Source organism: Ipomoea nil, unplaced genomic scaffold, assembly GCF_001879475.1.
Source record: "Ipomoea nil cultivar Tokyo-kokei standard unplaced genomic scaffold, Asagao_1.1 scaffold2704, whole genome shotgun sequence".
NCBI classification, from domain to species: Eukaryota; Viridiplantae; Streptophyta; class Magnoliopsida; order Solanales; family Convolvulaceae; genus Ipomoea; species Ipomoea nil.
Genome location: NW_017619132.1, coordinates 2,343,562 through 2,484,286, shown reverse-complemented (window position 1 = coordinate 2,484,286; position 140,725 = coordinate 2,343,562). Strand labels below are relative to the sequence as shown.

Below are 140,725 nucleotides of genomic sequence, written 5' to 3'. Positions count from 1 at the left end.
TAAATCTAAGCCTAATCTAACACTAAAATATGAAAGCAAGTGAAAGGAAATGTCTAGGGTTGGAACAAGGTCCAAAACCCAGTTGAAATGCCACAAAAACACGCCTAAATAGAGCAGAGCACAGTGGTACTGCCTCAGGGATGGGCGTACGCCAGGCAGTACCATTTTTGGTGCAAGTGAACACTGGAATAGACGTACTGGCATGCGTACGGGCGTATGGCAGCGCGTACGCCACCTGCTTCCTTTTTCAGATCTCGGATGGGATGAGGGATGGGCGTACACAAGGGGGTACGAGGCTCTTGAAAATTCCTAAATGCATTCCAAACTCTTTGATTGATCTCTTGATCCAAAAATTGCTCGTATCTTCCCAGAAATCATTGAATTTCTCACTTGTTGTGAATGATTGCACCTTGAAATAAAATCAACATAAATTAGTCACAAGTGTTTACGCAATTCACAAATGAAATTGGTTCAAGAAGGGGTAAAAATATAGACAAAAATGCACTTATCAAGCAGCCTTAAATATCCAGGCTAGATATCCCACCCAAAAGAGGTTCCTACAATTTAGCGAGGGGATTAGTGATTATGTCTGACGGTGGAAACCCTGAGTATACCCAAAAAAAAAAAAAAATCTGGAGATAATGGAAAAAAAAAAAACTCCGGAGATAATGGTGGGAGGTCCTCCCAACCGCCTTGGACCGCAACATACGTCGCGAGATTCGGACCACACGAAGACTTCGCCACTTGGGTGGGGCGGGTTGAGTTTCGGTGCCCCGAACTTGATCCGCTCCAGATCCATTTATAATTATTCCATCACCATGTAATCCAACTAGGATAAAGATCGAAAAAGTACACATTGCAAATTTGGTAATCTAATTAGATGGAATCAGACATTTACTTGTTAAAGTTTTTTCAAGTTTGATGACTTAATTGTTATTTTTAAATAGTTCAATGACTCATTTGTACCTTTTCTCAAATTAATAGGTAAATTAATGAAATTTGTATGTAATTAATTTATATACTAATTTTCATTTGAAAAATACAAGAATTTAAAATGAAAAGAAAAAAAAATTACAACATGTTCACCTTTTCTTTTTAAACAACATAAGAGTAACCATAAGGAGTTTTTAGACACAAAATTTGGGAGGGGGTCTTTTGATTGTTGGGGGTGTGGGACTTTTTCAACGTTTTTTATTCTGGAAATTAATTTTTTTTTTCTATAATAGGAAGAAAAAAAAATAGAATAGGATGCTGCATGTACGAGTTGGGCGCACTTGCCGCACCCAGCCTGCGTACGCCTTTATTATTTTTTTTCACAATGTTTTTTCTTCATTTATCTTCTTTTCTTTTCCCTCACTTTCCTACTTGACACTGCATAAACAATTCAAAAATTTTAATTTTGGGAGATGTTATTATTATTATTATTATTATTATTATTATTATTATTATTATTATTATTATTATTATTATTATTATTATTATTATTATTATTATTATTATACAGTTTTTGTTGTTGTTGTTGTTATTATTATTATTATTATTAGGAATAAGGGTCAAATAGGTCATTGAACTGTACGCGAGAGTGCAATTAGGCCACTAAACCTAAAAAAACATACCATTGCGTCCCTAAACAAACCAATTTCATTCAATTTGTTCATTTTTCAAGTTTTTCAAGTTGCTAACAGGTTACCTCTCCATCTAGGATGCATATGTGGTATTTTTTTAAAAAAAATAATTTATTTTTAAATTAGTTTTTTAATGTTTAATAAATAAAAACTAAAATAATTTGTTTTTTATTTTGAAAATAAAATAATTTGTTAACACGTCGTACATGGGCTTGAATTTTATTTTCAAAAAAAAAAAACAAATTATTTTAGTTTTTATTTATTAAACATTAAAAAATAAATTTAAAAATAAATTATTTTAGTTTTTATTTATTAATCATTAAAAAAACTAATTTAAAAATAATTTTTTTTAAATGCCACATATGCATCCTAGGTGGAGAAGTAACCTGTTAGCAACTTGAGAAACCTGAAAACTGAACAAATTAAATGAAATTGGTTAGTTTAGAGACTCAATTGTAGATTTTTTAGGTTCAATAGCCTAATTGCATTCTCGTGCAATTCAGTGGCCTATTTGACCCTTATTCCTTATTATTATTATTTTGTGAAATATATGTATACCTTTTAGATCATTTTACATGTTAACTGCTAACTTAAATAGTTAATTTTACCAAATATCTTTTTAGAATTCACTGGTCAAACCCGCTAATATAATTTACTATTTGCTAGCCGCTAATCGCTGATTACCAAACAAGGTCTGAAACTGACAACAGTTCTGTCATGGACCCAGATCCACCTTGCAATGTAGACCTGGGTAAAAAATACACAAGTTATATACTGAATGTTCACAATTTGAATTGTGAACATTCAGTATGTAAATTGTAAACATTTAGTATATAAAATTGTAACATGCAGTATATAAATTGTGAACATTCAGTATGTAAATTGTAAACATTTAGTATATAAAATTGTAAATATTAAGTGTGTAAATTGTGAACATTCAATATAAAAATTGCATATTTTTGGACCCAGGTCCATCTTGATAGGTGGAACCGGTCCACATAATAATTTGCCTAAAACTGATAAAAGAGGTGATTTAATTTTGGGTAGGCCAACTCTCTTTAATTTGCATCAGCCCTTCTTCTTTATTGTGACTGGGCGTCACCCATTTTGCTGGATATATTATTAATTAGGGACGGTTGACACAGTTGTGTGAACCAGGGTCTAAAATAATGTTGTGAATATTTTAAGTAAAATAATCTACATTATGTGTTAGAATAATGTACTTTATATGATATAATAATGTATATTACGTGTTAAAATAATGAAACTTATGGGGTAATGTAATGAACATAATGTTTTAAAATAATGTACATTATACTTTAAAATAATGTACATTATGTTTTAAAACAATGTACATTATGCATTACAAAAATGTATATTGCAGCGGGTTGCATAAAAAAAAATCATACAAAGCAACGCTATTTTTAGATCATGATCTACACAGTTATGTAGACCACGAACCACGCAATAACTATTATATTAATTATCGAACTCAACAAATCAAATGAATATATATTCCATCAAGCATTAACAACGTAACTAACAAAAAATTAGAAGGTTAAAATAAAAATATTACTGTACTCTAAACTTGTTTATTAAGTTATTGAAAGGGGATGCAATATTTCGGAAGTCTATATTGAATTTGTGGGAGAAGTACAAATATGAGATGATAAGGTAATAGGAGATTTGAATTTTACATTGTTATAAAGAGCTAAATAAAATTACAACCTGACCATCTTGCTAATAGGTAGACGTATTCGACGTGCTCTTGGTCTTAGGTTGATTGAGCTGTTCTCAATAGAGTTTCAATGAATTTTGGATGTGATCACTGTCTTTGTGGTCTTCAAGGAAAGGACTCGTTTCCATAAGTATTTCATTCCTTTTGATTCAAAAAAATAAGCATTATTGTTGAATTTTAGTTTTAGTTATACGTGATAGCTTGAAATAGATATATATTTTCAGTGTCTATATAATATTATTCAACTTCACCTATATATATAGATGTGTAGATTAGTTGAAATATTGCTAGTCTCTATCATGAGTATCAATGTATCATCCTACCCTATTCTAACATATTTATATTTTGTGCGTGGTCTTAATTGTTTTGATAAGAGATGAGACTTGACTTAATTATATATATATATATATATATATATATATATATATATATATATAATTTGAATTAGGTGCAAATTGAATTTGACTCCCATATAAATTTGCATTTTTAGAGTTGTATAATTTTTAAGGTGTTGTTTAATTTATTTTATTTATTTCTAATTTTTTTGTGCACTTTTACTGAGAAACTCTAAAAAAAAATCTGGAGGGTGTGGTTGAATGGGAGGAACTCATTCATCTTTCACCAAAGGTCAAGGGTCCGATCCTTGACTTTGGGAATGAAACAGTCTTAAATCTCCAGGCCAGCTGTCTCATCCAAAAGAGGTACCTACAATTCAGCGAGGGTATTAATCATTGTGTCCGACTGTGAAAATTCTTGGTATACCAAAAAAAGGGGGAGAAACTCTAAAAAGGTATATACATCCTCAATCATCACTGTGAATCCATCACCATGGAAGATAAGAGAATGACAAGCAAACATTTATTAGGTCGTTGGGGTAGGAGGGATAATTATGAGCCAATAAACTTTTGACATATTTCTTCATCTTAATTATTTGTTTGACTCCCACCTAGAAACACGTACTATTTCAAAGATCGAAATATATATAAATTTCTTCATTTATAAAATTATAATTGATTTACTACATACCTATCTTCTTTAAATAATTGTCTTCAATTTATAATTTGTCGCCGCCGGTCTTCTTGTTTGCTATGGTCCGGTGGGGAGATGACTGAGTTGTCTTTATTTTTCTTTTTCTTTTTCCTTTTAATGAGAGCATTTGATCACCTTCTTTTAAATTTTGATAATTTGGACACGGCAACAAATTCGAAGTTGGATTTTTGTATGTACTAAATTAATCTTACAATATCAAGTGGCTTCTGATTCACTGGTACCCAGTTGCTCCCCTAAGTGGGAGGTGATAGGTTCAAACTTCACTTGAGGCAAGTAGTGTGTATGTAGGGTATCCCCTTCCTTCAATAAAAAAAAAAAAAAGATTAACCTTACAATAGTTTGAATGTTGAACATTAAAAAAAATAAAGGAACAATATATTATTTTTAAGGAAAAAGTGTTTAAATAAGTCATTGATCTTTTACCCATTGTGCAATTGAACCATCGAATAAAAAAAGTGTGCAATTGGACCATCAAAAACTCAAAAATTGTACAAATAGTATTTTTTACAGGTTACTTCTAAGATTCTTTTAAATATGATGTTATAATGTCAAATTATATATTAAAAAAATTATTTTAAAAATTAAAAGTTTTTTAAAAAAAAAAATTCATAAGGTAGAGTCAACTATTATTCTAGGTCCATTATCAGCAAACTTCCCATCTTCAAAGATTAAGAAATTGTGTTTCTCTGCAATTTTCATAACCAAATTAATAAAATATGGTTCGGCAACTTCAACCCAGAAAAAAATCTCTAATTCTCTACGTACTAGGCAATTATGTCCTGTTTTATTCCCAACAAGAAACATATTCAATGGCAAGGACCTAGGAAGGAACATATAACGACATTATTAAAACATTGGGAATTTTTCGTGTTGTGGATTTGTAAGTTTTGACTGTCATCTGTCTCATCTGTAAATACAGAACTGAGATTCATGCATGTTCATCCATTATGGATTGTGAGTGTGGTCTCAAATTCAAGTGCATCTTAAAGCACCATGATCTTCATATTCAAGCTAATAGCTTTGCTAATTTGGGCGGTGTGACAATCAGGTGATCTTTAGTACAAGAATGATAGATTCTCGTTTAGTTATATATATATATATATATATATATATATATATATATATATATATATATATATATATATATATAAAAGATTGCATTAAACAGTAGGGAAGGGAAATATTAAGGAAAAAAATAAGATTTAAGTAAAAGGATTTTTGATTTTTTTTCACAAACATTGGACTGAAGAAAGGGAGAGAACATGATGTACAAATAATTTGAATTGACAACTTAATTAAGAGCTTTAACACCAATAGTTTTCAGCATTGCAGACTATGCTCTTCAGTAGAATCAAACAATTATTGGGTCAACTATCTAATCATTCACCAAATTTCGATATTTATCATACACATAATTTTATTAAAACAATCTTTTAATTTTTAAAAATAATAATTAAAATAATTTTTTATATATAATTTGACATTCTGACATCATATTTAAGAGAAACTTGGAAGTAACCTGTAAAAAATGCTATTTGCATAATTTTTGAGTTTTTAATGATCTAATTGTACACTTTTTTGTTCGATGGTTCAATTATATTGCACAATTTGTAAAAGTTCAGTAGCCTATTAGACACTTTTTCCTATTTTTAATATATGATCCAAGCAAAAAAAGATTTTGATTCTTGTTAAACAAATTTTTATGTTCGGATCTTGTGAAAAGAGCAATGAGCCACCGACCCATCGTGTGGAAAAATAGCAGAGACGCTTCATAAGGAATTCCCAAGTACGTGAGTAAAATATGATTATTATACCTAAAAGTTACAAGTTCGATTCTTGTCAACAATCTCTCTCTCCAGCCTATCGCACATGGTCGTAGCTTCTTAGGGTAATTTATCTCTCATGTGTGTGTACAAGGTCTTCTTACTACATCATGTATGGTTTGTTGGTTATTACATGAACCGGAGGGTGGGTGGGTGGGGGGTGCGCACGAAGAAGAAGTGATTGTAAATATCATGGTTGAAAAAATCGTTAGGCGCCCATGTATTTTTTATTTTTTAAAATGTTGTTTAAAATTTTTTAAGACACGATAACTATAAACTACTTAATACTTTAATAGGTAATCGGCCGACTAGGCGACCTAGTCAATTCCTAGGAGGTCTAGTCGGCCGCTTAGCTACCTAAACCAAAGATTATGGTGATACGCTAGGCGGCCGGCCGGCGCCTAGCGCCGATTAATCGATGCCTAGGCGGAATTTTTGCAACACTGGTAAATATTAACAAAAGTGCACCCCCAAGAAGAAGTGATTGCAAATATCATAGTTGAAAAAATCGCTAGGCGCCCGTGTATTTTTTATTTTTTAAAAAGTTGTTTAAAATTTTTTAAGACACGATAATTATAAACTACTTAATACTTTAATAGGTAATCGGCCGACTAGGTGATCTAGTTGGTGCCTAGTCGGCCACCTAGCCACCTAAACCAAAGATTATGGTGATACGCTAGGCGGCCGGCCAGCGCCGATTAATCGGGCACTGGTAAATATTAACAAAAGTGATTGTGAAGTTTTCCCGCCTAAACTCATAAACAAAGCTTTCTCAACCTAGTGAAGCACAAAGAGCACAAGAGTCAACAACGCCTCCACTAAGTCTCAATCTCATGACCTCCCACATGCGAGAAATCACTACATGTCATCTAAGCACAAGGTACTTGACACATCTTTTTTAATATATTTATTATTTATTTTGTTGAGTACTATTGACTCTGTTACAATGTAGTATCTGTTTATAACTACTTTTCCAATTTACTGAAGCACAAAGAGCTAATAGTCCACGCCTCCACTGACTCTGTTAATATATTTATTGTTAATCCTTATAACTATCATAAATTTTAATCTATAATTGTATTTTAATATAAATAATAATTATTATAATCATTAAAATAATTAATATTTTCTAAAAAAATAACATAGTAATAAGAAAAAATATTTCTCAGACCGTCAACCAAACACACTAATTTATTATAGTAATATAAAACTAATATTTTAATTATACTCTAGATTCATTTAACAATATATGTTATTGTACGACTCTAGATTTTAGTTTCATTTTTCACATACACTAGTTTTATTATAGCAACACTAAAGTATCATTTTATTAATTATACTACAGTTTCATGACAATTACATTGTTGAATGAGCTATGTTTTTTATATTCATTTTTTCACATACTAGTTTCATTATAACAATAATAAAATATTATTTTAATTCTACTACAATTTCATTTGACGACCATGATTCACATAGCACCGTGGACCATGGTCCACTGTATAACAACTGTATGATGAATACACTACGCCATGACATCGTCATCTTAACAAAGACATTGGGTCATGGTGTCTTCATCCTCATGAAAATGCTAGCTGGCCATGGCACTCATGACGTCATTGTTTCTTTTTTAATTTTTGAACCCTATGAATCGTCCGGCTAAACTGTACACTTCTACATACAGAGAGCTTAACCTATTCAAAATGAGAGTGAAACACTATGATTGGACTGTTTTAATGCATTTATTTCTAATTAGATGAGTTGTTATAGGACAATATAATTTGTCGGGCGTGGAGAAGAGTGAAATTTAAGTAGTTGAGATGAGTTGTTATAGCAGTAATACCAACAATGAGATTAAGACCTTTCAATGTAATCATTGGCATTATGCCCAACAAACAATACTATCTTTGGACTGTTTTAATGCATTTATTTCTACGTTAAAAAAAAAAAAAATTTGAAGTAAACACAATTAATTGAAAAGATGATTATTATTTGAAAGGCCACACAAATTAAACATATAGATATATATAGTCGAACTCATAAATTTTCACATTAGTCTGACCCAGATAAGGATGTGCTAACCTCATAACCTCTGAGGTATACATATGTTGGATAAAACACACACACACATATATGCATATGCATGCAGGAATACTGGTATATCAGAGTATGTGTATATATTATATTCATGTAGGTGGTGGCCTAGGTGGAGAAGACTTGAGTGCTAATCTGAAGATTTCATCAAAAGAAGACTCAATACATGACTTCAGTTTCTTCACATCTATGAAATCTTTCTCCGATATAATGGTTAGTCTCAGTTTTCCCGCATAGCTCAGCATCGTCACCACTAAACTCTGCAAACCGTCATGCCAAACCAATATAATCAAGATCATCAGTGAAAATATATATGCCATTTCATTTATATATATATATATATATATATATATATATATATATATATATATATATATATATATATGTAGTTGGGTTCCTATATATATAATGAGACAGATGATATATGATATGAATGATATATGTAATGTTGTATCTGGTGTATGTCTTCCTTGAAATTAAAGTTGCATATATGCATGTGCATGGTTTCAGACAACCCGGCCTAGCTGATTAATGTTTTCATGTCACGTCGACCCCATTAAATGGACTCAACGTCTTTAATGATTATTTTTTTATTTTATTTTATTTTTTTTGTCGTGGAAACTAATATAAAAAGTAAATTGCGTGATATGTTACAATTAATTTACAAATCGTATAAGTACTTGTATTATTGTATATATACTAGTGTTCTTAAAGCTTTTTATGGTTATGAGCCAATTAATAAACATTAAAGTCTCTAACTATTAGTATGGTAGTGTTATGACACTTTTATTGTCCTCATATCCCAAATAAGTGGTTGTCGGAGAATGAAACTCCTATAGTAAGGGGATAGAATATAATCTTTAAAAAAAAAAAAAAGAAGACATATAAGTGAAAAAGACAAGGGATTTTTGTTGAAATTAATTCATTGGAAAAATGATTTAAAAAAATTGACTTATCACTAAAAATAAGAAATCTCCGTTGAATATCTGTTATTAACAAAATAAGAGAATTAACATAAAGGAAGTGTGGATATATACCTGAGGGGCGCCGGATACGGCGAAGTACATGCCCTTTACGGGATGGTTAGCAAGGGTGGTTTTTTCCACCGGACCAATCATGTTCGTCATGGTAATACTTGTGTTCCTTAACGTTCCACTTACGTACTGTGCAGTTGCCTGCAACCATACATTAGGGGAGCTGAAGAATTATTGTACAAATATACCTAACAGCTGACTGTAAATCTTAAAATCATTAAATTAACCGTTAAAATCTAAGAAAATATGATAGTTGCAATTGCTATTTAAATGTGTAATTTGAATAAAGTCAGTCTTAGCTTGATTATATTGAATGAAGACTCTTATGTTGGACGAAGCAAGCTAAGACAAATTATACTATGGACCATGATCGACATTGACATGTGAATTACAGATAAATATTCATGCTTTGTATACTAAACATTCACTTTTAATATATTAAAAGTTTATTTTTAATAGTATGCCTACAAATAAAAATTCAATACACAAAATAATAAATATTTAATGTAATAAAAATAAACGTTCCTTTGGAGGACAATAATTTGCATTTTGTCAAACACATTGCGGACATACCTCAGGGCCCCTGAGCTTTCTGGAGAATTCGAGGAGCTGGCCGGTGAGATAGACCGACCCGGAATTGCGTTGCCGCTTGACCATGCGGTGGGCTTTGTAGATGAACCGGAGGGGATTGGAGGAGTCGCCGTCGCCGTCGCCTGCCGGGGGTTGCAGTTTGGGTATCGCGAAGGGGAGAAACGTGAACCGGTTTCCCCATGGCATTTCCGCGTTGGGTTTGATCATCTCGCTCACCGACTTATAACCTCCCATCGCCCTCGTGTTGAACAGTACAAGCGCCGTGCTTTCCCCGTTGCATGTTTCTCTCTCGCTTTCCTGCATGTATAATCTCGTCCCGTACGTGATTATCCCCGAAATCACGTCGTTGATCGTGACGTTAAGACTGGAACTTATCTGTTTGAGATGGGAAAGCGAAAACGCCATGGTAGTAACGGAGATCGGCCGGAACTCGACGCCGTCTTCCTGGGAATGAATCGCCGTTTTGTCGTCGTCAATCAAACTGCTCTTCAGAAAACTCCAGGAAAAATCCGTCACCGTGTTGACAACGCCGGACAAAAACCTCGGCACGGCCTTGAACGCCCTGGCGACGGCGTTGCTATTCTTCCCCTGCTTCTTGCCGCTCCCTTGCCGCCGGGGAAACGTCAGCGGCAGCGCCGGATTATCAGCCCGTTGAAGGCAAGAAAGAAGAGCTCCCATCAACGAATAGCCGTCTCCGAGCGAGTGGTGGAGCTTGAAGATACAGTTCCCGGCTGCATTGCTCGTCGGGTACCGGAATATGTGAATCTCCCATAACGGTTGAGTTTGCGGGAATGGTTCCGTGGATATCTTCGTCAGATACTCCGACAGACAGTAGTCGTAGAATTCCAACGGCTTCCCGACGGGGAATATCGGGACTTTTAGATGGTCTTCGAGATTAACTTTCACCGGTTTCCAATTCTTCTCACCATTTTTTCCAGTCACCTGTTTAAAGAAACAAAAATATAAGTGCCTACTGTTCAAGTTCAAAATCCTATCATTGAAATGTGTAACTAACTTAACTGCTAGGTAAATATAAAAACATAAATTTTTTTTACATAGTGATAAGTATTTGATTCTGACACTTATCTTTACCATTTTTCGGATCACTGAAGTCAAGATCATAACTTCATAATTACAAATAATTAAGTAGAAGGTAGCATATATACCATGATTGAGGAAAACCTTGGATTAATGGGCAAAAAGATATCCCTGATTTCAGAAAGGATGACTGAATCATCATTTTCAATTGGAACACTTATTTCCAGAACAGCAATAATGGTGAGGGACAACACAGAGCTGTTCATGTACTGCGAAAAGGGACTAGCAGGCGCCAGAACTACTTCATCATCTCCCTCTAAATAACACTCCATTGTCGTCTTCACTTGAATGCTTGTTTATTTCTTTCGTAGTTCCTCATGCATGTATCTGTGTATGTATATATATATACACTATATCGGTGAATAAAATTGGGAGAGTAAATGTGTTAGAACTTTTGTTAAATAAAAATTTCTTTTACTCCATTATATTTGGGGTTCTTTGTTGGATGCGCTTTACATTATTAATTTTTGTGTCAGCTTATTGATAAGTGATAGGGTACAGAACTACAGAAGGCAATAATTATTATATGTAATTAATTTATATAAGGATTTGATTTTTGGAGGTAAATTAATGATATGATTTTTGTGTGGCAATTCTATTTCAATATTAATTTTCGTTCGAAAAATACAAGAATTTAAAATGAAAAGAAAAAAAAAAAAAGTACAACATGTTCACTTTCTCTTTTTAAACAACATAAGAGCAACCCAAAAGAAGTTTTATAGAAACAAAATTTGGGAGGGGGTCTTTTGACTATTGGGGGTGGGACTTCTTCAAAAAAAAAAAATTTATCCTGCAAATTAAAGTTTTTTTTTTTTTTTTTTTTTGAGTTCCATATAATAGGAAAAAATAGAATAGGATACACCTTTATTGTTTTTATTTTTTTTTTTAACTTTTTTTGTTACAATGTTTTTTCTTCTTTTTTCTTCCCTCACTATCTTACTTGGCACTGCATAAATCATTCAAAAATTTTAATTTTGGGAGATGTTCTAATTATTATTATTATTATTTTTGGGTGAAATATATATAAGATGATGTCCAGCTTTCCAAAACTACCGCAGCAGCCGTAGCCTTAATTTCTGTAGGCCAACTCTCTTTAATTTGCATCAGTCCTTCTTTATAGTGCCTTGGCGGTCATTTCATCCATTTCGCTGGATATATTATTAATTCTCAATTTGGGAAGAATAAATATTATTAATTATCAAACTCAACAGATCAAATCAATATATATTCCATCAAGCATTAACAACTAACAAAAAATTTTAAGGTTAAAGTAAAAATATTACTGTTGAAAATGACTCTAAACTTGTTAATTAATTAAGTTATTGAAAGGGGATGCAATATTCCATAAGTCTATGTTGAATTTGTGGGAGAAGTGCAAGTATGAGATGACAAGGTAATATCAGATTCAAATTTTACATTGTTACAAAGAGCAAAATAAAATTGCACTCTGACCATCTTGCTAATAGGTAGGCGTATTTGAAGTACTCTTGGTCTTAGGTTGATTGAGCCGTCCTCAGTAGAGTTTTAATGAATTTTGAATATGATTACTGTCTTTGTGGTCTTCAATGAAAGGGTCCGTTTTTATGAACTAGGCCCGTTTGAGTATTTCATTCCTTTTGATTCAAAAAATAAGCATTATTGTTGAATTTTAGTTTTAGTTGTGTTATACATGATAGCTTGAAATAGATATATATTTTTAATGTCTGATCTATATAATACTATTCAACTTCACCTATATATAGAGGTGTAGATTAGTTGAAATATTGCAAGTCTCTTTTAGTACTTTGTCACCTTGTCATCCTACTCTATTCTAACATAATTACATTTTGTGCGTGGTCCTAATTGTTTAGATAAAAGATCAAACTTGACTTGACTTTATATATAATTTGAATTAGGTGCAAATTGAATTTGGCTCCCATATAAATTTGCATTTTCAGAGTTGTATAATTTTAAGGTGTTGTTTAATTTTTTTATTATATTTTATTTATTTCTAGTTTTATTGTGCTCGTTACTGAGAAACTCTAATCTAAAAAAGTATATATAGTCATATAGATCCTCAATCATCATTGTGCATCACCATGATGAATTTTACTCTCAATTTCTACTCCATCTCACAAATTCTTGATGTAAACACTTTTTCTGAAACCTACATGATGAAAATATAATATTATTATTTGTCACATCAGGAAGTAAAAGTGGAGAGTTGAATCTAGAATTACTAGTAGAACTCAAACATTTATTAGGTAGTTGGGATAGGAGGGATTATTTATGAGCCAATAAATTTTCGACATATTTTCTTCACCTTAATTATTTGTTTGAGTCCCACCTAGAAACACCTAGGGCCCGTTTACTAATGATGTAGCAAAAATAAGTGATGGTGAGTGTACGGGTGTGTAATGTCGTCCGTCCTCAGGGGATTGGGGGTTATGGCACGCAATATGGAATCACAAGAAACTAGGCACTAGCATAAGGAAATCAACAAGAAGCTAAGCAAATCATAACGAGATTGAGGCTACGCTAACTAAACAAAGTAACACAAACACATATTAACAAGATGTAACACGAAATAAAGAAATAGGACTCAAGCTAGGGAGCATTATCATCTAGATGCTTTAACAACCTAAGGGATTAGGGAGAACAAGTAACCAAGGAATCAAGCGGGAATGCACGTAGGTATCCTAGTCTACGAACCATTCTCGCGATTAATAAACAAGGATTAGAACAAGGAATTGCCCCACTTTCGTGGTGAATCAATTCCAAGTCCATCAAGCACACAAAGCATCTAAAGCTCCCAATTTCCCCTATTTTCGTAGGAAGAAATCGGGTCTATGCAAGGGGTGGCTTGGATTCATCACCCAACTCTCGTTGAGGCAAGGAATCCTCCAAAAACAAGATAATGAATGTGTACATCAAACATTAACAAGATATATACACCACACCTTCATAAACACATGAACCTTAGGTTGGAGTTCTTCCCCTTTTTGCAATAATCACAAATCAAGCATCAAGATAGATAATACAACCCTAACTCAAGTTCATAAACTAACTACTCATGATTCAATAGCATAAAGAACACAAAAACATAAATGTAAAGCACAAACATTGCAAGATAAAGAGATAAAAGGAAAACTTCTCTAAAGAAATTGGATGGTAGAATCTTGAAATGTTGGAATCCAAGTGTTGAATCTTTGATTACAAGCCTGAAATATGTTAAGAAACCTAAATCTAAACCTAATATAACACTACAATATGAAAGGAAGTGAAAGAGAGAAGCTAGGGCTCAAGCATAGCTCAAAACCAAGTTGAAATGAAACAAAAACGCGCCTAAATAGAGCAGATCAGATTGGGACGCCCTCCGGGATGGGCGTATGCCAGGGGGTACGATTTTTGGTGCATTTCCAGTGAAAACTGGAACAGGGAGAAGAGATGCGTACTGGCATGCGTACGGGCGTACGGCAGGGCGTACAAGGCTGCTGAAAACAGAATTCTGTGCACTTGTCTTGACTTCTAGCTATTTTTCTCATCTAAAACCATTTTATTGGCACTTATGTTCTTCAACAAAGTTGTAGCCCTTTAAGTTAGGTTTCCAATGGTGTAAGAATCACTTCATTTGGACATTCCTAGACCGAGATATGGTCAAAAAACCAAACAGTGTCCGAAATGAGCGAAAATTACAATGTCTTGATCTTTTGCTCCTCTTTTGTTTTGATTTGCCCAAATGACTAAGACCATTGAATACACCACTTTTAGGCTCCCTTGAAAGTATTTTGTCCATCCTCTTAACTTCTCATTGGCTCCCATGGACTCCTAATGTATCCAAAATGCTCCATTTGACTCCAATGTCCACCAAAATGTCTGAAAATACTCATCTTTGTTTCCAAACAAAACTCCTAGCAAAATAACACAATTTAATCATAATCTCATGAAATTTGGAATGATCTATAGGCAAAATGACTTAGTGAAAGAGGGGAAAATATAAACAAATAAGTACTTATCAACTAACTAAATTTATTTTTTTTTCAGTTTTCCGAAAAACTGGAGAATTAGATAATAGAAAACAGAAAACATGTTTACTAGCACAGTTTTCTATTTTGAAAATTGAAAATAACTTTCAGTTTTCTATAGAATTGAAACACTCTTAAAAACTATTTTCTAAATGGAAAACAAAATCATCTATCATCTATTTGGTTATATGTCACTATAACCACATTACTATGATTACATTCATTATCATCTTCTTTTACTTATCATCGTCTTCTATATTTTCTGCTTACTTTACTTATTTAAACATAACTTATTTGCTTACACTTTAAAGTTAGACATTATTTACATTATCAAAATTAATAATTGAACTCTATACACTGTTTTAGATTTTGATTGAAATCAATAGATTATTAGTTCGGATATTTTTAGTTATGTTATATCGTAATACAAGTTCGGTCCGGATATCGAATATTGAAATCTTACATATATTAGAATCCAAAGTAAAAAAGTTATATATTCATATACATGTCATTCAAATGAATATATCTCAAAAATATTTTAAATATTAGCTAAAAAAATATTAATATTATCAAAACTAAATTTTAGGTGAACTTACTAGGCTATTGGTTCGAATATATTTTTTAGTTTTTATGTAAAAATCTTACACATATTATACTTAAAAGTAAAAAAAAATAAAAAATAAAAAATAAAAAAAAAATAATAATAATAGTAAATTATTCCATTTAAACCAAACATATGTAAAAATATTTTAAATATAAGATCTAGAAATCACTCAAAATTGAACTTGTATTACTTTTATAACATTAATCTAAAAAAATAAATTTGAAAAAATAAATGTTAAGAAACAAGTTTTCTAAACAGAAAACAGATAATAAAAACTGAAAAATTAGAAAACAGAAAATAGAGAACGGTTTTCTCTTAGTAAACGGCCCCTACTATTTCTGCAAGATCTAAATATAAATTTCTTCATTTATAATCAGCAATTATATTGTGGACATTGGTCCATAAAGCTTTGTGGACCATGGTTCAAAAACGACGCCGTTTTTTTAAGTAAAGAAACGGCTGTCATTACAGCTTAATTAACGGAGCGCGTGTTTTTGGTGTGTTAATTATAAAATGAAACTACAGTGTATCTAAAATGAAACTGTCTCACATATTATTTTTATATTATCAAACGAAACTGTAATTGAGTTGAAATGAAACTGTAATTGAATTGAAATGAAACTGTAGTTGAATTGAAATGAAACTGTAGTTGCGTTGAAATGAAACTGTAGTTGCGTTGAAATGAATTGTAGTATATATAAAATAAACTGAATAACAGTTTCACATATTTGAGTGTATATTGTCCAGTGAAACTGTAGTTATATCGAAATGATACTGTAGTTGTATTGTAATGAAACTATAGTGTATATAAAATGAACCTAAATAACAGTTTCACATATTTAAGTGTATAATGTCGAATGAAGCTGTAGTTATATAGAAATGAAACTGTAGTTGTGTTGAAATGAAACTGCAATGTATATAAAATGAAACTGAATAACAGTTTCACATATTTGAGTGTATATTGTCCAATGAAACTGTAGTTATATCGAAATGATAATGTATAGGTAGTTGTGTTGTAAAGAAATTATAGCGTATATAAAATGAAACTGAATAAGAGTTTTACATATTTGAGTGTATAATGTCGAATGAAACTGTAATTTTATCGAAATGAAATTGTAGTTGTGTTGAATTGAACTGCAATGTATATAAAATGAAACTGAATATGTTATACAAACAGTGTTACTTTTTGTGGAACGACACGGAACGGATACTGTTTCTTTTCATTAAAAGAAACGGCACTGTTTTGATGCCTGGATCAATGCATTATGGACCGCGATCCACAGTATAATTTGCCATTTATAATTGATTTACTACGTACCTACCTTCTTTAAATAATTGTCTCAATTATTTGTCTGCCTCTCACCTAGAAAAATAATTTATCATCATTGGCCGGTTATTGTCAAAATGCAACTATAAATCAACAAATATAGCTTCAAATTTCTACAAAAGAATGTAAAATAACATTAAAAAAGCAAGAGCACCTGCATGCCGCCGGTCTTCTTATCTGCGATGGTCCAGTGGGGAGATGACTGAGTTGTCTTTTTTTTTTTTTTTTTTTTTAATGAGAGCATTCGATCCACTTCTTTTAAATTTTGATAATTTGTACACGGCAACAAATTTGAAGTTAGACTTTTGTATGTACTGAATTAGTCTTACAGTAGTGTAAATGTCAAATGTTATAAAAAAAAAAAAAAAGAAAAAAAATTGATTCTTGTTAAACAAGTTTTTATGTTTGGATCTTGTGAAAGGAGCAATGAGCTATCGGCCTATCAAGTGGAAAAATATAATAGCAAAGACGCCTCATAAGGAATTCCCAAGTGAGTGAAGTATGATTATTATACCAAAGTTACAAGTTCAATTTTCGTCGATAATCTTTCTATCAAGCCTATCGCACATGTTCGTAGCTTCTTAGTGTAATTTATCTTTCATGTGTGTGTACAAGGTCTTCTTACTACGTCATGTATGGTTTGTTGGTTATTACATGGGGGAGGGGAGAGAGGGGGGGTGTCACCCCAAGAAGAAGTGATTGTGAAGTTTTCTTGCCCAAACTCAGAGACAATTTAGTAATATCAACATCATTAGACAAAAATGTCATTTAGAATTAATATTTATTTCTATTTTAATATTAATAAGTTAAAGTTAAAAAGTATTCATTTACATCTTTTTAAATATAATTATTGTTAATCCTTATAACTATCATAAATTTTAATCTGTAATTTTATTTTAATATAAATAATTATCATTATCATCATTAAAATAATTAATATTTTCTAAAAAATAACATAGTAATAAGAAGAAAAAAAAAAAAAAATTGGGTAGGCCAACTCTCTTTAATTTGCATCAGCCCTTCTTCTTTATTGTGCCTTGGCGGTGTCACCCATTTTGCTGGATATATTATTAAGAGTTAATACCACCTGAGATCCTCCGAGTATAGTGGTTTTGTCACGTTTAGTCTTAAACTTTTAAATTGATCATTTGTGATCCTTCGACTTTCAAATTTAACCATTCGTGGTCCAAGTTAACCACCAATGGTCCTTCAAGTTTCTACCATTCGCTTTAGGATTTGAGGTCAAATAACGGCGAGACGAACACATTAGCTATCCACGGCGGTAAGAACTACGCCTTCACAAAAAGTTGTACATAACATGTCTCTATTGAAGCCGTGTTATGCAATATGTAAAAATATATAACAAAGTTTCGATAGAGACGCTTTTCTTCTTTCATCTTCTTCGCAAAACATTCCCATAAAAGGAATTTTTTTTAAAAATAATTAGCAGGGTCGTGGGCTAACCCGCGGCCCGGGGGCAACATCGGGTGGACAAAAAAGCCTGCATTTTATTCGTGCCTTAAAAATAAGAGTTTGTCCCGTTCTTTTTGTGGGGAAAGACGGATTAACCTGACTGGCTAAACTTATTTTGACGTAAGATGGATCATGTCCGCAAGTTCATTTTTAATGTAATATAATATATACTAATTCATTTTGATTTGCAATACACTAAAATGAACCTACATATGCCAAAAATAGATGTGTACCAAACTATAATAAACATACTAAAATCAGCAATTGAATCCAGAGTGCATGATATAATTTGTCACCAGGGGGAAGAGTGGATCGAAATTTAAGTAATTGGAGTGATAATAGTTAGATGAGTTGTTATAGCAGTAATACCAACAATGAGATTAAGACCTTTCAATTGACTCATTGGCATTATGCCTAAAGAACAACACTACGATTGGACTGTTTTAATGCATTTATTTTTACATTAAAAAAAAAAAATTGAAGTAAACACAATTGATTGAAAAGACGATTATTATTTGAAAGGCCACACAAATTAAACACATAGACATATATAATCCAACTTATAACTTTTCACACGAGTTGGACTCAGATAAGGATGTGCTAGCCTCATAATCTCTGAGGTATACATATGTTGAAGAAAACAACACAAAATTACACACACACACACACACACACATATATATATATATATATATATATATATATAATATATATATATATATATATATATAAAACCATATGCATGCAGGAATACTGGTAGAGTATGTGTATATATATTCATGCAGGTGGTGGAGAAGACTTGAGTGCTAATATGAAGATTTCATCAAAAGCAGACTCAATACATGACTTCAGTTTCTTCCCATCTATGAAATCTTTCTCCGAACAAATGGTGACTCTCAAATTTTCCGCATAGCTCAGCATTGTCACCAATAAATTCTGCAAACCGTCATGCCAAATCAATAAAATCAAGATAGTGAAAATATATATGCATTTTCCTTTATTTTTACACACACACACACACATATATATAGGCAAGAAAGAAGAGCTCCCATCAAGGAGTAGCCGTCTCCGAGCGAGTGGTGGAGCTTGAAGATACAGTTCCCGGCAGCATTGCTCGTCGGGTACCGGAATATGTGAATCTCCCATAACGGTTGAGTTTGCGGGAATGGTTCCGTGGATATCTTCGTCAGATACTCCGACAGACAGTAGTCGTAGAATTCCAACGGCTTCCCGACGGGGAATATCGGGACTTTCAGATGGTCTTCAAGATTAACTTTCACCGGTTTCCAATTCTTCTCACCATTTTTTCCGGTCACCTGTTTAAAGAAACAAAAGTATAATTGTCTACTGTTGGGCAGTTGAGTGGAGTTCAGAATCCTATCATTGAAATGTGGAGCTGACTTGACTGCTATGTAAATAAACGTTTGATTCTGACACTTATTCTTACGATTTCAATTATTCCATTTCTTTCGATCATTTAAGTTAAGATCATAACTTCATCACAAAAACTTCAAATAATTAAGTAGGTAGATAAGATTAAGGTAGAATATATACCATGATTGAGGAAAACCTTGGATTAATGGGCAAAAAGACATCCCTGATTTCAGAAAGGATGACTGAATCATCATCTTCAATTGGAACACTTGATTCCAGAACAGCAATAATGGAGAAGGACAACACAGAGCTGTTCATGTACTGCGAAAAGGGACTAGCAGGCGCCAGAACTACTTCATCATCTCCCTCTAAATGACTCTCCATCGTCGTCTTCACTTGTATGCTTGATAATTTCTTTCGTATAGTAGTTCCTTTTGCATGTATCTGTGTATGTAGATAGAGACGGCATGCAAGTCAAACTTATTAAACAGTTCTGGATAGATTAGTCTATGTGGTGCATTCTAAATAATATTTATAGTAATTTTATAGTGATTGAAGTACTGGATATAATGTGGGAAATATATTATCACCATTGACTTCTAGGTTAGACCTTTAGGTTAGAATTGGGTTGTATGTATGTGTCAAGGTAAAAGACTTTTAGGTTAGACTTTCTCTCTAAGAATCTATTTCTATAAATTTGACTTTGAGGGTCGGAGGGGGCAATATTATGTTAGGAAAATATCACTTGAGTTAGAGGTGGCAAATCAGGATTGGTTATTTTCATCATGTGGGTGCACAGAAAAATGTCTACATCAAGAATATGTGAGAGGGGGTACAAGTTGGGAGTTTAAAGTGGGAGTACACGAAGTATTTTCCCTTGAGTTATATACTTAATAGCACTTTTTTTTTCTTTGAATTATTTAAGTGGCTGTTTTTCCTTTTGAAATGTTAAATGAACATATTTACCCTTAAAATAAATATTTCATTTATTTTTCTTTTCCACCAAATTAGGACCACAATTTGGTTCAACCCAAACAGACACTATAGTAACCAAATCGAAATATTCCAATTACAATTTCGAATCGAAACCTGATATTTAGAGTTCATTAAAATCGCGAACCGGAATGGCCGGTTCATGTTCCAAACTGAAAAAAAATAAAATACATTTATTGTGAATTTAGACTATTTTAAAATAAAATAAAAAAATTTAAAATAATGACGGTTCAAAATCGCAAAACTGATTCGAAATCGCCAGTTCACGGTTCAGGATCCAGTTTCTTCGATTCATAATTTTAATAAATCGAAATCCAAATATTGAGTTCTGGATCTGAATCATAACCGGAAACTTTTAATTCGATTGCTATAGTGTCCGGTTCAGTTCGAACCGGACCGTGGTTATCCTTACGTATACGCAATAATTTGTTGGAGAAGAAAAATAAATAGAATGTTTACTTTAAGGGTAGAAATGTCAATTTAATTATCAGAGGGGAAAACCGCTACTTTTAGAATAATTATTGAGGGGGCTAATGTACTTACCTGAATAATTCAGGGGGAAATGTGTTATATGTAATAATGATGTACGGGAAAGAGGTAGTGAGTATACGGGTGTAAATTGTCGTTCCTCAAGGGATTGGGACTATGGCACGTACTTGAGTGACAACTAAAGTTCTAGGCACCAAAGTATTGGAACCCACAAGAATCCAAGCAAATTCAAATTCATGGTTGGGTAATGTCAACAATTAAAGACTAAAAATCTAGTTAAGACAATGCAATTTAAACACAAGTAATCACAATGATAAAAGATGGTCTGGGCTCAAATTAGGGGATGTTGCCTTCTAGATGCTTTAACAACTTGGGGATTAGGGGAGAACATCAACCAAGGGAACATAAGGGCAAAGCACATAAAAATCCTAGCTTAAAGCCATTTTCATAAGCTAAAGAACAAGGATTAGAGCAAGGATTGCCCCACTTTCATGGTGTATCAATTCCTAGCTCTTAAAGCACATAAGCATTTAGGCCCCCAATTCTTCCCTATTTTCATAGAAAGAAAATGGGTTTAGAGAGAGGAGAGGCTTAAATTCTTCCCCCAACTTTCATTGTGGAGAAAAACTATCCAAAAGCAAGCTAATAAGAGTTACGTACCAAATATTAGCAAGATTAAACATAAAACCAACTCAAACAAATGAACCCTAGGTTAGGGTTCTTCCCCCTTATGCAATAATCACCTATTTAGCATCTAGGTTAGCAATATCACCCTAATCCAAGCCCAAAAACGAACTACTCACACTTCATAAGCATAAATAACAACAAAGCACAAGAAAATATCATAAACATTGCACAAAAGCTTAAGAAGAAGAGTAAGAAGCTTCTCTAATGAAGATGGAGATTTTGAGGTTGAATCTCACTCCAATCCATGATTACAAGCTTTGTAGAAAAGTTAGAGATGAAATACTATACTAATCTAAGCTAAGGAAACGAGTTCTTTCTATCTAGGGTTCTAACATGACTTTTTTCTCCAAAAAATGAGTTATAACGCAGTCAAAAGAAACAGAGATGGGCTGCTCTACGCGTCGAGAAATTACAGAATGTAAATCGCGACATTCTGCCAAGATTCGACGCGTCGAGTGCTGATCTGCAACAGAACTTCGACTTGCAGGCTAATTTTGATCCTTTTGTCTTTAGAATTAGGCTTCAGTGTCTTCATGAAAGTTGTATATATTCGAGTCTTCTTTCAAATGGCGCAAGAATCACTTAATTTAGATAATCCTAGGCCGAGATATGATCAAATTACCAAACAGTGGTCAGTTTCGGGTGAAATCTGTAAGTTCAGAACTTCAACTTCAAGGATGATTTTGACCACTGTGGCTTCCTTTTTAGGCTTTGATGTCTGAATATGAGTTGTAGCCCTTTGAGTCTTCTTTGCAATGGGACAAGAATCATGTAATTTGGATGTTTTTATCTTGAGATATGGTCCAAAAACCATGACATCGACGTGCAGGTCGGGAATTGCAATTGCATGGTCGCTTGCTTCTCTTTTGCTTTGGTTTGCCCACATGACCAAGACCATTGAAAGAACCACCCTAGACTCCTTTGGAAGTGTTGCATCCATCTCCATAGCTTCATATTTGGCTCTCATTGACTCCAAATTCATCCAAAATACCTCAAAAGCACACAATTGCCTGCACTTTACAATTTATGCATCAAAAGATATACACAAAGGAATTAAGGCACTTCTTTGCATAAAATCAAAGTGTTTGTCACTCAAAATATGTCTATACAAGGGGTAAAAATATGGACATAAATGCACTTATCAAATAACTCGGGGGGGAAAGTGTCATTTTCTCTAAAATTTTTAGCATAAAATGACAAATTTTGAGTGGTTATTTTGTGGTACAAATATATGTGGAGTCTACACCTGATTTCGGTTGAGTCAAACTGAATTTGCAGTCTTCGTGGTGAGACAAAAAATTTGATATATTTTAAGCTCAAAATGGGTATGAAGTAAACACAATTAATTGAGGAGATTATTATTTGAAAGAGCACACAAACACATTGACATATATAGTAGTAGAACTTATAACTTTTCACATGAATGTGACACGAATAAGGATGCGCTAATTAACCTCATAACCTCTGAGGTATACATATATATGTTGGAGAAAACAACACAAAATTACACACACTACTTGCATATATAAGCATATGCTACATATATATATATATATATATATATATATTCATGCATGTGGTGGAGAAGACTTGAGTGCTAATCTGAAGATTTCATCAAAAGAAGACTCAATACATAACTTCAGTTTCTTCACATCTATGAAATCTTTCTCCGAACAAATGGTGAGCCTCAGTATTCCAGCGTAGCTCAGCAGGGCCGTATTTTAAGTTTTGGTGGCCCTGTTCTAGTAAATAAATGTGGCCCTATTAAATCACAATTTTTAAAATCAATACATGCAAGTTTCGAACCTTTAACCTCCAAGTTAAAATACAATAAATACATATTCTTACCATCTCTTCATAGAACCTTTTAAATTCAATTGAAAACTTTTAACTTTTATTTCTAAACTAACTAGGTAAAAATTCAATATTGGACCTCTAAAATTGGGGGCCCCTCTAAAATTGGGGGCCCTGTGCGGTAGCCCAGCTTGCACAGCCTAAAATCCGGCCCTGTAGCTCAGCATCGTCACCAATAAATTCTGCAAACCGTAATGTCAAACCAGTATAATCAAGATATATTAGTGAAAATATATATGCCATTTGTCCATTTCCTTTATTTTTACATATATATAGTTAGGGCCTTAGGGGTCCTCTCCCCCCCCCCCCCCCCCCTCTCTCTTTATATATCTTAACTATAATAAAGCTATATGGTTTGGGAAGTAATTAATGTTATAATTAATGCCACAACATCCTTTATTATACATTTTCTTTAAAAGCACAACATTTGAAAAATAAAATAGCTATATATTATATAATTATATAAAAATGTACTTTTGAAATAAAATAGATATATATTATATAATCATATAAAAAATATCTTCAATTAGAGTTTAAATTTACTCATACAAAATTTGAAATTTGCTTTCCAAATGTAATTATCTTAGTTATTATTCGTATTGTGAAAATTATAATATAGATGAAATACAATTAAGAATAAATCAATGTAATTATGTAAATTCTCTCTATAAGTTTATTTAAATATGCACATAATTAGAGATTATATTAACCATACAAAATTTTAATTTTAATTTTAATTGTAATTTTGTATTCTATAAAAATAATAAATACTTGACCAATGGAAGCTCAAAAATATTATTATATTAAACAATTTAAAATATTTTAGTTTTTCTATTTTTTATTTATATTTATAATAACATAATTTTTTCCCGTGCATTGCTCGGGTGAATTACTAGTATATATATATATATATATATATATATATATATATATATATATATATATTAGTTGTGTTATGACACCTTTATTTTACTATCCCCAATGAGTGGTTACAAAATGAAACTCCTGTGTTTTTTTTTTTTCTTGTTTGAAAGGAATGAAACTCTTGTGTTAAGTGATTGAATCTTTTTTAAAAATTGACACAGAAATTAGAAAGACAAAGGACTTTTATTGAAATTAATTTATTCAAAAATTAACATAAAGGAAGTGTGGATATGTACCTGAGGGACACCAGATATGGCAAAGTACATGCCCTTTATTGGATGGTTAGAAAGGATAGTTTCTTCTACTGGACCAATTATATTGGTCATGGTAATACTTGTGTTCTTGAACGTTCTAAGTAAGTACTGTGCAGTTGCCTGTAATCATCCATTATGAGAGTTGAAGAATTATTATTATACAAATATACTTAACCTCTTACCCTAAATCTTAAACACCATTAAAATCTTAGACGAAGCAAGACAAACTATAACATGAACCATGATCCATATTGTAATGTCTGTGTATAGAGGATAAATGTTCATACCTCAGGGCCCCTGAGCTTTCTGGAGAATTCGAGGAACTGCCTGGTGAGATAGACGGACGCGGAACTGCGTTGCCGCTTGACCATGCGATGGACTTTGTAGATGAAGTGGAGGGGATTCGAGGAGTCGCCGTCGCCGGGGGGCCGCAGTTTGGGTATCGCGAAGTGGAGAGTCGTGAACCGGTTTCCCCATGGCATTTCCGCGTTGGGTTTGATCATCTCGCTCACCGACTTATAACCTCCCATCGCCCTGGTGTTGAACGGCACCAGCGCCGTGCATTCCCCGTTGCATGTTTCTCTCTCGCTTTCCTGCATGTATAATCTCGTTCCGTACGTCACTATCCCCGAAATCACGTCGTTGATCGTGACGTTAAGACTGGATTTTATCTGTTTCAGATGGTAAAGCGAAAACGCCAGGGTAGTAACGGATATCGGCCGCAACTCGACGCCGTCTTCCTGGGAATGAATCGCCGTTTTGTCGTCGTCAATCAAAGTGCTCTTCAGAAAACTCCAGGAAAAATCCGTCACCGTGTCGACAACGCCGGACAAGAACCTCGGCACGGCCTTGAACGCCCTGGCGACGGCGTTGCTATTCTTCCCCTGTTTCTTGCCGCTCCCTTCCCGCCGGGGGATCGTCAGCGGCAGCGCCGGATTATCAGCGCGTTGAAGGCAAGAAAGAAGAGCTCCCATCAAGGAGTAGCCGTCTCCGAGCGAGTGGTCGAGCTTGAAGATACAGTTCCCGGCAGCATTGCTCGTAGGGTACCGGAATATGTGAATCTCCCATAACGGTCGGGTTTCCGGGAATGGATCCATGGATATCTTCGTCAGATACTCCGACAGACAGTCGTCGTAGAATTCCAACGGCTTCCCGACGGGGAATATCGGGACTTGGAGATGGTCTTCGAGATTAACTTTCACCGGTTTCCAATTCTTCTCACCATTCTTTCCGGTCACCTGTTTAAAGAAACAAAAATATAACTGCCTACTGTTCGAGTTCCAATTCTTCAAGTTAAGATCATAACTTCATCACAAAAACTTCAAATAATTAAGTAGATAAGATTAAGGTAGCATAATACCATGATTGAGGAAAACCTTGGATTAATGGGCAAAAAGACATCCCTGATTTCAGAAAGGATGACTGAATCATCATCTTCAATCGGAACACTTGATTCCAGAACAGCAATAATGGAGAAGGACAACACAGAGCTGCTCATGTACTGCGAAAAGGGACTAGCAGGCGCCAGTAGAACTACTTCATCATCTCCCTCTAATTGACTCTCCATCGTCGTCTTCACTTGTATCCTCGTTTATTTCTTTCGTAGTTCCTCTTGCATGTAAGTCATTCTTATTAAACAGTTCTGGATAGATTAGTCTATGTGGTATTGTGGTGCATTCTAAATAATATTTATAGTAATTTTATAGTGATTGAGGTACTGGATTTAATGTGAAAAATAAATTATCATCATTGACTTTTAGGTTAGATTTTTAGGTTAGAATTGGGTTGTATGTATGCGTCAATGTAAAAGACTTTTAGGTTAGACTTTCTCTTAGATAAGAATCTATTTCTATAAATTTGACTTGAACTGAATTAGTCTCACAATAGAATATATGTTAAAAAAAAAAAAAAAAAAAAAAAAAGAGGGAGGGGAGGGAGGGCAATATTATTATAGTAATATGTGATCCAAGCAAAAAAGATTTTGATTCTAATTAAACAAGGTTTTATGTTCCCACCTGTGAAAGGAGCAATGAGCCACCCATCCATCAAGTGGAAAAATACCAAAAACACATCATAAAGAATTCCTAAGTAAGTGAAGTATGATTATCAATGACGAAGAATTGGATTTTGGCAAAAAATTTAAAGAAAAAAAAAATCAATTTCTTTAAATCAAAATTATTATATTTATCATTTTAAGTATTTATTTCATGGAGTTTCCGTAAATTTGTGGAAAAAAACGTTTTTAGAAACGGAGAACAATAACTCTTCACCTAATCCAGTACCAAAACTAATAATTAAAATTTTATATATATACACTGATACACACACACTCAACTCCACATTATCAATACACTTTGATCTCTTAAACATGATCACTGTCCTACTGCAATTTACGCAACATAACTTGTCGTCACTAAAAAGATAAACAACCTATGTTGTTCATAGGGATAGCTAGTTGGCTCAACCGAGAAGGTTTGGTTGCCTAGTCGACAAAAGACAATAATAAAATTTATAGATAGTTCTCATAAAAAGTTAAAACTTAAAATTTTATACTTACCAAATTAACTGTTCAATTAATTTGACTAGGGTTGCCTTACTTATATTATTATTTAAATTTTTAGGGAATAAGGGTCAAATAGGCCATCGAACTACACAGCATAATTCAATTAGGCCACTGAACCTAAAAAAACAACGATTAGGTCCCTAAACTAACCAATTTCAAACAATTTTTTCAATTTGAAGGTTTCTAACAGGTCAACAGGTCTTCCAAATTAATTATTTTTTAAAAAATAAATTATAACAATTAATTATTTAAATAAATAAATAAATAAATAAATAAATAAAAGGGCTCCGGCCGAAGACGACCGTCTCCGGCCGGTTTCTTCGTCTCCACAGCCAGAGACGAAGAGTTTCTTCGTCTCCGGGCCATGGAGACAAAGAAATCGGCAGGAGACTGTCGTCTCCGGCCGTAGTCCATTTTTTTTTTTAATTTAAAAATAATTAATTTTTAAAATTTATTTTTTACAAAATAATTAATTGGGGAAGATGACCTGTTGGAAACTTTCAAATTGAAAAAATTGTTTGAAATTGATTAGTTTAGGGACTTAATTGTTGGTTTTTTAAGTTCAGTGGCTTAATTGCATTATTGTGTGCAGTTCAATGGCCTATTTGACCCTTATTCCAATTTTTAGGGGGTGTTTGGTCGGATGGCAAACATTTTCCATGGAAAATGTTTTCTTAAAAGTGAAGGAAAATGTCGGTTTATGTTGTTTGGTTGGATGGAAAACATTTTCCATTGGAAAATGAATTCTTCAAAGTTGAGGAAAATGAATTCTTTCCAAAGGAGTAGGATTTTGTTTTCCACAAGGATTGAGAAGAAAAATAACATGAGTGTATGATTTTGCCCTTATGAAAGTTTCTTAATTACATAGGCACCTATTTATTTATTCATCTTTTTAAGGGTATATTAGTCTTTATATTCATTATTCCTTATCTTTCTAAACCTAACCAAACAATAGAATCCATATTCTCAGTAATTTCTTTTTCACCAACCAAACAATTGAATCAATTTTCCTGAAATTTATTTTCCATGAAATTTCAATTCCATTTCCCTTCAAATATTTTCCAGCGAACCAAACGGGCAGTTAAATAACGTGACAATTTTACAAAGTACAAGTCTACAAACTATGTATAAGTTATTGAAACAGTAGTAACATTTTCTTTTGACTAAAACTAACACAAAAGATTTACTAGAAAAAAGGTAGGAGAGAATTGAAGCGAGATGGAGCTCTCAAGCGATTTGATTGGACGGCCGACTTAAATTTTAAAATATGTTACTCCGTACAATAATCTTTATTTATACGGAATATAATTTAAGATTATAATATTAGGCTCAAGTGCCAAAGCACACCATGAACCAATTACGTTATGTCATGTCGCACCCTAATCTTTCATATCTGTTGTTTCAATGCACAAATTATAAAATTTTGTTCGTAGACTTTTTAGCAAGTTGCCATCAATTACTACCTACCTTCTTTAAATAATTGTCTTAGTTTTTTTTTTTTTTTTAAACAATTGTCTTAGTTATTTGTATATAAATTCTATTTGGTAGATATTATAGTTTATTTTAATCTACAAATAAGCTATATACGTTATGTTTGGTAAAACATTAGAGTTTAACATAATAGCTTATTTTGAAACGTCATTATTTTTTTATTTTTATTAATGTATACAAAAATGGCACCATCTATTATTTATTAATCAAAATCATAATATTTTGTTACACTTATCAGCTAATATCTTTATTATATTAAAGCCATGGTGACCTCTTTTGATAGATTAACCTTCTCTTGTGTTTCTCGATCTGCAAACAAAGTTGTTTATATAGACCCTGTAGAGTGGCAAGTTTTTTTCTCCTGTTTTCTTGGACTTTATTCTTTGATTTGGATTTGATAAATGAGTTTTGGTTTAAAAAATAATAATTTATTACATATCTTCTTTAAACAATTGTCCTAGTTACTCCGTATTTGTAATAATTTTGCGTCAATTATTATTATTTTTTTTTTATCATTTACAATTCAGCATTTTGAAACAATTATTGGTAGATAATAGAGATGGCATTCAAGTCAACAAATTAAATACGGCTTCCAGCTGTTTCTACACATATGAATGTAACATAACATTAAAAACGGTCTTCTTGTCTGCAATGGTCCAGTGGGGATCGGAACAGACTACTGAGTTATCTTTAATTTTTTTGGGTTACACCAATCTATTTCTAAAAATTTGACTTGGACTAAATTAGTCTCACAGTAACATGAATGTCGAATGTTATAAAAGATTTTAATTCTAGTTAAACAAGTTTTTATGTTTGGATCCTGTGAAAGGAGCAATAAGTCACTGACCCATCAAGTGGAAAAATAGCAAAGACGCCTCGTAAGGAATTTTCAAGGGAGTGAAGTATGATCATTATACTTAAAAGTTACAAGTTCGTTTCTTGTCGATAATCTCTCTGTTGAGCCTATCGCACATGCATGGTCGTAGCTTTTTAGAGTAGTATAATTTATCTCTCATGTGTGCGACAAGGTCTTCTTACTACGTCATGTACAGTATGTTGGTTATTACATGAACGGGGGGTGCGAAGAAGAAGATGTAATTTATCTCTCATGTGTACGTACAAGGTCTTACAATGTGATGTACTTACGGGAAGAACTTGCCTTAATAATTAATTATGAACTTTGCCTCCACTTCAATAATTTTCTGAATCCGCCCTTTGGGAGATTTGGAATGACGGTTATGCATGTCCATTAGGATTTGGAAGACAAAGTTTTTGTTATTTTTTAAAATAATTTGTTTAATTTTTTAAAAATAATTGCATATGGGATACTATACAGACACAAGACAAGGGCTATGTTTGGCAAACATAACTGAAAAGGTAGCTGAAAACTTAAAAGGAGTTGAAAGCTCAAAAACTATAAGCTAGGGTTGAAAACTGAAGAGCTGTTAAGTTAGCTGTTATGCTTGAAAATGTTTGGTAAAATTAGTTTTTTGATAAGCTGATAAATGTAAAAAGACAAAAAATGACATTTTCATAAAATTTAAATTAGTTTATTTACATATTAAAATTTAACATTTTGTCTTCAAAAAAAATTAACATTTTGAAATAAAATTATTAGCATAATCATGATCTAGCATCACATAATGAAGTAGCAATATTGTTGCAAATCTTTTTCATATAATAATAATAATAATAATAATAATAATAATAATAATAATAATAATAATAATTGCGGTGAAAGTTGCGGATAAAGGAGAACAGAAAAGGATTTTAATTGGGAATGATAAAGGATGCCATTTTTCTTTAAAGTAATAAGAACAAATATGGAGGGAAAAAAAAGTTAGGAAGCTACTAGCTTATTTTGAAACGCTATCTAAGGTAGCGTTCTAAAATAAGCTCTTATTTTAAGCTACTAGCTTATTTGAGAACATCACCAAATAGAATTTATAGCTTATTAGTAGGTTAAAATAAATTATAAGCTGTCAAATAAGCTCTGCCAGACAGAGCCAAGATGTGAGAAACTTTATGCACTTACACATTAGCACCAAGTTAGCTAGTATACCTCAAATCACAGTTTATCAGTTTTTAATTGATAAGAAACTGACTAAATATGCCAATTACTACTTCTTCTTCTTCCTTTTTTTTTTTTTTTCATTCAACTGTAAATATATTTAATTTAGAGCTCTTTCCTTCTTTTTAGTACTACTGACTGTTATAATGTAATATTTGTTTATAATTACTTTTTCAACCTATTGAAGCACAAAGAGTCAATATCGATCCATTTAAGCCATTATTTCATAATAATCGAATAATCTGTAGCCATTGGTCCCTCTAGAAATTTCAGAAAAATATGTAAAGATACACAAAATGAAATAGGACTACATTCAATCACTTGCAGAACATCAACCAATATGCATATATGATTTTAAGAAAATGAAGTTTACAAGTTACAACCAATAGGAAAAAAAAAGTATCTGTTATACAATTCAAGTATATAGATATATTAGGAAAGAATATTAAATAAAGAAAAATAAATGTATTTTATTAGTATAAATTATTAAAAGCATTATTTTCCTGCACACCAGAACCTACGGCAGCATCGAAAATCATGTCGAAGGCACACTGCATACAATCCTTGTACTTCTGAGGATTTATGAGTCCTTTTTCAGTTCCCACTGCAACCCTCAGGTTTCTCATGTAGCTCACCATTGTTATTGTGAGACTCTGCATTCAACATCAAAACAATCTTTCATTAAACATAAGAAAAATTAAACCTTTTTTTTGTTGTTGTTGTGATATTAACAAGTGAAAGAACTAGAAACACTATAGATATTAACAAGGGAAAAAACAGAACCAGACACACAAAATGGGACAAAGGGAATAATAATAACAGCAAGCACGGCTCGATGAATACTAAATACAAAAGACAAGATTGCCCCCAAAACACAACCTAAGTGGTCAAACTTCCTCCAGAAACACTACTGGAAATTATGGAATTTCCGACCACTTGAGATCTTAAATCAAGTCGAAAGCCTTGTTCCGATCACTTTTGGTATCCGGAAAAACCTTTATTGCTATTTCCGATCACTTTTTGCTTACGACTTGATTTAAGATCACTTCCAGGTGGTCGAAAATTTCATAATTTCCAGTAGTGAAACTTATAAACTTATTTCAGAATATATGAATGTTGTCGTACCTGTGGAACACCAACAACCATGAAGTAAATGCCTTTGATGGGATGATTAGCCAAAGCCAATTTCTCAATTGGTCCAATCATATTTGATACTGTCATGCTAGAGTTCTTCAAGGTGCTATGCACAAATTTAGCCGTGGCCTAACAATTCAACACCACCAAACATCAAATCTCCAACTTTTCAAAAAATACATATAGAGAAAGCTAAGAGAACTTAATTAGGTACCTCGGGACTCTGGTGTTTACGCAGAGCATCCAGTACTTTTCCGGTGAGGAAAACGGCGGAGGAATTTCTTTTCCGGTGGATGATTTCTCGAGCTTGGGATACAAAATGGAGGGCGTTTGAGGTGTTGGTATGAGGCAATTGTGGGACAGAAACATGCATGAATGCAAACTGGTTTCCCCACTTGGACTCCATGTTTGGGTGCACCATTTCTTTGGTGGATTTGTAGCCACCAATGTTCCTGGTGTTGAGCAGCACTAGGGCAGTGGCATTCCCATTTCTTTGCTCTTGGTTGGTTGCTTCCATGTACAATCGAGTCCCCAAGAATATTACTCCACAAATCACATCGTTAATCGTCTGCACAGATTTCAAGATAAAAATTTAAATTGTTAGTCGAAAAAAGTGTAACACATAGTGCAATGTATGAAACGACTTTTATCATTGTTATGATATTCGAATCCTTAACCTTTCAATGGGCTAGTTACACAATTGAAAATTATGGAATTTCCGACCATCTGAAAGTGATCTTAAATCAAGTCGAAAATAACAACAAAGGATTTTCTGGATATCAAAAGTGGTCGGAACAAAACTTTCAACTTGATTTAAGATTATTTTCAGTTGGTCGAAAATTTCATAATTTCTAAGAGTGTTATGGGCATGGGCCTCGAGTTAGTTCCATACTTGGGCTTAAATCTTGATTCTTTTATCATATAGGTGGATCAAAACTAGCCTTCAGATCGGGGCCAATCTTTTACACAACAGTTCTAATTTACACCTAGAAATTTTTAAATTTAAACCTTTTTTATTGATTCAGAATTACTTCGGTCCTAAATAAATCGCGACTTCTAACATGTTACTTAGCTCATTCCTGACATTCAGATTTTTGTTGAGTATAGTGTCGACCAAACAAAACGGTCATAAATATCCTTAATAAACTTCCCAACACTACAAGTGTACAGCCGTACAGAGGTAGGAACTAGGGAATAGTGGGAGTACTTTCACCACCAAACTTCCAACTACTCCAAGTTAACCTTCTTTCTCTCATTTAACTTCAAAAATATATTTTATTTGGCACATTTTTTTAGTTTTTTTATGAAATGAAAAAAAATAATATGATAAATATAACTATAAAATAATAGAAAAATGACACTCAATTATATTGTTATCATTTTTCATCTTGTAATTATAGTCAAAGTAATTGTTTTTAGTTCATCAATTGTGTAAGTGACTTTTTTTTACCCAATAAAAATAGAACTGTGGGATAATTAAAAAATTATTTTTTTGAATTACGAGCGAAACCTGTAATTACTATTCCATATTCAATAGGGTGCATTATATTGGATTTACTTAGTGCCCATGTAACTATGTAAGGTAAACAAAATTAGGAAAACTCTTTGCGAGGGCTTGATCGGGAGGGACAAGCTAGAATCAAATTTGTGTAGCAGTTCCAACCAAGTTGGTCGAATGTGTGAGTTGATAACTACAAGATTTCAAGTTTAACTCTCGGGAGTAGCTTATTGACCTTTTTGGATTGAGCTAGTCAACTATGAGCAACCTAGGCTAGTTTACATCATTGTGGTCATTGTCGGACCTAGGGTCACAAGACATAGTTTACTCCATACACACCATAAAATATTGAGATCAAATTCGTAATATTTAAATATGAGAGTCCCTTGTGGTCCTTGCTAGTTAGGGTCACAAGGCAGAGTTTACTATGTGAACACCATAAGATAGGGGAATCAAATTCGTAATATTTAAATATGAGGATCATGCTCTATCTACTGGATAAACTTTTTAAATATTAGAGTCCCTTGTGGTCCTTGCTAGTTATGTTTGTAAATAATTAAAGAACAATAAGTAATAACGTGTATAATTACGGAAATATTAGGACTTACCACTTCAAGCTTGACCTTAATTTGCTTGATTCGATCAATAGAAAAGGAGACGGTAGTAAGATCAATGGGCCGGAACTCCACTCCGTCGTCGCCGGAGCGGATGGGGGTCCGGTCATCTTCAAGAAAAGTGCTCTTCATCAAACTCCACCCAAAATCCGAGATGGTGTTGAAGATCCCGGAGAGAAGTCTGGGCACACTTTTACAGATTCCCTCTCCGTCATGCCCCATTTTGGGCTCCTTGAACGCCGGAAAAGTTAACGGGAGGGAAGGGTCGTCGGCCCTCTGCAGGCAAGAGAGAAGCGCCCCCATTAAAGAGAAGCCGTCGCCGAGCGCGTGGTGGAGCTTGAAGACGAGATTCCCGGCGGCGTTGGTCGTCGGGTATTTGACGATGTGAATTTCCCATAATGGCCTCGTTGGTGGAAGAGGCTCCATTGCAACCTTGGATATGTAATCATTGAAGCAATCGTCGTAGAAGGAAGCTGATTTCCCTTCTGGGAAAACTGGCACTTTTATATGGTTTTTGGGCTTCACTTCCACTTTCTTCCATTGTTTATCACCATTCTCATCTATAACCTGTTTTTTTTTTTTTTTTTGGTTCAAAACTTGTAAACATCAGGAAAATGATTGAAAGGAAAGGAAAGTAAATGCAAAATCACGGCTGGAAATTATGGAATTTCTGACCACCTGAAAGTGATCCGACCACTTTTTGATATGAACTTGATTTAAGATCACTTTCAGGTGGTCGGAAATTTCATAATTTCCAATAGTGAATTAAGCATGCAAGATTGAAGTAAAAATACAATTGACACCATAGTAGAGAGAGAGAGGGTACCATAATGGAAGAAAACCTGGGATTAATGGGGAGAAAAACATCATTAATCAAAGGAATGGTCTGGGAATCATCAATGGGAACTTCAGACTCCAACACAGCAAGAACACCGATGGATAGAACCGAGCTGTTGAAGTATTGGCCAGTGGGGCTGACAGGGAAGTATGATTCTTCTTCCTCGATGAACTCCATTGATGAATCTCTGAAGTTCGATGTTGTTGTATGGCTGCAGACGATAAAACTTCCATCTTCCTTAAGTATTGGTCGCCATGTATGGTGGGTATGTCGGTATTAATTGCTGCAATAATGCATATCCCCAATCTCTCATGCATTTTACCTGAGTAAGAAAAAAAAAAATCCTTCAATTGTTCGGTAGGCAGTATTTGAGACAAAGAATTAAGGTTCAAATCTCGATAACTTTGTCTGTGATCTGTTGAACTATTGAGTCACGAATTGGGGATTCAACCTTTTGGAAGAAGAAGAAAAGGAAAAAAAAAAATTGTTTGCATAGACACACATATTGATTTTTAAATGGTAGATTACAAGCAAAAACATATAATCGAACTCTTAAACATTAAATTGTAGGAGTTTTATCTAATGTTGTAGGCTCTTAACTTATAAGTACCTCACATCGATTTTCTTAACTAATGAGCCACTAAGTTAGAGTAATTTATCTCTCCATAGTACTATTAGGTTAAGGTGGAGAGTCTTGGGACGAGGAATTGAAGTTTTACCTTTTGTGAGTAAGAACGGAAAAAAAATGAAACTTCAGCTGTAAAGAGTAATAGTGAAAGTGGGAGAGAGAGAGATAAAGTTGAGGGTGTTGTTGTATTCTTCCATTCTCCCATTTATTACTACCATACATTACATTACAGCTCCAACAATAATGGCTTCTATACTTTAATTTCCATGGCCACCGTTAAAAGAAATATAAAAATTTAATGGGCTGTATACTGCTATACAGTAATACAGTTGGACGTAATTCTTTTTGGAGAAAGAAAGTGGATATATATTGCACTATTGCCCATCACATGAGAAAATAAAACCTATAAGAGTGTTGCTCCAGGTCAAGAACAACTAAATTGATTAATCGACTTACAGACCGACGTGTATAGAGACATAATAGTGGACAGACTTAGTATATGTTGACTTCATTATGTATAGTATAAATAATTCGATTTATCCCGCTGTCATTACATCTTGTACTCATTTCACTACGTACATACATCCTTACTCTACTTCACTGTTAACTTACCTGATCGATTGACTTACTATTTATACACCCTTACTCTACTTCATTATTGACAGCGTAGCAACCTCTAGACCCCAATGTCATTTACGCGATTACCATATATTCAAAATATATATGACCCACTTTTTATTCTGAATCAATAAAAGTATGCAACATCAAAATTGAATTAAAAATACAATAAAATATACGTGGTGATACATATAATATTAGTTATTTTTGTTTGTTTAATATTATTGTGATGACAACTTGGTAAGAGTAATAATGTTGTAATAATGTAAATTGTAAGCCGCCGTGGGTATATAATATAATCGAACCATGATTAATGCTCACATATATTGTTACGTTGGTGGTTGGTTAATGATACTTTCATGACAGGGGAAGTTCAATGTATAGTAGTATGCACATGAAGACTCAATCCAAATTAAACCAACTGTAATTTGATTATAAAATATACTCGTAATATATTTATAGTATATCTTACGATTACATTGTATGAAAATCGAGCAATTTTTTTTCTCATAAAATCCGTCTATTAAGTATGAAATATAAATTACAAGTGATTCGATAAATTTATGGTGATTTTCATGAATAATAATGTATCAAACTGTTGTGCATGCCAAAGTAGCTGGAAATGCTTTGCTTTTTTAAGAAGACGATATGATGGACATTATTGAAAGGACTTGTAACAACTTGCCAATAATTGATGTGCCATATATATATATATATATATATATATATATATATATATATATATATATATATATATATATATATATATATATATGGTCAGGTTCCCGAACTGTCACGCACCATTCGTTATGCATAAATGTATCACAAAGTGTTCGAAAATACACTATTAGATGTGAACATTTTTTTGTGTGTGGTGCATTTTGTTGTCTACTTGTACATTTTCGAACACTGCGTGGTGCATTTATACATACTTAAAGATGCAATCTGCACCAGCCACACATGAAGCCCTATCCTCACTGAACCAGTATGTGTGTGTGGCCTGGATTCAAATTTATAAAACTAATCCTCTTTTTTTCCTTTATTTTTAGCAACTCACAACCGTATATTAATATACTTAAATAGATGAATCATATTAGTCTCTTATAAAAACATGTTTAACTAAGAAAATGGCCTGGTTTCGCTTAAGAACATATGTACTAATTGTATCTAATTATCTAAGATGATTAATGACTAAATAAAAAATAAAAAAAAATCAAGAGATATGTTTGTAATTATGATTATGAATTAAAAAATGCTTTATCATTTTGAAAACAACAAACTATACTTATCTGTAAGCAATGACAATTCGACACACTTATCTATCAGTTGTAAGAGCAAGCTAGAATGAAGGCATTAAGTGCTGTGGCGTGTGATGCAACCAAAGAGATAAGCCCATATATAATTCCATTCAATTCAAAACAGCATTAATAGACATGACATTGTTCCACCAACATTGTAATTAATGGACGGTAGAAGGTAAGTCAATGTGGTGAGTGGTGACCAAAATAAATGATGCATTCTCTTTTTAGGTACAATACATTAATTTTTATTTATCCTTCCTTTTTTTTACTATCAATTTTTTTTTTTTTATATCAGTAGGATAAGATAAACGTAGAAAACACAAACAAGATCTTTCTCACCCGTGACATTTCCATTAAATCTTTTTTGGGCAAAGGAACGCCTCAGCGAAAGAGCAAATTATATCGTGGACCACTGTGGACCCTGATCTATTACATGGAATTTAACTTCATAAAGTACAGAATTCATGTTCATAATATGCATACACATAAAAATGAGATAATGAACATGAATAATCTTGGCTTCTGAGGAATAACTTATTTTGGCTTTTGAGAAATAACTTATTTTGTGTAATAATTAATTTTGTTGGTTTTAGGGTTTTTGGGTCCAGGGAGATCCAACACAACCGTGATTGATGGATTCACCTTTCAAACAAAGCTATGAGCTCTTAAAGGAGAATGACTATAAATCTTATACTTTGCTTATACTCTTTTTGGCAAGTCTCGACTTGGCTTCTTTTACATTCTCTAAGGGCCTCTTTTATAGTGGGTTACCCTTGGTAATTTAAATGCATACATTGAAGTGCCATAATGAAGTTTATTAAACCTAAGGATCGTTGGGTTGTCGTTGCTGGGCCTCCCAACGGCCTGTTTGACCACGCATTGAAGGTGACTCTTAAATAACAACGGCTATTTGCTGGGCCGACCTCTACTTGTGCCGACCATCTACTCGCGCCGACTATCTGCTCGCGCCGACCCCTAGGACTCGGCCATACCTCTCTCTGGGCTTCCCTTCTCTCTTTGTTTGGGCTGATCTTTTGTGGGCCAAACCTTCATCCCTTCTAATCTCCTTCCTTCTTGGACTCTAGGCCCATTGGTTTCGCACCACATCAAATTTATTATTACATATTTTTGGTAATTTAACTTATTGTTTTTGTTGTTGTTCTTATTATTACTTTGCGTGGACAAGTGTTGAGGGTAATTTTAGATTTTTTGTACACTCACAAAATTTAGTTCTATTTTACCTTCATTTTTATTTATTGGTGATGTATTGATTATTTTTATTGCTTCTAATTTTACTATAGAGTATCTTTTTTTTAGTGACGAGTAAAATTCGCAACCGTTAACTAAAAGAGTGTATATTGAGTAACTTTATATCTGTGTAATAGCTCATAAATTACAGATTGAGAAGTAAATCACACTAGAAAGAATCCTGTAAGACAGACTTGACCAAGAGAGTAATGACAAAAATCAAAATCCTAATTTTTAGATACGAAAATCATACTTCATCCACTTGACTTTTAATTTTTATCATTAAGCATTTGTTTTTCAATACAACATAAAAGACTATCAAATACACTTTGTGCGTGCAACTTAATTTTCTAGCCAACTGGAAGGCTGTGAACGAGAGGCAACCACAGAACCAGGCGATGCGAGGGGTGAAGGAAAAATGGTCAAAGCCGAATCGGTGTCGTTTGAAGCTGAATACTGATGTCTCGCTTGATCAAAATCATAATACTATGGGCCTAGGGACATTTCTTGGCTGCTAAAAGAATGTCTCACTGGAAATTATGGAATAAAAGAGGCTGAAGCGGTTTGTGTTCGTGAAGCGCTGAGCTGGCTTAAGGAAACGGGAATGGGTGATGTTGATGTTGAAATGGATTCTCAATTAGTTTTTCATGTTTTATGTTCGTTTTCTTTTGTGTCTATGTTTGGTTTTATTTTGATATAAAAGAAGTTGCATCTACGATAAATGATGTACACTTCTGTTTTGTCAAGCGACCTGCGAATCGTGTTGCTCACACTGTTGCTAGGAAAACCGTTTTTATGTCAGGTTGCGGGGAATGATTTGACAATCTTCCTCTCTTTCTTGTTGATTGCCTTTCTGCCGATTTAATGAATTAAATTTTTCCCTTTAAAAAAAAAAAAAAAAGACTATCAAATACATGAACTCTGAAAACGTCACTACAGATATCATCCAATAATCTACCCATATTGTTCCCACTATGTAAAGTGCATACCTAAACCTAATTCAAAAAGTCATTGGATCGCTCGACAAGGTCGGAGTGTTGCCCATCTCCACTCTCATTATGAATCTTCGTTCAATTTCAACTACTCACCACCCCCCCCCCCCCCCCCAAAAAAAAAAAAAAAAAAAAAAAAAAAAACTATCAACCCATAATATATGGCATAGAGCATGACAATCAGACCCGTGACTATTCTAATTTTATGTTTATTTGCATCACAAATAACATTATGGGGTGTTTGATAATAGTTGTTAGCTGATTGAGTTAGTGAGTTTGACGATTTGACTAGTTGATATTATTAACTGATTGTAGAAATGTGATTGATAAATTAACTGTTAGTTGATAGCTGATTACAACATACAAAATGACTTTCTCACAAAGCTTATCGAAAAAGTTGTTTTGAATTGAACAACTTTTTGAATTTTAACATTTTTAGAACAATAAATTGTTACAAAAAACTAATTAATCAAACATTTGTATTGAATGTTTAACCAAATTAAACATCTAATAGTAGTCAAATAAGTCAAAATTGACTGATAAACTACTATGTTATATATCAAACATGGCATGTGTGATATTTAACTAAATAATACTGTACCTACCAAACTCAAATTATTGATGACAAAAAATTTATAGCCATTAGCATGACTCATTATGAATAAAAGTGCATACCTAATCTTTCACCCCCAAAAAAAAAAAAAAAAAAAAAAAGTGCATACCTAATCCTAATTCAAAAGTCATTGGATCGCTAGACAAGGTCGGAGTGTTGCCGGTGCCCATCTCTACTCTCATTATGAATCTTCCTTCAATTTCAACAACCCCCAAACTATCAACCCATAATATATGGCCTAGCTAGAGCATGACAATCCCAATTGTATGTTTATTTGCATCACAACTAACGTTATGTCATATTTAACTAAATAATATTGTACTTAACAAATTCAAATTAGGTTGTATTTATAAATCAGAAAAATGATTTCTGAAAAATATTTTTTGAAAAATGACTTATTTTCCAGAAAATATTTTTCTTTTCCAGTGTTTGGTTGCATTTTAGAAAACTGTCTTACTGTGTTTGATTTATTTTCCAGAAAATGAGCATAATTGTATAATTAAATACTGGTTTCATTAAAAAAAAATCAGTGTTATTTATAAAAAAAAATAAAAAATGAACAATGTTTTTTCATTAAAAAAAAAAAAATCATAAATCGACTTCGAACTGGTTTCCGCTGGAGATCGACCATATTTAATCTTGTTTCCCTTAGGAACCAGAGACGGGTTCCCGACGGAAACCATTGATGCAGGTTCGTCCGGGGATGGAGAATGACTTCCCCAAGAAAAGAGAAGTCATTTTCCAAAACACCAACTTGATTTTTCTTTGATCGAAAATTGATTTCCATTGATTTTAGTATTTTTCCCATTTTCCAAACACAGCAAACTTATAAATGATTTTCATAAATCATTCCAAACACAGCCTTATTGATTACAAAAAAGTGTATAGCCATTAGCATGACCCATTTTAGTATATTTAGGTTTATGCATAATTCGCTCTCGTCTTTGGTTTTCGACCACTCAAATTTCTACACGGTCGCCGCCTCCGTGAAGCAAGCGGATCGGAGGCGACGTCCAATCGTCTTCCCCTGCCGTCATCTCTACTGCAGATAGCGTCCGCCTTCATTGTCTTCTCTGCCTTCACCGTCTTCTCTTCCATTCTCCGCCTTCGCCACCGGTTACGCCTTGTCCCACCCCTCCATCTCCATCGCTACCGGTCGTTACTCCCTTATTTTCGCATTGTTGTGTCCATTTGCTTTGTTTTACTGGTTTAATTTTGTTTGCAGTTTCTGTGTTTTTTCTCTCGTTGTTTTGACGAGTTTCTTCCTTTCGTTTACTTGGCAAGTTCTTTTCATAAAGCGTGAAATGATAAAACTGGTCATGGAGTATGTGAATCTCATCCAGGGTGACAAACATGATAATGAAAAAGAGACTCTCCTCTGAATTATGATATGTAGTTCAGCCCGATGGAGATATTGTCAATGGATAGCATAATGAAAATAGATACTCAGGCGGTGTGCAAGACTATTCAACGAGTGTCAGTCTTGGGTATGTTTGACCAAATCATTAAAGAAGTTTTAAGTTCCTCCAAAGAATTCAGCTTTAAATTTGTAACGAATCAAGTTTTGTGTAGCATTACTAGGAAAGTTGTTTTATGTCTGACTGCAAGAAATGTTTATCTTTGTAAATATTTATAAGCCTGATTTTTATTTTTATTTTTTTTAAAACCTTAAATCGCAAATAATTATATATGGAGGCAGAAGCGGAGGTTGTTCGTAAAAAGTGCAGAAGATGAAGTCAAATAACTAACTCTTGTAGCTAACCCTACTTGAATTTCTGCACTCTCCATTCCCATCACCTGCAATGGATCTCCGATCGTCAATCGTCGTGGTTCTGACATTATCAGTCGTAACATCCATTAGAGTCGCAGAGTCGTCGCCACCGTCTCCGACCTACAATGACAATCACCGCTTCCACCAGCCGCAGCTATTGATGGTGCACGGCAACCACGCCACCCCTACCCGGCCGAGGAAGTGCACCGGCAACGTGATCGGAGACGACTGCGTGTTCGAGGACGAGGAGATGGCGATGGAGTTGGGGATGAGCCGGCGAGTTCTAGGGCAGACGAAGTACATCAGCTACGCGGCGCTGGCCGCCAATAGCATCCCCTGCAACGCGCGCGGCAGATCGTACTACAACTGCCACACGCACCAGAAAGTCAATCCCTACAACCGCGGCTGCTCCATGATCACGCATTGCGCCAGAGGAGGTTGAAGATGAAGATGAAGATGAAGACGAAGAACACCGCGACGATTCAATTCCAGATTTCCAGATATATTTCATTATCCTCTCCCTCCTCCTCCTCTAATTCTCAGTCGTTATATTACTCCTTAATTAAGTAATCAATTAACCACTAAAAAAAGAGATTATTTCTTTATTTTTGTTTGTTTTAATTAAGCGGGTATGCAGACTTCTTGAATTTGTTTTAGTTTTAGTTTTAATTTATAGCTTCATTTCCTTTGGATCATATGATACACTAAATTTCTTTTTATTTCTTTGAATTTTGTGGATAAAATAAAATAATTTTTAGATGACTTTTTTTTAATAAAAAAAAAATTATGGTATATTATTAAGAAGGAATCGGAGTTTCTGCAAATAATTAATGAAATAATCCTGATGAAAACGAAGCAGAAAAAGTATGAAATCTAGCTAGATGGTTAAACCAGGGAAATGAGGATGCCTGCCGCCATTGTCAAGCCCCAAGATATGAGTGCCGAGCTCGGGCTCGAACCCTTTTGTGGGGCGGGCGCCGTGATCCATCCGTCTCCGGCGGAGGAAGGGGGCGGTGGCGGCTGTGCAGGTACGTTAGGGGAGGGAGATGGCGGCGGAGTCTCGGTAGATGGAGAAGGAGAGGGCGACCACGGTGAGGCTGCCGGAGGAGTGGAAGCAAGCGGCGGCGGAGTCTTGGCAGATGGAGAAGGGGAGGACGACCACGGTGAGGCTGCCGGAGGAGCGGAAGCAAGCGGCGGCGTAGTCTTGGCAGATGGAGAAGGAGAGGGCGACGTCCACGGTGAGGCTGCCGGAGGAGTGGAAGCAAGCGGCGGCGGAGTCTTGGCAGATGGAGAAGGAGAGGGCGATGTCCACGGTGAGGCTGCCGGAGGAGTGTTAACCGGCGGCGGCGGAGTCTCGGCAGAAGGAGAAGGAGAGGGCGACCACGGTGAGGCTGCCGGAGGACTGGTAGCAAGCGGTGGCGGAGTCTCGGCAGAAGGAGTCCACGGTGAGGCTGCCGGAGGAGTGGAAGCAAGCGGTGGCGGAGTCTTGGCAGATGGAGAAGGAGAGGGCGACGTCCACGGTGAGGCTGCCGGAGGAGTGGAAGCAGGCGGCGGTGTCTGGGGTGCAGGAAGAGGGGAGGGGCGGTGATTGGGAGACATAACGACGGCGCGAAGCTTCTGGCCGTTGAGGCAGTTTTGAGCGTAGCCGCTGATGAAGTAGAAAGGGCCATTCCTGGTAAACTTGAGTGTTGAAAAGCCGTCCGTCATGGTGTGAATTGGACTAGTTTTGTTGCAATGGTGGTATGCTCTTTTCCTCACTACCAGCACTGAATCCTTTCCTTTCTCGTACTCGAATACTGGATATGATAAATCAAACATCATTCAAACATGCATGCATGCATGCATTTTCACTGTTAGTTACTAGAGAGATAGTGATTTTATGAACATGATATATATACTCATGCATGAATATATGTGGTTGCATTGAGTGACATGGAACATTAAACCTAGCTAATTAACACCTACATACAAAATTCTATTCAATAGTTATTATATTATTATTATTATTATATATTGGGTATCAGACCAACTCAATAACAAGCCCTAATTCAGGCCAACTGAATAGCTACCTTTCTTATAAGGGTGATCTTATGAGATTAATTAGTAATTTAACCTTTAACCTTAACCTTCTGATCTTATGAAGGTGATCCCTTGTGGACATTAGGTACCAGTTCAATTGCTTCTATAGGGTCAGGGTGTAGTGGAGTTGGTTAAGGGGTAGTGGAGTTATTAGTTTGTAGTCTATCGATCATTACCAAATTCAAACCAACTGAGTAGTTACGTTTCTTGTGAGGGTGATCGTACCTCAACCCACAGATTTAGTCACCATGAGAATTTCACCTTATTTTATGAAGGTCTCGTTACCTAATTCAGACCAACTAAGTAACTACGTTTCTTGTGAGGGTGATCGTACCCCGCCCCACAGATTTAGTCACCATGAGAATCCTCCTAATTTTATGAAGGCGATCCCTTGTGGATATTAGGTACCGGGCCAGTTCAACTGCTTCTATAGGGTTGGGCTTATTATTAGCTAGTAGTCTATCTATAGGGTCAAGGTGTATTGGAGTCGGGACTTATTATTAGCTAGTAGTCTATCGATCATTATCTAATTGTGAACGTCTCATTAATCTACAACACCAAAATAATTGTAGTACATAGAACATGAATCCAACATTATATTCACCAATTGTAGCGTGCATACAATATAAAGTGAAGGAAAGAAGATGAGATGACAAACCGATGGTATCATTGACTCGGAAGCGTCTTTTATCAGCCCAGCGATTCAACCCATCATCCGGCAGCAACCTCCACCCATCTCTTCCGCCGGCATGGAACGTGCGCGGCGGCCGGGCTTCACTTGAGCAGATTAACGCCGTGAAGATCACACACATAAAGCCCACCCACACCATCATACTTCGACCACACTCCACCATTCTCAGTCGGTCTAAAACCGTGAAAAGATCAGATTAACAACCCAAAAACCTCAAATCTCAAAAGCCTCAATAGGGCCAAATTAATAAAGTTCAATACAAACAGGAGCGGCTGGTGGCCTGGATAGATCAGAGAAGAAAAGGGTATAGTATAAACTGGGAAAGATTAGAGAGCAGTAATTAATTAAGGGATTACAGATGGCCTAGAAATGTGGAAGAATGATTAGGAAAAAGCTAGATAATTAACGGGTTTGATATTTTATATTTAGTAATAAAATATTTTATTTTAGGGATGTTATATAATGGTTTTGTTATTGGACTTAAATAACGCGTATACTCATAATAGATATTATCCTACAACGAATTGTTTGTAATTTTGTCTGAATAATACTTTTTTTTTTTATTATTGACTACCATCATTATTACAAATTTTCACTACTTGATGTAAAATTATCTTTAAAAAATTGTATTTCGTTCAGTTTCATGAATTTCATGCATTAATAATCATACACATGGAATGAAAATCAAGGAGGGTGATTTTCATTCGTGTCCAGAATCCTCAACACACCTGGCAAATTATACCATGGACATTGAAGGTACATATTACGTTAACTAGACATATAATATGTGAATTGCATAAACATAAATACATAATATGAAATTAACATATTATTTGCTTATTGTTTTTATTAACTGAAAGCACATGACAATAATTATAGACACAATTTTTTCTAAAAACAAAGATTCATAATGCAAAATGAACTCTAGTCTATAATATAACAATTGGGAGAGGCTAATTATTCTGTGGACCCGAGTCCAAAGATACACAATTTACATATAAATGTTCACAATTTGTGATGACTATGTATTGTATTCACAAATTCTCATAACTTAAAAACACAATTTTTTATATTCTAAATGTTCACAATTTCAATATTAAAAATACACAATTTAAAACCAATATTCACCTTACAAAGTGCACCCTGATCCATGGTATAACAACTGGCATGGAGATGCAAAGCGGTTTTGACTCGCATATTTATGGAGGATAGACTATGATTGTGGAAATATTTAGCGAAGTCTGTACTTATGGAGTTATGGAAAATCAAAACTTACCTAAGTTGTGTTGCATTTTTAGGAATCTGATTTCAATAAGCATTTAATGCTTTGACTTGTATAAAATTTATTACTATGAACAACTTTAAGTTAATTTACATTTTTATGCTTCTTTCCTAGTTAAGGTCACAAAGTGAAGTTTACCGAGTGTACACAGTAATGGCTGTGAGTTTCCCTCGTCACTAAAAAAAAGGAATAGAAATTGTTAATAATAAAAATAATAATAATTTTTATAATTGGGAAATAAAAAAGATTCACAAAAGATACATTCCCAAAATTTTACCTAATGTTTGTACAACATAGTCTGTGATACCCAAAATATGTCTAATTTGGAGATCAAAGTTCCACTAGTGGTTGTCTAAAGTTCATTCTCTAAATGGGCCTTACCAAGACTTGACAAAATACCAATGTAGTACCCAAAAAAATTAAAAAATTAAAAAAAATTCATTCTCCTAGCCGCAACGGAGGTTATCCATATATTTTAAGGATGTCCAAACCCCACAGTCACTTCCTCTGCATCTTGAATCTAGATACTGGCTTTGAGGCACGACCAACAACTTGCTCTCTTGGTTGCGTATCAAAGTTAGGTGAATGTTCCACGATAGAGCCCGTAAATGCCTGCACACAATATTATCAGCTCATACTGAACTCATCTAAGCACATCGGGAGAAATGATGAGCTGGGCATACCTTGCTAACATCAAAGCTTTGTTCGGTGGTGTTTACCACAGCCTGCAGGAAAAGATATATTTAACCATCAATCCATCATGTTATACTTCTTACAGCCTTGTGATTTATGCTTCTGAAGTAGGGAAAACAAACTGCATTGTGATCGTGACAATGATGAAGTGATTCAAGTGAAATCAAATGTAATTTGCATGATTGTTAATATCTAATACCTTTGGAGTTGCCATTATAGTGGGATACAAATATTGGGAAAAATAAAAATAAAAATTTACCCTTATGCTAGCATATCAGTTACAAAACAATATCGCTATATATTAAGGTTATACGCCAATCATGCCTACTTTTTCAACATGGATAACACTTGCGGAATCCCAATAAATTTTTGTCCTGTTTTTACTGTTTATTATCACGATAGGCTAATGGTCAATCATGAAAGATGACAAGAGTTCAAAAGAAGAGAGAAGAATTAGGGGGAGAAGTGAGAGTGATGGGAGATGGTAAGGGACAAAGATAGTTGCATGATACCTTGTTTTCCGACACAACTGGAGCCTTGATATTGTCCTTCACTACAGGAAGCCTTGGAGTTACATCAGTTGAACTTGGCGGACGGAATGGCAAGCATTCTCTTTGTAAGTAATCATCTGAACGAGTGCAAATGTTAAGAGATGTGATGCTATTGATTGGAGAAACCACAAAGAAAAGAAGGGAAAATTATTTCATTGTTTTGTCCAGCATAATCAGGAGATGTGATGAAAGCTGCCAGGATTTTGATGATTTAATGTGTAATGTATGTAAATCACTGGCTTTGTGTTGAAGCTCAGTAACTCATGGTTTCACATATTTTACAATTTTCTTTTTTTCTATGCTTTAAGTCATGACTAACCTTCAGATAGAGCACGGACATTTGAAGCCTCGACCTGGAGTTTGAAATTTCACATATTAATTTACAGAAGTATAATTGACGGGCAAATTCACCTTTGCAACTTTGATATGAATAACAAGGAGGTGTTCCTTACTTGCACCTGACCAGAAAAATCTTTTGAGTGATTTCTTGACACTGTCACTCCACCTTCATTTGAGTTAGTTATTGAAGATCTCGCTCCTTTTGTCAGGTTACTCAAATCATGCAACTAATAAAAAATAAAATAAAATGGAGTTCTTTGAAAATTTAATGCAATTAAGTGCACCCCTTAGTTAAATATCTGTAGTCACAATATCCTACTATATAAATTACCTCTAAACTTGCAATTTGTTGATCCAAGGCATGTTGGTGAATACTTCTATCTAAGTTGGTCTCATCAGGTTCATCTTCAATAGATTCGTCGGCTTCTTCAGCTTCTTCTTCTTCTCTCTCAAGTTCAGCCATCCGGGATAAAATACGAGCATATTCTTCATCATCAACTTCTTGTTTAGCATCTTCGGCTTTAGAACTATGAGACTCAACATCTGGGACCCCTGGAAATTTCAAGGATAATTAGAAATTAATATCTTAAGCAATTTTTCCAATCTCGGAATTTACAGTGGTGCTCTTTTTTATCAGTAAAGGTAAGGACAAAAGATATTCAAATAAAGGTATAATCAAACAACTAAAGTAAACTGAAAGGGATTTTTTCAAATTTAACATGAAGCATTCTTGGTAGCATCTAAGCCCTCTGAAAGAGATTTGTATAAACTCAATTGGGGGTGTTAGGTTGAGGGGAAAAAGATGTTTGGAATGAAAGTCATTCTTACTGTTCAGGTGGGAGTTTTCTCGGTAAAAGAATGGGAATGGAAGAGCTAAGGACATCTTTTCTACGTTTTCACCACCAATCAAGGTTTTCTTCTCCATAGCTCCAGGTATATTCATCGGTTCTTGTTATCTCCTCCACACATGAACATTCTACCCCTTTTTCAGGTTGCAATATTTTCCCCTCCCTATGTCAAACAAGCCCCTGCCACCCTCTCCTCTATGACTCTATCAACCACCATCAGTGTTGACTCAGTCCATCCACCTCAACCTCCAGTCCAGCACCCCCCCCCCCCCCCAAATCTATGAAATCTGTAACCCCTCTGAGCCCACAGACCAAAATCAATACCCACCTCTCAAAAATTTGTATATCTGTAGACTTGTCATTATATAGTACTACTGGTTTGTTTTATTTTAACTTTGTGAAAATTAGCACAAATTTCTATGAATATATGACTGGAAATATTTTGGTATATTATTTGCATGAAAGTTTCCATAATTTATCTTGCATGCACATTGGTGGTGATATGTGTATGATAATTGAGTAACCATCAACAGGAGAAAAATTAATCATGGTATAAAGCTTTATATTACCCATTTTGGTATGTGGTGATTCGACAAGAAAGTAATTTTTTTTTTTTCTAATTAATTCCAGTTGCAGGATATACACATACACAGAGCATATAAAAAAAAACATAATTTTTATTTTTAAGGCAGGAGCATGGAGTATTCTAAAAGACAATGACATTTGGACACCATAGTCATCTTAGTAATGGAGGATGGGCTTGGTATAGAGAGCAAGTGCTACAACTTCTCAGATAACATATATGTATGCAAAATTAATTAATTACATACATACATAAGGGAACTAGCCTTCTAATATATACATAGCCCCATGAGAAGTTATTTTCACCCCAAAACCAAGCCACAAACCTATGAAATATTGAGCAAAAATTTCCTGCTGCCACCTCATCAAGCTCAAAATCTGATTACTAAGCTCTGATTGGTTAAGCAGGTTTCTGGTAATTAGGTTTTTAACACAAATTAGATTTAGTAAATTTCTACTAAAATCAATTCAAGAATAATAAGAATTACAATATAGCAGTTGAAATCAAAAGAAAACTTGCCTGATGCAGCTGACTCTCCGTAAGAAGTTTCCTCAACACAGTCTTCCCTAATCTCCACAAGACCCTCCTGTTGAACATTGCTTGAAATTATTAAAGTGAAAACTATATACAAGAGAAGTTTCACTAGCATATTAGAAGACCAGTGTAGCTGTATAGCACAGTAAGACACAAATAGTGTTACCATCCAGATGAAAATTTTTGACAGTGCCAAGAGCCAAGATTGCTCATTAGGAATTATCATTCCTCACTTTTAAATCCAAAAAGTTTCAGAAAACAATATGGGATTGCAGAATCAAAAAGACAATTCATGGCTTCCTTGCTACAACCTTGCTAGTAAAGCAATTCTAGTAAAGGGAATCTCTCTCTTTCCCTCTCTGTGCAGGTCCTTATCTTGGCACTGTTGTAGACTAGGCAATCATAAGCACATCAATAACTTGTGTTTCTTAATCTACTGACATCAGTTGAATAACAACAAGAAACTGAAATCTGGCTATACTAATTACATAAAAATGATAATTCCTTCACATTGTTGTACAAAGAACAATTATTGGCAATTCAAATCATTCAACCAAACTAGCATTAGATCAAAGTGTGTGTGCACCATAAGAATCAAAACACTTACAGCTGACTCAGCAGCCGTGGTATCAAAAAATGAAGCTTCAGCTTTAAGGTCCTGCATGACAGCCTTTATAGATTGAACTTGGGACTCCAAAGCTTTACCCCTTCTTGTCAAAATTTCAGTAGTTTCTTTGGATGTTCTATCAGCATAATAACCCTCCCCCAGTAAAACCTACAATTACCAAAGAATCCATAACAACTTAATGCAAGTATGCTCACAAGAGAAAATGTTAGAAGCATTGAAATTGAAGTATTAACAGAATCGAGTATAAATAACAATTTCCAGAAATAATTACCAGAAATTCATTGGTATGAATCAATCGACCAGGAAAAAATGCCGCCTTACCAAATGGAACCTAAAAATAACAACAATTTCATATATATATCCAACACATTCACAGTATACAGGATGTATCCACAACAACAGACATACACCGGAGCGTGGAAAGAGAGTAACTCACCATTATGTCGTGGTGGAGTTTGTCGGGAAGACGCTGAACAAGATTGATGAGGTTTTTGTTGTCGGCGACGAAGCCGTTTAGTTGATCCAGCTGTTTCTGCCGCTCATCGATCGTCCCGTGCACGCGCTGCAACGCTTTCTGAGCTTCGTCCGTGGGGAAAAGTGAGGAGAGTGGCGTCACCGTCCCTTTCACTGGTTCTCCCATGGCTTCCAGTCTCAGATTAGCAAAGCAGTTCAGTCGCCGCCGGCGCTAGTAAACCTCAGTAGGGGTTCAGAGCGGTTTTTACCGGCCACGACTTCTCTCTTCCCGGTACTTATTCTTTTCCTTATGTTTCCAAATTTGCCCCTATATTTTTGTTTATTCATAATTGTGGACCAAAACTATACACGAATCCTCTCCAGAATTACTGAATTAGTGTTTTCGTAAAATCGTTTTCTCCCTCAATTTTACATCAACTCTATAAAATGTTTTAGCTGTTGTAATTCGTCCTATCAACTCATTAGTTCTCGCGTGATTATTATACCATAATTGTCCGAAAGTTCGTATATATGTATATGTGTGTAAATGCAATAAAGTAAATAAAGAAAAAAAGAAAAAGAACACTAAATGTAGACACCACAATCATGTCATTTCATTAAGCTTTCAACCATATACATAGTGATCTATACGACCTTTTAAATCTTCAACATAAATAAGGGATTAAATGAAAGGCAAATGAAGAGTCTCATGGTTTAATGGCCATCAATATAACATTATTTATAACATTAACATCGTTCTTTTAATTTTTTATTTTTTTACAATTAATAAATAAATTAATTAAATAATTAACATTTATATTTATTTATATTTAAATAAAAGTATTTATTTACTCAAAAAAAATAAAAGTATTTATAAATATCACTTTGCTGGTCGAAGGAGTTGGTCAGGAGTATCACCCTTGTGTATTCTTGACATGATACAATAATGTTCATCCGGATTTAACTCATTGATTCAAGTAGACAGTATTTGGAAAAAGATACCAAGGTTTAAATATTGGACAGTGTGCCATTGGGGAATGAGGATGGGGATTCAACATTTCCAGAGAAGACATGATACTTTTTTTGTATTTGGTATCTAGTACTCTCAATGTCCCATTTTATCTGTCATATTTACTATTTGGTCAAAATAACTCGTCTTTCTTTGTTTATTTTCTTTAGTATTTTTATTTATTTTTAAATTTAATTTGTTGTGTTTAATAGTACTTTTAGTGAAGTTTTTAAATATATCAATTTTGCATACTAAAATTTAATATTATAAAAAGTTGAATTAAAATAATTCCAGTCAAGCCTCATTAACCTAGGCACATAAAATGAGATTGAGAGAGTATTATTTTTTATGGTTGTATTTAGCGTACATATATATATATATATATATATATATATATATTTATTTATTTATTTATTTGAATAATAAAACAAATACTCCGTATGTAATTATTATTCGATGACATATATGGGATAAATATAAATATTGTTGTGATATAATTATATAGAAATAAGGGTCAAATAGGCCACTGAACTGCACACCAAAGTGCAATTAGACCATTGAACTAAAAAACAATACAATTTGGTCCCTGAACAACACAAAATCGTGCAATTATGTCTAAAATAACATGTTTACCTGAAATGCCGGTTACCAATTTTGAAAATAATTTTTAAATATATTTTAAAATAAAATAATTAATTAAAATTATATATAAAAAAAACTAGAACTGTCGGAGACGATTTTTTTTAAAAAAATTTTAATAAATTATTTTATTTAAAATTTATTTTTAAAATTGGTAACCGCCACGTCAGCACAATTTCAGGTCAACATGTTATTTCAGACCTAATTGCATAATTTTGTGTAGTTCGGGGACCCAATTACATTATTTGTGAGTTTGTTGGTCTAATTGCACTTTAGTGTGCAGTTCGGTGACCTATTTGATATTTATTCCAATTATTATCTATAATCATTATCCGAATGTGTACTCCAATGAAATTTGTTTTATAAGCCAACTCAAATTTAAAAAGCTTATAAATATCTCTTAGTCTCCCATCAATGAAATTTAACTTATTAATTCATTAGATAGTATTTGAGAGAAAAATTTAAATTTTATGATTATCAAATCAATCGTTTGGAATAGGGTTGTCCGGTAACATGGATTTCTAATTTCTTAGCGTGCAGCCGATTGGATTGTTTCCGTCACACTTAACACCACCGGTGACCCTATCATTCTCTCCCGTACGTACCACCTGACTCCAATTTTACCTACAGGGACTCCCGAAACGCCATTGGCGTTTAGCAACCAGCTTAGAGAGAGAAAGTTAACTCAAACCCCCTCCAATCTCTTTCTCTCTCTACACCTATGCAGCGTATTCTCCAGTGCTAGTAAAATGTTTATTCATAACTGCTTTCAATAAAATGGTACGGAGCAGAAACGATTTTCCGGCTCAGAAATTGACCGGCGAAGGCGTCGCTTGTTGAAACTGGGAATTCGTTGCACAAAGCGGAAATTCTACTGCTTCTTACGAGTAGTTGAGCTCTCACTTTCTTGATCGTTGTTTTGGGTATTTCTTTGGCTTGTCGTTCGTTGTTGGGTCGTTAGCTCAATTTGTTGACTTCATTTTAAGCAACCTAGAGTTCCTCTCTCTCTACAATTATCTTCTAAATCTCCTATCTGTGGAGCTGTTTCGTGGAATAGAAGAGTTGGAGCTGATCTTGAAATGGGTGCCTTGAAAAGATTGGATCTTTGGGGCGTGGGCGGAGGAAATTGTGGGGTTTTTGTTAGAATTACGTTTGGATTGTATTTCTCCTTTTTGTTATTTTGTCCGGTAACTAGCCTCAGACCTTTGAAGGAGAGATATCAGTCTTGGGGCGACGAGGTCAGCATTAAAGTTCAATTATTATTTTTTTTTCATAATTAGATTTCATATGTTGTTGTTTTTGCTTTTAATTGGGAGTGGAATTTATTTGGACATTGTGTTCTGCTGATTTTTGCATTAGGTTTTACAAAGTTTTTGACTTTGAGTAATTTATTAGAATGGAAACTGGAAAAATGTAACTCGTACTTGAAAATTGTAGTTAAGTTTTATGCAATCACTGTATTTCTGATGTATTAGGGGAATTTTTCTGCTTGCAATTAATCAGAAATGAGATGACTATTATGGAATCAATCATACATTATACACTTTGGGAGACATTTGAACAGTTTTGCTTTCTAGAAAGTGAAACTTGGTTCTCCCTTTGATGTCCTGCTGATTGGGTCTTATCAGGAAGTTTAGGGGTTTAAGCTTCTCAAGCTATCATGGATTTGCAAAATCTTCTTGATTTACTGGTGAAAGTATAGAACTTTGATTCAATGGTTGTTGTGCTGATATACTTTGGCATTCCCATGCTCTACATATGACCATTCTACTATGATGTCCTTTGAAGTTCGTATTTCTACTTCCAACCGGACATGTGAGACAAGTTTTGATGTCTGAAAATGCTATGGAACACAGTTTCCACCTGTGTTTAGTTTTGGAGTGATGTTTATCAAGAAATAAGAGCATAGGTAGGAGGGAGATTTTAACATGAATATATCAAGTTTGTCTTTAGGCTTTTGGTGAATGATGGGTTTTGAATTGGATGATTTATTACCTTATTGTATCATTTGATTTTATTACCTAATGCAACAATGTTTAGATATCTAGACTTAACTCCTAAGAATGCCTGAGTTAACCATAAGGTAGAGCTCCTGGCGGGATTAGTTTTTTTTTTTTTTTTTTCTAAGAGATCTCAGGAAAGACAACTTTTTGCTAGATCATTATGATAGCAGCAAATTTGCCGTTAGAAGGGTGGCTGTAGGTTGGATCCATTTTCTGCTTTAACTTTGGAAGTTTCTTATTTTCTGTAAATATGTATGTATCCTTACTTTTGCGCATTAAAAGAGAAGCCATAGCATTACCATAGCAATAACTTTGCAGTTAGAAGGATGACAGTAGGTTGAATCCATTTTCTGCTTTGTAGATCAATACCATAGCAATAACTTTTGAGGTTTTTCATTTTCTGTAAATAAATTTGTATTATTACTTTTGCTCATTAAAAAGAAAAACAACCCTCTTCTCGAGCAGCAGCTGTTTGATACCTTCATTGTTGATTCTTGCAGTGGCTGTTTGTGAAAAAGGATGACAATCAATTGGGTCCATTTTCTGCTTGGAATATAACAGGGACATATAGAGGTATACACACTTTCTTGCTATAAATACAATGGTGTATGCAGATTGTAGAATTCATTCTGCAGTTTAATTGGAAGCATGTTCTTCATTCTTTCTCCTTTTGTCATCCTGAAAATTATAATGACTAATGATAATACCTAATTCAGTATTTTGAGTTGATATATTTACTGCATTATCTTGTTCACTGGTGAGTGGAATAGCAGGAGAAAAAGAAAATGTTAACTTTGTCTTGCATAACCAATTTATCTCCTGCTATTATGTTTAATTTGACTATGTCCTTCTGGCCAATTTTATACAGGGTCCTGGAGATTCCTAGATTCAGCGAATATGACTACTAGATTTCCTGACTTTAGGAAATCCAACGGCAATTCTGTCCTTGAATTGATAAGTACACCAACAAAAATAACCGGTGTACATTACATTCAGGTAATATGATCTTTACACCCTGGTATCTTATGGTGGTACAGGGCATGAATATCAAGAGTATTTGCTATTCTGAAGGAACTATATATCTGATTTTTATTTCTTTTTGTCTCTTACCAACCTTGAAAAGTAATTAGATCATTCCAATGCTATTCACTTTTTCCACTTTGATTGTACATTTTGGTTTAAATTTATAGTTTACCAAACTAAAATTTGCGTTCTATGTTGCCTCTCTGGTAATTCTTAGTGGAGTTTAACCAGATAGCAGAGTGCTTAACTGGCCTCATTGCCTATGAACCAAGTAATATGGTTGACCAATGATATCATGTTGAATTTGTTTGTGCATTAGTCTATGATTACGTCAGTGCCTTGCAAGCTTTCACATATACTTGATAATGTGCTCAAGTCTTTTAGCTTTCAGTGCTTTTACATTGACGAGTATAATGAGCTCTTAAAAGTCACCACATGATGTATGAGAACAAAACATTGCTATTTTTTTTTTTTTTTTTATTATCACTGTTCATTATTTCATAAGTACTTGTAGTGTTCCGCAGGAGCACCTTATTGGCTTTTCTTTCTTCACTAATGATATTCTGTAATGGAATCACCGTTTTTAATACATTTACCTTAATGTTGAGTAGGGGATGATGGTTTTCCATGATGTTTTTGATAATGAACATGAAGTTGCTGGTGCTAAAATCCGTGTAGAAGGTGTATATATTTGGCCTTTCAGACAACTCCGAATGGTAGCTTACAGGTATCCTCTTCTTACTTAAATTACCAGATTCATTGTTTCCTATAAAATTATCCCCAAATCACCTAATCTATTTACTTTCGATTTGCAGTGGCAAAGAAGGGGAGTTTGGCCATGAAGATGAGTATCTGTTGTCAAATCCTTATCACTTGGTAATTGCTTGGATATCTACTTGTGCGTTTTTACAATGGTTTTGTGCAAAGTATTGTTTAAAAATGGTGGTTTTGAAATTGACATTTATTTTTATTGGTGCTACCTGAAGATCTTTGACCTAACACTAAACTAGCTTGTGTGTGGTCTTTGAACAGCTTGGAGTTTTTTCATCCCAGGTGTTCCAGGAGTCTCCTCGAGATAAAATTTGGAAAAGGAAACACTGTAATCTAACTTCTTAATCATGCACCACTACTTTTTCATTCAACTATAGGCTTAAACTAACTTATGTATCTGTTTTTGACAGCACCAATTTATGAAATGGAAAAACATTGTAACATTGAAATTGCAGCACAAATTTCCCGAGTCTCATCCGCCCAAAATGGTATTCAGTTCTCAAAATGTGTATAATTTCTTTGTTAATTGTATCCATTGCAACTTGTCTATTTAAGAAACAACTTGGCATTAGTTAACCAATAGATATTTTGCTATCCATTTGTTGCACTTTCTGTGCTTTTATAATCCGGATTGCATATTTACTTGAGTTCTGGAAAATAAAGTGCTTAGTTCACTCATCAACAATAACATAGGTTCTCTTGTATTAAATATGACCATTACCTAAAATGGCTAGCCAATATGGCATTGGTAGCAAAGTAAGATGTAAAGTGGAGAATGTGTATAAAAAGCCCAGACTTAAATAAAGCCTAATGACAATTCACAACTGCCACTTCCCTAATATTGCTGCCTTATTGATTGAACAGTAGAATTCTAGATGCTTAGCTTCATGGACCCCTTCAGAAAGTACCATTTGTATGGTGCTTAGCTCACTGCAGGTGGCAATCTTGATTCTTGAATTCTAATGAAAACCCTTGCATGGTTAAGGCAAGCGGTTTGAGTGAAGTGCCAGTTAGAGAATGCCGGCAAGAGTAAAAAAAATTTAGTCACTGACTCAATCTCTTTTGGAAAGTTACTTTGACGAAATAGAGTATTCTTCCGTATAGTGGGTTCTCACAGTAGTTATTCTGTAAGGGCTTTCATTAGCCTGAGGTTGTAACTTTCTGATAATTTATATATATATATATATATATATATATATATATATATATATATATTTTGCATTTTGGACCCTATTTGAATGGCCTTTATGATGTTAGAATTGAATTCCATGTAGCATGAAGACATTACAAGCTACAATTGGAATTTTATACATTCTATATTTCTATAACTGTACTAGCTTATATTTTATTGGTTTGTGAAAATGTCTCCAAGAGCGTGTGACTATATCTTGGGTTACTCTATTGTGTTTTTCCTAGATGGAGATCATGATCGATATCATTTAGAAGGATTAATGGAAAGCCCTTCAGTAAATGACGATGGCGATTGCTTCTCACCCATCCTACTGAATGCTTCATCTATCAATATTGAGGTTTACTACAACAAAGCGGTGAATTACACGTTGATGGTCACCTTTGTATCCTTCACCGGTTCTAGTTTCTTAGATTATTGTTTCTTTTGACTGCATTTGGATGGATTCTTTTTTTTTGGTTAGGCCATGAGGTGTCCTGAGCAGGCCCTAACTGTAGGAGACACCTTTAAGCCCGTACCATACTCAGACTAATCCCCATTCGCACCGGGCCGGCCCAATTAAGGGGCAAAGTGCTGGCCAGATAGGCTTTTCCATATGAGAGGGGGTTCGAACTCCTGACCTCTCTTAAGGGATGAGAGTGCATGGCACTCACGCCAACCAAGCTGGTTATTGGATGGATTCTTTAACTAAAGATGTTCAGGTCTCTTTCCTTCAAGTTTTATTACTGATTCGGCAAATGGAACATAGTAACACCCAATCAGTAAGGACTATGTCTTCTCTCTGCATCATAACAATTCTTTTAGTGTGCATTACTGTTGCTTCTGATATACGTTTCTTTCTGAGTCCTAATTTATTGAAACGGTGGCTAATGCTTTAACATCGTTTTTTCTCAGGGAGCTGCCAAAGTTTCAATTTTGATGATCGGGCAACAGGCAATCATGGATGCTTATCTATGTCTTTTGCATCTGACTGCAGGGATACTGGTTGGTAAGTTCTAATCAGTAAAATGTATTATTGTTAGTCTAAGTAGTCTAATAAGCTCGCTCTATTAGTTCTGAAGTTTAAGAGTCCTTTTATAAACTTAATGCCACTCTTGGTGACTAGTTGTTTTCTACCCAATCCATAATAAACTTCCCTTCAAGCCAAAGACCTTATAGTCTAGCAGCTTGGATCTTGGATCGACAATGAAAACCAAGGAAATTCTCAACCAAAATGAAATCCTTTCTAATTCTGTTTGCAACTTTTGCTTCTTCATTAATCTCACTACTTAACGTTTTTATGTAAAATCTGGTGAATGTTTGCTAATGTAAGTATTCTTTATTGATTTATAGAGTCCCTCTTCAATGCTTTCGCAACTGCTGCATTTTTCAAGTTTGTGGTTTTCTCAATTTTCGAGATGCGATACCTTCTTGCTATCTGGAAAGCAAGTAGACCTATGAACAGTGGAGAGGGTTGGGAAGCAATGAGACGTGAATTGTCAGTTTTGTACAGCCGTTTCTGTAAGCTCTTATTTTCTAAATGCTGCTAACTGTGCACATCTTTCTTTGCGTATTGTCAGATTCTAAATATTGTTATTTTTTCTTCTTTTTATCTTCAACTATTTTGCAGATGGCATACTCTTAGGTGGCATTTTGATCATGTATGAATTTCACAAGTTTCTGCGGCCTATTCTTCTCCTTCTCCACGCTTTTTGGATACCCCAAATCATAACTAATGTCATTCGTGACTCGAGAAAACCGCTGCATCCTCATTACATCTTAGGAATGACTATTACTCGGCTAGCAATTCCACTGTATATCTTTGGCTGTCCTCACAACTTCATGCGCATAGAGACAGACAAGAAATGGTGTATTTGCTTGGGTATTTTTATGGGAATTCAGGCGTCAATTCTTCTTCTGCAGCACTATTTTGGATCTCGGTGGTTCATTCCACGTCAGGTTGGACAGAGTCATCATTTTCTAATTTCCTTTTACCATTATGCCAAAAGCTATAACTCGTAGTGAAGGCGCAACTTTATTTCTTTGTACCCCGCCACATTTTCGAGAGACAGGGTTCTGAACTTGGCCCTTCAGGCCTCTGCCCAACAATTCCCCTAGCCACCAATTACTGGACTTAGTCCTTCACTGGCCTCCGCCCTACATAGATGATACGGCTATTATTTTTATTATTTTTTTTCTTTAAACTTGCTTTGGAGGCCTATATTTCCATGCGAGAAGAATAGGATGGATATGTTTTGTTTTGATAACTGATCTCTGCAATATTTTCTTGGCATTGTAGATTTTACCCGAGAAGTACAGCTATTATAGAAAGTTCGATCAAGATGCAGTTCAGCCTATTGATTGTGTTATTTGCATGACTAACATCGACCTGAGTCAGCGTTCCAATGATTGCATGGTACCGTGACAAAATTTTTTGGTTTTTCTCTAAGATTTTCTTCTGTTTGGTTTTAACCGCGACTATATTGTTCAGGTGACACCCTGTGATCATTTCTTTCATTCTGGCTGTTTGCAAAGATGGATGGACATAAAGATGGAGTGTCCAACTTGCCGGAGGCCTCTCCCCCCGGCTTAAGTTGATTGTATTATCCCGTGTTTATATGTATTAATTACAGAGCTGCTGAAACGTTGGCCACCGTTCTGTAAAGGTAAAACGACTTTGCACCACTCTTCACCGAACCACATTCAAATGATTCAGTTACCGACATGTTTATAGCTCTACAAACCGTCATTCTTATGTTTAATGCTTAAACCACAAATTCTCGAGATCAGTTTTAGACTTTTGGTGACATCGGTGTGTCTTTCCCCAGGTTGAAGGGCAAATGTGATTACACTGAGCCGGCTCTTTCACACAACAAAACTAACATAGAGACTGCAGGTCTGCCCTGAATTGCTGCAATTATAATGTACAATATACTCTTTGTAAGAATCCATTAATGGCAGTGCTTATTCTTGTCCATTTTACCTTGTTTCGACGAATCTGTGTTTTTACCTCTGCTGAGAAGTGTGCAATTCTGCAGATCATAGACTTGCGATTTTTAATCTGTAAATCCAGTGTATGATACTATGATTCAAGATTCTTGATTTACAATTACATACAGACTGTACATACAGTATCAAGATTCAAGAAGTAATAAATTGCTCAAAAGATTTGTACTTTAAGCTCCCCTGTTATTACATATCTCAAGAATCTTGTTGTACATCTCACATGCAAGTATGCAACTATGCAGGAATGATGAAATGAAAGCCACACCATTTACAGACTTCAACTAATATACAAATCTGCTAAAATCCATTTAAAATATTAGCTGAAACCAAGCTTTTGATCATTATTTTGCTGTCCTTAAATAGTGTAAGAGAAATCAAGAATGCGGGAAAAAAAAAAAAAAAAAAAAAAAAAAGTTATCCAGGAAAGATCATGCACCACAGTGGCCATCAGCAAGGCAGTCTACAGGGTGTTCATATGCTGCCTCACATTCCTTCTTGCTTCTCTGCAATGGCTTCTCGGGCAAACAGTTTCTCCGGTCATCAAACATGATACCCTTTGATGTAAGGTTGCTACAGATCCCATCTTCTTCACAGAAGAAATTGTAAGATAATGTGAAGTTTGATAGGTTGGGCAAGTCACAGACCCCTTCTGGCACATTTCCTCTGAACATATTATGGCCTAAATTTAGGATCTCCAAGTGGGACAGCCCTGCAATGCTATAAGGTATTGGCCCTATCAGATCATTATGGCTAACATCTAAAACCCTCAGTTTGTATAAATCTCCCACTTCGGGTGGCAGGCAGCCCGATAAGCTGGTGTTGATGAGCAAGAGCTCTTCGAGGGTGTTGGCGAAATTGGCTATGCTAGGGGGAAGGCATCCTCCAAAGAAGTTGTTGGCAAACACGACAACAGAGGCTGAGCTTGACCCGAGGTTTGATGGGATCATGGAAGAGAAGCGGTTGTTGTTGACAAAGATGGCGTCGAGGCTTCTGCTGAAGAGCTCCGAGGGCAGCTGCCCCTCGAACTCATTGTAACGAAGATCAAGGTATTTCAAGGAAGGCAAAGACAGGACTACAGAAGGGAAAGGGCCTACGAATCTGTTGTTACTGAGGTCTAGCTCGAAGAGAAGAGCGAGATTGGAGAGAGTTTCGGGGAGGATTCCACAGAACCTGTTACTGTTTAGATGGATGAGTGAAAGGTCTGTGAGGAGGCCAAGCTCATCAGGCAAGAAACCGGCTATGTCTGCATGGTTTAGGTCAATCCCAGCCACCACTTGGATTGAAGTGTCATTAGGGAATGGGGCACAGTAAATGCCTGTGTAGTTGCAGACTGAAGTTCCTTCCCAGTTGGAAGTGATGTTGTGGGGATCAGAGTAGATCACCTTCTTCCATGCCTGGAGAGCCACATAGGCCTGCTGAAGCCTCGGGGGGCTCGCTGTTGCATTGGTGGATGGGTGGCGGGGATGAAGGGCGGCATTCGATGAAATCTTGAAGGAGGAAAGAGTTAGCAGCAGAAGAACCAGGGCACTGGCAGTGGAGGAAAAGGGCAGTGAAGAAGCCATTATGGTTAATTCTGCAGACTGATCATCCCTGCTTCCTGGTTTTTGTAGGGAGCTTTCCCTCTCTCCTTTTCAAACTCCTATCCCCAAGTCTTCTGGTTAATTATGCAGCTTTTGCTTAATATGGATCATTAACTTTTTTTAATCTCCATTAGTAACTGAGACAACCACCAATTAAAATGACATAAGTTTCACCTGTCAAAATTAGGCTGCCAGCATAATTATGGATTCCTACCGCATTTCAAGATTTCTTGCCCACAGGCAAAATTCCCGCCTTGGGATGGCAATGTGCCCCGTTCCCGTTCCTAACGGGGACGGGGATGGGAAAAAAATTCGGGGATTGGGGACAGGGATCCCGTCCCACCGCGTTGCCATCCCTAGTCCGAAGGGCCTTCACACATTGGTCCGACAGAATTGTGGTGTGGTATATCACGGTGACTAAAAGGTTTCTTAGATAGGAGGACCAATGTCTAGTGCTCACAAAGAATCAACACAGTTAGTGTAACACACACACTATAGTTGTCAGGCTTAATCTTATGTCTTTGTCCACAATCTATCATCTAAGGACCAACTGAGATATCCGTATGGGCACATTTCAAGATTTCTTCTCTCAAGGTTCAATCCCCAACCCCAATGGGTCCACTACACCTCGGCCCGACAGAGCATTTGGAAGGTGTAAATCACAGCGACGCAATGGCTCAGCAGACATGGTCAAATGCCGGTACTCACAAGGCATCTGCCCACTTTGAGCATAATTCCCCCACTATCGCTATCGAGGTTCAAACCTTGGTCTCTTTTCCCAAATATTGCTTACTGAACCAATGAGTTAAGCCCATGCGAACCACATTTCAAGATTTCTTACTTCTAAGGATCAATGCCTAGTGCCCATAAGAAATTCATCACATTAGGTCTAACACCTACACTATAGTTGCTAGGCTCGGTATTGTGTCATTACCCACAATATACTACCTGAGAACCTACTGAGCTACTAGTGCGGGCTTATATCTAAGATTTCTTGCTTCTGCTAGATGATGATGTACTGAAGTCTCTAGACACTCCTGAAAGTTGAAAAAACCATTGACAAAACAGTATTTGGTAGTGTACTATGTTTCAGGTTTCATGTATTTGGGATTGGATATCTGTCGTTTGCAGGGTGAGAATTGATATATCCATGATATGGACATGGCTGCTACCATGTAGCTTTCATGGTCGGTTGTTTGAAGTGGAAGTTGAGGAAGACAGTTTTTTCATAGTTCATTGTTCTGAGGTGAAGCATGAGATTTCTTGGGTCCGAAGTGATAATCATAGTTTTATGCTATAGTCAACTCCTGATTAAGGTATGGTGCTCTGGTCAAACCATTTTTAGGTTAGGGAAAACTAGTGTTAATCTTATCAACAAATTGTCATCTATATTAATATTTATCTCAATTTCTAAATAACTAATATTGCGCACATAGTTAGCTTATTAGTCAATTTTAGCTTATCTTACTCCAAAATGTAATAGCTTGTTGTTCCAAAATGTTAAAATTTAAAAAATTGCTCGTTAACAATTTTTTTGATTATTTTTGAAAAAGTAATTTTGCATGTAATCAGCTATCAACAAACAATTAATTTATCAAACATTTTTCTACAATCAACTACTCAAATTCATTAACTCAATTAGCTAACAGTTATTTACCAAATACTCCCTTTGACATAAAAAAAAAAAAAAATTATATTTAATGTGTTCATTTATGTCTAGTGTTTGTATAGCAATAAAAAGTGATTCTTTGCTACGTGCTTTGGGTGTTGTGACCCTAACCGACAAATTAATTTAAATTATCTACATCTAATCAATTCAAACATTGACAATTCCCATCAAAAGTTGAACTTATAATCTTTTAGTTATAGTTATTTCGAGTTACCCAAGTGATTTCCATATAGCACAAGCATATACATTCAAAATTTTAAGTTGATGGTAAACATAATAATTACTGTACGAGGAGACCTTACTGGTGTAATCAATACAACCTCAGAGTAGAAAACACCATATCACAAGATTCTAAGTACATCATTCTCATCACGGAGATAGTGATTCCTGAAGTCCACACAGCACCCTGTAAACGCCATAGGCCCAAAATGCACACTGGATTTCTTGGGGAAACAATCAAAGGGACAAGAAAACACACTTATAGGAGTGGCACATTTGGTGATGACTAAGAAGAACATAGGGAAGATTTTTGCTTCAGTAATAATTGTCTGAGCCTCCTAAGCAACTGGGGATCTGAGCACATATAATCTTGAAATGACTCCCTCAGATTCTTCAACAATGTCAGGTGATCTTTGTTAGGATCGGGGTTAAGCAACTTGGCGAATAAGTTCTGCCACAGTTTAATATTCCAGTACCTAAAAGAAAACCAAGTGTAAATGCCAATGACTTGATCATGTTATTGCAAAGAGTTTACGAGTAGTAAAGGATGAAAATAACGAAACAAATACCGTTTCAAATGTGACTTGGGCTGATAGATGTAGTCGCCACCACCACGAGCTGTTCTTTTGTCAATCTCCATGTAGGAATTGTAAAGCATCATATGAACAATCACACATAGGCCATATGTATCCACCTGTTGTCCACCAAGGCACCAATGATGAAAGCCAGTCTCTCTTAGTCTTGTGAACTAAACATTCAATTGTAATTTGCTTCCTATTTTTAAGAGAGTTACTTGCCTGAAATGTCCATGGCTTATTCTCTTGCATTTCAATGCAACGAAAGCCAGATGTTCGACAGTCCCCTATAAATTGTGTCTTTTCAGGGAAGAGGCTGAGATCAATTCCCCTACCCCAATCAACAAGACAAAGTCCCTGAAAGACAATAGCTGGTGAGAGTAATATAAGTGGCGTTTAGTTAAACACTTTAATACCCTATTATCGGATTTGATTCCAATAGTGTATATATACCAATACCTATCTGGTACAAAGGCATAGGGTATCTAGGATTACCTGGTCACGCCATGGACCAGTGCGGTTACGTAAAGCTTCTTTATCTTCTGTTAGGTCATCCCTAGCAAAACAGGATTGAAGTCTCTAATCATTATTTGCATAGTGAAGCCAACAAAGTAGTCATACACCTACTTTTTGTAAAAGATCTATCAGTAGTTCTCTAAAACTGGAAAATTTCAGGCAAAGGCAAATGTCTGAGGAAGTACCATTAATTATAAGTTTTTAAGAGTTCAATCATCTAGAAATTCTAGTAAAATATGTTCCCTCCATTCATATTCTGTAGAATGCATTATGTCTGAATTTATTGTAATGGATACCTTGCATAACGAATAAGCAGATTATCAGGCTTGAAGTCACCATGGATAATTGCAGCACCATGTAGGGTTTCCAACATGCAGAGCATCTCTATGGTGTAATAAATGCATAATATTTCTTCCATGGAACCTCCAATCACTGCATTAGAATTTATGGCATCCTGCAAAGAAATCACATAATCAAGAAGGAAAGCATCAGCCAGGAATTATAGGGTTCAAATAGAAAAAATTAACAAATGCAAGATCAGAAAACACCTACCTGAAGTGTCCCATGAGCCACAAAATCAGAGACCAGTATGCTGTAGTCTGAATAAAGATGCAACCGGTGGGCAAAGCCAAAATTCAACCTCTAATGGAGAAGGAATATAGGTAAGCTGGAAGCACAACCCTAAACAACATACACACAAGTAGTCTAGCTTCAAAACTGACATACCTCCTTTTGTGGAATCCGTATGTCCAGTTGACGATACATGTAAAATTCCCAAGGGAAAGCTGGTTTTTGAATCTGTCATAAATTCAAGTACAATGAGAAATAAAACAAGATCCAGTTGTCAAACCAACTTCATTAAGGGAAATCAAGTAGAACCACTTTAATTACCTTTAGTGCAACAACCTCATCTGGATTACTATCAAAGTATGCTTTAAACACCTGTGCAAATCCACCCTTACCCGCACAGCCTTTGATTTGGTATGCAAAACCACCTAAAAATATTTGAAATGGTACTTGAGGAATTTCATTGAAGAACCGAATGTTTAGCAAATTATTCTGTAAAAGACTGAGACAAGGTGGACCTGGGTCCATGGTATAACTATTGCAATCCATTAGCTAATCTAACCCATGACCATATAAATCCATATATTCTATATTATTTTTTCAATGTGGGACTCTTAACACTTATAATAGTGAACAATGACAATATATTGAAAGATTTCTACCATAGAATAAAAGATCATCATAGATAAAAATCGAAGCTATGCACATTTGAACTTATACATCGATGATTAATTAATTACCTAAATCAATGGTTTTATTCCTGCCTGATTTCAGCAAAGTAGATAATGACACCTTTCCAGGGTAAGCCTTTTTGCTCAGATGATATCCCTGATAAAAGTATCTTCCAATGAGACTAGAAGTTTAAATAATATAGAAGGATTTATCAGGAAATCAAAATAAGAGTTATATGTCTCACATCATATTTCAATATCTGAGGGTTCATCTTCTGCAGTAGATTCTTAATGACTGAGATCACCCATGGATTCACAAGTGGTTCACCGTTCTCTGATTGAGTGTCCTGCGAAATGAATATGCAGATAACTAGAAATATATTAGAAGAGTCATGTCTTTTAATTTAGGTCATACCTTTTGATAATAGGTTCCTTATATATATACTGATGTACAGATTATTTCAATCTATCAAATATATTCTTCAGTTTATTATCTACATATACAAAGCAAATGTAAGAGGTGGCAGCATAAGACACACTGGGTGTAAACCTGTAATCACCATTATAGCAAACAATTTATATTGCTAAGTTGAAAGATCCAAGCATAGAGCTTTAGCAAATACTGCATTCAACTACCCCAATGATAGATCATATCCAATATAAGATTGGCATATCATAAACAGAATATATTTGTCAATAACAGGGGATACAAGTTTTCTCATCATCTAATCTCATCCTGCTCAAAAGCAGAATACACAAGCTTCACATGTTACGCATTCATGTTAAACCTCTAATTCAACTCGTAAATCATTTAATCGTCATAAATATAAGTTGCTACCAGTAACTGTTACTGTGAAGAATAGCGAGAAAAAGTCATGCATGCTATATAGCAGATAAACTAGCACACAATCCATGATCTAAGGCATTGAGGTAAACTACAAGTGCCAACTGAATATACCTTCTGGAGTGAACCATTTGCCATTCTGAATTCAGACACTCTTTCAAGAAACAAAACTTGCGCCTTCTTCAACCTGCCTAGCGGCTCAGCATTTCTGAAGCCAAATTAATCCTGATCTTATTAAAATATTACCATATACATAGGTAAAGGTGCCTATTTTTAAAGCTAAGAATCCTTGGAGAAAAGCTAACCTTGAAATGCCCAAGTGGTAAACCATAAATGCATCAATCAACCTGCATTTCGCCTCCAGGAGCAACGCATACTTCTCATAAAGCATACAATTGGACAAACAAATCTTATTCTGCAACATTTCTCTGAAAACACTGTCATAATCTGAACTCCCATCCATCTACACCACAGCCAATCCACAAATTTTATGTATTATTCATCTTACAGACCTCTTGCACATAGATCAATAACGCATATATAACCAACAACAGAAAAATAAAAGTGGATAATGTATTACGTAGAGAAACCAAATCTGGAGAAATCTGACGTCATTCTGGTACCGAGGATCCTTTTTGAAGGTCTGGATGCAATCTGAAACAATCCGATCGAGATCTTCATCACTGTTGCTTCCGCCTGAGCTTTGAGAGTCCAGTGCTTTCTTAATTGACCTAATAAGATAAAATATAGAAAATAACTGAATGTTCGGTTAAGTATATCAGCAGAAAATTGAAGTCTGAGGAACTTACCAGAGCCAAGGAACAAGAGGATCCTCGACGGAGGTGGCGGTGGCGTCCGCCGAGATTTTGGAAATGACAGCCATATCCCTTTCCGTCTTTCTGCTCTGGAAGACGACGGAGGAGAAAATTATTTGAAATTTTGAACAAGGAGCGGGAGAAAAGGATTTTAGGACTTTCGTCCTTCAACTTTTTTATTTTTATGTTTTTTTACCCTAACCAGAAATTTCTCGTATTTTTTTCTTTCAACCCAAATTATTGCGGAATTATCAATCATCCCCATTTAACAAAAGAAATCAAACCATTTTATATGCAATCGTTATACCCTGCACCACGGCACGCGCAGTACTGTGCGCTTCGCGCCTCCTAAAATGACATCGTTTGAGACGCGCGGAAGGGAGTTAACGTGATTATGTGTATCTGTTTATATCATTATGTGTATTTGTCAATGTTGAAAAAATCGCTAGGCGCCTGGAGACCGTCTAAAGCGCCTTGGCGGGCGCCTAGGTGGCCGACCGCCTAGCGCCTAGGCGTCGATTAATCGGCGCCTAAGCCCGATTTTTGCAACACTGGTATATGTTCATACAATTATGTGTGTTTTTTTAAACAGTTATATGTGTTTGTTCATACAATTATGTATATTTATTCATACAATTATGTGTATTTTTTATACAATTATTTAAAACGACGACGTTTTGCATCAGGGTGCACAATGCAATGTGCGCCCTGGTGCACGATATAAATTGCCTTTTACATGGCAAATTATGATGTGAGCACGTGTCCACCTTGTAAGGTGGGCACGATTCCATATCCATAATTTCTATATTGTAGATTTATAATTTCTATATTGTACATCCTTCTATACTGTAGATTCATAAAACTTATACTTTAGATTCCAATTGTTGAACTTTGTTTTCACAAATCAGAAAACTATATGTTCATAATTTGATAACTATACAGTTTATAAATTATGAATTTACAGTACAGATATATGAATCTACAGTATAAAAATTAAGAATCTACAATACAGTACAGTACAGATATATTTTGGTTAAAAACCGATTAACCAAAATCTTCTATCATTAGCCAAACTTTTATCAAAATTTGCACACCACTAACCATAAGCCATTAAAAAAATTTTGGAAGAAGAAGAATTTTCTATTGGCTTATGGGTAATCCCAATTCAAACTCTTTCACAGTGCTAGCTAGCTGTGCAGACAATCAAGGAGCTTCTTCCCATCATTTGAGAATTGAGAATTTTCCCCTCTCCGCTTTTATAATATTCCAGTTATACACAGCTGAAATATCATCACAACTTATTTTGCAGTAATCAGACATGGCAACAACTTCATCCATCATTATAGCCCATAAACATTATAAATATTAAGTTAAAGTTATATTTGGTGCACACATGCAACAACAATGTAAAATGGTGATTGTATGTGACTCAAAAAATAAAGGAAGTGATGATTCTAAGAGCCAATGATAAAAGCGTGAATCTCAACCCAGCTTGAGGCTGTGTAAAGAATGCCGGACAACCCCCCTGCTTTCCAAGTAGAAGAAGAAGTGTCTGCTCCCTCGACCTCGACACATTCTTTCTGCTTATCAACCACACCATGAAACAGTGGAATAAATCCGATGCCAAAATGCCTCCCCACTTTTATCACACTTGGGCTTGGATCTACCACGATGCCTACATCTGCTTCAACCAAACAAAGCAAGTCATTTACTGAATGCCCTCCGATGTATACACTCAGTAGTTTCTTCTTATCATTCCCTTTTCCGCAGCTCTCTATGATTTTACCAAAAGCTTGAACCTTGTCAATGGGGGACTCCACCTTCCTCACGATTTCACCCGTGCACACAGATTCTTCATATTCGAGCTCATTTGCATGCACCTTTAGGCCATTTAAACCCCCTAGTAGACGACAGACATTAAGAACATAGAGAGGAATTGTTCAGCAAGTCCCCTGTTTGCAAAGAAAAATCCTAGAAAACAAAAACACTCCGGTAAGAAACAAGTCATTTGTATCTTCTAAAAAGTTTGAACTGCAGATAATGATAAAAAGAATAATTGAGTACTTATTTGGGTTCAAAGAAAACAAAAATAACCAAACCTGAAAACTGTCTGATGAGTAATTCTCAATCCACTTCTTGTACCGGTGATTACTTTTACGATCAATAAGGTCCTGCAGCTCCTTACCAATGTAGGCATAAAGCATCATGCAAGATGCAATAGCACCTAGGGTATAAGCGGACAACTTGGTTTTCTCAAAAGGAGTTGATAATTTACCAGTAGCTTTGACCCCATCAATCTTTCCTGACATTGTAGCTAACAAGAAATCTTTGCACTTAGAACTAACTCAGCACACAATAATAGGTAGATGCAAGTGCAAAAATTTATTCTCCATAATATAGATAGATAGATAAAACAACTTCACAAGAAAGCATTATAGTTTTATCCAATATATATCTTACAAAAGATCACATCAAATGTGCAACAGATCGACTGAATTCATCCATCAGATCAGAGGTGCTGACTTTCTGTAAACTTGGTTTCATGACAAATAATCATGTGCTTTGCTTAAAATTCAGGTGACAAATAATCATGTCCATATTAACTCTTCTTGTTAAACTTAATCAAAAGCAAAGTTTTCCCACATAATGACAAATAAATTTCAGAATCTAAATCATATAGTTTAATCACTGTTGAAAACACATGCCAACAAAGAAACAAAATACTGCAGTAGCATCCTCAATTCCTCATTCAAGGTAATCAGCCCTAAATAATAATAATAATTATTATTATTATAAATATTGAATCCATAGCTAGTATAAAACAATGGATAGAACTTTAATAATTAGGCAGGGTGGATCAGGTCCAACTTCCAAGTTAAGGTAACATATAGTTTCTCCAATGTATTGAATGTAGGAGCTCAAATGGAAGGTCCAAGAGTAAACTAAACTACTAAGAGTCCACTGTGCGAGTACTCTATTTGATTTTACTTTTTTTGTTGGGTAAGTTGGGCTTCTAACCTCAAGATAAGGGGAAGCCGCCTCTCCTTGGCTACTCAAGGAGTTGAGCCAAAGTGTCATTGGCAAGTCCTCCTCCAATACTAGGACATTTGGAAAATCCATACATTTAAAGAACAGATCTAGTATGAAGAAGATGCAGAAGGCAATCCTGGACAATTTGCACAAGAAAAAAAAAATGATATGTGCAAGCAAGTAAATAACCACAAGTATTTTTACCTGGACAAAGGAATCATGCAAGTTTATGGTAGTCTTCCTCAACTCATTAATCTGATGCTTTGCATCATCATCCTGTACGTATGTTTCTACTAACTCAAACCTGCAATACATCCATCATTATTGATTCCTAAGTTACTACACTTTCTAGAGGATGTTATAAAAAATAAAAATAAAAAAAGGAAAAAAGGAAAACAAACGTCCTGTGCGACGAACTGTCTGAACGTCTCGTCCTTGAGATTCTCCGACGCCAAAGAGACGATGAAGGGAGTGTAGAGCGCGAACATCGCATCCTTCCTGAACTTTTCCCAGCACTTCTCGGCTATGTAGACGACTCCGTACACCAACCTCGGTCGCTTGGGAATATTCTCAACCGGCGGCGACTCTGAACACGCCAACGTCGACGCCATTCTCGGTGGTTGCAAACAGTCACTAGCAGTGGCGGAGGAACGGAAAATCGGTGGATTGAATTCGAATCTCGGGGCTCGGGGCGCATCGTTAGCAATGCTCCACTTCAATTCCAAGCCCAATAAAAAAATTGCAGAATTTAGATCCATAATAAACAGAAGAAATTGTAAATGAGTTTTCATTTAGAAATAGCTTGAGATGCAACATTATTTCAATTTAAGACTTTATGTTGGTTAGACATTCATGTATAAATGAAGGTTGAAAGTAGGATATAAGGCTAAAATAAGACATTCGAAAATCTTGTTTAATAATAAATAAATAAATGCAGTCTCATAAATCATTTTAATTCGAACAGACTTGAAAATCAGTTGTAATTCTAAAGTAACAAAGTAAATCTTTAGATTAAAGATTAAATCATAAAACAACGTGAAATAGCTTCCAGTGGACCAACAAAAATCGCTAATCACTATAGTTCTTACAACCCGACATATCAATGATTCCCTGACCAACAAAAACCGCTAATCACTAGAGTTCTTACAACCAGACATGAATCATTCCTTTCTAATCCTCTCCTAGTAATAAACCTATGCTCTAATAAATCCTGAGCAGAACTCTAAGTCTTGGGTCTCTGTGTAGACAATAGCTTAAAAAATCAATAAAGTCTCGTGATGCTCTACTCGGTGCCGGTGGTGCTGTCACTGGTGCAGGTGGTAGAGCATGTGTTACCCCATGGTAAATTGTTGCTAAGTCCCCATGATGGAAATCACAATTTATGGGATACCTCCCCAAAAACAGCTCCCAACAGATCATTCCAACCCCCAAACATCAACTGCTCGAGCATAGGGTCTATATATGTAAATCCCGCGCCGTGCTGCCTCAATCATCTCCGGAGGCATATATTGGGCTCCCCCCATTGTTGAAGCGCCTTCTTCTCTTTGACGAAATCTGGTCAGTGCCTGTCTCTGAGAAATATGATGCATCATGACCTCAATCATTCTTGCATTTCCAAATCCTATGAGTTGGACCCTACCAGAATTTCTGAACACTAAGATATGTCTTGGCGCAATGGAGAGGTGGACTACATTCTGCTGATGCAGATGCTGGATGGCACGAAGTATTTGTAACCCTAGAAAGGCAATGGTCCCTTCCGCCTGAATATCTATCCCGGCTAGCGATCCCCCATCCACATAGGGAAACACTAAGTCAGCCCTTCCTAATGAGTACCTTAAATTACCAACAGGCCGGTTAATATGTGGGTGGGTGTAATGTACTGGTGGACATCCGATTCAGCTGATTCATATGGATTTTCTGGGTCCTTCTTACAATGTTCTTCATTGTTGAGTTTGTCTCATATATGGATTAGGAATATGAGTTTGTCTCATACTAGGACTAGGATTGAAACGGGTAGACCCATTGTACAGGGATTAGATGCCTATAAATATATTGGTTGTATCCCTAAGGGGTTGTGTCACCAAGATCACCATCACTATGAATAAGAGAATTGTTTCACTCCCGTGGATGTAGGCACATTGCTGAACCACGTAAATCTTGTCTTCTTTACCCTTTACTGCCATTATTATTATTTATTGTTCTTGTTAATCTCAACAAATTGGTATCAGAGCATAGTTGAAATGGTCAGTTCAAGTACAAATTGGTATCAGAGCACTGTTGAGAATTGTTTCACTCCCGTTGGTATCAGAGCATAGTTGAAATGGTCAGTTCAAGTACAAATTGGTATCAGAGCACTGTTGAGAATTATTTATTATTCTTGTTAATCTCAACAAATTGGTATCAGAGCATAGTTGAAATGGTCAGTTCAAGTACAAATTGGTATCAGAGCACTGTTGAGAATTGTTTCACTCCCGTGGATGTAGGCATTTTGCCGAACCACATAAATCTTGTCTTATTTACCCTTTCTGCCATTATTATTGATTTCTTGTTCTGGTTAATCTCAACAAATTGGTATCAGAGCACTGTTGAGATGGCTCGTTCAAGTACAAAATTCGAGGTATCAAAGTTTGATGGTACAGGGAATTTTGGGTTATGGCAGTCTAGGGTAAAGGATTTGTTGGCATAACAGGGTCTTCTGAAAACTTTGAAGGCAAAAAAGCCAGCTAATCTGGAAGAGGCTTATTGGAAGGAGTTGAAGAAGCAGGAAGCTACGGATGTGTTACATGCTAATGACTATTATTATAGTGAAGGTGATGTTCTAGCGGTAACTAGTAACAAGTTCGAACATTGTTTGGATTTGTTGGGCGTTTCTAGGTGCTAGATGAGAAGGTGGTGAGGGGCGCTGTGGTGTTGGGCAGCGCGGATACCAGGAGGGGTCGTGGACCTGGTATGGTCGGACGCTTCAGGATGAAGCGATTCATGAACATGCACTGGAACGTTTGATGCTGCGTTGTGCGTGTTGCTAACTAGTGGCGATAGCTGGTTAGTGGAGCATTGGGCAAGGCACACGGGTTCAGTGTGACTTTGCAGGGGCGCTGTTGTATTAGGGGCAGCGTGGATACCAGTGGACAACCGGCGATGCCACCGACGACCCATCATCATCGCAAAAAAAAAAAAAAAAAAAAAAAAATCTAACAAAATGACTGACAAATGACATGCAAGACCATATTTGAAAACAAAAGAAAAAAATCAGGCTAACAGAGTAGTTTAATAATTACCTCTCAATATTCCTCCTCTTCTCGTTCTTGATTATCTGCCGGTTCCACAGTTTCTTGCTTCTTTTTTTTTTTTTTTTTTTTTTTTTTTTTTTGAAAACCTCAGTTTTTTGCTAATTCTCCATATTTCCAGTATGTCGGAGTTGAGTGGACAAGTTACAAATATATCTTTATGAAGGCGGGTGGAGAATTTGGCGCTGATACTTCTGCGCCATCTTCTCCACCATGTTTTAGCTTTTTGCTACAGTGTGCAGGGCGCTGCATTCGTACGATGAACGTCCTTTTGTCCTTTTTAGCTACATTTTAAAATCATGAAAATTATAAACAAAAATATAACATTACAATTACATAAATACCTATAGTAATAAATCTAGAAGAAACATTGATAGTAAAGTTTTTTTTTTTTTTTTTTTAATGATTTTTGTAAGTGTGATTAAGAAAGAGAAGAGGGAAAGAGAAAGAAAAGAAGAAGAAAACAAATTCGTTAAATAGGAAAAGATAGCAATTCAAAACTTGGTAGTGATAGTGCAGAGATTATGTCTAAAATGAACAAAATTTAGCTATGGGTATTGAATTTTTTTATGTCACAAAGAAAACTCGGTGCTACTACCGGAGAGGCTAAGAGTGTGTACGAAATAAACTCTGTTATAGTCCACAAATTACTTAAGAAAGGTAAATCGCATGAGAATACTCTATACAACTCGTTTAACTAAAAAAATATTTGATAATAATCAAACTCATAATTGTAAATTGTAATTGGAATATTTCAGTTTAGTTGTTATAGTGTCTGTTCGGTTTGAACCGAATCGTGGTCATAATTTGTTGGAGAAGAAAAATAAATAAAATATTTATTTTAAGGGTAAATATGTCCATTTAACATTTCAGGGAGGAAAATAGCCACTTGAATAATTGAAAGGGAAAAAATACTATAAGGCTCTGTTTGGCAACGATAAAGCTAGGAGCTTATAGCTTATTTTAAGCTACTAATAAGCAATAAGCTCTGTTTGGTAATGTTCTCAAAATAAGCTCCTAGCTTAAAATAAGAGCTTATTTTGGAATGCTACTTTAGGTAGCGTTTCAAAATAAGCTACTAGCTTCCTAACTTTTTTTCCATCTTTACCCTTATTATTTTAAAGTAATGACATATTTTAACCTTATGAATTAAAACTCTTTCTCTTCCCCTATCCCAACTTTCACGTCAATCCCTTCATCTTTAGCTTATTATTATTATTATTATTATTATTATTATTATTATTATTATTATTATTATTATTATTTTTAAATTAGCAATATGGCTTCACGCCAATCTCTTCATCTTTAGCTTATTATTATTATTATTATTATTATTATTATTAAATTAGCAATATGGCTTCAACCAATGACAATATTGCTACTTCATTATGGGATGCTAGACGATCACGATCATGCTAATAGTTTTATTTTAAAAAATGTTTACTTTTTTTTTTTTGGAAGACGAAATGTTAAATTTTAATATGTAAACAAACTAATTTAAATTTTATGAGCATTCAAAAAAAATTTAAATTTTATGAAGATGTCTTTTTTAGTCTTTTTACATTTATCTGCTTATCAAAAAGCTAATTTTACCAAACACTTTCAATCATAACAGCTAGCTTAACAGCTCTTCAATTTTCAGCTCCGAGCTTATAGCTTTTCAGCTTTCAGCTCCTTTTCAGCTATCAGCTCCTAGCTTATAGCTTTTCAGCTAGGTTTGCCAAACAGAGCCTAAGTATATAACACAGGGAAAAAAATGTTATTTTCCCTTTTTTAAATGTATATAACATAACTATCCAGATTGTATTACGTTATCAAAAGTTGGTTACTCGAAAAAATCAAGAACACAGGTGTCCTAAGAGGTCGAATGTTCTTGAAATTCATTGGACATTGGCGCATAAGATCATACGTCATGGAGGATTGGAGGTTCCATATTCCAATTTCCAAACCTCTCATCAGTATTCATATCCCACACAACATTTTTGTTTTGTTTTGTTTTGTTTTGTTTTTTGTTGATACATTTGTAAAATTCGAGTTATCCCATTAATCTCTATATATCCACCTTCTTTAATTTCTACATACAAAGAGTCTTCATCTCATCAGTCCAGATATCTTAGTAAACTCATAATTTTTATTGAGATTCAAACTTTGATTGAACTAATTGAGTTCGGATATGTTTTGGCATTCTTTAGTCACTGCTTATTATATATTCCTCTGAGGATTGCTCCTTCTCCCCTCTCTTTACTACGTGAAGAATCGTTGATGCCTAGTTGACACTGCCACTTTCGTTTGTTTGTCTTACACAAGTACATACGTGTACATGAATTGAAATTGTTATCCGGAATAAATGCTTTTTTTTTTCTCCTTTTTTCATGGTACTATATAAAGTTTGTAGGGATGCTTCCGAAAGTTAACACTAAAACATTCATATCTTAAGGGCCACAAAGCCATTAAATAGGAAAAGACAAGCAATTCGAAACTCAACAACAATAGTGTACGTAGAGATTATATCTAAAATGGATAGATCTCAACAATTTAGGTATGGGTGTGGACTTTTTTAAGGTTACAAAGAAAATCCAGTGCTACTACCAGAGAGGCTAAGAGTGTGCACGAAATAAACTCTGTTATAACTCACAAATCACTTAAGAAAGGTAAACCGTATGAGAATACTCTATACATACAACCGATTTAATTAACTAAACAAATAGTTGACAATAATCGAACTCATAATTTTTTAGCATGAAAACCTCAAATTTTGGTTATTGAGTTATATGGCATGTGTAAACTGAATTCTTCAATTATATTGTTGTTACTTGTTATGTCTATTTTTGACCCGTTAATTAATTTCAAAGGCGGTGATTTTGGTTCGTTAATATTCTATTAGTTGCACGTGGGCAAAAAAATCAATAAACCCTAAAATGGCAAGAGGTAAAAATAAACATTTGTCTCTTCACTTAACTTCATGTTTGAACTCTGAGTTCTAATAATCCAATTACCTTAAAGTTTTACAAGTCTTTAAGACATAATTAATTGAGTGGCAACTCAGCCAAATTGACCAAATAATTAACTTAATAATCACAATATTTTAACTTTCTGTGAGAGCTCAAAACTGCCTATTGATTTTCTTGATTTGAACCGATTGACCATGCATGCACAACATAAGTTGAATTACTTTACGATAATTTTTTGTCGATTAAGGTCACCTTCAGTGTTCTTACCCGGCCCGTTCACAAACTCCAAACTCCAACAAAATATAATATGCCATTCTCCCTATCTTCTATGTAGCAATTAACTGATTCGTTACAAGATGCAGCAACTAGCTACTGTTTTATATATGATGAGTGGGGGGTGAAAAAATGAGACAGTGACAGAATAAATCATGTTCGACAGGTAAGAGGGAACCGAAAACGTGGGCCACAACGTAGGAACACGACATCATTGCTAGCCATATATATAGTTCATATCGAATCCAACACTTATCATCACTTGGTAATCTGATCTGTATGCATTTGCTTTATTTATTTCTTATTTTTTGGTGCAATATATGTTGAAAACCTTCCAACAAAATTGTGCTATCATGTTAGGGATACGATCATATGGATGACAGTTTTTGGAGAACAAAAGATGATATGATGCCGCCTTCAACATCAAATGTAGCTTTCTATATTCCACCTGATTGGCTTTCAATTCCCACATACTGCACACATGAACATATATAATAATACAACATTCTTGTGACCCTCCCCCACACTAATAAGATTCCATGTCAACTCCACAAGAGAAATCAACTATTACCAATATTGCAGAAGACGCTAAGCGCTAGTTAGGCGCCCGACTGGCCCGGGTGTGTCTAGAGCTGCCTAGGCGGTCTAGTAATTCGAGAAATATCATCTTCACTTTTTCCACTCAGGGCTGTGAGTTGTTAGACTATTATAATCTTACAAACTAGTCAACTACATATGTTAGATGGCTAGTTGAGCACATTGCTAGAGGAATATACTAAATGAGCAACCGAGCAGACAAAAAATACCACTCAGCCTAATTGGGTGTTGACTCAGCCTAGTTGGACGCCAACTAGGCAAGAGTTAGACGTCCAACTCGGCACCTAGCTAGGGCGCCTAGTCGACCAACCAACTAAAAGGTGCATAGGGCTGAAATCGCCTTGCCTAGGCTGATTTTTACAACACTATCTATTATTATAGTTTGGGTCTGAAATTGTACGTACTCTATCGTCTTAACTAAAAGTTTAAATTGATAGTTGAACAATACGTTTATTGTATATTCATATGTTATTATCAAACCCTTATCATTATTCCTAAAACCATATAGCTAGTAAGGAAAATGCAACTTGTAGTCAATGTTACCGTACCCAGATCGTACTACTAAGTCAAAACCTACAGCTAGTAGCGAATGCATGTACAACTTTATTTCTTTATACTTGTGTAGCAATTAGCCTCTGACAGAATGTTAGACTTGACCCACATTACGATTTAGTATAGTATTGTCCAGAAGGTTACTCAGTGCCAAGAAAAGATTGAAGTAGCTATCAAACACACTCACACAAGCACTAGCAAACAAACACAAAAGAAGAATAATTGAGAATGAGAAGTGGTCCTTAGCTTACTACACATCCCTCTCTGGCTAGCTAGCTCCCACTTTCACCAATTCTCATATAAATATGCATGATGGGCGGGCAAGTTGCAGGAAGATGGGGAGAAGTGGTTCAATGGAGGAGGACTTGCTACTGCGGGATGAAGACAATAAGAAGAGGAGAGGAGGTAGGAAAGGTGGAGGAGAGAATAGCGGCGGCGGCTATGGCGGCGGATCAATGAGGTGTTGCCAAGTTGAAAAGTGCAGTGCTGATCTGAGCGACGCTAAGCAGTACCATAGGCGGCATAAGGTCTGTGAGCACCATGCTAAGGCGCAGGTCGTCATCATCGCCGGACTCCGGCAACGTTTTTGCCAGCAATGCAGCCGGTAATTATATTACTTTCATTGTACTGTATTCTTTCAGTATTGGGTAGTCACATTATATAAAATTTACTGCAAAACAAATTGTGGGTTGACTGAATGGTTGGTTGTGTTTCTTTAACGTCACCGGCCGCCGGCCGGCCAACTTTAACATATGACATTTCCTTAATCTTCAAGAAAGTCATTTTATCATGGCAACCAGCAAAGTTGTTGGCTTGGTAACCACGAGAATTCTGTTAGTCAGAATAGTTTGATATGCTAATTTACTTTTTTTTTGTGATCTTTTGTAACTAAGATCACAAATTAAAATTGGGGTTTAATTTATTTCATTATTCCAAAGGCTGAACCCCAGCCCTAAGGGTCTCCACACCCCGATCCAACAGAGCATTTGGGAGGATGTAAACTCGATCTCTGGTCATTATTTCAAAGTTTCACCTCTATGATCAGTTGAGCTACCCATGCGGGCGTTTAATTTATTTCATGCATATAGTAGCGGTGGGTTTTTTGGTAAAAAAAAAAAAAGGACATTTTATTTTGGGATTTGGTGATGATTGCATGCAGATTCCATGAGGTGGGGGAATTCGATGATGCCAAGAGGAGTTGCCGGAGGCGTCTGGCCGGACACAACGAGCGGCGGAGGAAGAATTCCGCGGCGGATTCCCATGCAGCTGAAGAAGGCACCAGCCGCGCGCAAATAATTCAAGTTGATGAACACGGAAGGATATGATTCATATATGTAATATATATATGAATATCAATATCAATATGATATAACTAATAATAAGATAATACCCGCAGCTTTCATATAATAAAAATGAGGTTATATATATATAGCTTGGTTGAATTGAGGCTTACTATATATCTGGTGGTGTATTTTACTTGTGCAATTTATTATGTATTAATTTTTATTTAAATAAAATAAAGTTTGAGATTTTGTCGTTGCGACACAATCATACGATTTTGTATAATCGCATAATCGTACAAGTGTATTTTTTATTGTACTCGCGTGGTGCAAGAAGTATCAATGTCTATACTTTTCATAAAAAATTTAAGATATGATTTGCAAATTATTATAATTTAAACAAGTTAATTTTTTGATTTATGAAAAAGCCAACAACGTAACTGCTACTAAGATGTGCGTTTTGAGGAAAATTTGCCTTGTAACCTAGGCGGCAAATGACTGTAAGGAGGTAAATCAACTTAGGTTGGTTATAATTGACCGAATTAAACCAACAGAATTAATAGATAATTCTCACCGAGAGTCAAAATTGAAACTTTGTAATTATTAATAACAAAGAAGTTACTTTCAAAAAATAACAAAGAAGTTGATTATGCCGAGTATGATGGTAAATGCCTAATTTGTTTCCTATGTAGCATTTTCAAATTAAATTTTGTGCCCTATGTATCCTTGCCCTACTTACATTCTATAGATAGAGTACATATTGTTTGGCAATGCCAATTCAATACACCTTACCCTACTTAACATATTCTATAGAGTACATATTGTTTGGCAATGCCAATTTAATACACCTGAGTACGTCTTGCCCTTGCTAAATTTCCCATTCAATCACTCTCAAAATATTTATTAAGGAAATTAAACAATACTCTTTTTATTCCACATTATTTGTCAATTTGTCAAAATCCCTATTTAATGGTCAATTAATTGACCAACTTTAAATTTAAATGTGATAAGTATATTTTAAAAAATAAAATGTTAACGAGTATACATTAAGTATCAATTAATTTTTAAAAATAAAAAATTTAAAAGGATTGCACAACTTGTATGTGAAAAGAGTTATTGTAGCTAACTTGCTTCTTGAAGTATATTGCGTGGAAGAAGTCAAGCTCTTGAAAGATAAGGAGGGAATGAGAAGACTAGTGAGAAACATCCCCGATTGTGCAAAAGAGGACTAAGAATGTAATAGTATGTTTCGATTCATAGGGAGTGAGAGGTTTGTGTTGATCGAGAACGTAACCATGTCCGAGTGAAGCCATTATATTGTTGATGGTGAAATTACATATAATACTCCGTATATGATAGTGAATATACACTATCTTACTACATGCTGAGCGTATAGTACAAAGTCCTTTGCACTTTTCGATCAGACCCAAACTCTTTAACAACGCCATGGGGCGCACAAGTCAGGATAAAGATTGGTTAGGTTACCTATGCAAATCGATCATGATCGACCACCGAACATACATTGGCAAATGCAAGTCATTCGAAACTCACATCCCTAAGATAATAAGACTTACATCGACATTTGACATTGTCCCTTTTGTTGTCGTGTTTGCGAGAGACACGTGAAAGACATGCTGAGAGGTCGACATGTATCCCTAAAATCTTTATGCACATTTATTGCACTTGGAAGAAGGGGAGAGATCAAACACTCCGAGAGGTACTCGTATTTCCCAATCTTGTTTCACACTTGAGAATTAATACTAATAATATATAATAGTTTTACATTATCAAAATTACACAACATCTAATAATATAAATAAAAATATGACAATATGACAGGAGCAATCCTTAGTCAAATTGGTCAAACACTTAACTTAATAATTATAAGATTTCAAATTAAACTCTATTGTCCAACTATGAGCTAATTATAAGATTTCAAGTTAAACTCTATTGTCCAAATATGGGCAATGTAGTATTCTCGATTTTAGTCAATCAAGACAACATTAAGGGTCAAACTTTTTTTTAAATGATTTATAACATTTATAAATTTAGTAATACAAATTATACACATGTAATTTACTACTAATAATAATAAATTAAATATTAAAAAATTGGAAAGTTAGGTAATTTTCAGTATTATTACATACAAAAAAAAAAAAAAGGATGAAAGCAGTATATATATATATATATATATATATATATATAATGGTGGAGGAAAAAAAAGTGAAAAATCTTGCGTCTAGTCCTCCCCTTTCGTCTCTTTCTCTTCGTAGAAAGCGAAGAGCACAGTTTACATATACATTCTTATCAATTTGCCCTCTCCCAATTTTGCTTCTTCTTTGAATATCTCCACTTATATGTATATAGATTACAAATATACGTATGCGTATATGTTGATATGTGCATATAGATGACGGAGGGAGGAGCCAATAATCTGTAAAGGCAAAGCGTGGGCGCAGAGAGGAGGGAAATGCCGGCGCAGAAGCGCTATTCGTCGAATTATCAGGACGAAGACGATGATGAGAGCTTGTATCAGCCCCAACACCGGCGGAATCAACGGCGCCGTGGGAAGCAATCTCGACGTCGCGGTGGTGGCGGCGGGGAACAAAACCGAGCTCCGGAAGACGAGCTACAGCAACAGCAGCAACGAATCCAGCTAGAAACGGGAGAGCAGGAACGGGCGCAGCTGGAGGAGCAGGCGCCCAATCATGATCAGGAATCAATCAGAGAATCTTCTGAGGATGGTTACGTATTTAGTGAAGAATATAACACACATCCACACACGCACCCAATCTGTATGTGTTTGCGAATCGGTGTACATATATACACGAATCTGTGTATATATGTATGCTTGCTGAGCTGCGAATGTGTGTTTGCATTTTGGTTCTGCTTCTGGTTTGGCAATTGATTTTTCTCGATTTGATTTTCAGATTCTGATGGGAGTGGAACTGATCCTGAAGACTTTGACGAGTAAATCCTTTGTTCTCATGCCATATATGTATCCCCATTTACATGCACGTGTTATTTTGTTTTCGAGATGCCAGTTTGCTGTTTGTTCTGTTGTTTGCTTAGTTCGAGGTCTCTGTTATGCTATTGGGGTTGTTTCATTCAGTGTTTATTTTAAAGTTTGATGGTTTCTGAGGGGAATTCTGTTTATTTTTGTTGCATGAGTCAAGTTTCTGAATTGGGCATCTGTGTGGGGTTTTTTTTTTTGGACTGATTGAGGTTATTTCTTTTGAAGTTATGATCTTTTGACTGTTTTGAGTGTGATTTCAAAATGTCAAGAGTTTACATGTACTCATTCTGCTTGATTTAATGTGCATGAAGGTATTGCATGATATAATGCTATTTCTTGCCAGTGCTGATAATGCTTTCTATATACATGTGATTGTGAATATGGAAACCCTACTGGGGTTTTGCCTTTAAAGCATATAAGCATATACTTCTTTGAATTCTTCTTTCCTTTTTTTTTTTTTTTTTTTTGTGGATCACATTCTCACAGTTTTTCATTTGTGTTTTCCAATGTCATGGAGAAAAGGATAGTGCTTAGAGCAGTAGAACTGTTTAACATTATTTCTGCAAAAATCATTCTAGAATTGAATAGTTGCATTCCATGGTCATTAGCAAACCTTACATTAATGTGAGGGTTCACCTAGAGATTTTGTTCATGTGTAGAAGACTAGAAGAGCCCAACAACATTGTATAGTTCTCATGCTTCCATTAATTGCACATAGCTGCATACCAGCATATGTGCAACTGCAAACAGTCTTTGGTGTTAACTTTTGGTAGTTTTCTTGTGCTGGATATTATGTCTCTGATTTATGTTCACAACTCTCAAGTATAATTTGTGGACATTCTTGCTCAAGTTCAGCTAGCTTTAGTTTCTAGGTTGCTTTATTACATACTTGCTACAATGCTCAAGGTTGATGTTGATTGATATTTTATAGATGATGGGGCTTTTCCTTTGCCTGTTTCTTATTAAACTACTATTGAGTATCTTCACTATACCTTTTAGTTATTTAAGCTTGTTTACATTCTTAATATGAAACAAAATGTGCAAAAGAAGCCATAGGCTCTGGTAGAAAAGGTGCTAGGGCTCAAAATATTGGAGGATGGGCATTTTCAGAATCTTTAGTTGGTATTCTTGGGTCTTTTTGATGCATATTTTTCATGGCCATACTCTAAGCATAAATTTGCCTGAAAATTTTTAATTGCTACTTAAAACTAGGAGCTTTTTTCCTGAAATCAAACTAGTTTTGTATTTGATATTCATAGAAAGGTAATAGGCTTTGTTGGAGATATCATAAATATCTTGTATTTGCCTTATTCTTGTCTTCTGATGTCAAAAGTAAACCATGAGGAAAGAACAGTATAGTGTTAATCTCATTTCTTTTTTGCTTTTTCAGTTTAGTTGTTTATTTAAGCAACACTCTATACCACATTATATCAGTCTTGTTAGACATATCACTTGGAAGTGGCTTCTAAAATATGATCTCTCTTCTTACAAGCAGCCTAAGTTGATATTTTCTTTTTGGCACCGCTATAAGTGATTTCCAGTGTATATATAAAATCTTTTAACGAGTAAGGAGGTTTTATTAATATACACCAACAGTCACCAAGGCTTTTACATCTGGTATGATGTCAAGTATATTCTGCAGAGTATTAACTTTGGAAAACTATTGCAATCAACTTTACACTTTTAGTGCACTTAAAATTTAATTGGCTAAGTTAGTAGCTCAGAGTTACCTTTCCCTTCTCTCTTTCTTTCCTTGGAAAAGTAGTTGTATTTATTTACTGGAATTGTTACATAGGATTTCTGGAAAGGCACATATTTAAGCATAGGGATGGCACTACCATTTCTTAATTTGACTTATATGTTTGAATCTTATCTATCTATTTTGTACATGGCCTCTCTTCTTCCTTGATACCTTAAGAGTTTTCTTACTGGGATGGTAAAAGTCAACAATTATGCAAAGCAATGTCTATAGTCACAGTTATACCTTTTTAATTGAGGAATCTGCACTTCATTCAGTCTCTTGAACCTTGTGGTTTTTGAAAAAAACAAGTGGATAGAGGTCTGTTGAACAAAATGAGACCATTTGTCTTCTTATGACAGTCTTCTGGCAAAAACGTGCATTATTATTAGGATAATATGTAGCTTCTGTTTTCCCGTACCTTTTTTTTTGTCTGTTGAACAAATACCAGGTCTGTTGAACACTAGTTTAGCAATGTCTATAGTCACAGTTATACCTTGCTAATTGAGGAATCTGCACTTCATTCAGTCTCTTGAACCTTGTGGTTTTTGAAAAAAGCAAGTGGATAGAGGTCTGTTGAACAAAATGAGACCATTTGTCTTCTTATGACAGTCTTCTGGCAAAAACGTGCATTATTATTAGGATAATATGTAGCTTCTGTTTTCCCATACCTTTTTTTTTGTCTGTTGAACAAATACCAGGCTGTAAGCTGTACTTTTCAGCCAGAGCCAAAATGAAAAAAATCAGAATGTCATATCCCTTCTGTTATCATTAACCAATAAATACATGAATATTTCTGCATTGTCTGTGTGTGTTTGCGTCTTCTTTTTCTTAACAGAAGATTCATGCATTATTTCATATGTGTCTTGGTTATTCATTTTCCTGAACCTTATTTAAGTTTCACTAATAATTGGGTATTTGTATTAATTCACCTTTTGCAGGTTGATTTCTGTGTCACGATCAGATATTCGTGGCAATGTACAATGCCCAATATGCCTAGGTACTCAGACATTTATCTTTTATTATTTTAAAATTTAAATATATACTATTATAAATTTTTGCATTTTTGCTAGAGTTGTGATGCAACTTTTTTTGAGTACTTGAAGCTCGTAGAGGTGTAGAATGCCTGCCCCTATTTGTCCAAGTATTGTTGGCTTTTTATGTAAGAACCTTTTTTCCCTGTCCAACAGTAATACTATTCCAGGGCATTGATACGTAACCTGTATTCATTGTTCTGAAAATGTTCTTCTATTTCTGTCTGTTGCTATTAAACACTTCTCAAGTTTTATCTACTTTTGCAGTTCCCCCATATTGTTGTTGTATGGGGCATGGGGAAGAATGAATTTTCATGCGATGCTGATTTTTTACAGTTGGTCCAAAGGAAAAAGTTGTATAATCCAAAACAATGATATTATACCATTTCCAACCAACCAGATACCTCTGCTACTAATATACTCCTTGAGGGCTTGTCATGAAACCAATTATATTAATATATTGAGTGAGTTTCCATGGTGGAAGTGGATGTTTTTATATGGTGAAATCTTGGTTTAGCAAATCTTCTTCAATGTTCACATGTAGTGTTTTTATGATGAGTTATATTCCAACTCTAACCTTGTTTAGCGGTTCATTTACTCAAAAGTCAACTTGTTTGGTGATTTATTCGGAGTACTATGAAAACATAGCAACTTTTGCTTTTTGATCTTTTCCTGCATGGAATGCTGGTTCTGAACATGGTGGTTGCTTCCTGTCACTATTATCGCCAACATGGGTGGTTGCTATTAGTTTTTTGCTAAACATTTTGTTCAGGAAACCACAATTGTGTAATTTAGTATCTAAACATTGGCAGCACCTCCATTCATGGCCAGGTATCATCAAGAGAACTCGTGTTGTGATGGGGTGCCAACACCGTTTTTGCAGGGAGTGCATTGATAAGTCAATGAGATTGGGGTATGTAACATCGTAACACACTTCACTTAGTTTTTAATTGTGTTTTATTATCGAAGAATAAACATCATTTATGGGCCAACTAGTTATGCTTGAGGATTTCCATATGTTAACACTCCAGTTCATATTGTTTACTGTAATAACCCATTTTTAGGAACAATGAGTGTCCTGCTTGCCGCATACACTGTGCTAGTCGGCGTTCGTTAAGAGACGATCCCATCTTTGATGCAATAATTCAGGCAATATATCCAGATGTTGAGAAGTACGAAGAGGAGGTATATCTTTACTTGGAATTAAGCCTGTAATTGTCAATACCATCCCTTCCCCTAAAGGGGGAAAAATGTAATACACAGAAAATTTCTTCCTTCATTCCCTAATTACTGTTAACGTTCCTCTGCTGTTGAATACTTCATTTCAGGAACTTGTGTTTCATGAAGAGGAGAGAGCACTTAATCAGCAGGTCAGATCAGTCTCAATTCCTACACCGTGTAAATGATGGTGCATGCAAATTGCTTATAATTGTTATCAGTAAAATCTCCACCTGTGGCTTTTGCTGGTCCAGATCTTCTAATTCTATTGACCGGATAACCCCCCAAAAAAATCCCATTGCAGATTTCACCTTTATAAGTGGTTAAATTGTATATTTTACAAACAGATAAATATAAGAAAATCAAAATATGGAGTATAACAGTAGTAAAGACGTGGTATGGAATCATGGACTGATGTTTTCTCTCTCAATGATTAGTTCTAGCAAAGTGGGTTAAATTTTTCTTCCATACCTCATTGATTTGCAGTTGGTCTGCTACACCTTTCAGTTTCAACAGATGTTAGTTTTGGTTGGCTGTGCATCAAAGAGTTTTACTGTTTGATCTTGATTCCTGACTTCTGATGAGTATCTCAAAATGTTATTCACAGATCCAAGCGTCCATTGCCCAAATTTCTCAACGACAATCGGAAGCATTAAACAAGAGGCGGAAATTGAATAAAGATCTGATTACTACATCTACACCCAGAGGATCTCGTAATTATCAGAATGCTTATTCAAGGAGAAGAAGAAACAGCCAGACCACTGAACTTCACCAATCCGATCATAATGAGAGTGAAGATGATCCTGAGCACAAATCTCCAACCGATGAACATGGGACACAAATCAAGCCCAGGAGACGCAACAGACGCACAGAAACCCCATCCAACCAGGCCTATCCATCACCATCAGCCATCAATCCAGAAGATGGACGCAGGGAAAATTCTGCTGAAAGAATCAGAGAAAATCCAGATGATTCCTCTGGACATGTTGCACCTGTACTAAAGCCAGAAGCATTTACTTGGGGTCGAGGTGGTGTGAGGAGTCATGTCCGACATGGAAGTGCTGGTAGCAGCAGAAATGTTCATGCCAACCGGTTATCCAAGTTAACTAATTATCTTAAGAGTGGACAGAGAAATGAATCCCAGGTACAGTACTAGATTATTCTTGTGTTGTTGACTTGAGAATGATTGCTCGTATTATCATTTCATTTCTGCATTATAATAAGTTGTCTTTTCATTTTCCTTTTACTACAGCAAGACGCACACCTTCAGCTTGTTTCCTTGAATGTAGAAGAAACACCGAGTTTGGACAAGCCCTACCTTTGCTGTGATTCAAATTTGTCAATTAATGACATCCGTGAAGTAAGAATCCTTAATGCACTATACTGCCATTCATCAATGACCCATTCCAATGCACACAAGACATTTTTGAAATAATATTCTGAGTACTAATAATGCCTTTCAATCCAAATTCTGACCAATAGATTCAACCTGCTCATTTTATGCTACACCACTACCTGGCAACTGTATATTTGTTGTTCACCTGTGAATAATTTTCAATCCAAATGTGACCTTATACGCGTGTGAATTATTTCTTTTGGTTCAGCATATTGCTCGTGAGGTAAAATCACAGGCAAACGACATTGAAATAGTGTCGTTGGAGGAGAAGGGCAATGAAAATAGTCCCACTCAGAACTCATCAAACTCGTCGAGTGAGCTGCAAATTTTGCCAGGCCAAGAAACCTTGGCTGGGATTCAATCCAACTACCATTCTAGCAAGGACTTGGTGAGTGTTCATCAAAATCCTAATCTGGTTTCATTTCCTTGGAATTTTAGCTTCTTTTTTTCACTCATGTTCCCATGTTTGCTCTGCAGACCCTAGGATACATGCAAAAGAAGACCAACATATGCATCATGGATTAAGATTTCACTACCTAAAGCAGCAGAGGGATCATCAATAGGAAAAATGGGGTTTTCTCTTTCGTTTATTTGGTGACTGAGGAGATCTGTCTTGATTTTAACTTTCAAGAAAGATATTTTTCTGTGTTTTGGTTGGTGTTTTTTTTTGTTTTTTTTTTTCTTTGTTTTATATTTGGAAGATGTATATTAATTTTACAGCTGGGTTTAAGAAGAAAAATTTAGCCCATATGACATGCCCAGCTACTCCAAATTGCTATAGATGTTAAAACAATGATCTTTTATCTTTAATCTATGTATTAATGTGAATAGAACATCAATGGATTGTCAATCAAATTTTATGTATTTCATATACTATTCTTCAAAACAAATTAATAATTTAATTATCAGTTTGCATGTGAAACTATGGTGATACTTATTTTTTCGGTTTCCCCAAGGTTGAATTCATTTAAGATGATCAAGGATTGAAAAAAAAAAAAAAAAGAAAAGAAGAAGATATTTTTATAATTTATGGTTGTGCATTGGCATTTAGAGAAAAAGAATTTTCAATTATCTTTGAATTTTAGGATGACAAAACCATTTTATTACAAGTACATTAATGCATTAATTATATGCTAACAGCAATTAAACCATTTTATTACAAGTACATTAATACAGTAATTAATGCTAACTGCAATTAAAAAGAAAAATATGTTTTTACCTCTTAGAATTATCCTTCCTTTGATATTATTACTCGGTAAAAGAACCCAATAAATAATATTAAAAAAAAAAGGTAAAAATATGTGTGAAACTGTCTCACGGGTCATAATCCGTGAGACGGGTTAAATGATTAATGAGGTCAAAGATTCGATCCATTCATCAAAGATCTGACCCATTTTACGAATTAAGACACGTGAGACGGTCTCAAATAAGCGTTACACATAAAAAAAAACATGTTGAGGCAAAAAATAGATGGATGCCTAGCAATGCTCAATTAAAAATTTACAATAATAATATTTTCCTTTAACAATTTAATTTAAATGCTTTAGTAATTGCCTACGTTATGAAAACAACTCTATATATGTAATCACAAAAGAAGAAAAATATAACAAAAAATTAAAAAAATAAAAATAAAAATGACTCTTTTTTCTTCTTCTTCTTTACTACTGTGTGTTTCAATGTTTGTTGCCGTTTCAAGTGTGGGCAAGGCAATCTCGTCCGACCAAATTCCTTATATTGAACATGGCGACCCGCCGCCGGCGGCGCGGGAAGACGAGGGGGCGTGGGGATGCCCCGCCGTGAAGCGTTACATCTCGACGTGCGTGGAGTACCTGAACGGACACGAGGATACGCCATCGCCTGCGTGTTGCCAGAGCGTCATGAACCTGGGCGGCCTGGGCGTTGAGGCGGGCTTTCAGAGGATTTGCGACTGCACCAAAGATTTGCGACGTTTCTTCCTTCATCGTCGCGCCCAAACTGAGATTTATGAGTTGTGTAATTGGGACGACAACGACCTCCGAATCCCTATCGCCCGAGGACAATGTCCCGTGCACTCTAATTGAATCATTCATTACATACATATACCAACCCCATATAGGCTTAGTTTCAAATAAGAACATCTATTAACATATGAACATGTATACCGTTGTAAGGTAAGAGAGGTTAATTATGAAAACAAACAGACACTTAGGATGATAAAAGTATTTTATTACGAGTACAGTAATACATTAATCAAACGCTTTGTTAGTTACATATACGTTACGAACAAGGCAAAAATTTGTGTTAGATCTGTGAGACGAGTCGGATCAAGATCATGTAATACTTATATTGGAAAATGTAATACTAATAAGAATAAAATGTTATTACAAAATCGATATCCTCCAAACCAGCCACGCCATTATCTCCCTCGACGTGGAATAGCGCTCATTCGGGCCCTAGGAGAGGCTATTTCCACAGAGAGAATAACTCATTTCAAGAAATACTATTCTTGGAATAAACGTTAAACAAACAACGGAATAGATGTATTCAAAAGAAAAATGTAATCTTATTTTTAACTTATTCCATGAATTAAACGTTCTGTTGTGCTTTTATTACAAGTACAATAGACATTTAGGCCGACAAAAAACATATTATTACAAGTGCATTAATACATTAATTGCGTACGTTATGAACAAACACTATATATATAAATATATACACAAACATAGTTTACCATCCCAAATAACAAAAGGAGATCAGAAAAATAATATAAAATATAAAAAACAATAATAATAAAATCGAAAACAAAATAAAAATGGCTTCATCATCTTCTTCTTCTTCTTCTTCTTCTTCTTCTTTTTCTTCCTATTTTCTCCTTCTGTGCCTGTCAATGTTTCTTGCAGTTTCGAGTCTGGGCAAGGCAATGCCCTTCAGCTACAACGGCTACGTTGTCGATGAATCTGACTACGATAACCCCCAGTCGCCGGCGCCGGAGTCGGGAAATAGTGACGATTACGAATATGAATATGACGACAATTACGTCCAGTCGCCGGCGTCGGAGTACTGCCCAGCTGTGATCCGTCATATCTCCGAGTGCGAAGAGTACCTCAACGGACACGAAGATTCGCCGTCGCCGGCGTGCTGCTCCAACTTAGACGGCCTGTGCGACATCGGAATAGATGTGGGTTTTAAAAACATGTGCGAGTGCATGAAAGACTTGCAAGCTTCCTTTCATCAAAGCCGGGCCGAAGATGGGATCTTTAAAAAGTGTGGTTATAATATATCATTTGTCCCTATCTCCCAACAAGAATGTTGTGAGTATTAAAATTCAAAATTAAACTCTCAAATTCATACGAAATCTATCTGTAATTGTATATATTGGACTTTGTAATAGTTCACGTACGTTCATAATAATGTCTATCCGTCAAAATTCGGCAAATTATACTGTGGATGCAAAAACGACTGTCATTTTGTCAAAACGCGCTTCCTATTAGAAAAAAAAATCAGTTTCGATTCCCAACAACAACATTATGTTATTCATTTTTTAGTTCATTCATTCTGGGTTTTTAGTTATGAAATTCTAGATGTATAGTTATGCAATTCTGGATGTGTAGTTATGCAATTCTAGATTTATAGTTATGAAGTTATGGATGTGTAGTTATGCAATTCTGGATGTATAGTTATGAAGTTATGGATGTGTAGTTATGCAATTCTAGATTTATAGTTATGAAATTATGGATGTGTTGTTATGCAATACTGGATTTATAGTTATGAAATTATGGATGTGTAGTTATGCAATTATGATTTTTTTTTTTTAAGTTAGACGTCAAAACGACGTCGTTTTTGAATCCGGATGCACCATGCATGGTGCTTACGGATGCACAGCTAAGATCAAATTAAACTCCAGAGGTAAATAATATTAAAATTGAACTCACGACTCTATCTTATGTGAGAACATGTTTTTAGTTTAAAAGTGATAACTAAATTGATCTATTCATCTTGGTATATTAACATTCGATGGTTGAGAGAAATAGAGGGTTCGTTTTTATTAAAGCTCAATGAATAATTTTAGGAGGTAAATGTGTCTGATTAGCATATATTTTAGATGATGGGGGTAATTGAATACTTCGAAATAGTAGATGAACCTATTTGACACTTCTCCCAAAAAAAAAAACAAGAATGTTAACCAGTTAAATTAAAAATTAAAAACTAAAAAATAAATAAAAACAAACAAGAAGATGGTCGTTGCAAATGCAACGACCAGCAAAATAAAACAAAAAATAGATCTTCAATTGAGATTGGCGGACACTCTCAAATCTCAATGGCCCATGAGGGCCACTCTCTCACCTTTAAAAAAAAAAAAAAAATCTGACAAGGGTTGCTGACAAAATGTGGGGTGTTGTAGAAGAATTTTTTTTCCAAAATGCAACACCTCCATTTGTTAAGGTTAGATTTTATTGTTTCAAAATCCTCAAAGATTCTCCTATTGAGATGCCCTGATATGTGATTGAGATCAGTTCGGTTAATAGTTAAAGGTTTTTTCAAAATTCGATTAACAATTAATTCGATTCGAAAGTTTTAGTTAACCGAATGGCTAACATTTCCTTCCATTTTAGTAAATATCTTAAATATCACATGACTAATATTTCCTTCCATTCATTTCCATTTTTCCATATTATTATTAATTTCCTTCCCAATATTATTCTATATTGTTTTGGCGTACAACTTCTCTCCATTCATTTTCATCTTTTCATATTATTACTAATTGTTTAGGCGGGAACTTTTAAAGGGGGATATTGTTTTTACTAATTAATAATTAATATAGATATAGAATATAGATTACCAATTAAAATTATAGTTTTTATTATACTTGAACAATAATATTACCAATTATTATTTGAAAATTTTGTAAAATAATAAGTAAAATTGTATTACAGATAGAAAAATATATGCACTTCAATTTAAAATTAAATTATTAATAATTAATTCTATTTCATTTTTTTTAACAAAATCTTTCTTAAAGATTAATAGTAAAATAAAGCTAAATTATTAATAATTGATTATATTACATTTTTTACGCACAATTTTAATTTTCTTAAAGATTAATAGTAAAATGAGGTAAAATTATTAATAATCAATTCTATTCTATTTTTTTACGCAAAATCTTACCTAAAAGATTAATAGTAAAATATCTTAATGATTCTTTTTCTTATACTGCTTATTGATTCTTTTCTATCGATATACTGCTTCTTAATTATATCGATAAATTTGTCGCCGTCAGTATCCACCTCTAGTGTTATGCGCTTCACGATAACATTTATAGAAAATTTAGATTTATAACTTTATTTGATTGAGAATAGGCTGATTTTAAGAAAATAATAATTAATGAAATCAATAATTTTACTAAAATAATTCAAAATTAAAATATCCTTGAGTTTGGACAGAAAAATTAGATATGAGGATTTTACTTTTATATATATATATATATATATATATATAATTTTCTATTTTCTATAATAATAATAATATATTCTTCTAATATAAATATACAGTATATACTAGAAGAATATATTATTATTATTATAAAAAATAGAAAATAATATATATATATATATATATATATATATATATATATAATATTATTAATTGTATATAATATCTATATATTAATAATAGATGATATTACAAAAATGTCTCTAAATTTTGAGAGGAAAATTTGACTAGCACGATTTTACTTTTAATTATATATAGATATAGATATAGAATATAGAATATAGATTACCAATTAAAATTAGAGTTTTATTATACTTGAACAATAATATTATCAATTATTATTTGAAAATTTTGTAAAATAATAAGTAAAATTGTATTACGGATAGGAAAATATATGTACTTAAATTTAAATTTAAATTATTAATAATTGATTCTATTTCATTTTATAGCAAAATATTTTTTTAAAGATTAATCGTAAAATAAAGTTAAATTATTAATAATCGATTCTATTACATTTTTTACGCATAATTTTTTAAAAGATTAATAGTAAAATAAGGTTAAATTATTAATAATCAATTCTATTCTATTTTTTACGCAAAATCTTCCTTAAAAGATTAATAGTAAAATATCTTAATGATTCAATTCTTTTTCTTATATTGCTTATTGATTCTTTTCCATCGATATACTGGTTATTGATTGTATCGATGAACCTGTCGACGTCAATATGGACCTCCAGCATTATCCGCTTCACAATAACATTTATAGAAGATTTAGATTTGTAACTTTATTTGATTGAGAATACGCTGATTTTATGAAAATATATATGGATAATTACTGAAATTAATAATTTTACTAAAATAATTCTAAATTTGATTTTATAAAGATATCGTTGAGTTTGGTCTGTTAATTGCGTACGTTACGAACAAACACTATATAAACATAGTTTACCATCCCAAATAACAAAAGGAGATCCGAAAAATAATATAAAATATAAAAAAATGGCTTCTTTTTCTTCATATTTTGTCCTTGTGTGCCTGTCAATGTTTGTTGCAGTTCCGAGTCTGGGCAAGGCGGCGGAGTCGTCGGAGTACTGCCCAGCCGTGATCCGTCATATCTCGGAGTGCGTAGAGTTCCTCAACGGACACGAAGATTCGCCGTCGCCGGCGTGCTGCTCCAACTTAGACAGCATCTCCGACATCGCAATATCTGTGGGTTTTAAAAACGTGTGCGAGTGCATAAAAGACTTGCAAGCTTCCTTTGATCAAAGTCGGACCGAAGATATCATTCAGAAATGTGGTTATAATACAGCATATATCCCTCTCTCCCAACAAGAATGTAGCAAGTATTAGAATTCAAAACTCTCGACTTCATACCAAATCTATCTATCTATAATTATATATATGTGTATTGGACTTTGTAATAGTTCACGTACGTTCATACTAATGCAATAATAATAATGTCTATTGGTCAAAATTCGGCTAAGATCAAATTAAACTCCGGATAGGGGCTGGGTGTGCAAATTTCGGATAATTTTTGATTAACCATGAAATCTATGCCGGCCGTCGAAATTAAACGAAGGTCGAAGGACCATTCGATTCATGAAGGGGCATAGCGGCGCCAGGCGCCCGGACCTAGCAACAGACGGGCGGGCCGTGCCTTAATTCAAACCGGACCAGACTCTTCTTTGTTTGAGCTGCTCCAGGCACGCAGACCGAAGATCTCACTTGTCCTGGACTGGGCAAGTACGTAGAGATCTTTGTGGGACCGTGGAGGGAGTCTCAATCGATCTTTTCTAGGATTCCTTATCACGCCACACATGGAGATCCTTCCAGTGATAGATAAGAGGTCCCCTTAAACAAATTCTTAAAGGTTAGGTTACTACCTGCTTATACGGAAAAGGTTTACTTTGTACCGCAATATAGATCGGAATCCGGAGCAATAAGAACGAAAGGGTTAACTATTTTTTAACCGAATTTTTTCGGTTCGATTAATGATTAAAGGTTTTTTCAAAGTTCGGTTAACGATTAATTCCGTTTGAAAGTTTTGGTTAACCGAACTTTGTAATATATATATTAATTTGCTCTCAATCATACAAGGTTTTTTTTTTTTTTTTTTTGAAAGAATCATACAAGGGGGGTTAATTATGGAAAGACGGATATTTAGGCCGACAAAAACATTTTATTACAAATGCATTAATACATTAATTAACTGCTCTGTTAATTGCGTACGTTATGAAGAAATACTCTATAAATATATACACAAACATAGTTTAATTACCATCCCAAATAACAAAAGGAGATCAGAAAAATAATATAAATTATAAAAAATAATAATAATAAAATCGAAAACAAAAATAAAAATGGCTTCTTCTTTTTCTTCCTATTTTCTCCTTCTGTGCCTCTCAATGTTTCTTGCCGTTTCGAATCTGGGCAAGGCAATGCCCTACGACGACGACGGCGACTATATCCTCAACGTACCCTATGATGATATGCCTCACTACGATAACCCCCCGTCGCCGCCGGCGCCGGAGTCGGGAGAAGGTGTCGATTCCGGTTATGTATATGACAACATTTACCTCCCGCCGCCGCCGCCGCCGCCGGAGTGGGAGTCGGGAGAAGGTGACGATTACGGTTATGCAAATGACGAGGACGACGATAACTTCCCGTCGTCTGATACGGAGTATTGCCCAGACGTGGTGGAACGTATCTCGACGTGCCAAGAATACCTCAACGGACACGATGATTCGCCGGCGCCGGCGTGCTGCGACAACCTAGAAGTCCTGAGCGGCATCGGCGCAGAAGTGGGTTTTAGAAACTTGTGCGACTGCATGAATGAGTTGCAGGCTTCCTTCGATCAGGGCCGGGTCGAAGACATGTTAAATAAGTGTGGTTTTGCACTTTCATTCCTCCCGGTCTCCCAGAGAAGATGTTCTGAGAGTTAGAATTTAAGATTAATTAGGCCGATGTTATAAGTTTATGAATAAAATTGCATGCATGTATGTAATTGTTCGGTTCTTTTAAATAAAGTTTTCATTTTGTATTTTATTAATAAATTCGGTTTTTATTAATTGTCCTGAGGAGACTATCATCCCCAAAAAGAGTGATACCGACGGCGCCCCTCTTGCTATCCGTATAGCTTCTTGCAAAAGCAAAGACAAAGTCTCTGGGCAAACAAAGAATAAATATGGAAATAAAGGATCTCCCTGTCTAATTCTTCGGGATGGTGTATGTTATTGAACCCACAGAATATCCATTCACCCTAATATTATAAGATACTATGGTTACACATAGCTAGATAAAGTCAATTCACTGCAGCTCAAAACCCAAAGCAACAAGTATACCGTCCAAAAAATCTCATTACATTCTATCGTATGCCTTTGTCAGGTTCTTAGTCCCTTCGAAGCCAGCAACCACGGGTATTCTGAAGATCCAACACACTACACTTGGTGCCATGGACCCGTAAAGGTAGGCTTGCTATTATAATAAAAAAGTAATTCCTAATAAAAACACTTAGAAATAGCTCATACGAAGGCCTATTCTCAGGAATGCTGCTGACTTTACTACATTGTAATATCTGTTCTAACATACTTTCTCTACTTTCTCATGACCTCCCACGTGGGAGAGGTCACCACATGTCATCTGAGGATAAGGCGTTAGAATAAAACGTTAAAACAAACCACTGAATAGATCTATTCTCAAAAATGTAATTTTATTTTTGAGGTATTCCATGAATCAATCATACTGTTATATATGCTTTTATTAATTATAAGTACAATAATTCATTTGCTCTCTTGGGGGTTAATTATGGAGACGACAAAAAGATTTTATTACAAGTGCATGCATGAAAAACATTAATTAACTGCTTTGTTAATTGCGTACGTTATGAAGAAACACCATATAATTATACAAATATATACACGTACCATCCGTCCATCCCAAATTACAAAAGGAGATCAGAAAAATAATATAAAATATAAAAAATAGATAATAATAAAATCGAAAACAAAATAAAAATGGCTTCATCTTCTTCTTTTTCTTCCTATTTTCTCCTTCTATGCCTTTCAATGTATCTTGGAGTTTCGACTCTGGGCAAGTCAATCCACTTCGATTACCCCCAGCCGCCGGCGCCGGAGTCGGAAGACGGTGGCGGTTACGATTTCGAATTTGACAACGATTACCCCCAGTCGCCAGCCCCGGAGTCGGGAGAAGATGTCGATTACGGTTACGGATATGACTTCGATTACCCCCATCCGCCGGCGCCGGAGTCGGGAGAAGGTGCCGATTACGGTTTTGGATATGACACCGATTACCCCCAGCCGCCGCCGCCGGAGCCGGAGTCAGGAGAAGGTGACGATTGCGAATATACAAATGACGTTGACCTCGACTATGACGACAATACAACCGTGCCGGTGGCTAAGGATTATTGCCCAGACGTGGTGACACTTATGACGACGTGCCAAGAGTACCTCAAAGGACACGGTGATTTGCCGTCGCCGACGTGCTGCGACAACCTAGAAATCCTCGAGCACGTCGCCAGACAAGTGGGTTATAGAAACATGTGCAACTGCTTGGAAGACTTGCAGGCTTCCTTCCTTCGTCGTCGGTCCGATAACATTTTTAAGAAGTGTGGGTTTTCACTTTCATTCCTCAATGTCGCTGTCTCCCGGAAAATATGTTTGAGTGCTGATGAATAGAATTTAAGATTAGGCCGAGGTAAAAAATGAATAAAATTGCATGCAACTTTAACCGAACTGTGTAATATATATATATATATATATATATATATATATATATATATATATATATTAACTAGTATGATACCCATGCGATGCATGGACTATTTATTAGTAATATATATTATTATGGAATTTTATATGTAATAAAATATCTTCTTTTTTTTTTAAATGTTTGACATTTATATGTTAAAAAATGTAATTTTATATAAGTTAAATAATTTAATTAAAAAATTAACATGTAAATGCAAGATAATTAATACGCAATTACTAAATTTATTCACATTAAAATGCAAAGTATTATAAATATACAAATTATTGAAAACTTTATGGTGCACAATGTTAGTTGTTGATGTAGAACTTAGCTTGTACTTGAGTCATTCGCAATTGTTAATATTTTAAGATCATTTGGACTGTTGACCCGAGAAGCAACAACATACCAAATGGATTGTTGATCAGAATGCATTTCTTTGAACCGTTTGTTTTTGAGAATTATTATTTATAAAGGAGGTTGTAACATTTTGAATAGATGTTAGATATCCATTCTCTGTAATAAAAAAAATAAAATATTATATACATATATTTAATATCAAGTATTATGTTAAACTAATAATTTTGATTTAACATTAAATATAATATAAAATCTCTTTATACACGTAATATTATCTTTCATCTAAATTTAGAGTGTAATAAATTTATAAATTTAGATATAGACCATTCGCCTTCTTCCTGCTGCGCTCCGCCTTCTCTCTATTCTGAAGGTATTATTGCCTCCCTTCACTCAACATATTTGCTTCTTCTTCATTGCTTTGTTGAACTACTGCAAATTTCATCATAGCTTCAAATAGACTTTTTTTTTCTGAAAAGTTTGCAGAGAATTTTCAATATTCAGTGATTGTATTTTATTATTAAGCTTTGAGTGAAACTAAGCCTTGTAATAAAGGCATGAATATTGAAAATTGTATTAATCTTTATGAAATATATGTGGTGAAGAATTATGAATTTAACTTACCTTTTTTTTTTTTGTGGTAATAACAATATAGCAGTATAGCAAGGTTGTGGAACTGTGATCCTTCTGTCCATTTCACTTGTTGTGATTGGACCTCATATACTGTAAAATATATACTAATATTTCAATGAAGCTTGTGTTGCTTAATACAGTATCTTTTCTAGCGAGAGAAAGTGAAAGGATGCAGGGCTTCTTCATGCCTGGCTGCATTATGTCTGCCTCTTTCCATCATTCTTCCCGGATGATGAACTCACAATGGTAGCTGCAAACTATGAGTGCTTATTTATAGTGTTGTCTTGATTATAGAAGCTCATGTATATTTAATGTTAGTCTTGAAAGACTGATACAATTTTCAAAACATCACAAGTTTTATTAAATTTCAAAAAAAAATTGAAAAATGTTTTTTGTAAGCCAAAATATTCGAGCGGAAAGTTTTGGCAAGATTCTGCATCCCAAGGTGTTTGACTTTTTTATATAGTAAGATTTTCTCTCAATCATACAAGGTTTTTTTTTTTTTTTTTTTTTTTTGAAAGAATCATACAAGGGGGGTTAATTATGGAAAGATGGATATTTAGGCCGACAAAAACATTTTATTACAAATGCATTAATACATTAATTAAATAATTGTTTGGTTCTTTTAAATAAAGTTTTCATTTTGCATTTTAATAATAAATTCGTTGTTTATTAACTGTCCCGAGGCATTGCAATAAAGGGTCGGACAACTCTTTACCTCCCAAGCCTCATTGTCAGTTGCTTTGAAAAAGATGGGACACTACGACGCCCCTCTTGCTATCCTTACAACATGAATGTTACTCCTAGCTTCCTGCTGTTCCAAAAGCAAAGACAAGGCCTCTGCGCAAATAAAGAATAAATATGGAGATAAAGGATTTGATCTCCTTGTCTAATTCCTCAGGATGGTGTTATTGAACCCACAGAATCTCCCTACACCGTAATATTATAAGACACTTGATTACACATAGCCGGATAAGGTCAATCTAGCGCTGCTCAAAACCCAAATTAAAGCAACAACCATACCGTCCAAAAAAAATCACATTCCATTCTATCGTACGCCTTTGCTAAGTTCTTAGTCCCTTCGAAGCCAGCAACCACGTGTATGCGAAAGATCCAACACACTACACTTGGTATCAGGGAACTCATCAGCAATGGCTCTCGCCACCATCTCGTTGCCACCTCCGTACATCAACTAGTGAATCCAACCCCTCAAAAACTTCCCCACAATATTTTTTGATCAAAGCCATTAGAAGTATGGTATCACATAAAGGTAGGGTAACTATTATAATAAAAAAAAAAAAAGTAATTCCTAATGAAAACACTCAGAAATAGAGTCAATAACGCATTCACTAAAACTCAATCTCATGACCTCCTACCTGAGAGAGGTCAAACTCAATCTCATGACCTTCTACCTGAGAGAGGTCACTACATACTATCTGAGCACAATGTGTTAGAATAAAACGTTAAAACAAACTACTGAATAGATCTATTCCCAAAAATGTAATTTTATTTTTGACGTATTTCATGAATCAAACGTACTGTTATACTTTTATTATAAGTACAATAATTAATTTGCTCTCTTGGGGGTTAATTATGGAGACGACAAAAAGAATTTATTACAAGTGCATGCATTAAAAACATTAATTAACTGCTCTGTTGATTGCGTAGGTTATGAAGAAACACCATATAACAAAAGGAGATCAGACAAAAGGTTATGAAGAAACACCATACACCATCCGTCCATCCCAAATAACAAAAGGAGATCAGAAAAAAAATATAAAATATAAAAAAAAAATATAATAATAAAATCGAAAACAAAATAAAAATGGCTTCATCTTCTTCTTTTTCTTCCTATTTTCTCCTTCTCTGCCTTTCAATAATGTATCTTGCCGTTTCGACTCTAGGCAAGTCAATCCACTTCGATTAGCCCCCGCCGCCGGCGCCGGAGTCAGGAGAAGGTGCCGATTACGGTTATGGAAATGACAACGATTACCCCCCGCCGCCGGCGTCGACGCTGGACCCGGAGTCAGGAGAAGGTGACGATTGCGAATATACAAATGACGTTGACCTCGACTATAACGACAATACAACCGTGGCGGTGGCTAAGGACTATTGCCCAGACGTGGTGACACGTATGACGACGTGCCAAGAGTACCTCAACGGACACGATGATTTGCCGACGCCGACGTGCTGCGACAACCTAGAAATCCTCAAGCACGTCGCCAGACAAGTGGGTTATAGAAACATGTGCAACTGCTTGGAAGACTTGCAGGCTTCCTTCCTTCGTCGCCGGTCCGATAACATTTTTAAAAAGTGTGGGTTTTCACTTTCATTCCTCAATGTCGCTGTCTCTCGGAAAAGATGTTTGAGTGTTGATTAGAATTTAAGATTAGGCCCGAGGTCAAAAATGAATAAAATTGCATGCAACTTAACCGAACTTTGTAATATATATATTAATTTGCTCTCAATCATACAAGGTTTTTTTTTTTTTTTTTTTTTTTTTTTTTTTTTTGAAAGAATCATACAAGGGGGGTTAATTATGGAAAGACGGATATTTAGGCCGACAAAAACATTTTATTACAAATGCATTAATACACTGCTGGAAATCTTGCGTTTTCTGTCCAACCGTAAGTTGGTGGGTATTTTAATAAAAATTTCAATTTTCTATCGCAAAAGAAGAGTGGACAGAAAGTTGGTCGGAAGTTCCGTCCAACATTCGCGCGTTGGACGGAAATTCCGTTCAACATCCAGTGTTGGAAGGAAATTCTGTCCAACCTGTAGTGTTGGTTGGTAAACACAAATTGACTAATAGGTAGAAATTAAAATTGGTTGGTAAAAATTTTAATTTTCGTCCAACATGTTATTGAATGGAAATTTAAATTTTCTCTTCTTTTTCTAAGTTGATGTCTCAAAAACTTTCCCTCCCATCCAAAACTATCCCCAAATACCGGTCTTTAATAATTAAAAATTAAATTTAAAACCCAATCCCCCCAAATACCTAATCCCTTGCGAGACGAAGAAGACAGCTCCTCCATGCCGAGTTTCGACCACAAAGCTGCTGCCAACGATACCGGAAGACTCCGCATCTCCTCTCCGGTCTCCGCCTCCGACCTTGCAGACGACGAAATTACTGCTCGGTCTCCGCCTTCGCCCCTGCCGACGACGAAGTTGCTGAATCTAAACTTAGTCTCCCCTGTGAACGAAGGTAGGTGCTTCTAGTTTTATACTTTCTACTTTAATCTTCTATTGTTGCTAACCCTCACGTGCTACCACCCGAAACCCTAGTCCTACATCGCTTCTTCAGACCTCCCTGTATTCTCCGGTTCAAGTATTCATCTTTTATTTTATTTTATTTTTTTTAAACCAGAGGAAAATTTTCCATTTATTTCTTAAGTAAAATCAAGTTTTTACCATTTTTTTTTCTATTCTTAATTTTCTTAGATTTTTTATTTCGTTTTGCGTTTGATAGCAGTTAACAAATGGAGGTTGTGATTCGGAAGCCAGAACTGAACTTCTGGACATCATCCTTACCAAGGTGAAACTTAATAGGTTTTGCAATTCACTGGAAAATGATATTTGTTAGAAAATTCAGTTAATCTTTGTAGTTACGTTCTTGTTTACTGCCAAAAGTTTTGTTCTTGTTTATTGTAGTGTTGCAAAGTGAAATGGGTAAAGGTTGTTGTTCTTGTTTACTGCCAAAAGTTTTGTTCTTTCTTTAATATTGTTGATGGCTTGATTCATCATCTTATTATTCTTCTTTATTTATTTGGTAAAACAAATAACCTCTTTTGCAATGGTGTTCATGTTACATAACGTTTCGTCGTTTGTGTTTCTTGAACTCTCCTGACAATGAATGTTGCTTGCTATCACCTTGGGCAGTCTATAGATATCAAAGCTATGGAACAGACAACAGAACAAGGATCCGAGGAAACAAAGGTAATAATGCAACTTCGTATTCTTAATTTCATTCTTTTGTTGGATTATGTGTTTTCCTTAACTCTCTCTCGATAACAAATCGTAGCTCTCTCGCCTTCTGCAGTCTAATGAGTTCAAAGCCGTGGAAACGACAACAGAACAAGGAATTCCCGAGGAAAGAAAGGTAACAATGTGACTAATCTTGAAGTTAACATTTAATTGCATGGTATTGAAGAGGAATTCAATAGAGTTGCAAATAAATTAACTAGTCATCTGAGGTGTTTCTTTGAGTTGTTTTGACTGCATAGGATATGCTTATGAACAATTCCCTTTTATATCCCATTCACATGAACAGATGAAGACAAGTAATACAGCTCTTATACTAAGCAAACTTTAGAATTAGTATGTAAGAATTCAGAAGTTTTCTATTTTTTCTATGTTAGATTACTTGAACATAAAGGCATTCCTTTAATTTTCTAGTCATTTTGTAAAATGCATAGGTATCTACTCATTCAGTGTTAGATTACTTATATCATGGTCCATTTTTGGTGAAGGTCTACACTTGATCAACCTCATTGAAGAAGGAGGTTGTGGATGTTGCATTGATCAAAGCCATTGAAGTAGTGCCGGATTTGAAGGCTTATTTGGGTGCAACAAGCATACTTAATAAGTAGTATCGAATAAGTAGTATATATTTTCATACTTAAATAGTATAAATCAAGTAGTATATATTTTTTTATGACTTTTTTTTAATGAATATGATCATAATTTTTATTGTAAATAATTTTGATATTTAAATATATTTTCAATTTCGAATTTAGTGTATCCATTAATTTGTTGATGACATATAATTTATTTACAACACGTATAAATAAAATTATGGTAATATAAAAATAATAAAACATTTCATATGATGATTTAGGATTTTCCTACCAACAGTTGGAAGGAAAATAACAAAATATAACATGTGAGTTTTCCGTCCAACATTGGTCAGATTTCCGACCAACGTACGTAGTTGGACGGAATTTTCGACCAACGCACGTAGTTGGACGAAATTTCCGACGGAAGTTTTTCCGAACGTTTCTTTTGGTCGGTGTGTTGGACGGAAATGTTGTTTCCGACCAATATATCGCGTTTTCCGTCCAATTTTTGTTGGACGGAAAACGCGAGATTTCCAGCCGTGCGTTATGAAGAAACACTCTATAAATATATACACAAACATATTTTAATTACCATCCCAAATAACAAAAGGAGATCAGAAAAATAATATAAAATATAAAAAAATAAAATAATTATAATAATAATAATAAAATCGAAAACAAAATAAAAATGGCTTCATCTTCTTCTTTTTCTTCCTGTTTTCTCCTTCTGTGCCTTTCAATGTTTCTTGCAGGTTTGAGTCTGGGCAAGGCAATGCCCTAGGATGACGAAGACGATGACTATATCCTCAACGAACCCTATGGTTATATGCCTCACTACGATAACCCCCAGTTGCCGCCGGCGCCGGAGTGGGAGTCGGGAGAAGGTGACGATTACGGTTATGCAAATGACGAGGACGACGATAACTTCCTGTCGTCTGATACGGAGTATTGCCCAGTCGTGGTGGAGCGTATCTCGACGTGCCAAGAATACCTCGACACGATGATTCGCCGTCGCCGGCGTGCTGCGACAACCTACAAGTCCTGAGCCACATCGGCGTAGAAGTGGGTTTTAAATAAAGTTTTCATTTTGCATTTTATTAATAAATTCGGTGTTTATTAACTGTCCCGAGGCATTGCAATAAAGCGTCAGACAATTCTTTACTTCTCGAGCCTCCTTGTCAATTACTTTGAAAAAGAAGAGACTATCATCCAAAAAAAAAAAAAAATAGGACACTGACGGCGACGGCGCCCCTCTTGCTATATACCCTTACAACATGAATGGAGATAAAGAATCTCCCTGTCTAATTCCTCGGGGGATAGTGTTATTGAACCCACAGAATATCCATTTACCCTAATATTATAAGACACTATGGTTACACTTACACATAGCAACAAGCATACCATCCCGTGGCGGAGCCAGGATTTACATTAGATGGGGGTGAAAAAGCAAAGGTAAAATGAATTAAAAAATGTTCAAATACAATGTATAAATATAAAATACAAAATATCAAATACCAATATACAATGTACAAATATAAAATACAAAATATCAAATACGAATAAAATTGTTAAACAACTATATGCTAACTAAATTAATGAATTTCCAGCAAAAAAGAAGCCAGCAACAAGTTTCAAACGGTTGACCTTTCATTCATATTATGAGGTAAAACAATAGCCTTACCATCCAAGCCAACCTAAACTTTGTTTAAATCCGGGTATATTTAGTATATATAGAATTTATATGGGGTAGGGCAGTGGGGGCAGCTGCCCCCACTGCCCCTATTATGGCTCCGCCACTGATACCGTCCAAAAAATCTCATGACATTCTATCGTACGCCTTTGCCAGGTTCTTAGTCCCTTCGAAGCCGGCAACCACGTGTATGTGGAAGATCCAACACACTACACTTGGTATCTGGGAACTCATCAGCAATGGCTCTCGCCACCATCTCGTTGCCACCTCCGACATCAACTAGTGAATCCAACCCCTCAAAAACTTCCATACAATATTTTTGATCAATGCCATTAGAAGTAATGTATCACATAAAGGTAGGCTTGCTATTATAATAAAGAAGTAATTCCTAATAAAAAGACTCAGAAATAAAGTCAACAACGCCTTCACTAAAGCTCAATCTCATGAGTACCCACATGGGAGAGGTCACTACATACTATCTGAGCACAATGTGTTAGAATAAAATGTTAAAACAAACTACTGAATAGATCTATTCCCAAAAATGTAATTTTATTTTTGACGTATTTCATGAATCAAACGTACTGTTATGCTTTTATTATAAGTACAATAATTAATTTGCTCTCTTGGGGGTTAATTATGGAGACGACGAAAAAGATTTTATTACAAGTGCATGCATTAAAAACATTAATTAACTGCTCTGTTGATTGCGTACGTTATGAAGAAACACCATGTAATTATACAAATATATACACCATCCGTCCATCCCAAATAACAAAAGGAGATCAGAAAAATAATATAAAATATAAAATAATAATAATAATAATAAAATCGAAAACAAAATAAAAATGGCTTCATCTTCTTCTTTTTCTTCCTATTTTCTCCTTCTATGCCTTTCAATGTATCTTTCAGTTTCGACTCTGGGCAAGTCAATCCACTTCGATTACCCCCAGCCGCCGGCGCCGGAGTCGGAAGACGATGGCGGTTTCGATTTCGAATTTGACAACGATTACCCCCAGCCGCCGGCGCCGGAGTCAGGAGAAGGTGCCGATTACGGTTATGGAAATGACAACGATTACCCCCAGCCGCCGGCGCCGGCGCTGGAGCCGGAGTCAGGAGAAGGTGACGATTGCGAATATACAAATGACGTTGACCTCGACTATAATGACAATACAACCGTGGCGGTGGCTAAGGACTATTGCCCAGACGTGGTGACACGTATGACGACGTGCCAAGAGTACCTCAACGGACACGATGATTTGCCGACGCCGACGTGCTGCGACAACCTAGAAATCCTCGAGCACGTCGCCAGACAAGTGGGTTATAGAAACATGTGCAACTGCTTGGAAGACTTGCAGGCTTCCTTCCTTCATCGCCCGCGGTCTGATAACATTTTTCAAAAATGTGGGTTTTCACTTCCATTCCTCAATGTCGCTGTCTCCCGGAAAATATGTTTGAGTGTTGATTAGAATTTAAGATTAGGCCGAGGTAAAAAATGAATAAAATTGCATGCAACTTAATTGCATGCATGTAATCATTTAATTTTTTAAAATAAAGTAAAAAATATAATGTACTACTAAGGAATAAAGTGTGTGTTATTTATAAGCTAATGAAAGTGTACTCGTTGTTCTGCGCATATTCATTCGTCCCTATATCTCCCGACAAAAATGTTCTAAATATTAGAATTTAAGATTAGGTCGAGGGCACGAATGGATCAACTGAATTTAGATTTATGAATAGAATTGCATACATGCAATTGTTTGATTCTTTTAAATTAAATAAGGTTATCATTTCAAATTTTAATGAATAAAATTCGTGTTTAAAATTTAAATTTCTCTAGTTTATATGAATAATTGAACTCTGTAATAATATTATTAGATTTTGAACTCGTGATTTTTAGGTACGAGCCATCATTCCTTTACCATATGCCACAAACACAAATTAATCATACAAAACTATACATTTTTTCCTTGTTGAAACTATATGGCATACAGTACTTACGATTGTGTTTTCTTGTTCAGTCACTATCTTACTACAAACTATACCACTTGATTTTCATAATGAATATTTGTTAATTATATGTTTAGGATTTTATTAATAATGAAAAATATTATTTCTGTTAAAATTTTGTACTGAATGACTTGTGACACGTTTCAAGTTAAGACCCAAATAAAATTTGTGACTTTTAAGTACGAGAGCATTCGATCATCCTTTCGGGACATTATTTTTAGAGAAATAGGTTTAGAATAACAGCAATAATTTGTAATTAATTTTTAAAAAGCACAAACTTTTCATTAATAATATACTCTGTATTAATTTATGTGCTTTAACTATCTACGTTACGCTTGAAAACATAAAGAAACGTGCGTACACTAATATATATACACACACAAAAAATGAAAATAAGATTTAAAATATTTTTTAAAAAAAATTTAAAAAGAAAACTAAAATGGCTTCTTCTTCTTCTTCTTCTTATTCTGTTCTGCTGTGTGTTTCAATATTTGTTGCAGTTTCAAGTGTGGGCTGGGCCTGGATGGAAGACTATTTTAACCCTGACGAGTACATATCTCCGGCGGAGGGAGAGGAGACGCCGGCGGCGTGCGACTACGTGAACCGTTATTTTCCGGCGTGCCAAGATTACCTGGACGGAAGCGTAGATTTCCCGCGGAAGGCGTGTTGTAGTAACCTGCTTATCCTCCGTGGCATCACCTACGAGGTGGGCCCTCGGAAGATTTGCCAGTGCATCGAAGACTTGAAGATGACCTTTTTGGAGTCTCGGATCAAACTGGTCTACGAGAAGTGTGAGATTCACCTCAACTTTCCCATCTCCGAACACATGGACTGTTCTAGGTAGGAAAAAAGTCTATAAGTATTTTTTTTTTTTGGCTAAGTCTATAAGTATTTAATTCATAGTTAAATAAGGAAGTTAATTTTTTTGAATCTTACTGATTCTATTATACTGTAGTATCTGTTCAAACATATTTTCTCAACCTAATAAAGCACACAGAGCCAACAATGTTTTGAGACTGGATCTCATGACCTCCCAACATGGGAAAGCTCACTACATGTCATCTGAGTATTCAAAAAAAAAAAAAAAAAACCCGCACCCGCTTAGCTCAATGATTCAGTGGATAGTATTTAGGAGAAGAGACCGAGATTTGAACCTCGGTGGTGGTAGTTATGTCTAAAGTGGACAGATTCTTTGTGCGCACGGACATTTAGCCCTATGTGCCATTGATTCACCGTGATTTATATGCTCCACTGTGGATAAAAGAAAATCAAATAAATAAATAAAATGCCACGGTAAATTACTATTCATATTCTTTCAGAAATGCAAATGTTCTTAGTTATTACCTTTTTTGTCTTTAAATTTTATCGAGTAATAATTGGAGGAGATTGAGTGCTCACTAAAAGTGTTTTTGTATCTTTCTTGCAGTGTTGAATAGAGCAGAGAATTGAATCTGCACATTTGAAGTTAATTTCTCTTGCCCGTCATGCCAATTCATAAATTTTTTAACTGTAATCTTAATATCTATTTATTATTAATGTTGAATTCAAATCCAAAATACATACAGATTTTTTTTGAAAGGAAATACATACAGTTAATGCAACATTATATTAAGATGTTGCAGCCTTTTCCATCATCAAAACATTTATTTCAAAATTAAATTTGATTTATCTTCCAGCTGTATATAATAACAATAATAATTAACATTTATTCCAAAATTAAATTTGATTTATCTTCCAGCTGTATATAATAATAATAATAATAATAATAGTTATTATTATTATTATTATTATTGTCTAATCATGGTACACACAATTACATGAATCATAATGTACATTCAGTACATAAATAATGCATTTTTGATATTGATGTAGTAAATACATAAGATATCAACTACGAATATGGTTCTAGCCTTCTAGGGTCAGTTCTGATTTCGGATCATTCGCCAAGCTTGCTTGATGGTCTAAGTTCTAGAGCTAGGCGCACTTGACAATATGTTAGAGATCAGATCCCCGAGCTAATAGATAGCATGTGAAAATAGCCCCAAAAAAAAGTCCCCCTCTCAACAATAAATGCGATATTTATAGGGAAGAAGAGAGAAAAACTTCCGGTCTCGCGGCATGCACAGCACAAGGACACATGCATGGATTCAGGCGGGGGCCCAAAGGAGCATGTCCACATGCTCAGATATTCCTGAAGGCCTTGCGTACTGCTACTGGGGGTTAAGTCTATGGGTCGATCCCAACCTGAATAGGTCGGGGTGCAGATATTACAAGAAGGCTTGTGCTTGCTGCCCCTGGCAGTGATCGGTAGGCAAGAAGGTTGGTAAAGTACGGGTGCGAGGTCGATGCTGAACGGGTCAAACTCAGCTCGTACCGGGAGTCCGTTACTGACTATCTTATGAGCATGTTATCTAAAAATAATTCGCATAAAATAATGTACTTTTATTATGGACAATGTTCCACACAATAATTTGCCTAAATTTCCGGTGTATGGCATAAATGGAAAAGCATCGCAGCCGCAAAGCATGGATGTCGTTTTGTTTGGGCTCCATAATTCCATTGGCGATTAGTCATCACCCAATTAAAGACAAAAATGCCCATCCAACTCTCTCCAACGGCCCAAAATTAGCCACCAATCACCCTCCAGCCACGTGTTCACAACCCTTCCTCATCCATGCACACGTGTGCAACGAACAAAATGATACAGCACTACACACATATTTTTTGTCGAAATTATAAGAGTGACATTTTTTTTTTTGGGGGTATACTATAAGAGTGACATTTGTGTTATCCTTTTCAATCACTATCTCATCTAACGGCTTACCATTGCTTGCTTTTCATATACTGCATTCCTGCCCATGACCAATATATATATTATATATGTCAATCAATTGCATGTTTGGGACATTATTAAATTAATAAAAAAAATATTACTCCCTATTTGACTCTGTTATCATTGAAATTTGTAGCCTATTAAAATTGGTCGAGCCTTGAATGTTTGAGCTGATTTACTTACCATATATTTGGCCCATGATTCAATTAATTTTATAAAAACCAAATAACTTAATCCGAACACCAAAGAAGATCTAAACCTTTATATACAGTTCAGATTAATGGAGATATTGTCTATGGACAGAAGAGCCACAATAGAGTCATACTTGGGTACCAAGATCATTAACAATATCAAAGAAGTTTCAGGTTCTCCAAACGAATTCAGCTTTAATCTTTAAAAACAGTCAGAGATTCAAGTTTCATGTAGCATTAGAAATTTGTTTCAATGTCTGATTGTAAAAATGTTTTATCATTCCATCGATCTTATTGTAAAATTTTCATCGTATGATTAATGAATTAGCTATTTTATTTCAAAAAATAATAATAATAATTTAATAAAATATATTTAAATATTTAGATAATTTGGTTAAGTTATAATTTAAATGTTTGAAAATATTTAAATTCAAATTTCAAATGTGTGGTATGGATGATGTTTCGCATGTTATAAATAGAGGTCTCATTTCAAGTGAAATGGGCACCAAAGAATAAGTGATTGAAGTGTTCAAGCTTTGAAGTTCAAGTATTTCAAGTATTAAGTCTCAAATATTTTTGAGTCCAAGTACTCGGATCGATTCAATTAAGTATTTCAAGTATTTTGAGTTTAAGTACTCGATTCAAATATTTTGAGTATAAGTATTCGATTCAAGTATATTTCGAGTCTCAGTACTCAATTCAAGTATTTCAAGTGTTAAGCATTTCAAAGTTGTTTAAATTCAAGTATTTCAAGGTCCAAATATTTTAAGTTCAATACTCAAGTTTAAACATTTCAAGTAATTTTGAGTATTTCAAACTCAAATCAAGTGCAAGTATTTCAAATACCAAGTTCGTTGCAATTAAGCCAAATTTGTTTGTCGCGAAGTGTTTGATTTTCAAGTAAATTTCAAGCAGACGATCAAGTGTTCGTGAAATGTTTAAATTACTTAAGCAAAGAATCAGAAGATTTCTTCAGAGATTATTGTACCCATATTACACAATTACATGTTGTTTACCTTATACCGGATTTTCAGTGTTAATACAATACACTTGAACTTTTCTGTGTTAACTGACTCATATGTTAAATAGTAGTAAAGAACATTTTTGATAGTTTAAAATAATAAAAAATTTTAACCGTACGTATTTGTCTAGTCTAATCAACCAACGTAACACACTTATGCATATCGTCAAGTGCCATATATATAAGAGCATCCACTATAAAGAAGATTTGAGAGTTAATGTCAGAATTAATTCTCTCAAGTGAAGAGCAAAACTGATATGAAAATGGAATAATTCAAAAAGAATCCTTCTGCAAATGCCATAATAATGTCAGAAATTTAATAAATAAATAAAAAAGGAAAAGGAAAGGTTGTGCGCATTTCGCGCACAACTGGTCAAAAGCCGGTGCACGCGCCCGGTGGCCCATCGGCACTCCTGACAGTGCTAATTTGTTTGTTTTTTTTTTTCTTCTTCTTCTTTTTTCTTTGCCCTTTCATTTTCTCTCTTACATTCTCCCCTCTAATATCCTAACTGATAATGATGCTCTAAGATTAGAGAGAATTTTTTTTTTCAGTAACATAAATTGCCAATAATCTACGTAATGATAATATCTGATTGTCTTTCACCCTAATATATAAACTCTCGTCTTTCATAAGGAGACATATATAATACGTTTAATATAAGCAGCATTTTTTCCATTTTTGTCTTGTTTTGTGCTTGTTAACTTGTTCTCATCACATAACACTTGACTATACATCCTCAATTATTTATTAACTAGAATATATAAACATTAGCCCTCACAAATATCTTAGTTTGTTTGCCTCAATCACGCAATTCCTTCGATAACTGATAAGGTCAATTATCCGATATTATTATATATATGTAAAATCCAAGTATATAATTATGAATAGAAGATAAACTTTTTATATATGTAATTTTTAAAACACAATTTTTTTTTTTTTTTTTTGTTTTTAAGTCGCTAATAAGTCAAGGAACATATAGCCTATGTATACATGTCAGTTAAGTCAATCATGTTACATGTAGGTGTTAAAGAAGCTCGATCGGATGACTGTGGCAACTGAGAGGACAGTCCACGTATTGCTTGTCCATCCCGATAGGATCCACTTTCAGGTCAAAATTAAAAATCACACAATGACGTTAAAGATAATAAATAAAGTACCGACTTAATTTATTGGTTCGCAATTTTGGGATAAGAGATTAGAATTTGAATAAAAAAATTAAGATTTAAATTTCATCCTTGTGCGCACCAGCATTTGGTCTGTCTGTTGCATTAACTACTAGTAATTATTTTTAGTATGATGGTAAATCATTAACATTCAACATTATATTCAATATATATAATGGACGAAGTATGTATATATGTAGATAATTTAAACTTAAAATTTGGAGTGGATAATTAGGAAAAAGCTGCATCCAATAAACACGATAGCCCATGTGAATATATCACTATCTCACATGAGATTTTGCCACCATTATCCCCCCTGCCTTCCTGCACTTTTGCATGCGACTCTGTAGCTATGTCGAGCTGCCACATATGCATCTTTGCATGACAATCCCGTATACTATGTAGCCACGCATCTCTCCGCCCACACCTCCACCTATCCTCCCCACCATCCACCCCCCCTCCCCCTCTCTACCTATATATATCTATCGTCTCTACATTCATCTTCCCATTCCTCACTCAACCCCGTTAATTCTAAATTCCCAGTTCTTGATTTCTTATTATATATTTTTAATCTGTGATGACGAGTGTTTGTGAGTTTCAAAACATTTCCTATCCGTTCTATCTCAAGAAAGCTATGGCGGAGTTGGATGTGTCTCCGAGGAAGATCCTGAGCCGCCGTGGCGCGGCGGAAGCCGATGGGTTCTTGGATTCTCCGACGAAGATTGAAGGTGGGGTGTTTCAGAAGTTTCTGCCGTATAATGATGTGGAGGATGAGGATGAAGATGGGGATCGTTATTCCGCGGATCATTTTAGGATGTATGAGTTTAAGGTGCGGCGGTGCACGCGCAGCCGTAGTCATGACTGGACGGATTGCCCGTTTGCGCACCCGGGGGAGAAGGCCCGCCGGAGGGATCCAAGGAAGTTTCATTATTCCGGCACCGTGTGCTCGGAGTTCCGCAAGGGGAAATGTGGCCGGGGGGATAACTGCGAGTTCGCGCATGGGGTTTTTGAGTCGTGGCTCCACCCGGCTCGGTACCGGACGGAGGCGTGCAAAGACGGGAAGAACTGTAAGCGGAAGGTGTGTTTCTTCGCCCATAGTTCCCGGCAGCTCCGGATTCTTCCGGTGAACCGTTACTCAACGGGTTCTTTATCTCCCGTCCACGATCCCGCCGAGAAGAATCTCCGGAAGAATCTTTGCTGCCACTCTCCGACTTCCACTTTGATGGGTATTTCCCACTCGTCGCCGCCTCTTTCTCCGGCGAAAACCCCATTTTGCGGATACGGAATGACGGCGGCTAAACTTATCGAGATGATGAGTTACAAGGAAGCACTGACCCAACTGGTGAATTCCCTGGAACAAGTCAATCTCAACCCTCTTTCACCGGCGACCACAACCATAAACCGCATGACCCGACCCTTCTCCGGCAATGACCCGATCCAGTTCAGTCTTCCTAATTCTCCGTCCACTCCAGGCCGCCACAGCTCCGGCAGCGAATTTCTCACCCCACAGAGGAACACCGCCTTCTCCGACAACGGCGGCCTGACCGGAATTGATCTCGATTGGGTGAATGATCTATTAACATAAAGAGAATATATGAAGGTGCATGGAGGGTGGAATTCCTGTACATACAGATCGTTATCATGAGAGCACGGCTAATGAAGATGGCGGCGGTGCACCATCGGTATATATATGTGTATATATATGCGATGGGATTATGTGATAAATTATTACTTAATTTCCAGATTTAATGCTTGATTAGCTGGTTTCCCATTGCATCAAACGCTTGTTAAGAGAGAGTAATCTGAACTACTAGCTAACTCTTCAGTTTAATGCATGGTTGTTTAATTAGGTGCTTAATTTCCGAGTTTGGTTAAAAATGTAATTTGGTGTTAATTATTATGAAGTAATATATTATTTATTATGGAATTACAGTATTTCAATTGTAGTCTTCAATCACCTTTTATCTTTTATCTTCATGTTTTCAATGTGAATTGAACTTTACCTTACCACGTGAATACGTGAATTAGAAAATACGTGATACTGTCATGTAATAGTAAAGTAATTTAATATTTTGGTCAGATCACGAGCTGAGTAAAAATGGACAGAGTTTTGGGTAAAAATGTAATTTTGCGTTAATTATTATGAAGTGATATTTGCGTCGCCATTGTTGATCCACCTAAACTCCATCTCCATCTCTATATAATCACCAAGTAATCTTAATTTTGGGGTTGTGAAAGATTATGGGGGTATTTTAGTAATTTAGGAGAAATAGGATGATGAGGTGGCGTACCAGATCTCAAGCGTGCAACGTGGCAGAACAAAAATGAACATGAGTCACTGACTTGCAGCCACGCAGGAAGAATAAGTGGCGATGTATGGCGTACGTGTCATTACTATTGATTTGCCTTTCTATGCATCCCATCAAAAATATTTCATTATTGTGAACATTTTTTTCTTAATTTCATTATTGTGAACATTTTTTTCTTAATTTATGATAAGATCAATCGTATAATTAAAATAAATAAACATGTCCCAAAATCTCAAACTAAAATAGGCCTCGATCGATCACATAAACCGAGATCAAATACGAGACTGCCAGCTAGTAGTCAACCCATTATCATCTATTTCGGCATTGTTGACTGACTAGCAAGGAATTTAATTTCATGGCTCCAATACTTTAATTAATATTTGGTTGAATCTATCTATGCATCTTATTACTTCAAAAAATATCAATCAAAGATTCAAAGCTAATAGCATTATGGCAGGACATGCATGCATACAACCTAGATACCATACCCTAGAATTCACAAACACATGCGTCTTGGATCTTGCTGACAGCATATATGCTTCAATTTATTTTATTTAATGATAAAAAATCCCAGTATTTCTAACAGTTACATATTATATATAACTATAATTGTTATAATTATAATAATCTTTATTATAACAATTAGTTATAATATGTAACAATGAGCTAAGGTGATTACACTTGCTATATTTTTGGAGATCTTGTTGATGCAAGGCCATTATAACTAGAGTGTTGACAAGAATTGAACTTGTAACAGTCTGATAAGAATTATGTTTCATTTACTGGATCATCATTTCTAAGGCACAAATTCTTTCATTTTTAATTATTTACTTTTTTGGATGGTTGAAAATATATAGATCAAACCATTCTCTAACAGTGTCTTATTGAATAAGACATAAAATGAAGGGCATTTTTTAAAGGCAAAAAAAAAAAAAAAATTGTGACATCTTTGTCCATGCGACAGATAAGGTCAATATTAAAAGTAATACTTATACTGGAAAATGTAATACTAATAAGGAATAAAATTTTTATTACTTATATGAAAAAGTGTAATAATTTTAAAGAAAAATGTAATATATTTACATTTTGATTTAAAAATTACATTTTTATTATAAATAACAAATACTTGTCAACATTACTTATAAGGAAAATGTAATACTTTTAATGAAAAAGGTACTATACACCAACATTTGTCCTCAAAAATATTACACATATTGATGTTACAATTTCGGTTATAAGTAACAAACAATTTATTTTTAATTAGTATTACATTTTTTATATTTGTCCAACTTGACCCGCCTAAAGATTCGTGAGACGGTATCACACAATTGTTAGCCCGACCTTTTTCTTTTAATTAATGTAGGCCTGTACGATTAGTTTGTCTTATAGTATACCAGATAGAATTATGCATCCATAGAACCTATCAAGTATGGGCTATGGAGCATATTTCTTGTTTCCTGGCAAGGATACAGTGAATGAGGTAGCAAAATTATAAATCCCATGAACCTGTCCATCATCCATACCATGTTGGGATTAGGTTGTCATCACGTACGGATCCTCAAAAGTATGTAGCGGTATGGTATGTATGTGAGCCATGCATGCATGGGTCCCCACTCATGGCACCACCGTACCTCATTCATTGTCTTTAATTTGCTGGTTTTAATGAGGTTTCTGTCTCTGTTCATGAATGGTGTTGAACCTTGATGATGATGATGATGGTGATGATGAAATGATGGAAACTGCAATCTGGTTGGCTGATTTACTTTCACTTCATCATATCCACTCGATCTGTATGGACATCTTTTCTTCTTAATTAATTGTTCAATTCATCATATATGGTGTGTATGCAAGATTAGACCAGACATCAGACATGGACTATGGTCCATGGAGCATCCTCTTTGGACTAGAATTAGTATGAGACAATGCATGGTTGGTTTCAGAACTGTAATGGTCATGTCTAACGTATACAATTACAAACAGTCTATATTGACCTTCTTAGTTTGAACTAATAATCAACTTAAATTGTTTTATTATATTGTGGTTCTTTGTCGGCTAGGGTCATATATGAGATTTACTCAACACATACCCTCGAATAATAGCTGTGGGTTTCTCTCGTTATTAAAAAAAAAAAAAAAAAAAAAAAAAAAATCTAACATTTAAACGGATGGCACCCCGATAGGCATTTTATTGAAAAAATTAATCTTGACCTAAGAGAGGTCCATTTTTATTGCTAAAAAGGAAAGAAGCATGATGGCCCAAAAGGATGGAAGAAAATGCTAAGCTAAGAAGGTGCAACGTACCAAGAGAATTTGAACCTATGCCTTATAGGATAACAATACAAACATCAACCACCAAAGCCATTTAAGATGTCCTGTATTAAAATGTATGATGCTCTATTTATCGGTGTGAAAATCGCTGACATCCAGATAGTGCGAGCATACGTGTATGACCAAAAATGAAAGTAAGCTAGAGTTGTACATTTGTCGAGCATCTGGGACCTCTATACTATAAATTAAATAGGCACCCTTATTTCCCCTTATTAAGACATCATCTTTGGTTCACTAAATCCCCTTTAGTCTAGTGGCTTGTGATCCTAACTTTTAACATCGATACTCGGACAGTCGAACTTTGTACATAATTTTGGGCTTAGCGTTCTGAGCAATAAAATTACTATTTTCCTATCCCCATTCTATATTTCCATACCGGACCAGTTTATGATAGACACGGTCTCAATAAAACTATTATAAATATAGGGTAGAGATTATCAAGCAATCAATAGTGCTAACAACATATAAGATCGCTTAATCCAGACTACCCAAAAAGTGGAAGGAAATTACCAAAATTTTAACTTTTTTTTACCTACAAAAATATTCACAATTATTACTCAAAAATGAATCATAATATGTCTAGTGACCTTAACCGGCAAAAGACCATAATTATTCCCTAATCTTGGAATGCTAGACTGTTTCAACAGTGCTATGCATATAAGGTGCATTATATGCATGTTGTAGGAGACATTTTGTCTAAAACTTTACGTGCATATTTGCATATGAAATTACCATATAGGCATATATATATATTATATATAGATGGAGAGTTGTTTCTTTTGGTGAATTCTGGGTTGGAAGACAGAAGCGTTCGAATACGACATGGTTGGGCGGGCCTTCTCAGGCTGGCTTAGGTTGCAACAAAATATACGGCACCAACCGAGCCCAATGTGATGGTTGGGCCATGAATACATCGTAATCATATCATAAATTTCATTTTTTTAAATTGTTTTAATTATTATTTTTACTTATAAAATATTAGTCTTGATGGTATCTGAATGTCGGTTGTGGTCGAGGTTCTACTTAGTATGAATATAATTAGTTTTGATGTGTAAGATTCTAGTGTACTTTGATGAAAAATTTATAATTATACTAAAATATTGATACTCTCTTAAGTCACAAAATACATATCAGCAAAATTTACTGCAACGAAAAAAAGATGATAATGATAGTTCATAATCATCAACTCCTTGTGAGGATGATAATTTCATTCAATTTTTTACGAGTATCTCAAATTCAATGAAAACCATGATTTTTTTTTTTTTTTTCATTCATCGTCAAAAATGGAGATATTCTCCCACACCTCACCAGTCATCTCTCTTTTGCACATTTGTATTAAGTTTGAGATATGTCGGTATTGATTTGATTAAACATAAAAGAAAAAGAGGGAGAAAAAAAGAAGAGTGAAGTGGATTCCAACAAGTGGAAAGACAAGAAGCGTGTGAGGTGCACGAATGTCTAGATTGTTGTGATAATGAATAATAATACCTTATTATGTCTGGCCTCAAGTATGCCAATATATGACGTGTCCTTAAACTAGAGATTGCCCACCCAAATCTACTGCACAAATTCCGCCGACGACTTATATTACTTTAAAATAATCCCTTGCGACCCCACGCCCAGCTGTGTTTTTAGATTTCATGTTTCCGCGGTATAAATTTAACTTACTGATTCTGCAAGTTATATTTGAGGGTCAATGCTCAAACTTTAGTAATGATAATGTGATAATTATGTTTAAAGTAGACAAATTCTTTATACGCACTTGTTGTCTGTTAAACTATTGAGTCATCATGATTTATATTCTCACAAATACTATGCCGGGTCGTAGTGTGAGGGTCTTAGAGTTTGGTCGGAGATTCGACCTTTTGGATGAAGAAGATTTCACGCTCCCCGCAAAAATAACCTTTTAGAACTTTTTTTTTTTTTGTTCTTAAAAAATCTAATCTCAATCACCTATTAAACTATATATCTATCATTAGAACCACATTCCTACCACATATTCTCAATTACTTATATAAAAATAACTTATTTATTTACTCTTAATGTTATACGTTATTTATATTTTCATTGTTAAAATGTGAAATTCAAATCAATTTGTAGATTTTGGTTGAATTTAATTGATTGTTGATTAAAATATTTTTAGTTACATTATGTCCTCATAAGTCTAGTCTATATAAGAAGCATTAAAAATTTACATATATTAACCCTTGGAGGGTGTGGTTGAGTGAAAATGTTTCATCCATTCTTAATCAGAGGTCAATGGTTTGATCCTTGTCTAAGTAGGTATAACTGTTGCGTTCTATGACGGTGAACTCAATGGCATCAATTATAGTGATCCTACTATTGTGAAAAAATATGCTAGATGGGCTCAATTGGGTGAAAATTTTGAAATCCGATAGTGTTTTTTGCAGCAGTCCAAGGGGTTGGTTTACTTTGGGCACGCTTCATTTGTTTTGCTATTTTTCTTCGGACACATTTGACATGGTGCTAGAACCCTATTCAAAGATGTTTTTACTGGTATTGACTCAGATTTAAATGAGGATTAATCATTGTGTCTGACCGTAGAAACCCTAAGTATACCTTTTTTTTTTTTTTTTTTTTTTTACATATATTAGATTCCAAAATAAAAAATTATATATATGTTTCACTCAAATGAACATATCAAAAAATATTTTAAATATTAATAAAAAAATAATTATACTATCTTATATAAATTTTAGGTAAACTCAATTGGTGGTTTAGATCTTTTTAGCTATGTAATATCTTGATATAAATTTGGTTCACATATTATATTGAATGTTAATCTTGCAATGAAACTTGACAAAGCTAAAAAAATTTAGATTATATAAAAAATAATTAGTGGGATATGATTCCAATAGAATAAAATTAAAAGGAAGAAAATAATTTATGGACGGCAGCGTACGTACACGTGCCGTCCACCTTTTACGCGACATGTACCCCGTCCACACGGAATCGGCCGCCACCGTGTCCCACCCCAAGCCACTGTCGCGTGAGCCGCCTCAATTGTTCGTTGCTGAAGTCACTTAACGCGTCATCAAAGTTGTTAACGGTATTTTTAATACTCCGTATTAAAAATTTCCTTTTTGACCACATTATTACCGTATATTCACTCCGTCGGTCTCACCTCTCTACACCTTCAATAATTAATGCAGAAAGTAAAATGTCTGATAATGCCTTTTAATATGATTAATTATAAATTATGAAAGTGATACCACCTTAAATTGACTATTTTACCTAAAAGATGACAACAATGTTTTTATTAAATTAAATATATATAAAAAATGAAAAATACACATATTGATTTACGAACATCACATAAAAATTAGATTTATTCAATACACACAGTAATTGATAAAAAGTAGTCTTTAAAAAAAAATTAATAAAAAAACGGAAATATTAAGGATTTTTTCACTCACCGGAAAAACAAGAATAACGAGTTACAGTTCAGTAGGAACAGCAAGAGGAATTGTAAGCAATTCGCTCGTCGGCTGTAAAAAAACACGACAGTTCACTCGAATTCTATGTACAAAAACAAGCAATTAGTGATCTCATTCTAGTAATCATTGATTAAGATTAATCAAGCTTCTGTGGGTGGAGCAAGGTTAAGATCAAGGTTAAGGCGTTTCTCTGCAACGCCGGCGCCGGCGCCGACAAAGTGGTTCTCTTCGACGACGGAGAAGGTGCTTGAGTCGCTGAAAGCGGGGCGTTTGGAAGGATTCGCCGGCTCGAACTGGTCCGGGAGTGGGTGGCTAACGGCGCCGGGCCGCCACAGCGTCTCGAACAGCAGAACCGGCTGTCCGTTGGGGAGAACGGCGACGGCCGGCTGAGGGTGAAAGAACTGAAATGTATTATTATTATTAGTATTCACGGATCTAACGCCGGCGGCCTCGCCGGAACCAAGGCGGCGCGTGAGATCCAGCTCCAGTGGGAACTGCGGCGCGTGGCCGCCCGTCTCGCTCCCGGAAGACTCCACCGTGCTGCTCTGACTGGGGCTGTGATTCTCCGACGGCGAGGGGAAGTTGGTCTTCGCCTTAGCCCCACGGAACTCCCTGGCGGCGGCGTCATACGCCCGCGCCGCCTCCTCCGCCGTGTCAAAAGTCCCCAGCCACACGCGGCTCTTCTTGCCCGGATCACGGATTTCCGCGGCGTAGCGCCCCCACGGCCTCTTCCTCACGCCTCTGTAGTGCACCTCCTTAATGCCGTTCACTTTCCCGGCTCCACCCTTAACCCCGCCGTCCTCTCTGCCCTTCACCGCCATAGCTACAACCTACTCAAGAAACTCAGAAAGGACGAATAAGAAGAAGAAGAATGGAAGTGATGAGGAAGAAGGAAGTGAAGTGCTTAAATAAGGTGGAAACCGAAAGAGGGCAGAAAGTAATGGGGTCAGGGAGGCGGTCAACGAGATGGGATTGAAGGACTGAGGTGGCGCCGCCCAATTGTCTAGAGAGAGAAAGAGAAAATATTAATATTATAACTCTGTTGATTTAATAATCACAACGTTATAAGTTTAACCTATATTTGAATAATCAAACTTATCAAGCATCTATGCTCGGATTACATTTTTTTTAGCTCTTCTTCAGAGAAGGTTACATCGAACCTACTATCTTGTAAATCAATAGTACTAACAAAAAAGGTTTCGCATTTTTGCACCTTTTAGAGTTTTTGTTAGTGATTGTGAATTTTTTGATTGGAGAAGATATTAAAATATAAGTTTTACTACATGCACTTCATAATTTTATTACTTAGATTTTACTCTCTGATGTAGCAGATTCTGATAAATTATTTTTTTTCATGTAAATTTTAATATAAATGTCTATATCAAAATTTTGTGTGTGAAAATACAAAATGGAAATACATATTTCATTTTCTTTAAAATATTGTTTTGCTGAATATTGGGGAGATTACGTGGCACGCGGCCGTTTCAGAAGACAAGCCGTCTTTTTTGTTGAATTTTGGGGGTGCCGGCTTTTCTTGTGCTTTTCTGGAGGCGGCCAATTCATTCTGTGGATATGTTTATCCCTCATCTTTTTATATTTGCTATGACGCCCCTATACTTCTATTGTTCCATGGATTAACCCTCTTTTTAATCTTTAATTTAACATTCACCCATTGATGTTTTTTTTTTTTTTTTTTTTTTTTTTTTTTTTTTTTTTTTGATACATTAAATATCCGCTTACACTAAGTAATAAGTTTTCATTCTGATTTGTAAAGGTGTCTCAATAACTCCTTAGACTTTTAGTGGGGTTTCATCTGATTCTCAAAACGCATACATATTTATTACACCCTACGTTTATTTAACAATATATGTTATTATATGATTTTAAATTTTAATTTCATTTTTCAAACACATTAATTTCATTTTAACAATATTGAAGTATCATTTTAATTATATTAACAATTTCATTTGATAATATGTTGTTGAATGAATTATGTTTTTTAGTTTCATTTTTCACACTGACACACTAATTCATTTTAGCAACACTAAACTCTAACGTATCAATTTTTTTTTTAATACCATTGACTCTATTACAATGATTCTACTACAATTTTATTTGACAATCATGAACCACGGAGCGTTATGTTGTGCAATCGTGTGCACCATGCAAGGTGCACACGGAATTGAATTCATAATTTCTAAACTGTAGATCCATAATTTCTAAACTGTAGATTCATAATTTTTAAACTGTATAGTTATCAAATTATGAACATATAGTTCAGTGATTTGTGAATACAAAGTTCAACAATTAGGAATATAAACATTAAAAATTATGAACACAGAGTTTTGTAATTATGAATATAGAGTTCAATAGTTATGAATCTATAATATAGAAATTATGAATATAATTCCGTGTGCACGGCACACAATTGCACAACATAATTTGCCCATGATCCACATAACACTATGGATCATGTTTCACCGTATAACAACCGGTATTTTTGACGATAAAATGCGACCGTAACAAAATATAAAAGGCCCAATAGGCCCAATAGTACGAACCCCCGAAGAATTCAAATCCTACGCTCCAACGGCTCTTCCTCCCACCCAGTCCCTACTGCGCCTTTATCTTCTCCATTCCCTCGAAAATTCTGCAGAGTTATTGAAACAGACAACCTCCATGGATACTGCTCCGCCGTCGCATCGATCCGAACCCAGAAACCGAACAAAATCATCTTCAAGGCTTTCAAAACTGCGTCAAATCGATGACCAAGAAGGTGAGATTGGTGAATCATCCCCTTCCAAAGTCGCTCTTGAAAGTGCCACTTCAGTCCCAAATCAAGAGCTCTTACTTCTCTCCCCTTCGCCTAATCGGAAATCGAAGATCCAGAAGTTTGAAATGGGCGATGATGGTGCGGAGGCAGTTGGGGTTCGCAGGAGATGCAGGAATAGGAACGCTGCTGCAGTTTGTGCGTCTCCGAGGAATAATCGGAGATTGAGGAAGCGGTTAGATCAAGATATGGTGAGAGAAGAGAAGGATTTGGGCGCTGGAGAGGAGGCCATTAAACCTAGAAAGAAGCGGCAAGCTGTCAGATCCAAGAAGGATAAGCTTAGCGTAGTTCCTTCAGTCCCTTCTCCAAGTAAGATGATCTTCATATCTTATTCAATCATTTATTCTTCTATTTCTGCTGTTTCACCATCATTTTAATGTTAATTTTTTTATCACTCTTTCGAGTCAAACATTTCAGAATCTCAAATTTTTAAAATTATTTTCGTCCATCCACACCAAAGAAACTAAGGAAAAGGTCTACTGATGGGATAACCAAAGGGCCTAGCATACTTGAATGTATGAAAATCACCTTAAAAATGTGAGATTCAAGAATGTTTGAGTTGGAAGGGTGATTGGAGTGATCAAAATTGGCATTAAAATTATAGTAATCAGATCACATTTGTCTGTCATTAAACTTGTAGACTAAAATTGTCACTACGGTAATAGTCATTGAACCAATATTGGTACTTTCTCGGTTACTCCTATTTGTGTGATTGATGAAATGTTGATTTTGGTGACTAGAATCAACTGAGAGTGAATGGGTCAATCTTGATAGAATTGGGCATTAAAATTATAATAATCAGATCACATTCGTCGGTCATTAAACTTGTGGACTAAAATTGTCACTACTATAATAGTCATGGAACCAATATTGGTAGTTTCTCGGTTACTCCTATTTGTGTGATTGATGAAATGTTGATTTTGGTGACTAGAATCAACTGAAAGTGAAGGGGTGAATCTTGATAGAATTGGGCAGCTGATAAATGATCTATTGATGTGGAGAGATCCTGCAAGATCAACCCTTTGGTTTGGTTTTGGGTCTCTCTGCTTCTTATCTTCCTGTTTTGCCAGTGGAGTTAACTTTAGGTATGCCCTACCTAATTGGCTAATTCTTGATTACCCATTTTTCTCATCACTTAACCTTCATTTTCCTATTTATTGTTCACCATTTTGATTTGCAGCATTTTCTCTGTTATATCTCATCTGGGACTTCTGTTTCTGGCTGTGTCATTCATCTTGAATTCACTCCGGCCAAGGTTAGACACACCTTAACATTTCCTTTGTTTTGTTAATTTTTCAGTACCTTTGCTTTGCATCCCTCCATTTTTTTTTTGTCTGAAATTTGCATCAACTTTCAGAGAAAATGCTGAAACTAAGACTGAGATTAAGCTAAAGGAAGATGACATTTTGAGAGTTGGTAGATTCATACTTCCAGCAGTAAATCTTGCAATTTCAAAAACCAGAGACTTGTTTTCAGGAGAGCCTGCCATGACCCTTAAAGTAAACATTCTTATTCTAAATTCTTTTGTTTTCCACAGTACTTAGCTTGCTTTAATCCATTAGGTTTAATTCTTACGTTCTTAGTCACCACTCACCTGCGTTTACTTCAATTCTTCAGTTTTTCAAATTGGGTTGTTTCTGTTTCTCTAGTTTTCTATTTCTCTTGAAAAACGGTGAATTTTTCCTATTAGTGTAAACGCCCTTTCTTGTCATTTTAGGTAGTGCCATTCCTGTTGGTTGGAGCTGAGTATGGCCATCTGCTAACTCTATGGAGGCTATGTGCACTTGGTAAGGGCACATTCAATATCCAAACGCATTTTTCATTATATGAAAGAAAATTGATGAAGTAAACTTTAATGTTATTATGTAGCATAAGTTTCTGATATGCAATCCTTTGTGGGGTCATATATGAAACTCTTTACAGGGTTTTTCATTAGCTTCACTGCTCCAAAACTATATTCATCTTACTCTACCCAAATATGCAGAAAAGGTATGATCTTTCAAACCCTTACTCTGATAAAGCTATCTGATCATTTTACTCGGCTACTCGCTAATCATGTCTAAACACTGAAAGAAACCATTTGAAAAAAAAAAAAAAAAACACCAGGTGAGTTCATCAGATCTTGGGCGATGGACGCTTGGGGTGCTTGCTCTCATAGGAAGATGATAGCAGGGTTAGCACTGTCTGCCTTTTGGAACCTGACCACTGTCAGGACCCGTGTTTTTGCAGGTAGTTTTGGTGAAACTTTTTGCAGGATTATTGTTTCTTTGGTTCTCGTTTAGATATTTTATCTTTTATGTCATTGATAACGAAAATTTGTCACAAACGGGCATTGCAGCGCCCATATAAGCAACACAACTCACTGAGGTGTTTGAATGATTCAGATATGAATCCAGAAAAGTTGCATTTGTTTTAACCAGTCCAGTTAATTAAAGCTATGTTCTGCAGCATTCATATGCCTGGCAGCAATCAGATACTATAAACAACATTCAGGAGGAGGTCGGGTTGAAGAAGTCACGGTAGAAGAAGAACAAGAACAGCAACAAGAACAAGAAAAAGAAGAAGAAGAAGAAAAACAAGAGAATGATCACAAGGAATTGATTGGGTTAGGAAGTGAATCCCACAAGTAACTCTTGTGCTGAGATTTTAGTGAAAAAACATCATAATGTTCATGGCTTTCCTAATCATCTTATAATTTCTTCTCTTATATTTCTAAAAATTCTTTTTTTTTTTTTCCTAATCCAAAACCTATCCCATAAAGAAGCAAATTTGATACACAAGATATCAGAGGTAACATTAGACACTAGAAAATGTGCTGTATTATCATCATCCAAATGGTCACATGGTAACACATTTAACACCAGAAAAAAAATGAGAACTATGGCCTCTAAATTTCCTTCACAAATTTATCGGGCTGATACAGTCTGTACTGAAGCAGGCACTAAACCATAGGAAACGGTTAACAAAACGAGTGTAGCTAAGGAAATGACTTGATCTGATCGCACATAGATAAGTACCCGCTGTGGCAGCAACTGGCAGGAAACTTGATGGAACCCTTGTAGGACACAGAACATGGATCATACATCATCATTGCAAGCTGATTGATACATAAAAAACAATCAGTATGATGTTTCACCGTTCGATATTTCTAGTATCATAAGTAGTTCAAACAAAAGACAAACTCATCTCCATTACAACTCATCAAAGAATTTCACAACCTCGCTATTTGGTACATCAGTTTTGATGTTGAAAACAGATGTTTACTTTATCAGAATGCAAAAAGAATAAAAAAGATGATCTAGTTCCTTAATGTTTAAGCATATCCACAGCAACCTTCTGCAGTTCACTCATGAGTCATGACCCCTTCTTAACTTAGCGCCACATAGATAGAGCGTAGAAATTTGTAAATTACCTCAAGTCCTCCAAAAATTCATCACACATCATCATTGACAGCTGATTAAATAAAGATAAACCGTAAGTGGGTACTTGATTGACTTAGTTTGAGAAATATGTCAATTGCTCTTAGATCTTAACAACTATGTACTGATAATAGAAACCAAAAAATGACACAATGGCTGTCCACCTGTCCCCGTATGTTTTAGTTCATTTTCAAATGAAATAATAATATGAAGAAAAAAAAAAAAGAGATACCGAAGTATAATATAGACTTGGGTATAATACGGGATATAAATCAATAGATAATAAATTCTTAAATTATTTTAAAGAAAATCTACAGAAATTCCAGTCTTTCAAACAAGTCCAACATGTAAACATCATTCTCTACTATAATTGAGAGCTTTGAAACATAAAGAAATCCAAGGTAACCCTCTTTGCTTGTCCCTCTTCATCTAGTCTTGTCAACGCCTACAATAGGAAAAAATGCATGCAGCACCTTATTAAAATGTGAGGATAGGAGCAATCCCACAGGTAACTGACTGCTATTTGAAATGGTAATAAGGAATAACAGTAACATTGCACTATTCTATTGCTATGGTTTGGATGCCTATCTTCACCCTGGGACAACAAAAGGTTTCTAGTCATACTACAGAGAATGTAGACCCAAATTCCTGAATGCTATGATGTACAAGATCTCCAGTATGCCACATAAAAGACTCAAGAAAATTTTCACTTACCAAAAATTGTTAGAGGAAAAGGAAGACCCTAGAGGTGGTGCTAGATACCTAAATCAAGAAGGAAAACCCACAGGTTAGACAACCCAATTAGAAAAAGTTTATAAAAGGAAACTGTACAACTAAGCGGGATAGGAAGACAAATGTTACTTTTTTTTTTGGCAGAGGGAAAGGCAAAAGAATAGTTGGTATACAAAATGAACCATAGTAAATTGACTAAAATATGCTACAAGACGGATGAAATTCTAATATAGCAAGATTCAAAAGGATGAAATTTTTTTTCCTTGTGGGGGAACACCAAAGTTTTTAATCTACTGTGAGTTAGAATAGAGATTTGGATAGAGGGACATGAAAACTTAAAACACTTGGAAAGGTAAAATACCCAGTAATAAAGACTACACTTCAGACTAGAGGTGAAAATTGGAATTTGAGAAGGTTAAACAATCAAAATTAGCTTTAAAAATGTTATGAAATCAAACCGTGGCAACTGAACCTAGTCCCCTCCAATGGGTTTAAATTATAAACTAAAGAACTTGCAATTCCAAAATTTTCATCAGCATACTGAAGCAAACCTTCTACACCTGCACTCTCGTTTCTAGCAAAACGTCCTTGTTTCATAAATGACACACAGGTTTAACTATTTTAAGACAAATTCAACCCTAATACAACCACAATAATCCAACCTTATTCAAATCATACAGAGTATACAAAGACTAAATCAATTCCGCTTGCACTCAAATCAGCAACGATTCAGCATTTGAAAACTAATCATCAAATTCACGCTTTAAACTAAATTCAAGTAAAAACTAGCACTTCATACATAGAAATGTAGAGTAAGATACCTTCGGAAAGCCAACCAAAGCTGCGGGGAGCAACGGTAAGCATCGAAGTCATCAAAGCCGAAGCAGTGGCGGTGTGATAAGGTTGCAACGACTCTACGCAAGCGCTCAACTCAGCTGGACACCTTTAAATGCACAGTAGCTAATCAGTAACATCTACATATCTACATCCTAACATAAACCATTCCAATAAACAGTACCTGAAGATGCGTGGAGCAAGGGGACTTTTAGACGCGGTTCGGAAAGGGGACCGGGCAGCTTTGGCCTCAGATGCCACCCTGGAGGCGGCGTTACGAACAGCAGACGACCGGAAAATTGATCTAGTGGCGGCGGAGACCGCACCGATTGCCATTTTTGCTTTAAATTTTGCTTCAGTCCCAGTAAAAAGTGGAAATCGAATAAGGGTTTTGGGGTTTGAGAATTGAGATGTGGCGACGACTGCAAAACCCAACTGGGCCGGGTCGTTTAAAATGCTAGCCTAGTAAAAGCCCAAATTACACACATAGCCCAGTAAGGTGGATTTGGATCCAAATATGACAAATTATTCTGTGAACCTGAGTCTATCTTGCAAGATGGATCTGGATCCAAAGATACACAATTTACATATTAATTACTCACAATTTATCATTTAAACATTTACAATTTGTATTGTATTCACAATTTTTTTAAACTTAGAAATACAAATTATATTTTGGAAGTTCATAATTCCAATACTAAAACACACAATTTAAGATCAGGGTTCACCATACAAGGTGAACCTTAGTTCATGTATAAGAAATGCAAAAATATTATATATTTTTAGTTAATAAATTATATAACTATTATAATTAATATATTATGTATATGCAATTAACATATTATATATATGTAGTTGATAAATTACGTATCTATTACCATTAGCATATTATGTACCTACAATTAATATATTATATACTTTAAATTTATTTACAGGTACATAATCTATTAACTAAATGTGCATAATATGTTCACTATAAATATATAATTTAAATGTCGTTTTGAATCAGGATCTACAATGCAATGTGAACCATTTTCATAATATAATTTGTCATAAGTAATTGGGCTATGAATCGAAGGCCTATATCAAATTATAGTAAGCCCATATGTGAAGGATCCGAGGCCCATGTTGTATTAACGACTAACGGTTACTCCTCCCACCCCAATATTTTAAAACTTCGCCTGGTTCACAACGGCTATCTGAATCTGATCTCCGGTTTCTGAAACCACCATTTTCTCAAAGCTCTCTCACTTCTTTAAATCTCTCTAGTTCCCAAAAAATCATTCAAGTCCCTAGATTCTGTTGCATGGGTGAACCCAGTTAGGCAATTCGAACATTCATTTCAGATTTTCAGGTACTCTTCTTCACTACCCACAACTTTATTTTATGCTTTGTTGCAGAGAAAATGCAGAAAACTGGCAAAAGAAAATGCTGATTATATTGTATGGATTTGATAGCTTGTTATTGATGGGTGTATGCTTCGTCTATTTTGCTGATTTCTGGGTTATGAAGTCGTAGAATATACACAATCTAGTTCTCCTGTGTAGTTAACTGTCGAATAATAATAAATGATGATGATGATAGTGTCTCCTGATGTGTAAATTTCTTAAAAGGGGGAAATATGGAGACTTCATGTTTCCGGTGAGAGTTGGCATGGCAGATCTTTGTATTTATAGTTGAAATTCAGGCAAAAATTAGTCATTCTTTTAGTTTCCGTTTCACTTGATAGATCCTTATTTGAACTTTCCTTTAAAACTCGAACGTATTTTAAATATTTGGGATGAAACTAATTTGGTCGGGCCTGATATTGCTGTTAGTAATTTGAGGAATAGATAGTTAAACTTTTACCCTTTAATTGATGAAGCTAGGCAGATATCACTTTCATACCGAATGATGAGTATTCAGATCTCGTAGAATGACTGATTTAGTCGAATTTCAATTGAACCCATATTTTTTATAGTAATCTAACAGATGTAATCTAAGTAATATAGGTCGATCCCATATGAGAAATTGTTTCATACCAAATGAGAAATTGATAAGGAATGCACATTATGCAGGTCTTACTGCTTCTTGAAGTAAGAAAGTCTGTTTCTTGACTGGATTTTTCTTGGATTTGAACAGGTTTTGTTCAAGATAAATTGTTATAAAAGAGAAGGCAATGGGCACAGTACATGAAAAACTAGATGAAGCCATGGCTGAGATTGAGAAGCTCAGGGCAGAGTATAAAATCAAAGCAGAATCATCTGAGAATTTCAAAAGAGCTTACAATGAGCAATTGTCCAAGATTAGGGATGCAAATTCTAAAGTGGATAAGCTCACCCTGGAGTTGAGCCTGAAAGAAGATGAACTGTCTGTTGCAAAGCAGGCATATGAAGAACTGAAGTCAAATCTGAAAGACAAAGAAGCTGCCATCAAGTCTCTAAGATCAGCAAACGATAGGCTCCACGCTGATTCTGCCGAGAAGCTGAAGAAATTCGAAGACGAGAACAGAAGCATGGCAGTGGCGTTAGACGAGACAAATGCAGCAAACGTGGAGCAAGAGCAGCAGATACAGACACTCAGGAATGAAATCGATAGGCTGAGGAAATTGGCAATGGCGTCGCAGAAAATGTCCTGTGAAGTCGAGAAAAGAACGAGAGCCTCCAAGGAGCTGAGACAGAGAGATGATGTGGTGCTCAAGTTAGAGGAGGAAAATCGAGAGCTCGAAGATCAACTTAAATGGAAGAAGGAGCAGTTTGGGCATCTGGCTGAGGCTCATGAGAAGATCCGGCAGCAATTTCGCGAGAGGGAGAAAGAGTGGGAGAAGGAGAAAGACACACTGTTCAATGAGATCTCTACATTGCAGTTGAACTTGGATTCCCAGATAAGGATTTCAGAAGGCCTTCAAACCAGATTGCAGATGTGTAATCAAGCTTTAGCTCATGAAGAAAGCAGGAGAAAAACCCTGGAAGTTCAACTCTCAGAATCTAAAACCTGCATTGACAATGTTTCTGCAGAATTCAAGGAAGCCAAGTCAAGAACCGAGAGTTTAACTAATCAAAAGGATCAAGAAATTGCAAATCTAAGAGATGCATTGGGCACAAGGAATGCAACATACAAGGAAACAGAATACCGGTTCAGAAAGCTAGAGCAAGAGAACCGGGAATTGATGGCATCCCTCAAAGAACTCCAGGAAGCTGGAATCAACAACACTGGACATTCTTCGTTGCCAAAACTCAGAAACAAGCTCTTTGTATCTAGGGTCGAGTCCTTAAATTTGATTGAGGAAAAACAGCTTCCGTTACAGATAGAGGTTGATAAACTTAAAGAAACACTCAAAGAAGCATCAACACATCAAGTGCATTTGAAGGAGCAGGTGCTGAAAACAAAGAGTGAATTGAAAGAAGCAAAAGATGCCTTGGATAGAGCAGATGAAGAACTAGCTGAAAGTTATTACGAGGGAAAAGTAATCGAATCTGAATTGCAAATATGGAGATCTGTTGCTGAAAGGTTACAATCTAGACTCGATGAAAACCACCAAGTGCGGAGAGAAGTAGAAGCTTCGCTTTTTGCACAGGTGGATGTGGAGTTTGAGCTCAGATGGGAAAAAGATAGGCTTGAGCACATTCTAGCGGATAAAGAAGAAGAAATAAAAGAGCTCCAAGATCAGATTGTGTTACTGAATGAGAAACTCAATATAAGGGAGACAAGGGCACTTCAATCTCCACTCGGCAAGAAAAACTCACTGGATATTCACAAAGAGCTGGAGTGTTTTGAAGAAGAGTGGTTGAGAAAAGAACTCGAAAAAGCCATTTTAGCTCAGGTAGAAGCAGAGGGATACCATAAGAAAGAGAAGGAAATTCTCCACCACAAAATACAGGATCTCCAGAACCTCGTCAGTTTGCTGGAACTAGAATCAGAAAATTCATCCAGACTTCTCGCGATGCAGGCAGAGACTGGTATGTTCCAGAAAACATGGGAGACAATCAAAGAGGTTTTGGTACTGAAAGAGATTGAAGTCCAAGAAAAAAGTATGATTAATTTGGAGCTCGAAAATGATTTAAACACTTTGCAACATAAAGTTACCAACCTGACATCTAAGCTTGAGAGGCTGCCATGCAGTTCAGATGTCGCGATGGAGAAGCTTATGGAAGAGAAAGCAAAGGCAGTGGAAGATGTGAGGAAGCTGTCATCCGAGAGGGAAATATGGCTGGATATGTTTATGAGATTGTCAAATAGGATAAGCCAGCTATCCATGGAAGACATGGAATTAACTAATGAACTGGGAAGAATCATGCAGACTTGTGGGGCATTCGGTCTAGACATGAAAAGGATCAATAAATTCTTTGATCCTGCGAAAGAGAACCTGAACATATGCTCTTCTCCAACTAAGAATGTTGAAGATAGATTGCCATTCAGAGCTATCAACAACTAACTGGATGTTGTTGATCTTGCAGGAGCTGTTTTTATTTAGCTTCTCCTCATCTATCTTACAAGATCGAGTTGATAGTTTTTTATCACGTTGGTTCTGTGTGCATCATATTTTTCATACAATTTGTCTTATCGTTATTGTTGCCAGAATCATAAATTTATCTGTTTTTATTTTTATATTTCTCTGTGCCAGAATCAATCATTACACTGATTTATCCACTCCCAAAGTAAAAATCATATGCTTATACTTGGGGAGTCTGCTTTTTTCATCAGGCATCCCGGCTGACATAAAAACTTTGTATCTTTTAGATTCTGGATCGTACCCAAACAATAGGTTTGAAAAAGTTTGGGGATGGACTCTTGGAAGGAAAATAAGCTGTCCCGTACTAACGTTGCAAACAGCGACGTTTCTATTGGATCTGGACCTACAAATAAACAAGCCGTCGGAGGAGGAGGAGCATAGATAGAGTTGAGCGTCCAGGTAGCCGACACGGTTGGCTTGGAGCATTCCCCGGCGGGTGTTTTCTACTTCGCTGAAATTTACGGTGTAATATGCAGGGGAACGGTCGGCGTGCGGTCTGGCAGAGATGAGAACGCCCGCCCTACTGGGAAGCGTCAAGGACAAGCTGCGATGCAGAACTCCAAAGCCATGATCAGCTATGAGAGCGGAGAAGAATTTAGAAACGCACCTGAATCGTACTAGGGATTTAGTAGGGAGCTTGGAGAGGATCTCGACTAGAATGTCTTGAGGTAACGAAAACGTTGAAACAACACCCGCAGTCATCTTCGATCCACTCATCGTATCGTAGGTGCTGAAGTTTAATTTAATTTGATTGTCAGTCAATCAAAGACTGGTAAGTAGATACCAATACATCATCTAGAGTCAGGTATGAGGCAAATAATGGTTGATGGTCTATCGTGCAACACAACAGGAACATCAACTGTGGCTAGAGATCAACACGGCTGCGCTTTCGCACTCATACGAGATCAGATCACTCGTATATTATGGTTCATTATAGTTAGACTATTTAGATCTAACATTTGATATCAGTGCATTTATCAATCTCTATTGTTTTGCCTTAATCAACATTAATATCTTTATATACATCAAGTTTGTATATATTTGTTTCTTAAAAATTATTTCGAAAAATTAGATTAATTTTGTGTACATAAAGTTTCCTGTACATAGTTTATTTTTTGAAAATATTGCTTGGAATTTAATTATGAGCATTAAGCACAATTATTTTAATTTCCTTTATTTTGAAATTAAATGTATATTGTGATTCTTTTGGCGTGACTGTCGCCAATTTGTTTTGGCCGGAAAAAGAAGGAGTCCTATGCATTGGTTCAAATGCGACTCGCCGCCATTAGATTTTTGGCTTTATCGATAGGACGACACGACGGTGGTGTGACTTGGAATTGCAGGCGGTGGTTGTTGGCGTTGCACAATGAGGAGAGGCAGCGGAGGCGTGGCTGGGTTTTCCCGGCGGCGTAGCTGCTTGTTCTTCTCTTTCAGGCGACGCCGACGACGGGCTGCTGCTCTCCATCTCCGTGCTGCTGTTGCGTTCGTCGGCCGGCGGAGGCTGCGTCGCGAACGGCGGCGTGTCGCGACGAGGAAAGATGGCGGAGGAGAGCTGGTTTTCCGGCGTCGTCGCGTGTCCTCTCTTTCTCCTTCAGGCGACTCTGCTGCTAGGTTTCCGGCTTAATTAACATGAAGAAGAAGATGGTGATGGATTATGATTCTTTGGGCCGGGTCAGGCCCATTCGGGCAGACCTGGAACAACACTTAAAAAAAAAAAAAAAAAATCAATGCCTACTTTAGTTAATGGGCTTACTTAAGTATTTTTCATCATCATATTTAGACTTCTTCTAGATTAATTGCTCAATTTAATTTATTCTTAATTCATTATTAAATTATAATTCAATTTAGGGCAAATATTAAGTTTTAATTTGCTATTTGAATATTAATTTAATATTGAGGTCCATATTAAATTGCCTCAAGTATTGCAATTTATTTAGAATAGGTTAATAATATATTAATATGCAAATCCAAGCGTGCTACGTATATTTATTAAATAAGTATTTTATTGTTATAAGTATACATTCGTAATAGCATGCATTAAGGTTGGATTTAGCATATTATTAACTCATAAATTCATTATCAAATATCATTCAATTTTAGATCATTAGGTCAATTTTAGTCATTACGGCCTATTAAAGGTAGCTTGTTGTGGTTTCCCCTTAATTTTGGACATATTTTAGTTCTATATGTCTCTGAGACTTTAGAACCTATTCTGAACAAGCTATTTGGGACCTATCTTGGGTCATTAAAGTATGGATCCCATCATTCAGATTGATATTTTAATAATAATTATAACTCATTTTGATTATAACATGTTTATTCAGTTTTAATTATTACTAACTACCATATTTTGGTATTCAACGTTGGTAATAATATTAAGTTTTGGATCTACTTCAGTACTAGACCAGTCTCCATCCATGTTATAATTCATTTGGGCCATTGAAGTTTATGAACCTAATTTGAGTGATTAAGTGCTATAATTATTGTCTTGGCATGTTTAGAGACATTAATGATTTAATTGTTATTTTGACCATTAAGAACTATAACTATTGTTTAAGTTGATTAAATTTTTAATCTATCAATAGTTTTTCAGGGCCTTAATAATAATATTAAGTCCTTAATTTTATGGAAACAACAATATAGTTGGTATATTGTCTGTATAATGGTAATTTAGTTATTACCTTAACTTGAGTCTCCATAAGTATCATAATAGTCATGGTTAATTATTATGTGGTAAATTGAGATTAGTATTTGGCATCCCTTAATTATAATTTTGTCTTTATTGTAAGAGTAAATACCAGTGGACATCCTCCAACTTTGGTGGCACTGCCACTTTTAGTCCTCACCTTTTAAATCAACCACTTTCAGTCCTCCTACTTTTTGTTTCTAACCATTTAAGGTCCTTCCGTTACACTTGGCCATCTAATGTCGTTTTCTCAAGGAAAATTTGGTCTGTTCTTGAAATTAAAATTAGCTGAAAATTAGGCATGTTAATGAATGCAAGGCGCGAAATTTCTTCCAAAAAACATACTGAATACATTAATTATGAAAGGACCAAATTACCCTTGAGAAAACGGCATTAGATGGCCAAATGTAACAAAAGGACCATAGATGGTTATAAACAAAAAGTAGGAGGACTGGAAGTGGTTGATTTAAAAGGTGAGGACTAAAAGTGGCAATGCCACCAAAGTCAGAGGATGTCCATTGGTATTTACTTTTATTGTAATTATTATTAATTGGCACTATTAATTACCCTTATTAAGTTTAAGGGCTAATCTCATTTATTACCTTTCATAATAATAATTATTTCATGGTAATCTGCTATATTTGGTATATTGGCATGATTACCACTTCATTTTACATGACTATTAATGTTGGTAATTAAGTCCTACCAATAAAAATTTTTAAATGTACCATTGGACGCTGCATCGAGGCTACTGACACCGACAATGAAGATGGGAGAATTCTGGCGTTTTTTCTTCTCTTGTGGATCGTCATCGTTGTTAGCGCAATGGGGAGATGCGGTTTGCATCATTAAGGTTAGCCATTAATTATCTTCTATGGTTATTATTGATAATTAGTGCTACAGTTACAGTTAACCGCTAATTTGGATTAGTCACATATTTTTATCTTTAGAAAAATGAAAACATTTAAAGGTGCATTACCATACTTTAGTTAATAGTGATTATAATGTTTGTTATTGCTATTAATAATTAATTAATGATAACATTAATATTGTTATGGTGTTCAGATATGTACCTTGAACTGTTTCCAAATAAATTTATGTGACAATATTCCAGTTAAGAAACTATTTTTCTTGACATTAATGTTTGTCGGACTTTAAATTTTATTAAGTTTTCAAAATTTTATCCGAAAACGTTTATAAATGTTAGTGGCTTTAACCATTGTTTTTCCATATTTAGTCTCCTACATAATGTGATAATATTATTATGAAAATTTATTGCTATTTTGGTTATTTGCAATTTTGCCATTCATAAAAATAATTTTATTATCTGGGTTATGGAGAATGATTTTGAATCAATTTAGTATTCTTGGAAAAACATATTTTCTAGGCAATTGACTTTTGCCATTAATTCAATAATTATCTAGTTCTTTGAATTATGATTGTCCATATTTGGTTATGTATGAATAGATGAATATTTGGTTTAAATTCATATTCTTTAGTTGGTTCATACTTTCTAGATTGTTTCATGCATTCGATCACATTAAGTGCGTAATATTAAGTTTAATTATGCAATTAGGGTTTGTGAGATTTTGATTTACAAATGATAGCATATATATCCTTTTGGTTTGATATTGTTTGAATTTGTAAATTCAGTTATTTCTCATAAATTTGATCTTTATGCATTAAAACATTTTTCCATGGGCTTACAGTTTAAAAATTATAAAGTATATATCCAGTACATTATTATTCAAAATGTTGAGTCTCTTTTAGTTTGGACTCATTAGTGTTTGAATATTAAGTTTATACTTTGAAATCTCATATTGTAAATTTGCCTTAAGTTATGCAATTTATTTGGAATATACGAGTTTAATGTTTAATTTTATGCATATTTGTCCTAAGCATAATATTCTGTTTTAAATTATGCAATTTTATTATGCCTTTAGCAATGCATATTTTGGGATGAAATTATATTAGTTCCTATTTAAGTTGGACTTATGCATAAACTTTAGTTGCGGTAGTGCCCGAATTTAAGCACGTTTAGTCCGCTAATTTAGTTCATCATTTAAGCTTCAATCATAGGTGAACCTTACAGTTTATTGGTGCATACCCTACAGTTTCAAGTTCATACCCCCAAACAGTTATGCAGTAAGTATATATGAATTGAAGAGGCATACTAGTTTTAATGCCCATGACTTGAGAACATCTTGTTCCACTAGTCTCATTAAAATTGATACTCTATTTAAGGAATTGGTTTTCAGTGAGACTTAGTCTCTAACCGTCTTTCCTTGTAGTATATTTAGATTTTCCCATCACAATATGGTATAATCTGTTTGTCAAAAGTTTAAGTATTCCTTGCCAATGTGATTTGATTTCGGTTCGTTAAAGAATAACCAAAACATCTTTAATTTACTGAAGTCTCTTAAGTTTTCAATCTTGGTTAATTAAGGAATAGCTACAGCATGTTCAGCTACCTAAGATTGTTAAGTTTCAATCACATAAAGTTTAGACAATGAATTGATAATTGTCTAGTGATCTTATAATGTTAATTTGGTTGGGGAGTAGCCACAACATCCTTAAACAGTTAAAATTATATATTAAGCGATTTATTTGGATCACATAAAGTTTTGGACATATCATTTGTGATTAATTGTATATAATATGATGAAATTTAGCCCACATGCAATTTCGTTATATTTGTATAATTAATCAGGATGAAATACTGGACTACGGTCATAATTTAGCCCACATGCAATTATGTATCGGAATGTAGTTTAATAGTTTTATTAGTAATGATAGAAATAAATCAATTTATTTACTCTATGGTTATTTGTAAATAATTTTCAATTCTATCATGAAGTTTAATTTTATGATGTAAACTTTAGATCATATTTCTTAATTTGCCCACAGAGATTAAGAAAAGGAACATGATCTCTTAAGTGTTTTATTATAATAGTTGTAATGAATCTTATTGAATAAAATTTTAGCCCACACATGCAAGTTTTATATCACTTGATTCTTCAATTAATTTTGATAATTGTTTCATCATAAATAACATTTTTAGTTGGTTCTAATTGAGTAAACTTTAGCCCACAGACAAGTTTTATGTCTCTAGATTCTTCTGGCTATTTAGTAATTGAGATAAAATATTGTCATAATGGTTTCTTAATTGGATTTAATAGAATTAAAATTTTAGCCCACATGCAAGTTTTATGTCAATAAATCCCTTAACCCATTAGATAATAATTTTATCACAATACTTAGAATTTATAAATTTAGCTCAATTATAATTCTAAGTTTCATGGTTTGCATTGGCAAAACATGTATTCAGTCACTTCCCAAAATTTAGCCACTTTATTAATTGATCCACGAATCTTGCTCGGTTCTTCGGACTAACTGTAGTAAGTTACGTGATTTGACATACATCTTTTGGATTCCATTAATAATAAAATGTATCTTTTGAGCCAAATTCTAACTTGGTTTTAGAAGATGTATTTTGTTTTTTTAGTATGTCCAACTATGGTGGGGAGTTATATCTTCATTATTTAGTTGGATTATAATTGGAACCAAAAATTGATTATTTAGTATGCCCAACTAATGGTGGGGAATTATGTCTTCATTTGTTAGTTGGTCAAATCAATTATGAGTATGTATATTATTAAGTTCACTTTATTAATTTCGCTGAAGAATATCTTAATCAATGTGAGTGATCTTAATTGTACGGCTCAAAACAATTTTGTGGGACATATAAGTAAGACTCATTATGTTCAGTTCATTTAAAAAGGACATTGAAGTTATTTGGAAAGTTATGATGTATGATTAAGATTCCAAATTTATGGACTTAGATCTTTGGTTTATTGTCTAAGTTATTGGAATGCTTCTGTGACTTGACTATCTTTTGGCTATTTTTGATGAGTGGGAGTGACAGACGTGTCAACTCCAAGCTCTTAGCTGTTAGAGATAGTACTTAAAGTTAACTTATAAAGAAGTCATAGAATATAGTTAGCATTATGCTAACATTAAGAGATCTCTACTTAAGGCATGCTTATAAAGTTTAGAAATCATACAGTGTACTCTTTTGTACAATTTGGATGTGTTTTCTCTTTCAGTTGTGCACATAATGTATTTTGAGAAACATCCCTTAAGGTACCAAGAATAAACATAGGGTTTGTTCATTAAGGACCTAAGTTGGAGAATTAAAATGCATGTGACCATAGTGGATATTACTTTGATTAAATGGAGGACATGTCACTATGATTCGTGTGTTTTGTTCTTTAATGAAGGTTGTGCTAGTACTTGCACCAAGTGGGAGAATGTAAGATTTTCCCTAATAATATACGGAGTATATTATATATTATATATTAGGGCCTTAGGTAGTGAATTGGAGAACTAATTTGCAAGAGAGCATACCAT

General features: G+C 35.0%; 18 protein-coding genes and 2 long non-coding RNA genes across 34 annotated transcripts; 8 read left to right on the top strand and 12 right to left on the bottom strand.

The window, feature by feature from the left end:
* Positions 1–8,127: 8,127 nt before the first annotated feature.
* LOC109155919 (O-acyltransferase WSD1-like) lies at positions 8,128–11,412 on the bottom strand. The gene is made up of 4 exons (XM_019303627.1): positions 11,122–11,412; positions 9,938–10,897; positions 9,368–9,505; positions 8,128–8,590 (listed from the first exon to the last, which is right to left on the bottom strand). The coding sequence occupies exons 1-4, from the start codon at positions 11,323–11,325 to the stop codon at positions 8,423–8,425; spliced, it is 1,470 nt and encodes a 489-aa protein (XP_019159172.1). The 5' UTR covers positions 11,326–11,412; the 3' UTR covers positions 8,128–8,422.
* A 7,788-nt stretch (positions 11,413–19,200) lies between these two features.
* Positions 19,201–20,325, bottom strand: LOC109155925 (O-acyltransferase WSD1-like). 2 transcript variants are annotated; one of them, XM_019303639.1, is made up of 3 exons: positions 20,016–20,325; positions 19,483–19,777; positions 19,201–19,397 (listed from the first exon to the last, which is right to left on the bottom strand). In XM_019303639.1, coding segments are annotated over exons 1-3 (501 nt in total). In that variant the 5' UTR covers positions 20,220–20,325; the 3' UTR covers positions 19,201–19,395. The 2 variants fall into 2 exon arrangements, with proteins under 2 accessions (XP_019159184.1, XP_019159183.1); XM_019303638.1 differs by having other exon boundaries at positions 19,201–19,777.
* A 2,499-nt stretch (positions 20,326–22,824) lies between these two features.
* Positions 22,825–26,676, bottom strand: LOC109155922 (O-acyltransferase WSD1-like). 2 transcript variants are annotated; one of them, XM_019303631.1, is made up of 5 exons: positions 26,397–26,676; positions 25,324–26,274; positions 25,019–25,156; positions 23,938–24,040; positions 22,825–23,014 (listed from the first exon to the last, which is right to left on the bottom strand). In XM_019303631.1, the coding sequence occupies exons 1-4, from the start codon at positions 26,601–26,603 to the stop codon at positions 23,999–24,001; spliced, it is 1,338 nt and encodes a 445-aa protein (XP_019159176.1). In that variant the 5' UTR covers positions 26,604–26,676; the 3' UTR covers positions 22,825–23,014; positions 23,938–23,998. The 2 variants fall into 2 exon arrangements, with proteins under 2 accessions (XP_019159176.1, XP_019159175.1); XM_019303630.1 differs by lacking the exon at positions 22,825–23,014 and adding an exon at positions 23,446–23,765.
* Positions 26,677–31,482: 4,806 nt separating this feature from the next.
* On the bottom strand, positions 31,483–35,491 carry LOC109155571 (O-acyltransferase WSD1-like). Its single transcript, XM_019303172.1, has 5 exons — positions 35,234–35,491; positions 34,402–34,974; positions 32,510–32,863; positions 32,287–32,424; positions 31,483–31,814 (listed from the first exon to the last, which is right to left on the bottom strand). Exons 1-5 carry the CDS (start codon positions 35,420–35,422, stop codon positions 31,635–31,637), a joined length of 1,434 nt encoding a protein of 477 aa, XP_019158717.1. The 5' UTR covers positions 35,423–35,491; the 3' UTR covers positions 31,483–31,634.
* A 6,956-nt stretch (positions 35,492–42,447) lies between these two features.
* Positions 42,448–42,858, top strand: LOC109155669 (protein RALF-like 22). Its single transcript, XM_019303291.1, has one exon. It carries the CDS (start codon positions 42,448–42,450, stop codon positions 42,856–42,858), a length of 411 nt encoding a protein of 136 aa, XP_019158836.1.
* A 443-nt stretch (positions 42,859–43,301) lies between these two features.
* LOC109155668 (extensin-like) lies at positions 43,302–45,671 on the bottom strand. The gene is made up of 2 exons (XM_019303290.1): positions 45,154–45,671; positions 43,302–44,212 (listed from the first exon to the last, which is right to left on the bottom strand). Exons 1-2 carry the CDS (start codon positions 45,347–45,349, stop codon positions 43,302–43,304), a joined length of 1,107 nt encoding a protein of 368 aa, XP_019158835.1. The 5' UTR covers positions 45,350–45,671.
* Positions 45,672–46,673: 1,002 nt separating this feature from the next.
* Positions 46,674–51,381, bottom strand: LOC109155828 (RNA polymerase II subunit 5-mediating protein homolog). 3 transcript variants are annotated; one of them, XM_019303493.1, is made up of 10 exons: positions 51,081–51,381; positions 50,916–50,975; positions 50,624–50,791; positions 50,002–50,068; positions 48,383–48,603; positions 48,165–48,278; positions 48,032–48,065; positions 47,674–47,789; positions 47,152–47,193; positions 46,674–47,080 (listed from the first exon to the last, which is right to left on the bottom strand). In XM_019303493.1, the coding sequence occupies exons 1-10, from the start codon at positions 51,282–51,284 to the stop codon at positions 46,967–46,969; spliced, it is 1,140 nt and encodes a 379-aa protein (XP_019159038.1). In that variant the 5' UTR covers positions 51,285–51,381; the 3' UTR covers positions 46,674–46,966. The 3 variants fall into 3 exon arrangements, with proteins under 3 accessions (XP_019159038.1, XP_019159039.1, XP_019159040.1); XM_019303494.1 differs by having other exon boundaries at positions 48,171–48,278; XM_019303495.1 differs by lacking the exon at positions 50,916–50,975.
* A 1,948-nt stretch (positions 51,382–53,329) lies between these two features.
* On the top strand, positions 53,330–60,890 carry LOC109155826 (DSC E3 ubiquitin ligase complex subunit 1). The gene is made up of 15 exons (XM_019303490.1): positions 53,330–53,983; positions 55,249–55,321; positions 55,617–55,744; positions 56,383–56,498; positions 56,587–56,647; positions 56,804–56,870; positions 56,953–57,030; positions 57,959–58,116; positions 58,433–58,492; positions 58,626–58,719; positions 59,064–59,231; positions 59,341–59,669; positions 60,010–60,126; positions 60,202–60,376; positions 60,539–60,890. The coding sequence occupies exons 1-14, from the start codon at positions 53,825–53,827 to the stop codon at positions 60,301–60,303; spliced, it is 1,710 nt and encodes a 569-aa protein (XP_019159035.1). The 5' UTR covers positions 53,330–53,824; the 3' UTR covers positions 60,304–60,376; positions 60,539–60,890.
* Positions 60,891–61,001: 111 nt separating this feature from the next.
* LOC109155829 (leucine-rich repeat extensin-like protein 4) lies at positions 61,002–62,419 on the bottom strand. Its single transcript, XM_019303496.1, has one exon. It carries the CDS (start codon positions 62,276–62,278, stop codon positions 61,145–61,147), a length of 1,134 nt encoding a protein of 377 aa, XP_019159041.1. The 5' UTR covers positions 62,279–62,419; the 3' UTR covers positions 61,002–61,144.
* A 1,820-nt stretch (positions 62,420–64,239) lies between these two features.
* On the bottom strand, positions 64,240–68,300 carry LOC109155827 (mitotic checkpoint serine/threonine-protein kinase BUB1). The gene is made up of 14 exons (XM_019303492.1): positions 68,167–68,300; positions 67,938–68,088; positions 67,663–67,820; positions 67,472–67,565; positions 66,759–66,860; positions 66,583–66,670; positions 66,167–66,270; positions 66,002–66,073; positions 65,828–65,917; positions 65,572–65,729; positions 65,255–65,315; positions 64,982–65,116; positions 64,754–64,878; positions 64,240–64,660 (listed from the first exon to the last, which is right to left on the bottom strand). The coding sequence occupies exons 1-14, from the start codon at positions 68,238–68,240 to the stop codon at positions 64,471–64,473; spliced, it is 1,602 nt and encodes a 533-aa protein (XP_019159037.1). The 5' UTR covers positions 68,241–68,300; the 3' UTR covers positions 64,240–64,470.
* Positions 68,301–69,601: 1,301 nt separating this feature from the next.
* LOC109155831 lies at positions 69,602–71,976 on the bottom strand. Of its 2 annotated transcripts, XR_002049936.1 has the most exons (4): positions 71,604–71,976; positions 71,407–71,506; positions 70,272–70,486; positions 69,602–70,143 (listed from the first exon to the last, which is right to left on the bottom strand). It is a non-coding gene; the product is annotated as an uncharacterized LOC109155831 (long non-coding RNA). The 2 variants fall into 2 exon arrangements; XR_002049935.1 differs by lacking the exon at positions 71,604–71,976 and having other exon boundaries at positions 71,407–71,596.
* Positions 71,977–79,170: 7,194 nt separating this feature from the next.
* On the top strand, positions 79,171–80,391 carry LOC109155830 (squamosa promoter-binding protein 1-like). Its single transcript, XM_019303497.1, has 2 exons — positions 79,171–79,466; positions 80,022–80,391. Exons 1-2 carry the CDS (start codon positions 79,198–79,200, stop codon positions 80,185–80,187), a joined length of 435 nt encoding a protein of 144 aa, XP_019159042.1. The 5' UTR covers positions 79,171–79,197; the 3' UTR covers positions 80,188–80,391.
* A 1,962-nt stretch (positions 80,392–82,353) lies between these two features.
* Positions 82,354–89,415, top strand: LOC109155815 (putative E3 ubiquitin-protein ligase RING1a). Of its 2 annotated transcripts, none has more exons than XM_019303471.1 (10): positions 82,354–82,886; positions 83,073–83,112; positions 85,838–85,896; positions 86,762–86,843; positions 86,995–87,115; positions 87,259–87,300; positions 87,756–88,292; positions 88,401–88,508; positions 88,753–88,932; positions 89,022–89,415. In XM_019303471.1, exons 1-10 carry the CDS (start codon positions 82,613–82,615, stop codon positions 89,067–89,069), a joined length of 1,491 nt encoding a protein of 496 aa, XP_019159016.1. In that variant the 5' UTR covers positions 82,354–82,612; the 3' UTR covers positions 89,070–89,415. The 2 variants fall into 2 exon arrangements, with proteins under 2 accessions (XP_019159016.1, XP_019159015.1); XM_019303470.1 differs by having other exon boundaries at positions 82,365–82,937.
* Positions 89,416–104,309: 14,894 nt separating this feature from the next.
* On the bottom strand, positions 104,310–124,820 carry LOC109155825. Its single transcript, XR_002049934.1, has 3 exons — positions 124,807–124,820; positions 119,778–119,793; positions 104,310–104,383 (listed from the first exon to the last, which is right to left on the bottom strand). It is a non-coding gene; the product is annotated as an uncharacterized LOC109155825 (long non-coding RNA).
* Positions 108,501–109,509, top strand: LOC109155823 (non-specific lipid-transfer protein 13). Its single transcript, XM_019303489.1, has 2 exons — positions 108,501–108,859; positions 109,446–109,509. Exons 1-2 carry the CDS (start codon positions 108,543–108,545, stop codon positions 109,453–109,455), a joined length of 327 nt encoding a protein of 108 aa, XP_019159034.1. The 5' UTR covers positions 108,501–108,542; the 3' UTR covers positions 109,456–109,509.
* Positions 113,737–115,038, top strand: LOC109155819 (zinc finger CCCH domain-containing protein 2-like). Its single transcript, XM_019303477.1, has one exon. The coding sequence runs from the start codon at positions 113,806–113,808 to the stop codon at positions 114,811–114,813; it is 1,008 nt and encodes a 335-aa protein (XP_019159022.1). The 5' UTR covers positions 113,737–113,805; the 3' UTR covers positions 114,814–115,038.
* Positions 121,258–122,230, bottom strand: LOC109155820 (ethylene-responsive transcription factor 4-like). The gene has a single exon (XM_019303479.1). The coding sequence runs from the start codon at positions 122,141–122,143 to the stop codon at positions 121,463–121,465; it is 681 nt and encodes a 226-aa protein (XP_019159024.1). The 5' UTR covers positions 122,144–122,230; the 3' UTR covers positions 121,258–121,462.
* LOC109155816 (reticulon-like protein B17) lies at positions 123,989–127,250 on the top strand. The gene is made up of 8 exons (XM_019303472.1): positions 123,989–124,461; positions 125,084–125,237; positions 125,333–125,407; positions 125,510–125,651; positions 125,870–125,939; positions 126,076–126,141; positions 126,259–126,381; positions 126,601–127,250. Exons 1-8 carry the CDS (start codon positions 124,002–124,004, stop codon positions 126,780–126,782), a joined length of 1,272 nt encoding a protein of 423 aa, XP_019159017.1. The 5' UTR covers positions 123,989–124,001; the 3' UTR covers positions 126,783–127,250.
* On the bottom strand, positions 126,954–129,539 carry LOC109155821 (protein NUCLEAR FUSION DEFECTIVE 6, chloroplastic/mitochondrial-like). 8 transcript variants are annotated; one of them, XM_019303488.1, is made up of 4 exons: positions 129,322–129,536; positions 129,125–129,246; positions 128,286–128,333; positions 126,954–127,249 (listed from the first exon to the last, which is right to left on the bottom strand). In XM_019303488.1, the coding sequence occupies exons 1-3, from the start codon at positions 129,471–129,473 to the stop codon at positions 128,326–128,328; spliced, it is 282 nt and encodes a 93-aa protein (XP_019159033.1). In that variant the 5' UTR covers positions 129,474–129,536; the 3' UTR covers positions 126,954–127,249; positions 128,286–128,325. The 8 variants fall into 8 exon arrangements, with proteins under 8 accessions (XP_019159033.1, XP_019159029.1, XP_019159030.1 ...); XM_019303484.1 differs by lacking the exon at positions 128,286–128,333 and adding an exon at positions 127,565–127,605; XM_019303487.1 differs by lacking the exon at positions 126,954–127,249 and adding an exon at positions 127,298–127,605.
* An 817-nt stretch (positions 129,540–130,356) lies between these two features.
* On the top strand, positions 130,357–133,724 carry LOC109155814 (uncharacterized protein At4g38062-like). Of its 2 annotated transcripts, none has more exons than XM_019303468.1 (2): positions 130,357–130,483; positions 131,259–133,724. In XM_019303468.1, exon 2 carries the CDS (start codon positions 131,296–131,298, stop codon positions 133,549–133,551), a length of 2,256 nt encoding a protein of 751 aa, XP_019159013.1. In that variant the 5' UTR covers positions 130,357–130,483; positions 131,259–131,295; the 3' UTR covers positions 133,552–133,724. The 2 variants fall into 2 exon arrangements, with proteins under 2 accessions (XP_019159013.1, XP_019159014.1); XM_019303469.1 differs by having other exon boundaries at positions 130,357–130,491.
* Positions 133,725–140,725: the final 7,001 nt, after the last annotated feature.

Bases quoted from the DNA above. Each gene is read 5' to 3' on its own strand.
- LOC109155919 (XM_019303627.1), bottom strand. From the start codon at position 11,325: ATGGAGTGTTATTTAGAGGGAGATGATGAAGTAGTTCTGGCGCCTGCT. The intron at 10,898-11,121 runs GTATATATGCTA...TTCTTTAAACAG, and splicing joins CAAGGTTTTCCTCAATCATG to GTGACTGGAAAAAATGGTGA. The intron at 9,506-9,937 runs GTATGTCCGCAA...GTATGGTTGCAG, and splicing joins GAAAGCTCAGGGGCCCTGAG to GCAACTGCACAGTACGTAAG.
- LOC109155925 (XM_019303638.1), bottom strand. From the start codon at position 20,219: ATGGAGAGTCATTTAGAGGGAGATGATGAAGTAGTTCTGGCGCCTGCT. The intron at 19,778-20,015 runs GTATATATTCTA...TTCTTTAAACAG, and splicing joins CAAGGTTTTCCTCAATCATG to GTGACCGGAAAAAATGGTGA.
- LOC109155922 (XM_019303631.1), bottom strand. From the start codon at position 26,603: ATGGAGAGTCAATTAGAGGGAGATGATGAAGTAGTTCTACTGGCGCCT. The intron at 26,275-26,396 runs GTATTATGCTAC...TTCTTTAAACAG, and splicing joins CAAGGTTTTCCTCAATCATG to GTGACCGGAAAGAATGGTGA. The intron at 24,041-25,018 runs GTACATATCCAC...TACGGTTTGCAG, and splicing joins CCATATCTGGTGTCCCTCAG to AATTTATTGGTGACGATGCT.
- LOC109155571 (XM_019303172.1), bottom strand. From the start codon at position 35,422: ATGGAGTTCATCGAGGAAGAAGAATCATACTTCCCTGTCAGCCCCACT. The intron at 32,864-34,401 runs GTAAGTCCTAAT...AAATCTGTGCAG, and splicing joins TTAAGGTCAAGCTTGAAGTG to ACGATTAACGATGTGATTTG. The intron at 32,425-32,509 runs GTACCTAATTAA...TTGAATTGTTAG, and splicing joins GTAAACACCAGAGTCCCGAG to GCCACGGCTAAATTTGTGCA.
- LOC109155669 (XM_019303291.1), top strand. From the start codon at position 42,448: ATGGATCTCCGATCGTCAATCGTCGTGGTTCTGACATTATCAGTCGTA.
- LOC109155668 (XM_019303290.1), bottom strand. From the start codon at position 45,349: ATGGTGGAGTGTGGTCGAAGTATGATGGTGTGGGTGGGCTTTATGTGT. The intron at 44,213-45,153 runs GTTTGTCATCTC...TATCATATCCAG, and splicing joins CCGAGTCAATGATACCATCG to TATTCGAGTACGAGAAAGGA.
- LOC109155828 (XM_019303493.1), bottom strand. From the start codon at position 51,284: ATGGGAGAACCAGTGAAAGGGACGGTGACGCCACTCTCCTCACTTTTC. The intron at 50,792-50,915 runs GTAATTATTTCT...TGGTAATTGTAG, and splicing joins TTCATACCAATGAATTTCTG to GTTTTACTGGGGGAGGGTTA. The intron at 47,194-47,673 runs GTATCATGCAAC...CTTTTCCTGCAG, and splicing joins CAGTTGTGTCGGAAAACAAG to GCTGTGGTAAACACCACCGA.
- LOC109155826 (XM_019303490.1), top strand. From the start codon at position 53,825: ATGGGTGCCTTGAAAAGATTGGATCTTTGGGGCGTGGGCGGAGGAAAT. The intron at 58,117-58,432 runs GTATCCTTCACC...AAAGATGTTCAG, and splicing joins ACACGTTGATGGTCACCTTT to GTCTCTTTCCTTCAAGTTTT. The intron at 59,670-60,009 runs GTTGGACAGAGT...TTGGCATTGTAG, and splicing joins GGTGGTTCATTCCACGTCAG to ATTTTACCCGAGAAGTACAG.
- LOC109155829 (XM_019303496.1), bottom strand. From the start codon at position 62,278: ATGGCTTCTTCACTGCCCTTTTCCTCCACTGCCAGTGCCCTGGTTCTT.
- LOC109155827 (XM_019303492.1), bottom strand. From the start codon at position 68,240: ATGGCTGTCATTTCCAAAATCTCGGCGGACGCCACCGCCACCTCCGTC. The intron at 65,918-66,001 runs GTATGTCAGTTT...CTTCTCCATTAG, and splicing joins TACGGATTCCACAAAAGGAG to AGGTTGAATTTTGGCTTTGC. The intron at 64,661-64,753 runs GTATTTGTTTCG...GTTTTCTTTTAG, and splicing joins CCCAAGTCACATTTGAAACG to GTACTGGAATATTAAACTGT.
- LOC109155830 (XM_019303497.1), top strand. From the start codon at position 79,198: ATGGGGAGAAGTGGTTCAATGGAGGAGGACTTGCTACTGCGGGATGAA. The intron at 79,467-80,021 runs GTAATTATATTA...GATTGCATGCAG, and splicing joins TTTTGCCAGCAATGCAGCCG to ATTCCATGAGGTGGGGGAAT.
- LOC109155815 (XM_019303470.1), top strand. From the start codon at position 82,613: ATGCCGGCGCAGAAGCGCTATTCGTCGAATTATCAGGACGAAGACGAT. The intron at 82,938-83,072 runs GTATGTGTTTGC...TTTGATTTTCAG, and splicing joins TCCACACACGCACCCAATCT to ATTCTGATGGGAGTGGAACT. The intron at 87,301-87,755 runs GTCAGATCAGTC...TGTTATTCACAG, and splicing joins AGAGAGCACTTAATCAGCAG to ATCCAAGCGTCCATTGCCCA.
- LOC109155823 (XM_019303489.1), top strand. From the start codon at position 108,543: ATGGAAGACTATTTTAACCCTGACGAGTACATATCTCCGGCGGAGGGA.
- LOC109155819 (XM_019303477.1), top strand. From the start codon at position 113,806: ATGACGAGTGTTTGTGAGTTTCAAAACATTTCCTATCCGTTCTATCTC.
- LOC109155820 (XM_019303479.1), bottom strand. From the start codon at position 122,143: ATGGCGGTGAAGGGCAGAGAGGACGGCGGGGTTAAGGGTGGAGCCGGG.
- LOC109155816 (XM_019303472.1), top strand. From the start codon at position 124,002: ATGGATACTGCTCCGCCGTCGCATCGATCCGAACCCAGAAACCGAACA. The intron at 125,652-125,869 runs GTAAACATTCTT...TTGTCATTTTAG, and splicing joins AGCCTGCCATGACCCTTAAA to GTAGTGCCATTCCTGTTGGT. The intron at 125,940-126,075 runs GTAAGGGCACAT...AACTCTTTACAG, and splicing joins ATGGAGGCTATGTGCACTTG to GGTTTTTCATTAGCTTCACT.
- LOC109155821 (XM_019303480.1), bottom strand. From the start codon at position 129,473: ATGGCAATCGGTGCGGTCTCCGCCGCCACTAGATCAATTTTCCGGTCG. The intron at 129,247-129,321 runs GTACTGTTTATT...GTGCATTTAAAG, and splicing joins CTTGCTCCACGCATCTTCAG to GTGTCCAGCTGAGTTGAGCG. The intron at 129,047-129,089 runs GTTTTTACTTGA...TTTGATGATTAG, and splicing joins TTTCTATGTATGAAGTGCTA to TTTTCAAATGCTGAATCGTT.
- LOC109155814 (XM_019303468.1), top strand. From the start codon at position 131,296: ATGGGCACAGTACATGAAAAACTAGATGAAGCCATGGCTGAGATTGAG.